At 40.4% G+C, this 144,179-nt stretch overlaps 1 long non-coding RNA gene across 4 annotated transcripts; it reads right to left on the minus strand.

Annotated features, from left to right (window-relative positions):
* Positions 1-11,163: 11,163 nt before the first annotated feature.
* LOC137205844 (uncharacterized) lies at positions 11,164-104,469 on the minus strand. 4 transcript variants are annotated; one of them, XR_010934323.1, is made up of 4 exons: positions 104,303-104,469; positions 27,827-28,841; positions 18,045-18,088; positions 11,164-12,550 (listed from the first exon to the last, which is right to left on the minus strand). It is a non-coding gene; the product is annotated as an uncharacterized lncRNA (long non-coding RNA). The 4 variants fall into 4 exon arrangements; XR_010934321.1 differs by having other exon boundaries at positions 11,164-17,301; XR_010934322.1 differs by lacking the exons at positions 11,164-12,550; positions 18,045-18,088 and adding exons at positions 20,853-22,508; positions 72,873-72,970 and having other exon boundaries at positions 25,358-28,841.
* Positions 104,470-144,179: the final 39,710 nt, after the last annotated feature.

Here is a 144,179-nt window from a genome sequence, read left to right on the forward strand (position 1 = left end):
GCAACAAGAGAAGCCACTGCAAAGAGAAGCCTGCGCACTGCAATGAAGAGCAGCCCCCACTCGCCGCAACTGGAAGAAAGCCCGTGTGCAGCAACGAAGACCCAATGCAGACAAAAATAAATAAATAAAATAAAATAAATAAAAATTAATTAAAAAATACATACACAAGACATAGAAAGTCAAAAAAAATTTAACCTCTTAATGAATTTATTTTTTTGCGGCACAGTTATTTTCTCAAATTGTTTTCCAGTTCATTAATTCTTTTGTCAGCTATGTCTAATGGGCTGTTTTACACATCCACTGCTTTTAAACATGTTGATGACTACAATTTTAGTTTCTAGAAGTTTAAAAGAGTTTGTTATTAAAAATGTCTGCTTTTTGTATCTCTTGTTCTTTTGTTATGATACATATATACACATATATATGTACTTTTAAAATTCTTTATTCATTTTCAATACCTATTTCCTAGTCTTTTTCTTATTGTTCAGTTATTGAGGTTGTAAATCTGCATCTATAATAACACTTTTTTTCTTATGTGCTTACGTGGAGTCTTTGTGTTTTATGGGTTTTTTTTTTTTTTTTTTTTTTTTGTAAGTAGGCAGGAGTCCACATGGCCCCTGGGTTGTGTAATTGTCCCTACAAAGCAGTTTTCCTGTTTTTCTTTTTCAGGCTTCTTGGGATTTTATATTACAGATGAAATTTTCTTGTTAGTTTTTCATTTTGGTGCTCCCACAGCGCAGGGATAATAATACAAATTTGGACCTCACATACACCCATGGCACAAGCCTGGGGGTTTTAATTTCTTGTAGGAGATCTTTTCTCTCCTATAGCTGAAGGCAGATGGAAAGTTGCATTTTTTCCCCCCAGGTTGGTAAATGGAGTTTTTAATTCTCCTTGTCATGGACTATGTAACTCTACAACTTTAGGCTTTAAAAAAATGACTTATTCCACCTCTTCACCTTCTGAATGTGAGAGGTTTCCTCACCTGTCCCAATGTGGGTGTTAAAGGACCAGTCCCAGACCCCGGGGTCTGTGTCAGGAATATACTCCAGTGAGCTGTAATGGTGTCTGTTCTAGCTTTGATACTCTCTCAGTTCCTCTTACTTGGAAAGTTCCTTTTGTCCTTTGAATTTGCCTATGCATTAGAACTTATTATATTCTTTTCAACATACTTATATGTTCCCATCAGGAGGGGACCTCTCCCCATCAGCTGGGTCTGCCAGGTTGCTGAAGTCTCACACAGATATTTAGAGAAATTAGAGCTGTTATGTGATGGTCATTAAAAAAATTTTTATGTTAAAAAATTAACAAAGTTTATTATGTTAATTTTTGTTATGTTATGTTAATTTTTGTACGTTAAGTTTATTACCATCTAAAAAGTGGAGAAGAATGGCTGCATCTGATGAGAAACTCTTATGTGATTTTAAGCAGGGGAGGGACCTAAGTGTTGCTTTTTATTAATGATTCAGCAGTTACGTGCTTGTCCACATTTGCTAAACATTTAAAGTGTTCCCGGCATTGTCCTAAGCACTTTGCTGAAATTTCTAATTTAATCCTCACCAAACCCTATCATGTGGATACTATCATTACCTCCATGTGGGTAAACCTAGGTTACCTAGGCCATGACAAGAAGAATTAAAAACTCCAACCTGGTTGGGGGAGAAAGTGTTTTGCTGATAAGGAAACCCAGTTAGAGGGTAGGCAACGTGATTGAGAAGTTTCCCAGTAGGATTTAAACCTAACCAGCCTGCCTGCAGAGTCCATGCTATGGTGCAGGCATGATGACTGTGATTAATAGTCATAGTAGTAATAATAATGACAAAATAGTAGGCTTTTATTAAATGCAACTATACTCTGGGAAATTGTTGGAAGCATTTTATGGATTAACTGATTCCCATCATCACAACAATCCTGTGAGCCAGCTATTTTTACCCACACTTTTACAGGTGAAAAGAGAAACTGAGACTAAAACTCATATAGCTCATAAATGGCAGATTTGGGTTTTTAACCAAGCAGTCAAATTCTAGAGCTCACCTTCATAACTCATCTTCAGTGTTGGGAGGGGTGAAAGACTAGTTAGCTGTGTGTTCTAGTGGTTCAGTGGGGAAATAACCAGGATTTGAGCAGAAGTAGTGGTAATCAGGATGGGGGAGGGGCAGTATGACCGCCACGAAGAGCTAAAATAACACCATTTGGCTTCATGTGGGTTGAAGAAAAGTCTATAGGTTGGAGAGGACCTGAGAATCATTTCCTGACTTCTGGCTTGTGTTGGATCAGACTGCCTTTCCCCAAAGTAAGAATAGTTTGGATGCAAACATAGGCTTTGCTCTATAAAAGAAACACAAAACTGAAAAGTTTTGTTCAATTCAACTATTGTTAAAATAACGTTTCATTGAAGATTTGCCAATTAAGTTAACTCCAGAACATTTGTGGTTGCTTTTAGTCAAATGAGTTTCCTGCAAACTGAATGCTTACCCTTCTCTATGTCAGTAAATACCCTCAGTTTTGTCTATTGTATTCTTATTCAAATAGTTGACTTACAATGTTGTGTTAGTTTCAGGTATATAGAAGAGTGACTCTCTGTAAAAGTTATATATTCTTTTTCAGATTCTTTTTCCTAATAGGTTATTACAAAATATTGAGTATAGTTCCCTGTGCTAAATAGTAGGTCCTTATTGATTATTTGTTTTAAATATAGTAGTGTGTATATGTTCATCCCAAACTCCGAATTTATCTCTCCCCCCTGCCACCCTTTCCCCTATGGTAACCAGAAATTTGTTTTCTATGTCTGTGGGTCTATTTTCATTTTGTGAATAAGTTCATTTGCATAATTTTTTTTTAGGTTCCACATCTCAGAGGTATCTATGACCCAAAGGCTATGATCTGAGGCCTTAAATCAGGAAAGAAATTAAAGGGGAAAAATGTTTTTACCATAAAACCTCTACTAGGTAAGAAGCCACTCGTCATATTATTATAAATAATGGATGGAAGAGAAGTTTGATGCCATAGGAAATATATAAGAGCATTTGATTGCCTCAGGTCGAAGGTGTAAAGTGCTGCAGAAACAACCACATTACCTGTAGAAGGTGTGAGCTATGCCCCTCTCACCAGCCAGTGGTGGGGAAATGTGATGAGATTTTGTACCTTGGCTCTGACACTCCAGAACTCCATATGAGAGTCACAAAGAGTCAGCAGCAACTGCTTGCAGACTGTGTTCTGGTTTATTGAGAGGTGTTGCTCATTTTAGCCAAAAAAGCCTACTTTGAAAGAAAGGAAAGGGGAAAGTTATCAGAGATGTCCTCTTTCCTCTGATACATATTCTGGAAGATTCCCAAAGGGATGGGAGAATTGGGATGTGTAAATAATCTGGCTAAGCTGGACAAAAATAAGAATAAAGAATGGAAATGAGAATAGCTCTACTTCTAGCAAGTTTGCCCCTGGAGGGTACGAGGCCCCTTGTATTATGATCTCACTTAATTCTGACAGCAGCCCTGGGAGAAAACCCTGTGTTATCATCATACTTCTACAAGTGACATCAAGAGGAGTTTAGGTCATGCAGTCAGAGGTCCTGGTGTCAGGACTTGAACCTACTCTGTCCTGCCCCATAGCCTGTGTTCTAAGCCAACGGTCAGCAAACTGTGGTCCCTGGGCCAATACCAACCTGCTCTCTGTTTTTGCAAATAAAGTTTTATTGGAACATGGCCCCTCTCAGGTGCTTATGTGTGGTCTATTGGTGTGTTTGCACCCCAGTGGCAGAGGTGAGAGATTGTGACAGAGGCTGTCTGACCCATGCAGGACCAAGGCCCAGAGCAAAATGAAAATTCAGGGCTTCATGTTCATACATTATTGAGAATTAAAAAATGGTGACAGGGGAGACCTTCAAGATGGCAGAGGAGTAAGACGTGGAGATCACCTTACTTCCCACAGATACATCAGAAATACATCTACATGTGGAACAACTCCTACAGAACACCTACTGAATGCTGGCAGAAGACCTCAGACTTCCCAAAAGATGTGTATATATTTTTTCCTTTATCTCTTTTTGTGAGTGTGTATGTGCATGCTTCTTTGGGTGATTTTGTCTGTATAGCTTTGCTTTTACCATTTGTCCTAGGGTTCTGTCTGTCAGTTTTTTTTTTTTTTTTTTTAGTATAGTTTTTAGCTCTTGGTATCATTGGTGGATTTGTTTTTTTGGTTTGGTTGCTCTCTTTCTTTCTTTCTTTTTCTTTCCTTTTTTATTACTTAAAATTTTCTTTTATTTTTAATAATTTAAATTTTTTTTATTTTAATAAATTTATTTTATTTATTCTTTCCTTCTTCTTTCTTTCTTTCCTTCTTTCTTTCTTTCTTTTGTTCTTTTTTTCTCCCTTTTCTTCTGAGCTGTGTGGCTGACAGGGTCTTCATGACCTGGCCAGGTGTCAGGCCTGAGCCTCTGAGGTAGGAGAGCCGAGTTCAGGACATTGGTCCACCAGAGACCTCCTGGCTCCACGTAACATCAAACAGTGCAAGCTCTCCCAGAGATCTCCATCTCAATGTTAAGACCCAGCTCCACTCAATGACCAGCAAGCTACAGTGCTGGACACCCTATGCCAAACAACTAGCAAGACAGGAACACAACCCCACCCCTTAGCAGAGAGGCTGCCTAAAATCAAAATAAGGTCACAGACGCCCCAAAACACACCACCAGATGCGGTTCTGTCCACCAGAAAGACAATATCCAGCCTCATCCACCAGAACACAGGCACAAGTCCACTGACCAGGAAGCCTACACAACCCACTGAACAAACCTAAACCACTGGGGGCAGACACCAAAAACAATGGGAAATACAAACCTGCAGCCTGTGAAAAGGAGATCCCAAATACAGTAAGTTAAGCAAAATGAGAAGACAGAGAAACACATCAGATGAAGGAGCAAGGTAAAAACCCACTAGACAAAACAAATGAAAAGGAAATAGGCAGACTACCTGAAAAAGAATTCAGAGTAATGATAGTAAAGATGATCCAAAATCTTGGAAATAGAATGGAGAAAATACAAGAAATGGTTAACAAGGGTCTAGAGAAACGAAAGAGCAAACAATGATGAACAACACAATAAATGAAATTAAAAATTCTGTAGAAGGAATCAATAGCACAATAACTGAGGCAGAAGAATGGATAAGTGATCTGGAAGATAAAATAGTGGAAATAACTACCACAGAGCAGAAAAAAGAATGAAAAGAATTGAGTACAGTGTCAGAGACCTCTGGAACAACATTAAATGCACAAACATTTGAATTATAGGGGTCCTAGAAGAAGAAGAGAAAACGAAAGGGACTGAGAAAATATTTGAAGAGATTATAATTGAAAACTTCCCTAATATGGGAAATGAAATAGTCAATCAAGTCCAGGAAGTGCAGAGGGTCCCATACAGGATAAATCCAAAGAGAAACATGCCAAGACACACATTAATCAAACTATCAAAAATTAAATACAAGGGCTTCCCTGGTGGCGCAGTGGTTGAGAGTCCGCCTGCCGATGCAGGGGACACGGGTTCGTGCCCCGGTCCGGGAGGATCCCACATGCCGCGGAGCGGCTGGGCCCGTGAGCCATGGCCACTGAGCCTGCGTGTCCGGAGCCTGTGCTCCGCGACGGGAGAGGCCACAACAGTGGGAGGCCCGCATATCGCAAAAAAAAAAAAAAAAAAAAAAAAAAAAAATTAAATACAAGAAAAAATATTAAAAGCAGCAAGGGAAAAACAACATATAACATACAAGGAAATCCCCACAAGGTCAAGAGCTGATCTTTCAGCAGAAATTCTGCAAGCCAAAAGGGAGTAGCAGGACATATTTAAAGTGATGAAAGGGAAAAATCTACAATTAAGATTACTCTACCCAGAAAGGATCTCGTTCAGATTTGATGGAGACAAGCCTTTACAGACAAGCCAAAGCTAAGAGAATTCAGCACCACCAAACCAGCTTTACAACAAATGCTGAAGGAACTTATCCAGGCAGGAAACACGAGAGAAGGAAATACCTACAACAACAAACCCAAAACAATTAAGAAAATGGTAATAGGAACATACATATCGATAAATACATTAAATGTAAATGGATTAAATGCTCCAACCAAAAGACACAGACTGGCTGAATGGATACAAAAACAAGACCCATACATATGTGGTCTACATGAGACACACTTCAGACCTAAGGACACATACAGACTGAAAGTGAGGGGATGAAAAAAGATATTCCATGCAAATGGAAATCAAAAGAAAGCTGGTGTAGCAATTCTCATATCAGACAAAATAGACTTTGAAACAAAGACTATTACAAGAGACAAAGAAGGACACTACATAATGATCAAGGGATCAATCCAAGAAGAAGATATAACAATTGTAAATATTTATGCACCCAATATAGGAGCACCTCAATACATAAGACAAATGCTAACAGCCATAAAAGGGGAAATCGACAGTAACACAATCATAGTAGGGAACTTTACCACCCCACTTTCACCAATGGATAGATCATCCAAAATGAAAATAAATAAGGAAACAAAATCTTTAAATGATACATTGAACAAGATAGACTTAATTGATATTTATAGGACATTCCATCCAAAATCAACAGAGTACACTTTCTTCTCAAGTGCTCATGGAACATTCTACAGGATAGATCATATCTTGGGTCACAAATCAAGCCTTGGTAAATTTAAGAAAATTAAAATCATATCAAGTATCTTTTCTGACCACAATGCTATGAGACTAGATATCAATTACAGGAAAAAATCTGTAAAAAATACAAACACATGGAGGCTAAACAATACACTACTAAATAACCAACAGATCACTGAAGAAATCAAAGAGGAAATCAAAAAATACCTAGAAACAAATGACAATGAAAACACAACAATCCAAAACCTATGGGATGCAGCAAAAGCAGTTCTGAGAGGGAAGTTCATAGCAATACAATCCTACCTTAAGAAACAACAAACATCTCAAATAAACAGCCTAATCTTACACCTAAAGCAATTAGAGAATGAAGAACAAAAAAACCCCAAAGTTAACAGAAGGAAAGAAATCATAAAGATCAGATCAGAAATAAATGAAAAGAAATGAAGGAGACAATAGCAAAGATCAATAAAACTAAAAGCTGGTTCTTTGAGAAGATAAATAAAATTGATAAACCATTAGCCAGACTCATCAAGAAAAAAATGGAGAAGACTCAAATCAATAGAATTAGAAATGAAAAAGGAGAAGTAACAGCTGACACTGCAGAAATACAAAGGATAATGAGAGATTACTACAAGCAATTAAATGCCAATGAAATTGACAACCTGGAAGAAATGGACAAATTCTTAGAAAAGTACAACCTTCCGAGACTGAACCAGGAACAAATAGAAAATATAAACAGACCAATCACAAGCACTGAAATTGAGACTGTGATTGAAAATCTTCCAACAAACAAAAGCCCAGGACCAGATGGCTTCACAGGTGAATTCTATACAAACTTAGAGAAGAGCTAACACCTATCCTTCTCAAACTCTTCCACAATATAGAATAGGGAGGAAAACTCACAAATTCATTCTACGAGGCAACCCTCACCCTGATACCAAAACCAGACAAAGATGTAACAAAGAAAGAAAACTACCAACCAATATCACTGATGAACATAGATGCAAAAATCCTCAACACAATACTAGCAAAGAGAATCCAAAAGCACATTAAAAGGATCATACACCATGATCAAGTGGTGTTTATCCCAGGAATGCAAGGATTCTTCAATATACACAAATCAATCAATGTGATAAACCATATTAACAAATTGAAGGAGAAAAACCATATGATCTTCTCAATAGATGCAGAAAAAGCTTTTGACAAAATTCAACACCCATTTATGATAAAAACCCTCCAGAAAGTAGGCATAGAGGGAACTTACCCCAACATAATAAAGGCCATATATGACAAACCCACAGCCAACATCGTTCTCAATCATGAAAAACTGAAACCATTTCCTCTAAGATCAGGAACAAGACAAGGTTGTCAACTCTCACCACTATTATTCAACATAGTTTTGGAAGTTTTAGCCACTGCAATCAGAGAAGAAAAAGAAATAAAAGGAATCCAAATCGAAAAAGAAGAAATAAAGCTGTCACTGTTTGCAGATGACATGATATTATACATAGAGAATCCTAAAGATGCTACCAGAAAACTACTAGAGCTAATCAATAAATTTAGTAAAGTAGCAGGATACAAAATTAATGCACAGAAATCTCTTGCATTCCTATACACCAATGTGAAAAATCTGAAAGAGAAATTAAGGAAACACTCTCATGTACCATTGCAACAAAAAGAATAAAATACCTAGGAATAAACTTACCTAAGGAGACAAAAGACCTGTATGCAGAAAATTATAAGACACTGATGAAAAAAATTAAAGATGATACAAACAGATGGAGACATATACCTTGATCTTGAATTGGAAGAGTCAACATTGTGAAAATGACTGTACTACCCAAAGCAATCTACAGATTCAATGCAATCCCTATCAAACTAGCAATGGCATTTTTCACAGAACTAGAACAAAAAATTTCACAATTTGTATGGAAACACAAAAGACCCCGAATAGCCAAAGCAATCTTGAGAAAGAAAAACGGAGCTGGAGGAATCAGGCTCCCTGACTTCAGACAATACTATAAAGCTACAGTAATCAAGACAGTATGGCACTGGTACAAAACCAGAAATATAGATCGATGGAACAGGATAGAAACCCCAGACATAAACCCACATACATACGGTCACCTTATTTTTGATTAAGGAGGCAAGAATATACAATGGAGGAAAGACAGCCTCTTCAATAAGTGGTGCTGGGAAAACTGGACAGCTCCATGTTAAAGAATGAAATTAGAACACTTCCTAACACCATACACCAAAATAAACTCAAAATGGATTAAAGACCTAAATATAAGGCCAGACACTATAAAACTCTTAGAGGAAAACATAGGCAGAACACTCTATGACATAAATCACAGCAAGATCCTTTTTGACCCACCTCCTAGAGAAATGGAAATAAAAACAAAAATAAACAAATGGGACCTAATGAAACTTAAAAGCTTTTGCACCGCAAAGGAAACCATAAACAAGACGAAAAGACAACCCTCAGAATGGGAGAAAATATTTGCAAATGAAGCAACTGACAAGAGATTAATCTCCAAAATTACAAGCAGCTCATGCAGCTCAATATTAAAAAAACAAACAACCCAATCTAAGATTGGGCAGAAGACCTAAATGGATATTTCTCCAAACAAGATATACAGATTGCCAACAAACACATGAAAGGAGGCTCAACATCACTAATCATTAGAGAAATGCAAATCAAAACTACGACGTGTCACTGCAAACCAGTCAGAATGGCCATCAGAATGGCCAAAAAATCTACAAACAATAAGTGCTGGAGAGGGTATGGAGGAAAGGGAACCTTCCTGCACTGTTGGTGGGAATGTAGATTGCTACAGCCACTGTGGAGAACAGTATGGAGGTTCCTTAAAAAATTAATAATAGAACTATCATACAACCCAGAAATCCCACTACTGTGCATATACCCAGAGAAAACCATAATTCAAAAAGAGTCATGTACCACAATGTTCACTGCAGCTCTATTTACAATAGCCAGGACATGGAAACAACCTAAGTGTCCATCGACAGATGAATGGATAAAGAAGATGTGGCACATATATGCAATGCAATATTACTCTGCCATAAAAAGAAACGAAGCTGAGTTATTTGTAGTGAGGTGGATGGACGTAGAGTCTGTCATACAGAGTGAAGTAAGTCAGAAAGAGAAAAACAAATACCATATGCTAACACATATATATGAAACCTAAAAAAAACAAACCTAGGGGCAGGACAGGAATAAAGACGCAGACGTAGAGAATGGACTTGAGGGCATGGGAAGGTGGAAGGGTAAGCTGGGATGAAGTGAGAGATTGGCATGGACATACATACACTACCAAATGTAAAATAGATAGCTAGTGGGAAGCAGCTGCACAGCACAGGGAGATCAGCTCTGTGCTTTGTGACCACCTAGAGGGGTGGGATAGGGAGGGTGGGCGAGAGATGCAAGAGGGAGGAGATATGGGGATATATGTATATGTATAGCTGATTCACTTTGTTAGAAAGCAGAAACTAACACACCATTGTAAAGCAATTACACTCCAATAAAGACGTTAAAAAAAAAATAAAAAGTTTGAATAGCCTAAGGAAAAAAATGGTGACAGCAGTGCCTTAAACCAAGCACAGGGACCTTCTAAGTGTGGGGCATTGTGCACCTGCCCATGAAGCCAGCTCTGGGCCCACAAAGTCTGCACTATTACTAGATGGCAGTAATGGAAAATCTGTGCTGCTCTCCAATGTTTTCATGTTTTCAGCCCATGATCAAGCTTCACCGGTCCACAAACAAGAGCAGTGGGTGAGGTTGCCCACAAATCTAAACCATTTAGACGGATTCAACATAAAAGCTCTCCTTTTGCTTGGGAGTCTATCCTTTAGAAGTTTGGTGTTAAAATCCTCTTTCTGATGAAATGTTAGGAAGGGTAAATGGTAGACATTTATTTGTCTTATGTCCTTGATTGGCAAAATAAAAGTTTATTACTTATGTCAAGAATCTGATTAAAAAAGAATTACTGGTATAGTGGTCATCAGAGGTATATGATGTTAAATGGGTAAGTTGAAGAAAACAGGGCGCTGAGTAAAACACAGAGCAAGATCTAAACCACACTATCTTACACACATAAATAAAAATACTGTTTCAAAGATTTATGTATAATAAAGATATATCTATATCTATACCTATCTATCTATAGATAGATATATATGTCAAATAAGGGGTTGGGGAGAGAGGACAGGATTGAAAATGAGGTTAAAGGGAAATCATAAAATAAGACAAGAGAAGGGCCTTTGTGACAAGTGATGTTCATAATATGCCTTAACCGAGAACCCAATTAACTGAACCTTCGTCACCTGAGGTATGCAAGACAAACCGTCCCCCTACTAATGCTTGAAATTCCGGTTGGAGAAGCACAGCAACCTGTGATGGACAGCACCCCTCCCACCCCCGCTGCCCCACCTCATATCACCACAAACCCACTATTCCAATCGCACTTTACAATTTGCAAAGCAATCTCTCATTTATTAGCTCTTTGGATCCTTCCAACACCCTAGTGTTGTTGAAATTATTATCCTCATTGACAGACAAGAAACTCAGAAAGATTAAAGTAATTAACCATTCAACAACAAAAACAAAAAAACATGGTAGAATCTAGACTCAGAGTCAGGTCCTCTGGCTTGTGTTATCATTCTTTTTTCAGTCAACCCCCAAAGGGGACACCTTCCCAATGGGATGAGGTTCATCACATGTTAGGGGTGACAACAAAATTAAGAAATGTTTGCTTTTCTAAAAAACAATTGCTGGCATCTTGGAATGCACTTACAAATGCAGAAGGTGTTCTTTCCTCTGGTCTCTACCTCTTCCTTATTGTTTCTCTTATCCTCATCACAGAATTATGGAGCCAAAAGTGACCCTCAGAGACAATTCTCATTTTGCTCCAGTGAAAGGACAAAAGTCAAATAATTATAGAGCGGAAATGATTCATGCTTTAAATGATCTAATTCTGCTTCTCTCAGAGTCCTTAGTGTACCCGTCACGTCTACAGCCTTGCAGACGGGCTGGCTTTGCTCACGGCTTCCTTGAATCTCTCCTGGTGCATTCTCATCCTCTTCCCGTCCACTGAAAAACAGCTGCTCCTCTCCCATTGCAGACTTGAAGACTGTCATTAATTTCTCTGTTAGCTGCCTTTCTTTAGGCTAATTAAACCGAGATCCTTTTGCATGTTTTTCACGAAGACTATCCTAAGACGTCATCATTTGGGGTTTTCATTCCTCTTGCACTTCACACTCTCCTGTTCCCCACTTAGATGTTGCATGGCATCTCTGGAGGCCAATGGTGAGAATTTAGATCAATGGTTTTCAGTGTCCTCTCTGGACGGGCAGCGTCAGCACCATCGGCACCACCAGGAATTTGTTAGAAAAGCACATCATTAGGCCCCATACCTACCAAATCAGAAATTCTGGCGCTGGGGCCTTACAATCAGGTTTAACAAATTCTCCAGGCAATTCTGATCCATGGTAAAGTTGGAGAGTTAGTTTTCAGCACTCTCTTTCCCCTCCCTTTGTCGGCAAAATGCTTTTTAGCCCCCTTCATGTTGGGCGTGGCAACGTGACTTGCACTGGCCAGTGGAATGTGAGTCAGTGTGAGACAAGCCTTAAATGTGCTGGCGGGACTTGGGTTGGCTCTTGCCTACCAGTGATTTGTCGTAAGACGAACGCACCCTGGGTCCAAGAGAGTGTGGAGTTACCTGGAACAGAACACTTCAGTTTGTTTCAAAGAGAAGTGGAAGCAGAGATAATTCTTTAGAAGTCTGTCTCCCTTACAGTCTAGACTCGGCCATGGACAGGATATGACACATTAGGAAGTACCGACGTGTCCAGTGAACCAACAGTCTATCGCACATGCTGCTAAAAGCAAACAAACAATAAATAAATGGAGAGAAATGATTAAATGAAGTACAGTATACATTTTAGGCCAACTTTTTTTAAACAATCTTTTGGATTCTTTAGGGGTAAAATAAAATCTCAATCACAGCAGATTAACTAAATACAGCAGATGAAGTAAATAATTTTTTCACCTTGTATGATGTCTGGAGAGAGATGGATGCTGTCATGGGTTCAGTGTGTGGATGATATCAGATCAGCTCGTGTGTGGAGAAGGGGCTGGCACTGAGTTTGTCCCTTTCTAGGTATTTCAAATAGAGGGTGTTTAATAAAGGAAATGACGATGTAAGGGTCAGAAGTGCAGAAAAGCAAATGGGGGGCATGACACGCTCCAGGTATTAGCAGCATCATGAAGGGCTAGAGAGATAAGAAGGGACAATTCTGAGGCGTATTCGGAGATCCCCAGCAGATCTGAGCTCAGACACCTCTGGCATTCTCCTGCTCACAAGTGCATCCTCTATTAACTTTTCTCACTTTCCCACAATCCTACCACTTCTTCGTAGATTACTACTAAGATAACCACTTGCGTCCACATCCTTATCTATAGGTGCTAAAGATCACCCATCATGGTTTCAGAGAACAGCTTTATTACACAAATGGGTTTTGCTTCCACAATGTGTGATTTTTAACAAAATGGTTTGAGGGGTCTTCGTGGGTCCTCCCAGAAGCAAAGCTGAGATAAAGATATGGCTTACAAAACTTGACCAGGAAAATGTAAAGTAATTAAACAATTAAAAAAAAAAGTTGTGTTAGATTACATACAACATAAAATTTTCTAACAACTATTTTGAAGTGTACAGTTCACAGTGTTAAGTACATTCACACTGTTGTGCAGACATCACCACCACCCATCTCCAGAACATTTCATCTTGCGAAACTGAAACTCTGTACCCATGAAATAATAACTCCCTATTTCCCACTATACTAGCCCCTGGCAACCACTAGTCTACTTTTGGTCTCTATGCGTTTGACTACTTTAGGAATTTCATGCATGTGGAATCATACACAGTTTGTCTTTTTGTGTCTGGCTTATTTCACTCAGCATAATGTCCTTAAGGTTCATCCATGTTGTGGCAGGTGCCAGAATTTCCTTCCTTTTTAAGGCTGCATAATATTCCATTGTGTGTACATACCACATTTAGTTTATTTATTCATCAATGGACACTTTCATTTTTTAGCTATTGGGAAGAATACTGTTATGAACAAGGTGTACAAGGAATTGAATGGTTCTTACAGCAGCCTTCTTTGAGAAGTGGGTAAATAAGATAAATTTATGTAGAAAATAGTTGAGTGCAGTCATGCTAAATTTGAATTGATTGTGTCTAGTTAGTTTATAGAGACATGAATAGAGACAACAAATTGAATGCCTTGAGAGAGGTTAAACATGAGAACAGAAATCTGAAAAGTATGAACAAAGAGGAAATTCATAAAATATTTAAGTGATTTTCATTAGGATGGGAGTGGGTTGGGATATAACTGCTGAGGTAAGGGGGGTGTATTGGATTTTCTAGACTCATCCCAAGACAAATAACAGAAGTTTAAGCTCAACAAAATCTTTCTGGTGGGTCACAATATAGAGAAGTCAGATGGAGAAAGCACACGGACTGAAGTAAAAATTGAGAACCAATGTTTCGGGAAGATAATCTATAAAAGAGCAGACTTGGTAGAAGACAGAGCACCATTCAGAAACAGGACAGAATGCAGTTGCTAGTGGAGATTTTGAAATATTGGAACAAAAACAGAGCTCTTTGAAAATTGAAGTTAGAGGAAATCTCTAGTAGGAGAGACAGAGAAATCATTCAGAAAATATTTGTTTACTTCTTTTACATTTATTTACTTCTTTTAGAAACAATGCTTGGACATTCCTTGTGGCAGATTCTACTTTCCAAAGATGGACACAGCATTACCTCTGGAAACCAATGCTCTTCTAGAACATTCCCAGTAGGGAGTAGAATCTAATTCTCTTCTCCTAGAATCTGGATAAACTCGGGACTCACTTGTAACTAAGAGAATTCAGTGGCAATGATGTTGTGTGACTCCCACTCCTGGGTCCAAAAAGTCTTCATAACGTCTGCCTTGCAGCAGGAATACTCGGTCTTGGAGCCCTTAGTTGTGACGAAAGTAGCCTTCTATCCTGAGACAGCCACGCTGTAAGGAAGCACAACTAACCAGATGGAGAGAGACCAAACTGAGAGGCTCTGAGCCTATGGAAGAGAAAAAGATGCTCAGAAAGTCCCCAGCTGCTATGTCTCCTGCAACTGCATGGGAGACCCTGAGGCAGAACCGTTGAGACTGTGGGTCAGGAACTAGCCCCTCCCTGGTTCCTGACCCACAGACCCCATGAGAGATAATGAGAATGGTTCTTGCTTTATGCAACTACATTTTGGAGTGGTTAGTTACACAGCCTTAGATGCCAGAGCACTACTTGTGGGCCAGGTGCCATTTTGTGTGCTGAGGGCCAGTGGTTTGAAAATAGAACTGCCCTTGGTTTCATGAGGTGTACACGCCAGGTAGAAACAGAGAAAATGAGGGTGATTAGACTCAACAGCCATCAAAGAGGTAGGATGGAATGACAAAGAAGAATGGCAGAGAAAAACACCAATGACCCCGGCTGGCTAGGACGTTTCTGGCATTGTGGGGTGAAGGAGATGAAAGTATCTTATATGCAAGAGAAGCGCTGTTCCTTCCCCACTTCCTTGCTGCTGGTAGGATGGGAAGTGAGGTGCAGAAAAACCAGGGGGGAGGAAGGAAGAGGGGAAGATAGAAACTTTAATGCCTCTCTGGGGCAAGTGTAACCTGAGCGATGCAAGGTGTGGTAAACCAGTTCCTAGAGATGAGCAAAATGCTGTTACAATAATCTCCCTTTTGGGGGCACTCAGGGGTCACGCTTCCTTAAAGGTACTCATTGTTAAGCCGTGGGCAGAACCATGCCTAGCTGTGGGTGCTTTGTGGCCGGAACAAAGGACAAAAAAGGTATACACTCCCCGCTACGCCCCACATATAATTTGTAGCATTTTAATCTTTCTACTTGTCTCCGCTTATGAATTTCTTATAGAATTATTTAATGATGTGAGTTCAATGGGCAATTTGAAAATCTACTTAATTTACCGTTTCTTTCCTCAGTGATGCAGTGAGGCACTGCACGCCATACTGCAGAGGCAGCAGGCTGAATGTGGCCGAGAGAAAAATCATCTGACGCGAGACAATTAATACTTAAGCAGCCTTGGATGCTCAATCCCGGGATCCCCATAACCATGACAGGATGGTGGGGAGCTTCGCAGATCAAAGAAAGAGTGGATCACGTTAAAGAAACAGCATCAAACACATCTCACGCCCAGTCTCGGAATGCCCCCCGTGTGTCTAGACGTCCTGTGATGTGAAGGGAATGAGTTTTACAGGGCAAATGCAATACCAGCAAAGGAGCAGAGGATGTAATCTTAAATTGAGTCAGTAATCTGGAAAAGGAGACATGGAGAATATGCCCAGTAGCAATGCGGGAACGTGTTCCTGTAATAAGCTCGGGAATCACCTGTACAGATCTCTGACATTAGTGAATATATATTAGTAATTTAGGATGACTAAGAATATTCACGATTCTTCCGAATGGACCAAGAACATTGACTGGAGGCAAAGGACAGAGTTTGGGGGGAGGAGAGGCTGCACAAACAGGTGTTAAGAGTCCTCATGTCGCAGATGTATCTGAACCACTCCCATTGGCTTGTCTCTCAAGACTTGTCCTCATCAAAGCTGATGGATACCAAGGTGGATCTCACCCACAGGTGAGGTATTCCACTCCCCCCCACGGGTCAAGTTAGAGCAGCTCATCACGTCTTAGGGCAAATCGATGTCAGAGCACTTGTTCTTTGCATGGGGCAAACGGGTAGGTCTCAGTTTCAAATCCAGGATGTAATGACTGAAGGGCATGACCTCGCCTGGGAGGGTCTTCGACGGCCTCTGCAGGTCACAGCTCAGTTCTTAACAGAGAAATGTCCACACAGCTCAGCTGATGGTACTGCTGACGGGAGATAAAGGTAGCCACCACCAGGCTCCCCTTCCCTACCTTGATGTACATGGAGACTGTGCGAACGTGTCTGGTCATATGGAGGGAAAGCTGCAGACATCAAAACCGTCAACGAGTGCTTTCACAAGCATCACATTCAAACTGGAGAGAGAGACTCAAATTAGTAAGCAAGGCTGCCTCTGTTTCCTAATGCTCATTCAGACAGAGGTTCAATGGCTGGAAATTATTGAAATGAGGCAGATGTCAAGGGGATCCTGCAAGTGCAGCTCCTTCCCGGCAGCAGTAATTGTGTGCCTACGGTTTCAGGATCTGTGTGAAATCTCCACACTGTGAAGAGTCCTAAAGTACCTGCTGCTGCCACTTTGCATTTTGTTGCCAAGTTGAATGAACACACAGACGGAGTTTAAAGCTCTGGGATGTGCTTGGAGCTGAATCCGAGCACCATGTTTCCAATCGTGAGATGGCGTAAAGCCCCCGTGCGCCATCTCCCATCCCGAACCCAAAACCGTGCACATCATTTCAGGCGACTTCCTCCCTCCTGTCACTGTTTTCCCTCCGTTCCTCCCACTGAGACTGGTCGGTCTGCATTTTCCTTGCTCGGGAAGAGACACAGTCTTGAAATATTAGGTTTCCTCTTGGTTTCTCGGCTGAGCACAGCCGGTCTCCGTTTTTCAAACCAACAGATGTAAAGCATCTAAGAGGTGAGAACATATTCACATTTACGGGGTGGGATGGGGGGAGTTTGCTGTTATGGTTGTTTCTGAAAAGGTGGCCCAAGCCCAGGAATTCCGGGTCTGAAGGAGACAGGAAGAGGGGAGGGGGCTTAAATACAGGTCTTTTTCGGAATCTGTGACCACGTGATGCCCGGCGACATCCCACTGTTGTGAGGACCGCAAAGATGCCAGGAAGGCGACTCAGCCATTCTCCCCGCTTCAGGAGGGGGCGGGGGCCCATCCAGGTGGCAAACCGAGCTGGACAATGAAACGAGGGTTTTCTTCCCGTGGAAACAGGTCTTTATATTTAGGCTGGATAGGTGAGCAGGTACAACTAAAAGTTGACAAGGAGCTCTTTGTGCTCGAAAATGCCCCGATGGAATCTGGACACTTAGCTGTCTCAGCGTGGCCCCCTGAGCAAGGGCTTGCATCGCAAACAGGAGGGGGACAGGTCCTACCCTGCACTCATCTGCTCCCACGACCCAGCGCCCCGAGAGCCGGCAGCTGGGTGGGGAGAATGCCAGCACCTTGCAAACTCCACCCACATGGTTTTTTTTTTGGGCGGGGCCAGTGTACATATTGCTTTATGTGAAATATTGAATCTAAGTTAAATATTAAAGCTATCTAAGAGAAAAAGCATTTGCCCAATTCAGCATCTGACCTCACCTCACTTTAGAGCAAGGTGGTAAAAGACAGCAGAATGGCTTTCTTAAAACTTACTTACATTGACCTTCATACCTTCATTCCACAGAGAATAGTATGCAGGATCTGTGGGGTGTTTTCCCGTTCTCATCAAACAACACCATCAAACAAACAAACAAAAAAAAAGGAAGAAAAATAAACTGTCATATGTTACCTTATATACACTACAAGACTTCAGGTATTTTTAAATGTAAAACTTTTAAGTGTAATATAAAAAAATAGTAGTTGAAAGACATAAATATGTTTTTGACTCCACAAAAGAAGCACCTCATAATTTTCACCATCCTTTCTTGAAGAAGAACTTCATCACTCATGAATGACTCGTTTCTCCCCACGGTTAAACATTCACTGTCTATCTGTCTGGTTCATATTTTTTCCACTGAGTTTCAGCACTCAGAAATAACGAACCTATTTGAAACTCAATGCACAAGGAATTTTGTTATAAATTGCAGTAAACTGGCAAAACTCAGAACATGTTAACTTCTGCAAACCAGTGTGGGAAGCTGGGTTGGTTAGTTCACGGAGATGACTGTGACTGCTTCATAGATAACCTACTAGAATCACGTCACTTTAAAAAATTATATCCATTTAACTTCAGTTAGAGAAATATACTTAGAACTTTTTAATCCTGTAATCTGTTAAGATTTAGGTATGTGAAGTTTTTTTTTAAAATCACTACTAAGCTAAAATATATGTTCAAAATTGTATTCAATTGCAAACAACCCCTAAACAATAGTTAGAAGGGCAATACACCATTTCTAGAAGCTTGCCTACACATGATCTAAGAGAGCCCAAATTGTGAACTTTGCCAATAACTTACACACCGTTTATCATGACTGCAAATTCATGAACTTCGTTAATTCTTCTTTAGTTTTTCTCTATACGTTTCACATACATAAAAACAAAAATAGGTATAAAGATACTCCAAAAAGCTTGGTCTGGGAACAGATTGGAATTTGGGTTTTAGTCACCAGAGATGTGATAAACAACACTGGGCCTTAATGTAGAAAACAGATTGAGTTTTTTTTAATGGGACATCAAACAAGACTTTATTAGCATCTATCAGGTTCAACCCAAAGCTCAAGAAATCGCATTAATGAGCATCATATATCAGCGTGTCTGTTATTAGATAACAGTATCCCTGAAAACTAGCAAGCCATAGAGTACTTTATACTTTTTTACCTTTATCTTCAGAATTAGCTGACATTCTATCCTCTTACACTGGCCTTACTATTAGTAATAGGGAACCAATTTATAAACCCATTAGTGACACTTTTTCCAGAAGATAAAAACAGTCAAAATTATCTGGCAGCAATTAATCTTAATGGCTGTATGCAGTAAACAGCAATGGGCTAATTCCAGCTCTGTCAGCCCCATCAAACAATCCCGCATTAGGCAGCCTTTCAGTGATCCATTAAGCATATTCAGAACAACAACAAATTCAATGCTGAAGGCATATGCACTAAACATTACAACAGTGATCTTCTGAAGCCATCATTATCTCTTAAATAGTACTTCCCCCATGTATTATCATTATGCTGTACATTAGAAATACTTTGATTAAACTCCCTTAATTCATAACAGACAGCTGCAGACCATTTATGCAGTTAATCTCAACACAACAGCTATTGAGGAAATATAACAAACGAAGGCTGTAAACTGGAAGTCATTACTATGAAAGATACTGGTTTCCTAGCCCTCTTAGAGCAGAGTGCATCATGAGTATAGGCTTTGGGTCTCCAAGGATGGGGGTGAAGCCATTAATGACCTTCCACTCTCCCTGGAACATCTGTCCTGAGGGTTGTTGTCTTGTAGTCTGGGCGTGTGACCAGTTTAGACAGGGCTGTTTCCTGGGCACTGACTACCCCAAGGGTTTGACCGAGGAGAACCAACGCTTTGGTATCAGCAAAGTCAAGGCTTGGGTTATGTGAATAATCTCATTGATTTCACTGAATTGTTACCGAAAAGCACTGGCAAACCGTTCTGCTTGTGTGGCATCCTTAGCAACAGCTTCCAATTTCCTTTCCAACACGCAGTGTCTGTTAAAGTTTAATTCATAGTACTTGAGTTCACATACTTTCAAAAAAGGAGCCCTACCCAATTTCCCCGGAAGCTTTCTTTCCCACGTGTGTGGTATCTTTATTGAACAATTTAGAAACACCTCCGTGCAAAAAATTCCCACCTCCAGCAATTTAAGTAGCCACACCGCAAGTTCATGTTCTGCTGAGTGAAATGTGCACTGGCTTAAGTTGATGTACAAGAAAGCTGTGTAAACTCCCCCTATAATACACTTTCACAAACTTTTTCCTTTTCGCAGGTAGAGAAACCATAAACATGCACATGAATGGGCTCTATGTGCCTGGCAATTTTTCCCCTCACATAGGGTTTATTTCAAAGTTCAAAACCACAGACATCGTGTCTACCTTTTGATGAAATGGCCAACTAATTAAAACATAAATTTCGCGTCCCCTTGCCAACTCTGACAGTACGTTCAGTTTTCAGGCTTAGCATCAATGAATTAAATATTGATTCCAAACGTAAAGCACCCTCATTGTGGAGCGATAAGGGTTTAGCTTCACAGGCAAAGACCAATCCCAGTGGCGGTTTACTCTGAATGTCTCAGGGGATTTCGACCTTGCGGTTAAGTTGGCCCATCCCCCCAAGACGTCCGTGAACTCAAGACTGTTCATGCTTGCTGCCCGTTTGCAGAGACTAGATAGGCTGGGTGGAGGTGACTCGACACTCTGGCCCCTCGGTGACCTCTGGTGCCGTAGAGACCCCTTCTTCCCCTCTCCCACGTTCCCACCCACCCCCTCCTAGAACACCATGCTTCTTAAAAAAGGGCAACCCTGGGCTTCCCTGGTGGCGCAGTGGTTGGGAGTCTGCTTTCTGATGCAAGGGACACGGGTTTGTGTCCCGGTCCGGGAGGATCCCATATGCCGCGGAGCGGCTGGGCCCGTGAGCCATAGCTGCTGAGCCTGCGTGTCCGGAGCCTGTGCTCCTCAATTGAAGAGGCCACAACAGTGAGAGGCCCGTGTACCGCAAAAAAAAAAAAAAAAAAAAAAAAAAAAAGGCAACTCTGCAGAACTTTCCTTATTTTTTTCTCCTTTCCCTTAAATTTGTTTGAAAGCAGTGAATATAGTGACTGCTTGCTCTATCCCTTATTTCTCAGACTTGCTTTTGTGACAAAGCTGTGATGAAGCAGCCCTGGGCACCTGGATATCCTGAGGTCAATTTCAGGCCTGAAGTGCAGTTTGGACCAGTCAGGACTTTCATCCATTTTGACAAGTCTTCCCATCCTGAGACCTCACTCCCTGCCACTTCAAGTTCCTGAGGCACAGATCAGTTTGAGAGAATAATGTCCCTCCTTAGAAATTCACAACACCTGTCAGCATAGGAAAGCCTCCAAGTTCTAGAAAAAAAGAAGCCTGGTTTGACTGTGATTAACTCAGCACGCCAATCCTACCCAACGGATTTCTCCTTCAACGGAATAACCGTTAACATCTCATAGGGCATCAATCTTTTATAGTCTATTTCGGGGACATGTTTTTCTAAATTCCTGCTTGTAATATTATTGCCTCAAGATTAATCTGTGATAGGGAAGAGCAAGGCTGTGATTTGATTAATTATGTTTTCTTCTGATTTTTGTTCGTAAGATTTGGTTTAACTTAAAGCTATTCCACCGTTGACAAGTACCAGCAGCGAATGAAAATGTGTTTGGAATTCACAAGTTTTTGGACTTCCATCGAGGTTGCTGTGCATTCCCGGAATCTAAAAGCATCAAACAGTGTTTACAGGGAATTTTTTGTTTTCTGATTGAGGGTAAGCTTTTCTTCAACTAATGAATAGATCTTCGCAACTGATGTTACACATATGGATAATTCACGAACGTGCTGATTTTCCCTGTGCTGTGGAACATTCTCTTAGCTACAACGCAATTATTTCATGCATCCAGAGTTCTATCTAGACATATTTGCATACATCAATATCTGCGTCTATTCAGGAAACTTCAGATTATGTGCAGGTAACTTCTACATTCCAATGTGAAGTGTGTTGCTTGGGAACTCAGTATACACTTTCCAAAAGAAATGTATTACACGTGGTGTTTATGTTCACGATCTAACCTATAAAAAAGTCTGTTTAATCCCCTGCACCTGCATGGCTGAGAGCTACATAACCGCAATGAGCCAAATATCAGGACGGTTGCTCTGCTGGTAAATTAAACCAAGTAGAAAAGTCATAAGGTGATGAAATTCACTAAGAAATCCTTTTAAAGGTTTGATCGAAAATGCTAAAGCTTGAGGAAATATCGGTTTAATTTTAAAAGATGAGGTTGTAGACGGAGATTTGTGTGCGTGTGTAGCTTCTGTTGCAAATTTCTAATTGCAACATTTCTACTTTTTCTTCTAAACATCCTCTCCTACTCCAGCCCTCTGTTATATAGACATCACAGTAAGTCTCTTTCGAGGAAAAAGGAGTAAGACCCCTGTAAGGAATATAAGTGAAACAAAGAGTTAGAACAGAAAAAAAAAAAAGTTTCCTATGAAATCTAGGTAAGAATTGGCAGTGATAAGGAAAGGAGAAAGTAGCTTTCACACACACACATGCGCACACACACACACACACGCACGCACACACACACGCACGCGCACACACACGCACACACACGCGCACACACACGCACACACGCGCGCACACACACGCACGCGCACACACACGCGCACACACACACGCACACACACACACACGCGCGCGCGCGCACACACACACAAGAAATCTTTGTTCCTTTGATGGATTTAGGTGAAAGATGAGGAGTGAAATACAGCACAAGTCAGGGAACAGCGTGTGTGCAGTGATTCTTCTGAAGGCGGCCGTTTGGAGCGGGGCTCAAGGAGGGAGAATAGTCTTGCACAGGCTCCCGGTGTCCAGTGTGTCTTGGATTTTGCCCCAAACACCTGTATAGCCACCAACCCCCAACTTTTGCAAAGATTCCTGCTGTAGAGTTTAGTTCCTGTGACTAAGGTCCAGCTCCCCTTCCTGGGTTTGCTGTCGGGTTCTCCACTGAGCTGGTGCCCAGGCACCTTAACCCTTATTAGTCCTTTTCCCCAGAAAGCTGGCCCCTGCCCACTGTACTCCACCCACCGCCTTGACCCCGATGTGGACCCTTCTCCAGTCCCCACCCCGTTGCCTCCTCCTTTCCCCCATGAGCCCAGCTGCTTCCTTCTGTTCCGGGTCCTTCAAGAGCTTCTCATCACCTGGGCTCAGGTCAGCCTTCCCTGCCGTCCACTGGTCTACTCTCCTGCCTCCACACTTTACACTGTTCTCGGAGTAGCCTTAATAAATGTCAGCTCTGGCTGAACCCTCCGACGAGCATCACCCAGCCTCTGCCTTATGTGTCCGCTCCTGGGCGCCAGCTCTGCTGACCTCCTGGCTGTTCCTCAAATGCACAATGTCTATTCTCAACTCCTGGCCCCCTCCCCCTCACTTCTGCCCTATTAACTGCCTCCTACTCATCAATACTGAGTTCATTTATCATGTGTTTGGAACGTCTCAGTCTCCGGCTAAGATGCACCTACTCACTGAATTATAATTCACGGAACTGTAATTACTTTCTTTTCTCACTTTGACCCACGTGAAAACAAGAACATTTCATTTTGCATCAGGAGCCTGGAGACTATTTCTTGGAACACAGTAGGCACTTAAAAAAATATTCGTCGGATGAAGGGACCAGAGAACATACAGAAATACCGAGTACAGCGATTACTCCTCTTTCGGGCTCACTGCAGAGCTGCAGAATTCTTAGATGGGTAACAGTGAGTTATTAGTAGATATGAACTACATTCTATAGAGAAAAAGGTATTCACAGTGTTCACATCAAAAGATTAACAAGTGCCGATCTGCCTGTGGTAGGATTACAAGTGGTTTCATTCAACTTTTACAGGCATGAGTGTCTCGCTTAAATTGTTTTTGAAAAGCATGGGCTATTTTCATTGTGAGAAAAACTGAGAGATAATGAAAAAAGTAAAGTGTCTCCTTAGCATGGTTCATGACTTTGCAAAGAGACAGGACACACAGGGCCCACTGCTGCCTCCTGTGTGGCCCCTGGGCCTCTGGTCTATTCGGCTCTTCTTGCCCCTCTGTTTCCCTCATTCTCTTGCTTTCCCCCGTGGCGTCTGTGATGGGCGATTTGGCCTTGACCTGGTGAGATTTGGCTCGTGTTGGAATGTGGGTGGGATGCTTCTAATATCAGTGTGATTGTCCAGGTTAGTCACCTCTACTGAGATGGACCACTGTGTATTGTTGACCAGCTGATCCCCGTGTTGACATGTCCCAAAGTTGCGATGGAAGGGGTGCTGAGCCTTGCTAGAGGACTCACTTCTCCCGGCATTCCTGGAGACGTGGGTTTGCTCGAAGGGAGAGTCGTGGACCGTCGTTTACTTGCCTCAAGACACGCGGAACCAATTTTTCATAAGGAGACAGAGTGGCTGGTTTACCAAACGAAAATAAAGGAACTCAGCCAAAGGGCCACCCAAGGTCCCGCCAGAAGCTGTGTGTGTCCCGGGCATCCCTCTGGACCATTAAGGCAGCACCTCTGCCCACGGCGGGGCTGAGTGCAGAGCCCACCCCATACGTGCTGTTCACGGGCTAGTCTTTCTGAGTTCCACTGAATGGGCCTTTCATTCCTATGAAAGTGGGTGAATTCTCTTAAATAGCAATGCAATATTTCATGTTTTTTCCTAATACCACATCTACACGCATATTGGGGAAAATTGGTGTGCTAGTCTAATAGTATTAAAGATGATCAAGAAAAAACATAATGATACTTGAAACAGGCCAACCTTCTCTATTCATGACAGCGTCAGGTGACTGGAGGCTTTGTTTAATGTCGAGGTGTGTTGGTATGCTAAATTAATTCAGTTCAACAAACATTTAGTGGGCGTCTCACCCATTCACGGCACCATGCTCCCATGGTAGGGGCTTTGGGGGGATAAACGATACAGGGATTTACAATATGGTGCCTGTAAAAGAACTGAGATATAAATTCTCTCCTCCTTGATCATAACTTGGTAGAATAAACATTTTTAGTTACATTTATTGGATGATTTTCTTTTAACTAAGACCTACTCTGAGACCTCCTTGAAAATGTCGGTAACTTACAAACTCCGTTATCCATAACTTTTCAGCATGATTCTATTTGCTCACTGATCCCTTCATTTACAACCTCTCAACAAATGTTTGTTTAATGCTCCTCTAGGCCAGGAACTGTTCTAGGAACTTAGAGATATAGCAGTGACCAAAACTTTACAGACACTAACACACACACACACTCCTTACCGAGAATGATTCCTGGCTGAAGAGAGACAGAGAGCATCTGGCAAGGGTGAGAAGCTCTTCTGAGATGGGGTGTCCGGAAGACTCCCTGAAAAACTGGCATTTGAATGGAGACTTAACAAGCCTGGGGGGTGAGCATACAGGACAGGTGTCCCCGCAAGTACAGAGGCCTGAAGCACAATGAGGTAAGAGTGTCTGCCCAACAGTGAAAAGGGCAAAGCAGCTGAGGAGAGCACGCTGGGTAGGAGGTGACGGCTGAACCGTGATCAGAACTGAGGGGCTTGTCAGCTGGGACGAGGCCGATGGGCCACATCCCAAGTGGAGGGCGTTGAGCTTAGAAGAGTCCTAATTTGACCTTCCCTAAAACTGTGATCACTCTACCGTACACCTGTAACTTGTATAATATTGTATATCGACTATAATTAAATAAAAGGAAGATCCCTCTGACTACTCCATGGAGAAGAGCTTGCAGAGTAAGTTAACGAAAACAAATAAATAGCTACGCCATTACTTTAGTCCTTGGTCCAAACGAATTTGCACGGACATACTACTCTTTCCTGCTTTCCACTACACTGCTAACAACGTGTCAACACCATTGGTATTATCCAAGAGCAATTTCTACCTAGAAGATTGGGCTCCATGTCTAGAACTTCCCAGCAATGAGGTCCTTGTCTGGAAAGGATCCAAATAGAAACTGGGTGACCTGCTGTCTGGAGCCTTGTAGGGGTGGTTCTTACCCTGAAAGGACACGAACCCGGGTGCCTCTAAGCTCCTGTCCTGCTCTGAGACTTGCTATTACTCAGGATTCATTTGCTCAGCACTTAGTAGTATCCACAGCACAGGAGTCTAGGTTTCAGAGAAGATGGGGAGGGGACAGTGGACGTCCGCAGTGCTTCCCACTCTTGCATTCCCGGAGTGGGTGCGGTGGGAGCAGACTGCTCTCATCTCTCAGCCTCTCCTGAACGCCTCCTCGACTTGAGAGAGCTCTTTGCACAAGGTCATGCTGGGTTACCCCGTGTCAGTGACCAGTCGATGTGGGGTTTTAAAGGCCTGACCCCTTTGCTCCATTCTGAAACAAATATGAAGGGCCATTCTAGCCCCGGAGTCCCCCGAGGTTGCTGGGACATTGTCGACACCGCAGCCTGGCATCTCCCTCTGTCCAGTTCCGCTCTATTCCCTTCCTTCCTCCCACGCTGGACATTGGTCCCTATACATGTCCCCACTAACCCTCTTGCAGCCTACGTTCCATCCCTGTGTCTGCTTCTTGGGAACCCAAATAGAGAACATCATCGTGTGAGAAAGCAAAGTGCCTCTGATGCAGCTCAGGGTTCCTGGGAGCCTTTTGAGGACGTGCATCTTCACGTAAGCCTCAGGGGGGCCTCGGAGCCAGCCAGGGTCTCTCAAGCTAGAAAGAACACAGGGGTCTCCACGCTCGCTCCAGGGATGGGCAGAGAGTGCAGTATTGGGTTCACAGGGCTGGCTCAGTTAGTTTGTATTAAAAGCCATAAGCACACATCACAAACCTTTACCCCAGTCACGTGTGAGCAAACACTGTGCTCCAGTTTGGAAGGTCCCGAGCATCGCCCTAAGGGCCAGTGTGCGCTGGAGCTGGAGACCTTCAGCTCCTGAAGGCAAAGGGGGCTTCTCCATAGTGCATCCATGAGATGGGCCAGGTGGGAAAGAGCTCAGGACTGTGGTTCCTCCTTGGTGGCGAAGGAGAAAGAAGGTTGTCACATGCTCTGCAAACTGCAGGGGACCCTGGGCCATCTCCCAACATTGAGTGAGATAACAGAGCAGCATTGTAAGAGAAATTCAGAAATCACCTAGACACGGAGAACTTTCCTTTCTCAAAGGTTTTCAGCCAGTACTATAGTTGATAGCTTCACCCTAAATAATTATATATCATCCGCTGACATTTTATTATTCCTTTTACGTCCCTTCCTGAAGTGCTTCAAGAATAAATTTTTTGGCAAGTATCTTTCATATGAATTGGCCCGTTGGCATCGAAAAGTTACACTATGAATTTAGCTACAATACAGAAACATTAAATATAATATATATAGGCATAGATGTCACTGGAACTAAGTCTGTATGTAACTGTATTTTGGTCTGAGGGTAGGAGGCAAATTTTGCGGACCTTAATTTGAATTCTTATATGCGCCATGAGAAAATGGAAGCATCCAAATACAAAGCATGTATTAAAAGGAATAACTAGCTGAGTCCATTCACAATAGGGTTTTAATCAACGTTTCTAACCTTCTTGCTGCCCATAGTCTGGGATGGGTCACTCTGACCAACCACCATTGCTTTTGCAGGATGGTCCAGAGCAGTTCAATGGTCCAAGCTCAGGAAGCCCATTCTGGGTTCAAATCCTGGCTCTACTCTCCAGCTGCATGGCATGGAGCAACTTACCTAGTCTTCATGGCTCAGTTTCCTCATCCATAAAATGGGGATAAAAACAACAATACCTACCTTATAGGGTTGTTTTGAGAAGTTGATATACATCAGATACTTGGAACAGTGCCTGACACCTAAAAGGCTCTAAATAATTGACTATTACTCAAGTGGAGTTCCCCTTTAAAAAAAAGTGTGCCCAAGGTATTTTGAGGCAGTTTGTGTGCTGTGTATCACACTTGACTTCTCCCACCTGAGAATGTTACAAAGTTAGGAAGCCTATTTTGGAATCAGATATGGTGACAAGGGAAGGCTGATACCCTCTACCACCACTGGAAGCGTCTCTGGCTTTTCTCCCATGTCCAGCTCTATAATTCATTCATCACAGCTTCGGAGAAATATTTTACTTTATGCATTTTATGTCTCTCATCTGTAAGATGGACACAAAATACTTAACTCTCTAGAGTTCAGGGCAAAATCCTTGCTGAATAATTAGACTCCTTAGAGTCCAGTAGGAGCTGCTCGTATAGCAAACCAAGCTCATACTTGGTTTTACAAGAATATCTGGGATGAGAGGTGGCTTCTGTTATCGTCCCTTGCATAGCTTCTTCTCCAGCGCCTGCTGCACGTGGCTGAGGCATCTGGATTTGAGCCTTGACTGTTCCCTCTCGTCCCTGGATCATCTCAGGCTGTAAACAAGTCTTGCTTTGGAGTCCATCAGACCGGGGTTCAATCCAGGCTCTGAGAAAGCAGAGAGTTAGGCAACCTCCTGGGGGATCTGATACCTATCTCATGGACAACTGTGAACAGGAAGGAAGCATCAAACAAGGCAGAGGACCCAGCAGTGATGTCTCTTCCTCTTCCTTCTTATGCTCAGGGATGGTGTTCTTATATCTGCAAAGCTCCATGATTGGCACATCACAGGTGCTTCATCCATGACGACAGAATTCGAATTTGTGGTACTTATTTCCAAAGTTCAGTCTAAGAACAATAACACAGTATGTTTCAACACGAGCTTGGATCATGGTTTCCCTGTGGCACACACGTCTCCGTATCAGTAATCTATACTTGTCCCTATGTCTTCATTCCTTGACTAAAACAAACAAACAGACAGAAAAGATAAGAGGTGAGAGATTTGCTCATTTCAATTTCCACCATATGTTTAACTTACAGTGAAGTTTCAGAGGAGTTTTTTGATTTTAGGTACCTTAGTTTTCCATTCTCTGAAATGGGTAACTTGCTAATCAAAGAGTTAGAACTTAGTGCCAAGTCTTTTCTCCGTATTTGAACTGTTGATTGCATTTTGTCCATTTCATTGGTATTAAATCTTTAAAAAACAAATGTATTAATTTTAACATTAGGAATTACATCATCATCTAAGGATTCAGCATGCATGTCTACACAGAGATACTATTAGGGGCTATAGTCATTATTATAGCATCTAAGACCAGTCAAGAAAATGTATAGCCATGCGCTAATTATCCTATTCATTTTTTTTTTCTCTCTCTCAAGTTTACATCACTGTGAAAATTCTTCTTTTAGGGTTAGGTAGCATCTCATGTGACTCCTAACTCAGATATTGGGTATGTTTATTATGGTATCTCTACACAAAGTGGAGTGGATACAGATGCTGAGAATACCATATATTCTAAAGGAATAAAATCTAATACGCTGTAATAGTATTTCCTGCTTTACAAGACAGATACCTAAACGCGAAACCACACTTGATTCAGTTTCTTTAAAACATCCCTCTTTAATAACGCATTTTTCCTCTGCATTCCCACCCCCCTCACACTTATCGGACCCATCATGCTGGTTTTCGTGTAAACAGGGCCTTTACACTCTACCAAGAAGGAAACCTCTAGAAGGTTGTGCTCTGAACTGTAGTCTTCTCTCTCAACTCAAACACATTTCTTTCTTCCTTTATTTCCCCAGCTACAAAGCTGCAACAGTGTTTATATTCATATGAAGTATTTCAGCAATTCATAGCCAATTTATCAATGACCACGCAGCTGCAGGCCCTGCAGTCTAAAAAAATATACCAGTTCACTCGGTGTTTACACAGGCCTTGAAAGCCCTGAGTTGAGGCAGGGGGATGGAAGGCATGGGAGTCGTTAGAAAGGTACAGTGGAGATCCTGCCAGTGATGGTGGAGGGATGTTTGCATTATAGCCCAACACATCATTAAGGACACAATTGTTATTTAATGTGGTACAATCATCTTTCTACTCTTTGTGAAACCCACTTAAGTAATTACCTTCTTAGCTCATTGGCTCCACAAGCCACCTGGTTAGAAAGCGTTATATCTAAGGAAATATTAAAAACGGGCTTATACAATTGCCCCCTTCAAGCTGACTTTTACTTATTAGCATATTCAAAACGAAGATCTTTTTTCTTACCCTGAGACTCTGGAAACTCCAAGATAAATAAATGCTCTGGGGCATTAGAAAGATATCAAGAGAATAAGAACACATTAGCCAAAGTGTATTCTACCGTCAGGCATCCTTAAAATACAGCTGATACCCACAGAATGCCTGACTTCTTTGTATTTTCACGTTGACATCTGTTTTAACCAATCAATTTTTCATTAAAGCCAAAATGCTGTCTTAAGATTTGCCTTGGCTTTCTCCTTTTAAGACAAGCACGAATGTATGAAGAAAATATTCCTTTACAAAACTCAATGCCAGCTTACCAAGCTGTGTGTATCTTAACAAGTGGCATCATTTTGAAGGCTCGCTTTGAATAGTCTAGATATTAAGACGGAAGATTTAAAGAGTCCACAGAACTTATTTTCAGAGCACATTTACATGTCTTTTAAACAGATTTCTTTTTTTATTATGACGTGTCCAAGATACTTAGCACCATTTAAGAGGAGCAGCGCTGAAGCACAGAACTGAAATTGCTTGATAACACACATCTGCATTTTAAACTTTAAGCTCTCTTTCAAAATACACTGTACCATCCATGTTTACTATAAATACAGCGAGGTGAGTCTGAAATACCTTTATCTTATTTGGTAGCTCTGTGTTGGATCCTCTTTGTTTGAACAGAAGTGTCAGCTGTATTTTACTTTATTATATAAAAAAGTTTCAGAATTTAATTAAGGGTCAAGTACCAGCAGTAGATAAATGCAACAGCTAAAGCATATTTCTGATCACTCTGAAGTCTGCAATCATGAAAATTATTATCATTGAGTAAAACTGGTCCCAACGATGGTGACTGGGAGATGGATTCTGTGTTACTCAGCTGCCATTTACATAATAATGGGTTCCCGTTTTTCATCAGCACCTTTTGTTTGTACAGTGCTTACTGCTACAGTAAATTGTCAAAATGTCATTCCTCTCCAATCAGCCAGAAAATATCAACAGTAAACAAGGCACAGGAAGAAATTCTCTGATTAGAAGTGTGGCCGAGGAAGAGTCGGGCTGAAGTCTCCGTGATCGCTGGAAACATGTTTTTCTGGTGTCCCCAAGAATACTGCCACACGGCTTAGGAAAATGACTTCTCTCTTCCGCCCCCTCCACCAGCCCTTTTAATGAAGAAATACCACTCTGCTATGGAGGTCACTCTGAAGCCTCAGGGCTATCACTGGGGATTAATAGATTTACATATGTATCTGTCCCTGTCACTCTGTCCCCTCTTCGTGGGAATCAGCCCCACCTTTCTCTGGCAGGGTATCTCCGATTAACCGGGGCTGGATTCTCCTGGTGTTCTCTCCCTGCTGATTCTCTGATTGTTGGCTAGCAGAGTTCCAGGGAATAAAGGGGTCTTGGACACACTGCCATCACATGGGGCTGCTACAGAGAGGCTCCCATCGGCCGACCAACGACGCTCTTCTGTTTCAGACTAAAGAGAGGCTGAGAGGCGGCTCCCCAAGGAGGTGCGTCGGGACTCAGGAGCTGGGGAAGCACCCCGAGTGGCGCCCCTCGACTTTCCACCCGTCCATCACTTGAACTTGGGGACCAGAGATGTGGAAGGTTAAGATGCCCGAGCCCAAAGCCAGTGTCAGCATTTAGGGCGCTGAGTCCCGAGGGCCCAGCTCCAAATTTTCTTTCTCCCTGGTCTGCATCCCACCCACTCTCCCACAGTATTTTAAAGTATGTAAGATACATGAAATAGATGCTTCTTTCTGTTCCTCAATGAAATCTGCCCAGGACCAGAAAAGGATGAGGATGAATTAATACAGTATATGCCTTATAACCATTATAGTTACAAAGTATATTAAAATTAAAGACTTCACATTGTGTTTGAAATAAAAATGAATATAGCAGCGTTCTGCCAAGAGTCCCAGAAACCACTCTTGTGTGGAATTGAAACATTTGGCTCATATAATACTTAATTTATTTTTATGAAATGACAAGTTATATAAATGTATGTTTAAAACAGAGGGGCACAACATTTTTTTTTTTTTTTGGTAAGTTTCTCTGTATTCTGGCTTATATAGCTACACATAGTTAGGACTTATATCTAAATAGAACAAAAAATAATAAACTTTCCCAAAGTGATTTTTTTTTAAGCTACGCGTTCTCCAAATATTTCAAAATGTGATCATGTAGTTAGGTTACCCAGGGAAAGGCTCAGAGTACCTTCTTTTGGAAAGGAATAGGAGGTTTTAAATCTATCGAAATGAAGTGTTGACATCAGGAAATATTTTGTAGAGCTTTTGGCTTTCTTCCCATGCACTTTATTTTGCTTGGCTACTTTTAATTCCCCCCACCCCACTTCTTCTGTTTGAAAATCTGACATTGTCCAAACCCTTTCGATTAAAAACCTCGGCTGAATGAAAGCACTGTGATGCTGTGCTGGTGCATCCGTAAACAGGGGGGCTCGTGACGCTGGGCAGCGTACGGAGAAATAGGGCTGATCTGCCGTAATTACCCTGACACCTCATGCAGTACAGGGAATTAACTCCTAGGACTTTGGGCCGAATGAAGAAGTTGATGTTTCATGTTGTGAATGCATCAGTGCCTGAACCCATTACCAGTTTTAACGGAGATGGGAATTTACTATACTTTTCTTTTTTGGCTGGGCATGTACAGCGATGTGCAGAAAATGAGCCAGGAATTCAGGAAGCTGAAGCAACAGCGGTTTGTATTTTTATTATGGCCTCTACCTTCTGATTCTGTTCCCTATCTATAAAACATAAATAAAAGACAAGACCCATGCGAACATTGTCTTGAAAAGAGGGAGCCTGCTGTCTTAGGGGAGAGGCTAGTGTGTCACCAAAGTGGGTGAAGGTATTCCAGGACAGACCTAGAGGGACGGAAGTGCTTGAAAACACAGAGCAGGAGGGGAAACACAGCTCAAAAGGCAACTAGTTAGCAGCTGGCACTCTGACCTTTAACTGCATCCATGGTAACTGGGCTAAAAGATGGAGTTCCATTTTATTATTCTCACACCCACAATGTTAGGCCTGTGAATCCCCATTGCAATTTAATGGCTGAAATCAGAAGGCAGATCTGTGTTCATTGGACCACTGCCGATACCCTCTTAGCTAATGAGCGCAATAAACATTTTCATGCCAGGAAGCCAGTGCAAGTGGAAATATTATGCCATACAGAAATATATACCCAAACACAAAGAAATGGTCAGGGAAGGCTGTCTTTTATGTGTGTTTGCATATTCTAACATTCAAAGCCAATCATCTTTTAAGGAAAGGATTAAAAAAAGCTGCTAGACTATTAAAAACTGTGGCATACCACAAAGCTTATTGTGAATGAGAAATCTCAAGTTATGAATTCTGGAGTTAATGAGTATTACTGCCTCTTCTATTATTTTCCTTAATGAATCTTATTATTTGTAAATGCATGCTTCCTTTTATGTGGCTCTAATACACTTGGTGCCTTTCCCCTGACTACACACTGTACCGCCAGCGGAGTGGAAAACAGTGCAAAAGCAACCCACACTTTTTCGGTACCAGTGAAGAGGTTTTTGTGATAACTCTGCCTTTGCAGCCGTTTAATCCAGAGTTCTTTAAGAATTAACAACAACCGTGTCATTCTGCTCTCGTGGACTCTGCAACCTACAAGGATACATAGATCACACTGGTTGGTTTTGAAAAACAGAAAAAAAAAAGAAGAAGCTGACCACCGGCCGTTGAGCTATTGCACAGGCACTGCCTTTCTGAACAAGTGCTGGTAACACTTTCGATGAAAAGACACAGATGTAGGTTCAGAAGGAGATGAAAACTGAATCTGAACTCCTCAATCCAAGAAACAGCCAGTTGCAGAGGTTCAAGTGTAGGCAACATATTATGTGAATTTCATGTAATTTTTCTGTTGCCATCCTCCCCAAGATTCTCTTTACAGGACTTACTTTTACCACATTAAAGTTTAGCAGTTTAAATGTGCCGCTGCTATCCAAAGGCTGCCGAGAATTATCCTGGAAATGTATCTCATTTGATTCCAGAGGCACAGTCCATGTCCTAAAACTCCGTGAGTACCTGCAGAAAATGTAAGCTATGGAATGTTTTCCCTTGTCTTCCTTCAAAATTTTTCCTCAGTAGTTCGTAAAATACTCTTCAATTTTATTTTGGCTGAATGGTCTTCTGAGAGAAGATGAGGGCTTCATCACTTTCCTTATCAGGAACAATAAATGTTTCTCTTGTGGCACGACGCCAGGGATCCTTCCTAAGTAAAAGCTTGAACTCTTTTGCTAACAGAAACTACTTGTTCTAGAAGCGACAAAGGTCAGGGAGAAAATAATTTTGGTGCTTCTTATGCTTTAAGACAATGTCACTTTTCTCATTATCAGAGAGTTTTAGGAGGGCTGGGGGGAAAAAAAAGCGAGACAAAGGATGTGAGAACTCAGAGCCCTGAATAATCACACCTGTTTACTTGACTTATGAAAGGGCAGGATGTGCCTCTATCCATTTAATAAAAGATGTTCTATCAATTTAGACAATTATACCAAAGATTAAGAATGTCATGAAGCCGATGAAATCTCCTAGGTAACATTAAAAAATAATATGCTTTTAGATCACATCATATATTAAATGACAACTGCCAATTCTTTTTAAAGGAGTCCTCAAAATTCTTTCCTGAATGACAATTTGAAGTTAAAATACTTTGTTCTTAACAGTTAACTTCATTGACATGACACTTCTACTTCTTGACTCAGGAGACTTGGCAAAGAAGAGCTTTTTGTTTATCCAAGTAAAAGCAGACTGCAAGATACAGTATTTTATGGCCTTTCTGCATCTTTGCTTAATTAAAGAACAACAAGAAATGTTTTGCTAGCATATTACTTGGTTAAAAATATCTAAAGCTGACTTACATTTAAATATTTACCATCCTCTTAACTTTATTTTTTTGGCTTCTGTACAACTGTTTTTCTTATCATTAGCTTAGTAAAATTAAAAATTCAAGCTTTCAGGAAAAGAATCACCATGGGAAAGTTAAGAAGATGAGCCCGCCATGACCTTGGTCAGCCCCAGCTCCGGGGAGGGCAGCTTGCAGGACCAGAGGCGAGTGGGTTAACGCACCTCCTCTGCTGCCTGTCTCCCGTTTGCTCTGGTACACAGATTCTATCGACTGGGAGGTCTGTTCTTGAGGACGGTTATACAGAGACCCGACAGCCATGAGCAACCTGGTAGACCCTCAACGTGGGAGCTACGGAAACACTTAGAATCGTTTAATCACCTTTAGTGTATGTATTTGTATAGTCTTAGAACCTGGGTGGAAGGCATCACCAGTCTCCTTGGCCTCTACCAGCTGAAGCCCCACCCTCAGTAAAGTTCCATCTCTCCACATTGGCCCAAATGGTGAAGGCGGAGGACCTGAGCCCCACCGACCACCAGGCAGACTCGAGGCCTGGAACTTGTGCATTGGTGACAAGCTCTAGGGGACCAGGTGGAGAGCAGAGCTATTATCTGCCAGCAAGGATGCCGTCCTTTTCAAGGAGCTCTGCTGCCGCCGCTAACTCCAGCTTGGAGGGTGCTTCCCTTGCCCAGATCTGCCCTCTACTCCTCCTCTACCTGCATCCTCACCTTCTGGCTTCCGGCCCAGTTTCACAATTTAACTCTCTGCCCGGCAAAGCGCCTAGTGCTTCTGGCTTGTTTGTGACAAGGTGTAAATAGCCTATTGTCACTCTGCACTTTTCAGCTTCTGGGCCCTGGTATGCAGATCCTTTTGTTTCCGTAGTAGATGTGAAACTACCATTGTTATTATCAGCAGCATCTGCAGGACCAATACTCACTTAGTAAGCTCTTACCCCGGGCGGGCGTGTCATAAGCACCATCTCATTTAATCCTTACAGCAATTCTATGGGGAAACCAATTTGGGGAGGTTAAGTATATTATCAGAAATTATAGAGATAGTAAGTCATTTAGACGAGCTGTAATTCTCAGAAATCCAACCTCTGATGACAGAAATCTAAGTTTTGGTTGTATTTTGTGGTGCAGATGCTGTGATCTAGGGATCCTTAACCAGTGCTTCTATCTGTGGAATTGGAGGATGAGGGATTTTTTTGTATCAGATTTTTTTATAAAGATCCTAGAATCCTCATCTACCTGATTGCTTAGAGAGAGCATGCACGTCATTGGACACTCACCAACCTAGATTGTCTGTGCCTCTTGGGTTTGTACTCTGAGCCTTTCACACTGACCGCAAAGCAGTGACAGTGGGGTTTCACTCCAGCGCCCTCCTTGGGCCATTCTCCAGTCCACGACATGCCCGTGAATGACTTCGTGCTGCAGTGTCCATGGGTCATTTTACCTCCATGGCCTGGCTTGTGGTTGGGATTCAAAAGTGTATCCATTAGATCACTTGACAAATTTTAGTGGCCTCTTTTAGCAAAAATCATCTTGCAAGATGACTTTAACAGAAAGGGAACGTGGAAGAGAAATGATCACAAAGTTATCAGTTGAGGTAGGATGTTATTTACATATAATATCACTGTTACTCTTTCCTCCAAGAGGAAAGTAAGAGACATGTAAGATAATCTATCAAAACATCGTTTGAGTTTTTAAGAAGAAAGACTTAAAAAGAAGGTTGTACTTGACATTGGGAAACATCCAACATGGTAATGCAGGGTCCTCACCAACATGGAATTTTGCATCCCACTTGCAGCTTCTGTCTGAGTGGGAGAGCAGGGGCCATGTGATGATCTGAACAAACTGGGCAGGGAACCAGGCTTTTCCCAGAGCGGGAAACTTCTCTAGAGAGCATCAGTGAGAGGAACAGCTCTGAATCCAGAAGTGTCTTCTCCAATTTCTCACTGTATTCTGACTACAAGGGAGAAAAAGTCACATCACAAAAGACTTGTGGAAAGAAGGCAGACAAGCAGTAGAAAGCAATTTTCTAACGATATCAGTTCTCAGATTGTGGATGATAACAGAAACGAAAGCAACATGGTTCAAATGTGGCCCCCTGACGATCTAACACCAGAGCAATGGAAGAGAAAACGACTGATGGAAAGAAACAAAGGAGAGTTGAAAGTCACAAAACTGGTTTATGGGAATAAGGCAAGTAATGTCAGGGGAATGGAGAAAACACACAAACTAGGGGCCCTGATCTTTGGGCAATAAATAAGGCAATTTGCATGGGTGGCTCAAAATGGAATTGTATGGGAAGAAAATCATGCAGTAATTCAAAATGAAAAATGATTCCATCCTCAAATAAAATCACAACTCTTCTTATCAAGCAGTAGAGCCAACCAATCAATGTAGAGAATCTAGTACCTCTGGTAGAGGGTTTAATTTAAGATTCAAAAGGAATTATACCGGAAGGGTAAAGACGACTTTTCCAAAGGCCAAGATCATGACTTCATATGTTGGTGCTATTAGTATTATCACTATTAGTTTCCTTAATGGAAAAATCAAAAGGGTAAGAGGTCAAAGAGAGAAGAGTATTCCTATGTTAGTTTTTAAAAATATAAATATCACATACTGCTGTTTAGAGTGGGTTAAACATAATGAAATTACAGATAAAGTCCTATCCTCCTAACGTATTTGGAACTTTTTAAATTATAAATCAGGGCTTCTCTAAACAGATGAATAATGCTAATCAGGCTTCTATTTATTTCTGCTATAGCCTGGCAGCAACGCACCATTCGGGTAACACTGATAATTCCAGTAGAGACCAAAATAGACATCCATAGAGGGGAGACTGTCAGGGTAAATGTACTATAAGACCAGAAGCACGGCAGACAATTTGTGTTGACACCTTAATCAGGACATGCTTCCCTTTGGTCAGTCTTTCTGGGTGGTAATTGTTTGGGCTCAGAGATCATCTGACAATCTCACTCTATGTTCCCGTGAATCCAAGAAGAGTCTAAAGCCTTAATTAGCAAGTAGGGTTTAAGAAGAAGGCAGTTTGGATTTTCTGGGTGACTGAAACATCGTCAATTAGGGCCAACAACTTTGGTTTCTTTCCATTTTTACTGATAATTTCCTCAAAAATGTTGTCATGGAGTTTCACATCTGCACACTTAACTTGCTGAAATTCAAGTTCATACATTTCGGAGAGGAAGTATCAGAGAAAGCATTGAAAAATGGCAAGAGCTCAGGCCGAGCTCCCCCCGCCCCCGCCTTGCTCTCCATGAGCATTGCTGTAGGGTTCGGGCAATGAGAGGCCTGGTGCTTCTGGTCTTTCAGTGACCACAGAGCTGTCTCACCTCCTCTCTGAGTGGGGTCCTGGGGGTATGGACACAGGAAGTGCTCTTCACACAGGGTGGCCTCCAAACACAAGACAACGGCACCATTCTTTGCTCAGCCTCAGAAACAATGATCTATTCCAGTTTGAGTGGAAAAATAGTCTATAGTGAATTTATGGAGCGTTCGTACCATGTTATTCTGTGGTGGATATAAAGGGTGTTTCTGATCATTTTTTTCACTTTAGCTGAAATCCTCCTAAGTAAGATGTGACTCACCTTACACACATATTTAAACATAATAAATCAAGTTCAGGGACTTCCCTGGCAGCGCAGTGAATAAGACTCTGAGCTCCCAATGCAGGGGACCCGGGGTTTGATCCCTGGTCAGGGAACTAGATCCCACATGCGTGCTGTGACTAAGAGTTCACATGCCGCAACTAATGAGCCTGCAAGCTGCAACTAAGGAGCCCGCAAGCTGCAACTAAGGAGCCCGCCTGTCGCAACTAAGACCCGGCACAACCAAATAAATAAATTAAAAATAACTAAATAAAGAAACCAAGTTTACTACTGGTGGGCTTTACCTTGACTTGGGGCCATACAGTATCATGTAATCTACATGATGAAATGTTTATTAGTAAATTTATTTTATAAATTTTTTGTCATTTACTTCCTGTTCCTAAAATTATAGTTTAGAGCAGTAGCTATATAATATTTGGGGGAAAATGGTATATTGATAAAAAGTTAAATATTATTTTATTTTTAATTTAATTTTTAGTTTATATTGGAGTATAGTTAATTTACAATGTTGTGTTAGTTTCAGGTGCACAGTAAAGTGAGTAGTTATACATATATATATGTCCTCTTTTTCAGATTCTTTTCCCATATAGGTCATTACAGAGTATTGGGAAGAGTTCTCTGTGCTATACAGTAGGTCCTTGTTGATTATCTATTTCACATATAATAGTGTGTGTATGTTAATCCCAAACTCCTAGTTTAACCCTCCCCCTACCTTTTACGTTATAAAGTGATGGAATTCTATATTTTTTTGATTTATTAAGCCACGTTAATCTCTATTACCACATCAGAAATGACTTCTACTTTCTGTTGATTTCAACCACTTGTTTGTTTCATTTGCATTGTATCTTTGCTGTTCAGTACAGTAGGCATTAGCTACATGTAGCTATTTAAATTTAAATTATTTAAAATTAAGTATAGTAAAAAAAAATCAGTTTCTTACTAGCATTGGCCACATTTCAAATGCTCAGTACCTATCTGTGGCTTGTGGCTTCCTATGCATTGTTTTATTCCTGCAACTATAGGCAACTATAGGCAAAAATAGGAAACAGCATTATTGATTTATGATGTGCTAACTCCTCTGGATTTTGTTTTTGCTTTTGCTTTTCTAAAAAATTTTTTGCTCATCTCAAGACTTACTGGTGTTTGAGATATTTAGACACGGTAGAATTTGAAATTGTAGATTCTTTGAATTACATAAACTATTTAAAATACATGGTGCAGTTTCCTGCTTTTTGGAACAGTGAATTAGTCTGGCAGAATGAACCCTCCAAGGGTAGGATAAAAATGTAAAATCAAAATAAAAAGTAAACTCCCAAAAACCCAAACAACTTGCAGTTACTTTTGAGAGACGAAGCAGACAGAAACTTAGAGGAGAGGGATCTGACTTTGGAAGATGGGTTACAACAGGTGAGATTTGGGAGTTTATGGCCTTTTACCCAAGGACACTCCCTAATCTGAACATGGTTTGGGTGGCAGAAAGCCATGGTTGGCTTGAGGTGTCAGGAGACTGTTTTAGAAGCTGGCTGAGCAGCCAGAGCTTAGGGAATAAAACCCAGAAGTGTGAGCATTGCAAAGCGGGGTGAACCCCCAATTTGTGTAAAATCTTTTCCCAGATCTTTAGATTTCTATCAAACAGTATATAAGGGAAGACCTTAGGGAACACAACAAAAAAGCAGCAGATGGAAGCTAAAATAATTGAACAGAGACGTTTGTTGCTACCAGCACTTGGGAGACAGTGTTTGCAGTTTGAATATAGACAAATACCCAACTATATATTGTCTACAAGAGACACACTTAACATGCAAAGTCACAAACAGGTATAAAGTTAAATGGATAGAAAAGATACGCTGTGCAAACACGAATCATAAGAAAGCTGATCTGTATTAAGACCAACGTAGACTTGAAGAAAAGGGGTATTACCAGAGATAAAGGGAAATTTCATCACAGTAAAAGGATCAATACATCTGGATGGCATAATTATATTAAGGACTTTATTATTAGGTACATGATGATTATTATGTACATACCTGGTTTTATAGCACTCACTTCACAGACATTGCACTTTTTACAAATTAAAGGTTTGTGGCAAACCTGAGTTGAGCAAGTCTGTCAGCTCCATTTTTCTAACAAACAGTATTTTCTCACTCAGTACCTCTGTGTCACATTTTGGTAATTCTTACAATATCTCAAAAGTTTTCATTATTATTGTATTTGTTATATTATCTTTTCATTATTATATTTATATTATGATATTATATTTTTATTATATTTCATTATTATATATATGGTGATCTGTGATCACTGATCTTTGATGTTACCTTTGCAAAAAGATTATGACTTGCTGAAGGTTGAGATGATAGCTAACATTTTTAGCAATCAAGCATTTTTTAATTAAGGTATGTACATTTTTTAAAAGACATAAGGCTATTGCATGCTTAATAGACTATAGGACAACATGAACATAACTTTTTTATGCAGTGGGAAACCAAAAATTTTATGTGACTAGGTTTACTGCGATATTTAGTAGGTTTAGCCACTCCGTTGTATTGCGGTGGTCTGGAACTGAACCTGTAAATCTTTGAGGTCTGCCTGTAATGTGTACATAATAATTATGATGTAACCTATAAGAGAGGTTCAAAACAAAAACTCTCAGAACTAAAAGAAGTGGATAATCACAATCACAATGGAAAATTTAATACTACTTTCTCAGTAAATGACAGAACAACTAGAAGAGTCGGTTGTTTCTAGAACTAAAGTCACTAAAGGCATAGAAGATGTGAATGACACCAGCAACTTGACCTAACTGACACTTACAGAACACAAGACCCAACAATTGCAGAATATACAGTCTTTTCAAATGCACACGAAATGCCTACCAAAGTTGGTCATATACTGGACTGCAAAACAAATCTCACATTTCAAAAGCATGATATATCACAGAATATGTTATCTGAAAAAAATAGAATTAAATTGAAATGCATAGTTCAACTTCTTTTGAAAATCAGATTTTACATTTTTACAGAGTGCAAATTATAGTATTCAGACAGAATTCACTAAAGCAGTTTTTATACTTCTACAAATAAAACTGATTTTTTGAAGCTGAGATTTCAAAATAAAAATCTCAGAAGTGGAGGATCACATAAGACTTAGTGCTGAAGCTGAAATGTAAGTCCTCAGTGGAACAAGGTAGCTCAACATACATTCACTGGACAGAAAACTGGGTTTGATATTGCCAGGAAAATTCTATAAGCACTAGTGCCAATAGAGCTGTCTACATTGAAAATATGTACAATACTCCTACATTTGGTTAGAAATCCAAAATGAAAACATTTTTGTAACATAATTTGTCAGTATGTTTCATAAGTCTTGGAATAGATGCTGTTATGGCACTTTTCAAAAGAATATTGTCTGTAATGTTCTGATTTGTAACATATCCAGTACAGTGTTATTGATAACCATGAATATGACTATTTTACTCTTATTGTAGAATCTTATTCACGTAAAAATAAGCTCATAATATGCTGCTAGGAAACAAATCAAATTATATGAAAAGTACCTAAAGAATGATACATTTTATAAAAATAATAAATGTATATGTACATTAGAAAATAATTTAAAAAACCCAGAAAATTAACAGTGTTTTCTCTAGTAATTGTCTTCTTTGGTGCTATCTTTAACACATTATTTGTTAAAAACCTGTAATGTTATACTCCCTCATCAAGACTATGGACTAATCTGTGATCTTTTTTTTTTTTTTGCGGTACGCGGGCCTCACTGTTGTGGCCTCTCCCGTTGCGGAGTGCAGGCTCCGGACGCGCAGGCTCAGCGGCCATGGCTCACGGGCCCAGCCACTCCGCAGCAGGTGGGATCTTCCCGGACCGGGGCATGAACCCGCGTCCCCTGCATCGGCAGGCCGACTCCCAACCACTGTGCCACCAGGGAAGCCCTAATCTGTGATCTTGATATCGCAGCTGGCATGATGTGACTGCTCACTGTGTTTCAGTGCTTCATGTGAAGCACTGAAACGCAGTGCCTTGAAGTAATAAGTATTTCCATTTTACAGATGAGGAAAGTGAGGCAGAGAGATTGCCCAAGTGCATGCAGGTGGCATGTGGCTGAGCTGAGATTTGATCCTCAGGAGAATGACTCCAGAGCTGCAACTCTTAACCCTTGTGCCACTGAAGCCATCCAGAAGGGAAAATACAAAAAGGGAAAATTGCTCAATAAGATCAGCCTCTCAGCAGACCAGCAAAGAGAGAAAAATGCACAGTGCTGAGGTCAATGGGGTACCTGCTGGGCTTCAGGTCTCGAACTATGTAAGAACAATAAATTTTCCTATTGTGGGTAACAGGGTCCAAAGATGCTTCAAATGGGATGGGGGCCAGAAGTTGGGGTTATTTCTTGAAAACAGGTCTGGAGTAGGGCTCCCAGGCTGGTGGGAGAAGACTGGAGACACCTGCCTGGTGCTGCTCTCGTGGGTGGTGGCCTCCGTGAACCTGTGTGCGCAGGACACAGGCACTGCTTCATCCTCAGGACAGAGGCAGACATCCCCTGAATATGTGCTCTCAGTGTCACTACAAGACAGGACACCGAGAACTTCTACGACCATGTAACACCTGCCTCTGGAGTCAGGTCCCCAGTGGGGTGAAGCAGGGTGCCAAAAAGGGTCCTACACAAGGGATGAGCCCAGAAAGAGATACACACACACAGTACGATGGAACGTTTCACAGACGAGCCTACCAACCAAAATTTCAAGGTGTATTGAAGAATTCTAGTGCTGAGAAATGGAACCTAAAAGTAAAAAATGCAAACATAAATACCCTCTAGACAGAAATCAAAACAACAGAATAATTCCTTTAAAATGCCTTTAAGTGTGCTTAGGAATCGTCAGTGAGACCAATGATGCAACAGGCCTGTAACAAGAATAATAAATCACAGAAGACAGGAGTTAAACAAAGAGTGATTCATGGAAAATAAGTTGAAAATCTTGGAAGTAAAAAAAAATTGTAATTCATATAAAATACAAAATTGATGAGGTGAATTCTAGACTGGACATATTATAACAGAATTAGAAAATTGAGAGATAGTACTGAAAATTTCACCCAGAATCTCTTTCTCACTCTCACTTTCCTTATCTATAAAATGGAAGTATTTATTGCTGCAAAGAATGAATGAGATGATACACACACACACACACACACACACACACACACACACACACACACACACACACACACATATATATATCAGAGGATGGTTAGCATTTTTAGCAATAAATTTTTTTAAATTAACGTCTGTACATTGTTTTTTTTGACATGATGCTATTGCACACTTAATAGACTACAGTATTGTGTAAACATACTTTTATATGCACTGGGAAACCAAAAGATTCATGTGTCTTGCTTTATCGTGATATTCATTCTATTGCAGTGTTCTGGAACCAAACTCACAATATTTTCGAGGTATCTGTGTGTATGAGAGAGAGAGAGTAGGGAGGAATACTCTTTCTATACATCTATTCTCAAAAGGTACAAACTTCCAGTTATAAGATAAATAAGTTCTAGGGGTATAATGTACAGCATGGTGACTATAGTTAAAAATACTCTCTATAAACTTTAAAATATATTTTAAAGCTGCTAACAGAGTAGATCTTAAAAGTTCTCATGACAAGAAAAAATGATTTGTAACTCTCTGTGATGATGGATGTTAACTAAATTATTGTGGTGATTGTTTCAATATATACATATATCAAATCATTATATTACGCACTTAAAACTAAAACAATGTTATAGATCAGTCATATCTCAAAATATAAAGAAATATATTGATATGTACAGTAAATAAACTATACTTTAATAAAACAATAAGTATATTTATGTAAATATAAACATAAACTTATGGAGGTCAGAAAGATCAAAACGCTCAGACATAGGTCAACTAAGACTTCAGGAGAAAGGAATAGAAGGAATGGTGGAGAAGTCATTAGATGAAAGGATGGCTGAAAATTTGCCAACATTGATTAAAAATATAAGTTCTTAGATTAAAAACGTCTTTCAAATAAGGAACCAAAAACAGAAAAAAAAAAAAGAAAAGAAATCCACTTTTATACATATCAATGTGTAACAGTATAATATAAAAGAGGCCACCAGAAAGGAAAGACGGTTTACAAGTAAGTCTGACAGAAGACTCCTCATTGTCAATAAGAGATGCCAGAAGACCACAGATAAATACCTTCAGTGCCATCAACCTTGAGTTCTACACCCAGCGAACTTATTATTCATTAAGGAGATTTTTAAAAAAATTCAGAAATACAGAGATAGAGTTTACTACTTGCAGAACTTATTGAAAAAATTCCTGATGATGTACTTCAGTAAGAAGAAAAATAAATGTGGAGAGGAGTGGGATAGAAAAATCATAGAAAAACTGATAGTGCAACTGATTGTAAAAAAGAAACAAAAACAACTTTTTTCTTTTGTTTTTAAAGATGGAACTTAAAAGTGTATTAAGCAACAATAGTAGGACAGAGGAGGTGGTGAGAGACACAGAGAGACAGAGACTGAGAGAGATGGTGGGAGGAGAAGAAGGGATGGGTCCTGTTCAGTACACAGTGTGGGCTAAGACCCTTGTCTTAAGGGGACCAGAGACACCAAATCACCGTAGATCTGGCTAGAAACATTTATGTTAATTTTCTGGGGTAAGTGAAGGAAAAGAATACTGAAAACTTTGTATCAAACACACAGGAATCACAGTTAGAAGTAAAGAAAAAATGGGCAATGAAAAAGAATTGCAGTAAAACAAGTTCCAAATGTATCAGTAGTTGCAATAATTGTTAATAGATTAAACACACATATTTCGAGACTGACACCAGCACAGTGGATTTTTAAAAAGAGTATACTATATCCTGTTCATATGAAACAAAAATCACAGAAATATTAAAAATAAAAGAACGGAAACAGATCTAATAACTTCCAAATGTTGGTGTAGCAACATTAATACCAGACAAAAAAGAGTTTATGGCAAAAGTCATCATTACGGTTAAAGAGGGAAATTGTCTGACTGAGGGGATTAGAGGCAAACTGTCCAGGTGAGCATGTTTCAGAATTTGGAATGACCTTGGCAACCAGAAGGTGCGGGAGTCTCCCCTCACCTGCTCCCCAGCACATGTCCCTGACACCAAGGCATTTTGTGAGAATAAATTCTTTTCCTTCTGAAATCCTGGCTATTTTGATGTTCAATCTCTATGAGTTGAAGGCAGAGGTAATTCTTTTTCCAATTCTGTTTTTTATTGTTATAGTTTAACTCTTCTCCCTTCATTGTAGGCACGCTAGAGAAATCAGGGAAAAACATGTACGTGAGACATGGAAAATGAACAAGATACATGAAAGGATTTCCTGAGGTGGAAGAGAGGAATATTCATGTAGGAAGATAAGGCAACTCACTGGACAGAGTGCATGGCCTGCAGAAGAGCGGGCCTCGTAGGTGTGAGGGGGCATCCTGGGCTTAGGGGAGGGGCATCCCCCGGACAGCTGTGGGGACCACATGAAGTGACAGCCGCCAGCCAGTCACCATCCTCCTTGCAAGACCCCTTAGACAGAGGAAAGATTCATTCCTTGTTAACATGCCAAAGATGGAAAAGGAAATCAAATATAGGGTTAAAAATGTGGAAGGTGGGTGGAGGAATCTTTCAAATGTTTCAGGAAAGATGTGAACTGAAGTCCTTCATGGAATTTCAGAGGATTCCAGGCTTCAAACAAAAGAGACATGGTTTGGCTGTAATATATATATATATATATATATATATATATATATATATATATATATATAAAATTTATTTATTTATTTTTGGCTGTGTTGGGTCTTCGTTGCTGCACGCAGGCTTTCTCTAGTTGCGGCGAGTGGGGGCTACTCTTCGTTGCTGTGCGCGGGCTTCTCGTTGTGATGGCTTCTCTTGTTTCGGAGCACGGGGTCTAAGCACGTGGGCTTCAGTAGTTGCAGCACGTGGGCATTAGAGCATATGGGCTTCAGTAGTTGCAGCACATGGTCTCAGTAGTTGTGGCTCGCGGGTTCTAGAGCACAGGCTCAGTAGTTGTGGCGCACAGGCTTAGCTGCTCCATGGCATGTGGGATCTTCCCGGACCAGGGCTCAAACCCATGTGCCCTACAGACGGATTCTTAACCACCGCGCCAAAAATATTAAACGTAAAGAAAAGATGTTTGGGTGTGTCTTTAACACAAACCTTCAAATTTAAGTAAGGGTCAAATTCAATCTGAAGCATCACATCAAATGTGCAGTAGACGGGGAATGAGTATTAATATTTTAAAGAGATACTTCCTTACAAGACAAGGTTGCCCACTCTCACCACTATTATTCAACATAGTTTTGGAAGCTTTAGCCACAGCAATTAGAGAAGAAAAAGAAATAAAAGGAATCCAAATCGGAAAAGAAGAAGTAAAGCTGTCACTGTTTGAAGATGACATGATACTATACATAGAGAATCCTAAAGATGCTACCAGAAAAATACTAGAGCTGATCAATGAATTTGGTAAAGTAGCAGGGTACAAAATTAATGCACAGAAATCTCTTGTATTCCTATACACCAATGATGAAAAATCTGAAAGAGAAATTAAGAAAACACTCCCATTTACCATTGCAACAAAAAGAATAAAATATCTAGGAATAAACCTACCTGAGGAGACAAAAGACGTATATGCAGAAAATTATAAGACACTGATGAAAGAAATTAAATACGATACAAACAGATGGAGAGATATACCATGTTCTTGGATTCAAAGAATCAACATTGTGAAAATGAATCTACTACCCAAAGCAATCTACAGATTCAATGCAATCCCTATCAAACTACCACTGGCATTTTTCACAGAACTAGAACAAAAAATTTCACAATTTGTATGGAAACACAAAAGACCTCGAATAGCCAAAGCAATCTTGAGAAAGACAAATGGAGCTGGAGGAATCAGGCTTCTAGACTTCAGACTATACTACAAAGCTACAGTAATCAAGACAGTATGGTACTGGCACAAAAACAGAAATATAGATCAATGGAACAGGATAGAAAGCCCAGAGATAAATCCACACACATATGGTCACCTTATCTTTGATAAAGGAGGCAAGAATATACAGTGGAGAAAAGACAGCCTCTTCAATAAGTGGTGCTGGGACAACTAGACAGCTACATGTAAAAGAATGAAGTTAGAACACTCCCAAACACCATACACAAAGATAAACTCAAAATGGATTAAAGACCTAAATATAAGGCCAGACACCATCAAACTCTTGGAGGAAAACATAGGCAGAACACTCTATAACATAAATCACAGCAAGGTCCTTTTTGACCCACCTCCTAGAGAAATGGAAATAAAAACCAAAGTAAACAAATGGGACCTTATGAAACTTAATAGCTTTTGCACAGCAAAGGAAACCATAAACAAGATGAAAAGACAACCCTCAGAATGGGAGAAAATATTTGCAAATGAATCAACTGACAAAGGATTAATCTCCAAAACATATAAGCAACTCATGCAGCTCAATATCAAGAAAACAAACAACCCAATCCAAAAATGGGCAGAAGACCTAAATAGACATTTCTCCAAAGAAGATATACAGATTGCCAACAAACACATGAAAGAATGCTCAACATCATTAATCATTAGAGAAATGCAAATCAAAACTACAATGAGATATCATCTCACACTGGTCAGAATGGCCATCATCAAAAAGTCTAGAAACAATAAATGCTGGAGAGGGTGTGGAGAAAAGGGAACCCTCTTGCACTGTTGGTGGGAATGTAAATTGATACAGCCATTATGGACAACAGTATGGAGGTTCCTTAAAAACTACAAATAGAACTCCCATACGACCCAGCAATCCCAGTACTGTGCATATACCCTGAGAAAAACATAATTCAAAAAGAGTCATGTACCACAATGTTCATTGCAGCTCTATTTACAATAGCCAGGACATGGAAGCAACCTAAGTGTCCATCAACAGATGAATGGATAAAGAAGATGTGGCACATATATACAATGGAATATCATTCAGCCATAAAAAGGAACGAAACTGAGTTATTTGTGGTGAGGTGGAAGGACCTAGAGACTGTCATACAGAGTGAAGTAAGTCAGAAAGAGGAAAACAAATACCATGTGCTAACACATACATGGAATCTTAAAAAAAAAAAAGAAATGGTCAGAAGAACCTAGGGGCAAGATGGGAATAAAGAAGCAGACCTACTAGAGAATGGACTTGAGGATACGGGGAGGGGGAAGGGTAAGCTGGGACGAAGTGAGAGAGTGGCATGGACATATATACACTACCAAATGTAAAATAGATAGCTAGTGGGAAGCAGCCGCATAGCAGAGGGAGATCAGCTCGGTGTTTTCTGACCACCTAGAGGGGTGGGACAGGGAGGGTGGGAGGGAGGGAGATGCAAGAGGGAAGAGATATGGGGACATATGTATATGTATAACTGATTCACTTTGTTATAAAGCAGAAACTAACACACCATTGTAAAGCAATTATACTCCAATAAAGATGCTAAAGAAAAATTAAGAGATACTTCTTTGCAAAAGCTAAAAACCTAGAATACAGTTCTGCTTTGGCTGCAGGGAGCGTGTGGTTTTTGGTAAAGTGGAGGAAGATGGTTAGTGGTTCTCTGTATTCTCTCTCTCCCATTCCCACTTTGTAAAGTCTTTGGAATTTACAAAGACTCACTGCTTTGGATTGGAGTTTCCCAAGTTCTCATTTGAATCTTGCTTAAATAAGATAAACAATGACTGCGAGAAAGTCCTAAAAGGACCTTGAATTCTCACACTGTTTTACGTTTTAAATATTAAGTATTCTAAATATTCTGATGTGGATTAATGTTCAGTTCTGTTTTATGTTTCCTCCTTTTTCCTCAAGTTTCTCTCTACCTCTTTCTAGAAGAATCACAGCCATCGTTGGTGGGGGTGGGCTGTGTGGAGTTTGTCCCCTGGAGGTAAAGGAGGCGCCATGACCAGCCTGTGAAAACTATTCCTGTAACTGCAGGTACCCCGGGGACCACTGGCCGGACCCCCACTTCCCAAAGCCCAGGTGAATATGTTCCCTTTACCTCCACAGCCCTAGAGAGGGAGGAGAAAACCCAACACAACTTGTTTTTCGCACACCATTTTATTTCACATTGTCAATTTTGTATTACTGCTAAGCCATGAAAGTGTCTTTGATCACGTGCTTTTTAAAAAGCCTTGCTACATCTGCAAAATATTTTTTCATACAACGATAATGACCTATTTGGTTAACAGCAATTAGATATAGTTTAATGGAGCTTCTCTGTTGTGTGATAATTATACATAGATTTTTAAAAGCATCTGTTCTTTTGGAGGAATAGGAAGAAATTTACTCTTGCCTTGAACAAAATGGGCAGTGCAAATATTTGTTGTGAAATAAGTAAATGTGATTCAAGTGACTTGAGTTTTGGGATTACTGAGAATTTCATATTTTTAAAATAAATCTTGAACTTCATAAAGGCCCGTGTGGGATATTTTAGGTGGTAAATATATATTTGTATTTTGACCTTGTGATCAATTCCCAAACTATTTTAGTATTTTATTTTTCCCGAGGCAGCCACCTGGGAGTAACCCTTTTTATATCTTTCAGACACTGCGGCGTCTATAAATAGCTTTGTAGCGTTACATTAGGTAAGAGACAGTCCAATATTCCATTGCATGAGCAATGTGGAATTTTGGATTTTGAATTAAAAGTAGTTTAAATGGCATTTTGGTTTCAGTAGTGAAATTAAAAACAAGAAACAAATCATGGATGAGGGACAAACAGATGTTTCTCTGATAGTTGGATTCCTTAGAAAATTGACTATAAATTCAGGAAGGTAATTATTAACACTGGATTATATAATCAGGATGATTTAGCTGGTTGTCTACAAAGTCATTAAAATGTGTCAGAAGAATCAAATGTATGTTGTCTACGAAGCAGGACCTGCGGCTGGTCTTCGCTGAGATCTCTTCTGCATTTCTTTTTGTGTAACTTAATTAGCAAAGTTAAAATGAGATTCCAGTGTGTTTAGATGAAACAATTTCTATGAGAGGACCCTTCATTAAGGCATTTAATAATGCATTAAACTCTTGGTTATCAAAGGAATCTCTTAAAACTATTTTTTTCCAATGAATATAATTATTCAACCTAAAATATTTGTGCTGTTCAAGAAAATTCCAAATACTGCTCCTGCCATGGGCACGTAAGCTGAGCACTTGTTAGATGCTCTGATTACAATCACTGCTTTCCCGTCTTCCAGTTTATAGCAATACTGTAACTAGAGTGTATCCAACATTGGTTATTGAATGTCTAGTATATACATGACAATATTCTAGGTTCTATGGGAATAGCAGTGAATGGGACAAAGTACCTACTCCCACTAAGCTCACATTCTGAGGAAGACAGGCAATAAACATAGAACCTAATGAGTAACATAGATATTTAGATATTCACAGAGTTGTGCAACCATCATTAAAATCGATTTTGGAAATTCTCACCACCCTCAAAAGAAACTCTATACCCTTTAGCTGTCAGCCCCAATTCTCCTAATCCCCTCAGTCCTTGGCAACCACTAATTTACCATCTGTCTTTATAGATTTCCCTATCCTGGACCATTCCATAAAAATGGAATTATACAATATGGGGTCTTTTGTGATTGGCTTTTTTCACTTAGCATGATGTTTTCAAGGTTTATCCGTGTTGTACCATGTATTGCTACTTCTTTTGGTTGTTGAATAATATTCCATTAAGTGGTTTTTATTTATCCACACATCAGCTGATGGACATTGGTGTTGTCTTCACTATTTTGCAGTTATGAATAATGCTGCTATGAATATTCAAGCACAAGTTTTTATGTGGACATAGATTTTCTTTCTTTTTTGGGGGGCGTACATGCTTTGGAGTGGAGTGGGAAGGTTATATGGTAACTCTTTGTTTAATGTTTTCAGGAACTGCCAGACTGTTTTCCAAAGTTGCTGCTTCATTTTACATTTTCACCAGCAGTATACGAATGTTTCAATTTTTACACATCCTCCTCAACACTTGCTATTATCTGTTTTTTTTTCATTTTAGCCATGCTAGTGGGTGTGAAAATGCATCTCACTGTGGTTTTTATTTGCATTTTCCTAAGGAATAATGATGTTGAGCATCTTTCCATGTACTTTTTGTTCACTTACATAAATTCTCTTTGAAGAAAGGTCTATTGAGATCCTTTGCCTATTTTAAAATAGGATTATTTACCTTTGTTATTGAGTTGTAAGAATTCTTTATTTTATACATATTCTAGATAGAAGTCTCTTATAAGATATCTAATTTGCAAATATTTTCTCCCATTCAGTATGTTGTCTTTTTACTATTTTTATGGTATCTTTTGACACACAACTAAAAATATTTTTCATGAAGTTTGACTTACCTATTTTTTCTTTGGTTGCTTGGGCTTTTGGTGTCATGTATTAGAAACCATTGCCAAATCTCAGGTCACAGAGAATTTACCCCTATGTTTTCTTCTAAGAGTTTTATAGTTTTAGTTCTTCCATTTAGATCTTTGATCCATTTTGACTAAATTTATATATATGGTGTGAGATAGGAATAACGTCCTATTTTTGACAGTGCATTATCCCCTAGTAAGGAACAAGTTTTTAAAAATAAAAGTAGTGTCAGAAAAATAGTGTTAATTTATTAAAAACTGTTTATGCTTATGCCTGCACTTTGCTGTGAATAAAACAGAAAAATCTCTAGCTTTCAAGGTTACATTGTACACTGACAGATGTAAACAAATAAATACATACAACAAAATTAAGTGGTGTAAGAAGTACAAAAACTACAGAAAGATAAAAGGAGATGGAGACTGCTGAAGGGGCTATTTTCATATCATGTTACCAGAGAGGACTTTTCAGGTAAGGTGATATTTGGGCAGAGACTTGAAGAAAATGAGGGAATAAACCCCTGAAGACATCTGGCAGGAAAGCATTCCAGGCAGAGGGAAGAACATGCATAAAATCCCTGGGGTGGGAGTGTGTCAGGCGTGTCTGAGGAATAGCAGGAGGACAGTGTAACAGAGCAGAAGAGTGTAGCCGTGGAGAACGGGGAAGTACTCAGGAGCTGGAAGACTTGGGGCCCCATGTATCATGGGAGAATCTTTGGATGTAACGCTGACGAGTCTAGAAGACACTGGCGGCGGGGGAGGTTTGGGCAGAGGGATCAAGTGATCTGATTTACGTTTACGAAGGGTCACCTTGCTTGCTACAGATTAGAGAATAATCTGAAACTGATTAGAAAGCAATCATTCAGGCTAGAGAAGATGGAGGATGGAGTGTTGGAGGTCAGAGGTTAGGTATATTTGGAAGATACTAACGAGACACATGAGGTGTGATGGAAAGAGAGAAGGTCAGGATCATTCAGGGTTTGTGGCTGGGCAACTGGAAGCATGAGGTGCCCTTAACTAAGATGGGGGGAGATTACAGGTGTGCTTATCTTAGGGAAAAGATAGAAGTTCAACTTGGGGCATATTAGGATTGAGGTGACTATTGAAACCCAAGTGAAAGTAAGAGGGTAGTTTGATACAATTGTGGCTTTGAGGGGAAAGGTCTGAGCTGGAGGTATATATTTGATGGTTTGTAGCACGGAGCTGGTGTTCTCAGCTTTGGGACTGGATGAGGTCACTTAAGAGTGAGGAGGACAAGAGAGGGAGGAGGTATAAGCAATGATTCCTGTGGTCCCTTTCTAAGTGGAGAGAGGATAAAGAATTGGCAAAGGAGTCCAGGGAGATGTGACCGGTAAGTGAGGTTACTCCAGAGAGGGTGGTGGAGTGGCCTCGGGAGAAAATTGGAGGAAAAAAGGGTAGAGACAGTGAGTAAGATTACAGTAAGTTATTTAGGCTCGAAAAGTGTTTACTGAGCACTTCCTGTGTGCCAGCAGTTGTTTCAGAGATAAATTGGTGAAGAAAAGAGACCCAAATCTAGCCTTTGTGAGGATGGCATTCTAACAGGGGCAGACAGACAATAAATGATGCGTATGCAAATTACACAATACTAGAAGATGATTCCTGCATTGAAAAATAGAGTAAGCAAAGAGAGAGAGGAATCCGAGTAGGGTGCACATTTTTGACCTGAAAAACTACGAGGATTGGGTCTCCACCTAAGATGGGGAGAACATGAAACAGATGCGGGGGGGCGGTTACTTAATAATTTTGTTTGCTCAGTCACTATTTATAAAATACTAAAGTAGTAAGTTTTCAGGGAATCACCATTTAGTCAAATATATTTAGCAATAATAGTCTACTAAACTTAACCTCGTTTTAATGTTTAAGGTCTTTCAAAATTTCCTGATTTTTAATGTTAATGTGGTATTGTCCTGATCCTATGACACACCATGAGGATTATAATTTTAATAATAAATCTTTGGCTTTAGCTAGTAAGAGTTTTGCATTAAAGAAATTATTGTAGAATATGTTTTTAATGACTCTTTTTTGAGCTCCTCAATTTGGATTCTGAATAAACAGGCATCTGTTATGTATCAGTGACCCATGTTTGTGAATGATTAATGCTCTTAAAAAGTAAACATCTTTGGTTTGGGAAAGTTAAATAAGCCTTTTAAATACTCAGGCTATATAGTTCTCTAGGAAATATAAAATTTAGATAACAGAGGAGGTCTTGTCTGTGACATTTTTCACCTATAACTTACGGCTCTGTAGTGTGTTAATAATATATATCATTATTAACCTCGGTTGTATATCCACGTGTTTACCAGCTGAAATAAAACCAATTTCCAATACCCTTCTTCTTTTCAACCAAAGTGATTCTCTGGATGAGAAACCTCCAGCTTGAATATCACACCCCATGAGATTCCTCAGGGCACTGGTGGCTCATTGAGGGGCTCTGTCATAGCGGTTGGTTTATATCTCAATTATAAGCATCATCACATTGTATTTAATTATGTGCTCGCACGTCTGTCCCCTTGGTGCTATCAGGTGCTCCTGACAGCAGAAGGTCATGATCTGTCCATTTCGTAGCCCTCAGAGTCTACCTGGTTCCTGGAGTATGAAAGATGTCCAGTAGATGTTGAATGAATGAAGACATCCATGAATGAGTAAATGCTTCCATACACTGTAACATACAAAAAGGTTGTATTTGAACTCTCCCCTCGAGAAGTTAAAACAATGACAAGCCAAAGGCAGCTTCTCCCCTGTTCTTCACTGAAGCAGAATCACAGACTTGGGGGGTCACCTTCGGTATTCCCCCACGGCTTGCTAAGGAGCCCGAGAAACTCAAGAGGGAACAAGGCAAAGCCACCAGAGCCCAAGAGCAAAAATGAGCAAACCTCGTGGTCCCTTCTCAGAATCCCTTTGGCTACAGGAGTCAAAGTTTCCTTGCTTAGCTTCTAGATGTGCTAATTCTATGACATAACATGCTTAATTTTTCAGAGACTAGATCCAAACTAGTACACACACAAATGGGTTATATCCCTTTCTGGGTAACAGACTAAGGCTATAATACCACTGCTCCCTGATGCCATAAAAGACAGCCAGTAGTGGGACAAGTAGGTCTTTCTAGACAGCATCTTGTCTTCATAGCCACACCGCCCACTTTGATGTCACTCACATCCTCAGTGTTTGGAAGAGTGCCTATTTAGGGCAAGAGAAAATGCAGCGACCTAAGTATTTGCACGGGGCATAGGACTAGTAAAAAAATCCCACTGGTCTAGGATTTCTCCATTGCTTTGAGGGAACCGGGGGATTCTCTAGCAGCCATAGTTAAGGGTCACTTTAGCAATTGGAAACAATGATCAAGCAGCAAATTGTTGGCAGGGGAAATCCAGACAGAAGGTAGCTTAAATTGATGGCTTCTGTGGAAGCCAAGGGAATTTGAAACAGAATTTGCCTGGGATTTTGTTTGCCCAAATCACCTTTATGAAAGAACTGTGATGCCCAAACAATGCCCAGACCCCAGATCAGATTCCCAAGCTGGAATCAAGGGTTTCTAAATAAATAAGAGTTATTCTAGAGGGACAAAATGACCATCTCCCCAAAAAAGGTTTCTCAGTTTATTGCCCCAATTTGCTCTAAATGCATCATTATTCTCCACCTATCCAGGGGCTTCAGTACTTGGTGTTATCAGGCGCCAATCAACTTCAAAGAATCTTTTATAAGATTTCCGTGAATTTAGGCTCTATTTAACTATAGTTGTTTGTGACCTCTTTCGCTGATACTCATTTGACATGGACAGCAACTTAACTCAGATTAAAGATGGATGAGTCCAGCTGGATATACATCTCTGTCCTGAAAAGACTCAGATGACAGTGGAGACAACTGTCACCATCCTCTCTCACCATCTCTGTCAACCACAGACCCTACTTGTTCTCTCTTCCTCTAGCTTTTTCAAGTCAAAACCACAGCAGCCTGCATATGTGTACCCACTGCAATGGTTCCCCACTGCCTGAGGGCTAAAACCAAAGACGCTTGGCAAGCTATGCACGTAGGATTGGACTCATGCTCCCCTCTCCAGCCTCACTTTTTGCTGCTGCCCCGCTATTGGCTCTACTGATCTCTCCGGGTCTCCATGAGGCTCAGGGCTCTCTTGTTCTCCACGTGCTCCCTCTGTTTAGCCACTTCTGTTCCAGTGCCAGCCCTCAACTTCCCAGACCCCGCCTCTTGGCTGAATCCTGCTCACTCTTCTACCAGCTAGGATGCCTTTGCTGAACTCCAGGAGCCCTCACAATACCCACACCTCTCTGCAGGTGCTTCTCTGTGCCATGCAAAGTCCTCACCCCTTCGCAGTACTCACTGTGCTTTGCTGTGTGGTAATTGTCAGGGACATCGCTTGTTCTCCAAGCTATTCCCAGGACCTAGTTTATTGTAAAGGCACGGTGCACATTTAATAACTAAATGAGACCACCAAAACAGCTCTCCCCCAAAAACCAAAAAAGTCTGAGGATTTTTGCCTTTGAAAGAAGGCAGTCTTGGTGTAAAAGAAAAACTAAAACCTGATTTTGTTCACAAAGACATGAGCTTCAACCAGCTCTGCTATCACTATGCTTGCATCCTCAGGAAATCACTTCCGTTCTAGAAGATCCAGTTTGTGTATCTGTAGAATAAGGGTAATGATGCTTTTCTTATAAGGCATCTGTGATAACCAAAGGTTTACTACTGTATGACAGAATGAGTACAGTATTTAAAACATTGCTGGTGACAGTAAAATCATTCATCGTGTCCAGGGATATACTGGATGAATGTTCATGGGCAGTGCAGCTGGGCAAAGCCTGTGCCTCTCTCTCCTCACGACCTCATCATGGCTTTGCTGAGTCGTCACAGCTGAGCTCCAGACTTCCTTGGCAATCATCCCCGGAACCGCCCTACAGGCACACACCAGTGTCACTGCAGAGGAAGCAGCATGAATATCTCATATCCAAACCCACCAAATGAAAACTTCCAGTACACTAGCCAGAGGGGATTCTTTGTGGCCTGTTTATAGGCGATGTTAAGTTACTAAATGTAACAAAAGTGGTATGTGGTTATGGTCCAAGAAAACAATAGATCAAGGAGGAGAGGACTAGGGTAGAAGATGTAGGTTTCAGCACCAAGTCAGCATGTGGTGCCTGTGTGCATGGTTCTTCCTTGACATCATTTTTTCTTTAACAGGTCTTGTTAAAGGAACATTAGCCATGTCTCATAAATTTTGCATCATTTTCAAAGGGTCAAGTGCATTATTTTATTTTATTTGGAAAAGGATACTTTGGGATATGAACTTTTATGGGTGACAATAGTTATAACAACAATAAAAGTAACACCAATTGAGCTCTTACTGTGTGGCAGACACTGTAATAAGAATGGTCCATGTGAAGTGAGTTTGAGATTTGATTCCCCAGTGATATTTGAGAAGGTTTCAGATGTTAAAGGGAAACTATCCAATCCTACTGTTTCCATAGAGAGAAGGAAATTTTTGTTTCACTTTCCAGGAAAGACAAATAAAGGTGGAAATGTCCCACCTTATCTCTGCCCCATCTTCCCTCCTTCCTGATGGGTAGGAGGGACTTTATGTGAACAGTGAGTTTGGAAGATGAGCTCAGCACGGTGGGTTCCTTACATCCTGCTTTGCTTGGATGCACCTGTCCACTAGCAAGTACATTTTGGCCTGTCCTTGGCTTCAGTAAGCTCGCAGGAGCAGGCTTTGCCCATGTGGGACCCTGAGCAAATGGTAAACTTACCAAGTTGGAGGAGGTGCAAATCTAAAACATATTCTTAAATCAGCTTTAGTAGGGATAAAGCTGATATTTTCATTTCTGTCTCCTGTGTCTTAATTCTTAACGGATTCCAAACCAGGAGGGAAGGTAGAATTTTTATTTGCCACTTCAAATTCCCAAACCAAAATGTTAACTGGAAAACCAAACACTGATGGAGTAACCAGCTTTGCATTACCAACCGATTCCATAAGTCTGTGAGGGGGGCACACAGCACTTGTTTGAGAACGAGACGCCTAATTCAGAGCAGCCTCAAGGAAATGGGATTTGTGAAGATCTGATCCCCAGAATATATATCCTTCTTTTGAAGAGAGAGAAGGGATTGATTTGAGTCATATGGGCGTTGCCAAAGCTTTGCCTAGGAATTTAAATGCACTTTGAGTACACACACACACACACACACACACACACACACAAATCATTACTTCTAAAACAAACATCCTTTGGGACTTCCCTGGTGGTCCAGTGGTTAGGACTTTGCCTTCCAGTGCAGGGGGTGCAGGTTTGATCCCGGGTCAGAGAGCTAGGATCCCACATGCCTCCCAGCCAAGAGGCCAAAACATAAAACAGAAGCAATATTGTAACAAATTCAATAAAGACTTGGAAAAAAACGGTCCACATTAAAAAAAAATCTTAAAAAAAAAATCCTTCTTGTTGGGGAGCAAAATGTGAGTTTTTTAAACAGAATCCTACCATTCACCTTCTCACCTGAATGTCACTTCCATTTATCCTATCGTCACTTCCATCTCCTTCTGCATAACAATAACTTTTCTTACAATTTTAAAATTCAATTTTGAAGTATTAGTAAAATAAAAATATTCAGGTTGTCCACATATCTCAACGAAGTGGAGGAAGACAAATCCTGTAAGAATGTTTTTTATTATACCTATTGTTAATCTTACCTGTGTCCTTTGGATACAAATGTTTGCTCTGTGCGAATGACACATGGAAACCCGCCCCCCCCCTTGTGCATTTGGGAAGGTAAGCATGAATTAAATCGAATCCTACCCAATTAATTACTTAATTATTAAGATTAATTTTAATAATTCTAATAAAGAGAGACATGGTTTAATTTGTACAAACAAGTGTTTTTTTTAGAACCCATGCATGCAAGACTATTTTACAGGTTATTTTCGCATCTACTCCTAGGAGGCAGTGGTGCAGTGCCGTTGCTAAATCTGGGTGCTCCAGGGCTTTTATATTCCCCTGAGTTATAAAATGAGTTTTTCTGGGATAAGATCACAAGCGCTCAAGGTAGACTGAGTCAACTAGAGCCATGCTTCCCGACAATAAAACACCGTACAGAATTTTCCTTTTTTCTCTGACGCTATAAAAGGAAGGTTAGATTAGGTCTGAGATCACAAGGAAAATTCCTTGGGAAGTAAACTTTTCTATATGGTAGTGAAAAGTACCACTCATAGGAGTCAAAGAGATAGCCCTCTCACCTCAAAGTCAATAGGAAATTCAAGTCCATTGACATTGTGATTGGCAAAGGGAGTTTTTGGGTGATTGACATAAATTGCTATCTTGGAAGACTGTAAAGAAATGTCATTTCCAAAGTTAAATAGCTCGAAGCTCCGTGATCAGGGCCTGGGTGGCAGGTGGATCCCCACCACACAGCAGGGAGTTCACCTGGCATTTAGCTCAGTTACACTGATGCACTGAACAGGAACATCTGAAAAGGGAAAAAAGACAAGGAAAGGGGCAGAGGGACTCCACTGCTTAGAAAACCAAAGCCTCACTACACTCAAACCAAGCAGAGAGACGGACAGGTCCCTTTCATACCTTGCCTTGCTTTGTATCATATTTTCGTCTTTAAAGAAAGGAAAGAAAAGAGGAAATTTTCTGATGAATCATCTGATGTGACAAGAGAGTGAAACAGGAGCCTTCTCTCGGAATCTCTGCTGAGGAGTGGAGATTACCTGTGTTTGCAGCTCTCTCTAGGAAGGAAGGAGGAGGGAACTCAGAAAGGTAACTGATGAATAACACCTCAGCATACAAGTTGCCAACTTTCATCCCGTCATACAAGATAGCAGGAAGAAACACAGTACAGGCCGCTTTCCGAGGAGGAAGCTGGTGGCTGCAGAATCAGTGTTGTTCTACTTACACGTGAATCTAGTGCTTTGTTCGCTTGCTAATTGCATTGTGTCAACAGAAGTGATTTCTGCTAGAAAAAACCGAAACGGTGATTTATCGATGATAGTCTGAATCGACGTGTCTTTGAAGAGTGAGAAATGCTATAACGAATTGCTAACATTTAAACTCATGGAAGGGCGCCCCTTTAGAAAAATGAGATGTGTACTTAAATCATCTTGAAGTGTCGATTGTTGAAAGGAACAAATAATGCCATGAGAAGGAAGAATTTGGTGTCCTGCAATTTGTTTGGGGTTTTGCTTTCATTTCAGATCTTTGGAGGAGATTGGCAGATATTCCGGAGAGTCAAATAACCATCCACTTAGATCGGTGTCGTCCTGCCCTTTTGGTTAGTACTGTGTTGCTGGAGAATGCTGTCCCCGCTAGCCAGCACTTTCAAAATCCTGATTTCGACATCCTATCATCTTCCCTAGATTGACGCCCTTCAAAACTGTTAGGTGAATTTTCCAGTTATCTATGGCTCTATAGCAAATGATTCCCAAACCCAGTCCTTAAAAATAACCATTTTATGATGCTCAGAGTTTCTGGGGGTCAGAAATTCAGAATGGATACAAGGTGGCGGGGTAGGGCTTGCCTTGCCTTCATTTGTCTGGGCCTCAGCTGGGAGGTTTTAAACTTGTTTTTTTTTTTTGGTTGTAATTCCCTGTAGTTTTTAAGGATATTTCACATTTTATTTTATGGAAAAGAGAGTAAGATGTATTCTGGCTCTTTTGTTTTAAAGTTTAAAAATGCAACCATTGAACAATGGTAAAATTGAAAGATTATAAAATGTTAAGGGTGATGGTGGAAGATTTGCCATTTTTGTCCGAGACTTTAGAAGGGAATTTTTAAAACATTAAATACATGGGCATTACATTGGGAATACACACTGGCATTACATGTGAAGAGCCTGAGGCAGGGCTCCCGCCTAGAAACGTGGATCTGGAACCATCGGCGGTAGGATCTGGGAAGACACCTGCAGTTTTCTGTATTTAAGCCTATTTCCCATTGCCCTAGCTGTTGACAATACTATTGAGAGCATTTGTTTTTGAGACTCAAAAAGAATCATCTGAAAAGGTTACATATCATATGATCCCAACTGTATGACATTCTGGAAAAGATAAGACTCATTTTAGATCAGTGGTTGCCAGGAAGTAGAGTAGAGAGAGGGATAAACAGGCAGAACACAGAGGATTTTTAGGACAGTGAAACTATTCTGTATGATGTTATAATGGTTACACGTCATTATACGTCTGTCAAAACCCACAGAATGTACACCAAAAGTGAAGCCTAATCTAAATGATGGACTTGGGGTGATAATAATGTATCACTGTAGGTCCAGTGATTATAACAATGTCCCAGTCTGGGGGGGCGGTGCTGTTTGTGGAGACAGAGGTAAATGGGAACTCTCTGCACTTTGCGTTCAATTTTGCTGTGAACCTAAAACCACTCGGAAAAATAAAGTTTATTTTTTTTAAAAGGTACATCAGGTGAATTTGCTTTCATATAATTTGGAAAAATTAGGTGTTTGGGACTAACATAGACACACTACTATATATAAAACAGATAATCAACAAGGACCTACTACTGTACAGCACAGGGGGGCTCTGCTCAATATTCTGTAATAACCTGTATGGGAAAAGAATCTGAAAAGAATGGATACATGTATCTGTATAATGGAATCACTTTGCTGTACACCTGAAACCAACACAACACTGTAAATCAAGTATAATCTAATATAAAATACAAATTAAGTTAAAAAAATAAAAAGGCCCATCAGGTGAATTTGCTTTCATATAATTTGGAAAACAAAAGTTTGGTACTCAGCACAAAAACTTTATGTGAAGAAACAGGCTAGCAAAATAAGGGTCCAGTGAGTGACAAGATTCCAACAAGTACATCCTTATTTCGAAGACTGAAGATTCATCAGAGAAAAGGCAACCAATCCCCCTCTCCAGGTGAACTGTTTGGAGAACTTCATAAAGAGCCAGCAGATATGACCGTCTGCCAAGGAATGTCGGACGGTGGCGGTTTACGTGAAGAGGTGCTCACATGCAAAGCAAGCTGGCAATTATTCCTTTGACTTGAGCAGGATGGGCTCCATTTGGAGCCTGGGTTTGGGGCATCCCGCCTTTCACAGACAGAACAAATTAGAGGGAGTTCTGAAGGGAGCATCTGAAATGATAAAAGATTTAGAAAATGTGACCCAGGAGACAAGGTTAAGAGAACTGGACACATTCAATCTACAGAAAAGAAGACCTGAGGGAGACATAATAACTATTTTACTCCTACATAAAAGGATATTATAAAGAAGATGGGGCCAATTATTCTCATTAGTCAAGGGGACAAAATAAGAAATAATAAGCTTACACTGCAGCAGGGCAGACCGAGGTGAAAAATCAGGACGAGTTTTAACGTTATCAGAAGTTAGGGAAGATGAAGGAGGGTTTGTGTAGGCTTGTCTTTCTTCGAGAAGGCTGGGGTTGAATTTAAAGTGTGATTAACTGGGATGGGTTTGAATTTTTTTAAAATCAAGTTCTCTCTGATAGATGTAGCTTGGTGTGTCACCTCTCCCTCCATTTAAACAATAGATTTTGGTATCGATGTGAATAGGGATGGATATATATGTCTAAGGGTTTCCCATCCTACATCTTTACATTATAGTGTCAAGAGAGGGAATGCTATTCTTAAATGAGCGTCAAAATACATTTATTACATCTGTTATTAGAGAGTGCACAGTGTACTATTTTCTAATTCGGGAAATGTACAACTTCCATCAACCTTTGAAATGTTTTACAGAAACATAACACTCAATAATGTCTAAACAAGTGTGTGACAAGAACATTGAGACATGCTTTTTCTATAAGGAATAAAATCGTATTACCGGTAGCTTCTCTCTCTCTCTACCCCTCTCAGTCATTACCTGGTTTCAATCAGGCTTTAGAAAACCCTTGGCACCTGAACCAAGGAACGTAGGGCTCCAAACACTCACCCCCTACTGTGGCTTATTGGAATTTTATCTGCCTAAAGATTGGGCAAGTTTACCTCATTATTTCTCCACTCTCTTATTGGTCACAAAGTTTGTAGCCCTTGATACATCTTTTCATGGAGCCATTAAGTGAAACAGCCAGTAATGAGTGTCTCCATAATGACTCATTTAGTTCCTTCCACTGGAAGTGATGCATATTACTTCTGCAACAGCTCACCTATTCCATTCAAGAAACCAGCAGCCTTGGTTAGTTGCCATTACAAACTTAACTTCTCTTGAAATCATTAGGGCTACAAAATGTTCCTTTAACTTCCCATCCTCTTGATTTTTAAAACATATCTCATTTATTGTGAGAGCGGTGAAACAATTTTAGACATTCCCATGGTTTTCATATATTTATATATGTCCCAAACTCTTTCAGCTGCCAATTGTTCATTAAAATCAAGTAAACTGGAGTCATTTATAAGAAAACAAAGTAGTTTAATACTATACTATGTCGACCTTCCCAGGATATCTTTGTGAAAATAGCATACTTCAAAATACTTCTGAATTTCTAAATGGATTGTTTAGAGACAAGCTTTCATTCATTCATAGCTATTGATACTACAGATGCCATGCCTACATTTCCTGGTAAATAGAGCCTAAATTAACACCCAGGCCCTGAAGATGGCCAAGATCATCTCACCAACACTGAGCACCAGTTTATCATGTAAAGAACTGTACCCAGGAGACACACTTGAAACAATTCAATGCTGTATTTCTTGGCTTTGAATATGTTTTCAATATACATTAATGAATAATGGGCTTTGTATTCTTAAAGGAAATAAGTCCTTAAGAAAAATTGGAATCAGATTTTGCTAGATAATACTTACTCCACACTAAAATGTAATAATTCAACATCCTAACTGTATTTGAAATTCTGAGACCAAAATCAGCAGATATTTGAATTTGAAAAAAATTTTTAGGCAGTCTTACGGAAGTTACATTGGGCATTAAAACATAAATAAAACGTGTCTAAATTTCTGATTCATAAAATTAGCCAATTCCAAGTCCTTTATACCTTCTTGGAATTGTAACCACCGCCGACCTCTTGTTCTCAATGATGCCAGGTTCACCTTCTAAATTGCAAACTGACCATCCAAGGTCTCTGTTTAAAAACTCTTATTGCAAACTATTACATTTAGAATGGATCATGAACAAGGTCCTACTGTAGAGCATAGGGAACTGTATCCAGTCTCCCAGGATAAACCATAATGGAAAAGAATATTAAAAAAAGAATGTATATATGTGTAAAACTGAGTCACTCTGCTGTACAGCAGAGATTGGCACAAAACTGTAAATCAACTGTACTTCGATAAACAACAGACAGACGCCTTATTGACTCCGAATTGCCTACAGAGAAAAGCCCAGAGTGTGCAGGATCTCTTGCTCTTGTCAACATTTCTTTGATTTTTTTGAGCATTAACTCTTTTTGCTTTTGATTATACAAGCAATAAAAGCTTACCATATCCTCTTTGGAAAATATGAAAAGCTTAGAGATTAAAATAAAAACCAACCATCACCTCACACTTAAGCAACTTGAAATCCACTGGGTGAGTCTGAAAACCACCAAATGAGTCTGAAATCCACCAAATGAGTGAGTCTGAAATCCCACCAAATGAGTCTAAAATCCCCCAAATGAGTCTGCCTCCATGCTTTACCTGTAATGATTTCTGCCGGATCGCCTTCCTCCTACTCAGCCATCTTCAGACTGACTTTTTAACCTGAAGATTCAGGTAACATCTTGGTAATGCTCTCTATGGCCCCTGACCCCAGGAGGTCAGATTTCTTCATGCTGTGGTCATTTGGTTTAAACACTCGTTACTCTTCTCCATCGGATGGTGAGCTGCTTCAAGGCCGGGGCTGTATTATGCATTTTTATATTTTTAGCCCTTAGCAACCCGCCTGCATCAAGTGTGTTCAGTACATTTTCCATAAGTGAATAAATGAATCATTGCCTTTCAGTCACTGCAGTGTCACCTCACTGCCATCCGTGCCCTGCCCACCCTCATGGGGAACAGGAAAACCATCCAATACGTAGGTCTGGGTAGAAAACCTACATGATGGAGCCAATTCTCCTCAAACTGGTTCATCTCTTGATCTTGCTATTTAAGTCAGCCTTCTCCGACAAAGTTTGAGCCTATAGTACTCATCTAGTTACTGCGTTATTCGTTTCAAAGAAAATCATTTCTATTGGTGAACACTCTTTCTGCCACTGATGTGGATTAAAAATAGCTGTATTTAATGAAACCATCCTGCCTGCCTTAAAATTTTACTAGGCACTGATTCTAGTTTTCACTAAGTTTATGAGCTTATCTGTTGTAAACTCCAGAAGGAATGCTGTTGTATTCAGTCCCTACAGTGCAAGGCATGGCCAGCACCCACTTATTTGCCAGAAATAAATCCTCACACTGAAAAGTTTGAAGCTGGCATTTCTCATTTGTGATGCTACACTTGTGTTCCACGACAAGACTGATTCCCTGAATTCAAAGGATTCTAGCAAATGAATGATTAGAAATACATAATTTTAGGTGACAACCGTAGGTCTGCAGGAGAATGCTTTGATATTTGAAGAGAACACTTATCCTGAGAAATATCATTGTGATATGATTTGAACCACAGTAGGTTCAAAAAGAAAGGAAGGGGGGGTATCCTTTGGGAATCTTGAAAAACCACTTTTTTGCAGTAGATTGGTTGCTTTAACTCTGTCTTGAAATATTACTATGGGTGAAGCTTAGAATGAAAAGAAGTTTTAGGTAATGTGTCGTCATTTATGTGTCTTTCCATTGTAGGTAGTCAAGTTAACATACAGTTTAATTGATGAGGTCTCTTTTCGGGACCTCACCTTTCTATTTCTGGAAAGGCCTTGTGCATACACGTGTGGTGGAGTGGTGCACAGAGAACGCAGTGCTGTGGGTCAGGAGACCCGGGCCCTGGCACTGTCTCTGGGCCATGACCTACACAATTTTTTTTTTTTTTTTTTTGCGGTACGCGGGCCTCTCACTGCTGTGGCCTCTCCCGTTGCAGAGCACAGGCTCCGGACGCGCAGGCTCAGCGGCCATGGCTCACGGGCCCAGCCGCTCCGCGGCATGTGGGATCTTCCCAGACCGGGGCATGAACCCGTGTCTCCTGCATCGGCAGGCGGACTCTCAACCACTGCGCCACCAGGGAAGCCCTCTACACGATTTTGTACAAATGACTCAGCCGCTCTGGGCTTCCCAGTCCCTATTTATTGTCCCTGAGGTCTCTTCCATCTTTACAATTGCATGAGTCTATTTCCCATATGGTTTTTATGGTCCTCCCCCTAGGGATGGTTATTGTTCTTAAGATAATTTCCCATCTTTCTATGCATTGGGTTCCTGTTCTGAGCGTTTGAAGAGGGTCATCCTCACGGATACCTACAACTGTGATGGAAGCGTTTGGACCACCTTGGAGCTTGTTGAGCCATTAGGGTCCAGCGAACCTGTTCGCTGAAATGCGTGATATGCCTCCAGAGAGGCCTGAGAGTACACGTTTGTGGACTCAACAGGGGATGTTCATTCTCAAGGCCCTTGATGCCGAGGTCTCGTGTGCTCTGCGTTCCCCTCACCCCCCGGGGGCCCAGCACGGAGCTTTCTGTGGCCCCCGTCTGCTGATTGCGGGGCACCCGGGGAGTGCGGAGGAAACACAGGGAATGTGGGTTAGAGCTTTAGGTGCAGAAGCCAGGGTACCTTCAATCCAGATGTGCAGAGGCCTTGTGTTATCCAGCCTTTGAAAGAGACAAAGGCTATTGTGTGCTTATGGCTTATTTTCCTCTAAGAGAAAAACTTAGTAAGCGTTTTTGACACATGGACTCAGTATGTCTGCGTAGCAGCTGGAATGATACAATGGACCCTAATAGCTGTTTCAGGTTTTTTCATACTAGTGCACACTCAATCCCTTCTCTTCCCTCAGAATATCTGCTTACAAACCACTTTACCCTGGGCAGTGTTCAGATTTAGATGTTTATTACGTGAAATGCAAGAGCCAAGCAGCTCCGAAGACCCACCCCTCGAAGGAGGCACGGTGCTCCTCACACACGTTTATTCCTTGGCAAGTCCGAACGCTGCCTACGCGTGAGATTATTTTCCATTTTGGATGGTGACACGGCTCACGGTGCAAAGATATCAGGTCTCTGAAGTCCGTTTTTGTCCCCCCAGTTCTGTTCACTGCCAGGTGTGTATCCCTAAGAGGCTGTAAACGTGCGGTTTTGGTAGCAAGAGCGGCTGCATGGCTGTGATTACGTCTGAATTAACACAGCGATGTTATGAAGCTCAGAGAAAAACACATTTCTCAGACGTGTATTTGTGGCTTGTAAGTTTTGTAAATGGAACAGATGAAACAATGACACACTCTGTCCCTTGTTTCTCCTTGCATATTTGTTGGTTCGTTTGCAGTGTTTTGGATACAGGAAAATGAAAGACAGGTAGGGATGTGTGTATAGATGTTTATCGTTTACAAATAGAGTGTAAATTGAGCACGCCGCCTCTCCATCAGCTGTGATATCAATGCTTGATGTTAGAATGCATTTCTCCACAAGTGATTGTCTCTGTGGCTTTGTTTATACCATCTTTTTGCTTCCAGTTCTGGTAAGAGGAGTGTGTGTGTGGGGGTGAATGTGAGATGAGAGAGCCACAGCTTTCTGATGGCCACTTTCTTTTCCAGCAAATTCTTGTCACAAGCCACAGGCACATGACTTTAAATAGATCCATGAGAAAGAGTTAAAAAAGCATTAGGTCTTTTTGTTCTTCTGTGGGCAAAATAACAACTTCCGCTTGTATTTCAAGATGCATATTTGCTGTGTTGGTCCTAAGGACTTAAAAGTGAAGTTGAAATCAATCTCAGATGGATTATCTGTGTGATATAAACATGTGGGCATGAAATGTATGGAGTGTACATATGGCAGCCCCATCTGATATAAACAAGTGGGGCTGAGGAACATACATACATGCCTTGATTGATTTGTTAACTGTGCCTGTAAATGGAGCTGAAAGCCCATTTTCAAGCATGACCTGCGATAAGCAAACGCATATAAACACACAATAAACCAAGATAACACAAGAATAACATCAATTAAAACAATTATGACAACTTCCAGTCATCACGAGGCATTGTTTCAGCTCCATCTTAAAACAGGAAAAGCTTCCAATTGTTCTTAAATCGACTGGTAACTGATTCCACATTTGTGGAGCCTTGACACAAAAGGGTCTTTGTCCTGCGTTTGTATTCACCGAGGACATGTGAGTTCCAGAGCCTCAGAAGGGAAGTTCTGTGTGGCTCTCTGTTTGCCAGGTTAAAGAGATGCCTACCAGGAAGACGCTCCCTTTATTTCATTGTTGGAAATATGCATTTTCTCTTTTCCTACCAAGCTGAAAGGATGTGAGTCTGAGCATTCACATGTTTAATGGTTTCCTTAGAGTCTACAGGCTAACGAATCTAAAACTCACAATTTATACTTTGGTAAATCAATTTGCCTTATTTGGTGATGTAATCAAATTGAATAGTGTGCACAGCAACATACCTAAATTCGTAAGGCAGAGAGTTACGAGGGATCCGTGCTCCCACGACACGAAATTATTTTGTTCATGTGCACGGGTGCACGTCTAGCGTCAAGAAGCAAGTTTTACAAAATATTACAATATTTTGTAATAACCTATAAAGGAAAAAAATGTGAAAAAGAAAAAAATATATATAACTGAACCCCTGTGCTGTATACCTGAAACTAACATGACATTGTAAATCGGTTATACTTCAACTACAAAAGAAAAAAGAAGCAAGTTGTATTGTCACACAGCCAGGGTACCAGCACTGGCTGTTTTATGTATTTGCATCTGGGTCTTGGTGTGGACTTTGCTTCTGAATCAGCTTTTTCTCCACAGTTGCTGAAGAGGTGGTTAAAACACCTGCTCTCTGAAGCCCGGCTGATTCCCCAGGCAGAGGGTCTGCTTCTTCTCACAGCTTCTCCCCTCTTCTCCTCTGCAGCAGAGTCCCCTGCCCTGACCCTCACCGCTTGCCCCTGTGGATCCCAGTTGCACAGGGTTGTTCATGGACCTGTTTCCCTGCGAGGCTGCTGTCTTGGGCGGAGAAAAACATCTCATGTGTCTTACTGTCCACTCTGTCTCAGCATCAAGGTGGTGTCCACCTAGAAGATTCTCAGCAAGTGGATGCTGAATGGCTTACACCATTCTAGGATCTACAAATCTTTGCCTAGACTCAGAATTTCAGATATTTCCTAGATATCCACAGATTATCATCATAGGAAAATCAGTAGTATCTCCACCCGGCATCTACAACTATATTTTATGAGAGACCGGGGCCAAATAACCCTGATTTAGAATCTGCATATCATCTCTGCCTTGGCCTCTCCAGTGACATCTTGAACCCCCATGAGGAAGGTCTGATCATACTGACCCAGCAATTCCTTTCTCCTCGGAGCCCTCCCAGCTCTGAGGCTCCACTGGTCACCTCCCACTCAACCAGTACATTCTAGGGTCGCTATTTGCAGTTGGCTGTCATCTTTCCCCAGGAGAAAATATATTTATGGATTTTTAGCTCCACTTCTGAGCCTTCAATTCTCTATTTAATTTCTTTGGGAAGTACTCATTGAATTACAAAGCCATCTTGGGCGTAAATTCTGTTATTCATAGTTTGAATAAAATTTGTGAAATCAGGAGAATTGGTATTTAATTTGAGCTTCTATATGAGATGTGATTCAGTAATTTCTTTTGAAACTCATAGGCACACAGCACAGCCATGCAGGGAGACATTCTGTCTTCTGACTCAGAATCAGACCAATTAGCCCTTTGACACAGATGTACTGATCCCCTGGTGTAGACTGACCACCAGGGTGATTTGCAGAAAAGCTACGGAAGTCTCTTCTCCACTGTGTAGGCTTCTTTTCTCAGTGTCTCAATACGACGTGTTATAATAAGATGAAAGTGGCTGTTGCCGGGGCCGAGGGAGGGGGTCTTTTCACTTCTCTGAGTCTGTTTCGTCCTCCACAGAGCCAGGGGCTGGACCAGGTGATGATTGTGTAAGTTCCTTTCTGACAATAGCAGTGCGTCTCTACAGCCATGAAGGTTACCAACACACACAGCTTTTAATTGTGAATGTAATTCTCCTGTTGGGGTGACACATGTCCTCCGTAGAAGGTCACCTGAAGTCACCGGTCAAAGATGCTTATTTTAAAAGGCAACATCCACCCAGGTTTTCTCAATTGTGACCAAACAGACTGACCAATTTTAAATGACGCTTAGCTACGCGGCTATGTCAAGTGGGAGGATTCCTGCCTCAATTCTGTCAGGAGGGGAGATGTATTTCCTGTGGAATTCGGGGAAAGGACTCAGTTAACCTCTGTGATGATAGCTGTGGCTCAGCTCACCTGGAAGTGAGCCACGTTGAGCTGGAAGTGTGCTGGAAGTGTGCCACGTTGAGCTGGAGGAGTGATGGGCAGATTGACCACAAGGCAGAGGGTGTAGGAGATGAGGGTGGACACACAGGGACAGGGCTAAAGGGAGCATAACTCACTGAGTTAAGGACACATGCTCTTCCCCTAGAGGTGAGGGGCTGTTGAAGCCTGGTGAGCAGGGAGGGCTGTGGTCAGCTTCCTCAGCCCGTGACAATCCGTGGGATGGACAGAGGTAGACACACACTGCCGGGTGCCTGGTCACCAGTCTGGGCTTCAGAAAAACCTACACTAGGAAGGGCTTTGCCCACTGGGCAGGGCCAGCCTGAGCAAAACGTGAAAGAGGGATGCCTACTGGTTTTACAGATCTCCAGTGGATCTGGACAGAACTTTCATTTGTGCTGAGAATCACTATGGAAAATCAAAGGACTGAATGTTTTAGTGAGAAAGCTGTAAAGGGAAAATACGTCATCATTTCTGTGGAAACTTTTGCCCGAACAAGGCCCCTTGTCTGGAGCTCTGAGAAGAGTATCAGTTCCTCACAAACCATCCCTTTATGATACAAAAGCTTCTCTGATAGTCAAGAGAAGAGCGAGATGCACAGCTTAAGACAAAGTTAAGTTGGGATTTGGTTGTGATGCTCCTGCCAGAGTCCACATCTGCAGATCTTCTGGGATAAAATGAAGAGCGTCTTCGGGCGGGGTCTCCAGAAGCAGGTGGGAGGCGAGGAGTGGTTTGCAAAGGATGTACAAGGTAGGGATCCCAGGAGGAAGCCAGCCAGGGAGTCTTCTTAGGCAGTGGTAGCCCCAGTCTGAGCCCCAGGGGAAGCTCTGGGGTATGAATTAAACCTGAGAGCCATCCTGATGGAGGTAAGGGAGTTGTGGGTGCTACACTCCTGCCCTTGTTAGGCTTAGGCCAGGGGAGGCCAGGAGCCCAGGGGCAGTCCTCTGCAGAGACGGCCCCATGCAGGCGTGAGGAGCAATAACACAGAGGAAGGGGTGGGGACCAAACCAACAGCCCCATAAAGGGAAGCAAGGGAGTCTTCCCAGAGCAGGAAAAGTATCCCCACAAACCTTTTACCAGCCGAGGTTTGCATAGAGCCTAGTGGGTACCACTTGGAGTCAGATGTGTGTTCTTTTTCTTGCATGTCTAAGTTTCATACTGGATGTAGAAACTTGAGCAAGGTCCTTAGATTTTTTTCACACATAAGAGCTCAGTTTTTACTTTTCAAAACAGGAATAATGTTATTGCTTCCCTTATGGGATGGTTGTGACACAGAATACATGTAATGCTCTGCTCTGAGTCTGACCCCAACATAATAAATGGTTAATAGATGGGGAATACCACGAGAATTGAATGTCTTATGCTTAAATAATCATCACTGGCTAAATGTTTAATCAGAAAACACACACATAGTGTGGATAAGGGAAACTACAAATAAAATTTGTCCTGATACTTGAGGGCAAACGTATCATCTGGCTTTTGAATTCAGATACCTCAGCTTCTTTTGATCTGAATTATTCGGGGAACAAATTCAACTTTCTGCCTTAGTCCTGTTTTGCTTGGAAAACACAAATGCTACTGACATTATGACTCTTTCATTACACAAATCATAGAACTTCTCTGGGCCAAACTTTCCCCTCTATAAATAAGATAGTTTGACAAATGATCTCTAAGTTTCTTTCCAAAGTTTACTATGATTCTATTATTTTGTGCATGCCATTTTAGAGTGAATTAATCATAGGAAAATAAACTTTTCAATTGTACTGAAGGTTTCAAACAAACTCCTAACCTTTACAATTCAAGAACATTATACGAACACTGTAAATAAGACTTCAATTAGAGGGATGAAGATGGGAACATAAACTGTTTTGTTCTGGTGCTGTTTTGATGTTTTGTTATTTTGGATTTGAAAACAGTGCAAGGTAAGAGAAGAGGTGAGGGTTGACTTAAAAAAAGCTCCCACAACTTTAATTATTTCTGCAGAAAATTTGCAGACCAGAGAAAAAGTCGTATGCTGCATTTTGACCTACATGAAAGAAACTGTCAGAATGATAAAGCTCTTTATGACAGAGCTATTATGTTGAAGGCGTTTACTCTAGCAGTGTTTTTTGGAGGTACAAAACACATGGCCTTCGTAAAATACACAGATTCTAAGTTAGGAGAGTTCTCAGTCTAAGATATGCTTATCCTCTTTAAAAGAAACCTAAAAGCAATTAACAAACAGGGTAATGAGATTTGATCATTTAAATTATTCTAGAGAAACTCAAGAGAATATGGAAAGTTACATATATTAAATTATAATTGTGATGATTTAAGAATATGATTCTCGATCCTACTATGAAGCAATATTTTTATGGTAGTTTATTTTACCTTTGAAAGATCCTCCCATGGAGACTACCCCGGTGGTCCAGTTGTTGAGACTTGCGCTTCCACTGCAGGGGGCGTTGGTTCCATCGCTGGTTGGGGAACTAAAATCCCACATGCCGTGTGTTGAGGTCAAAAAACAAACAAAAACAAAAAATCCTCCCGTGGAGGGATATGAAGTAAATAAGAATTTCTTCATGGATTTAAATATTAGTCTCGGAGACGTGAAGATTAAACAATGCTATCTACATTTGGGATACTACATTTATATTCTTAGGTTGTCCTTATATTAATTATATATGTGGAGATACGTTTTATTTTTTTATTTAATTTAAAAAATGTTATTGGAGTATAGTTGATTTACAATGTTGAGTTAGTTTCTGCTGTACAGCAAAGTGAGTCAGTTATACATATACATATCCACTTTTTTTTAGATTCTGTTCCCATATAGGTCGTTACAGAGTATTGACTAGAGTTCCCTGTGCTATTCAATAGGTTCTTATTAATTATTTATTTTATATATAGTAGTGGGTATACGTCAATCCCAATCTCCCAGTTTATCCCTTCCCCTTCTGCTTTCCCCCCTGGTAAGCACAAGTTTGTTTTCTACATCTGTGACTCAACTTCTGTTTTATAAATAGGTTCATTTGTACCATTTCTTTAAATTCCACATATCGGCGATATCATATATTTGTCTTTCTCTGAGTTACTTCACTCAGTATAAGGAGTTTCAGAATATGAGAAATTAAAATTTTTTGAAAGCTCAAAATGGGATAGTTTGCCTTCTTCCACAATATATCCTGCAGCAGCCACAAGCATCAGTCTTAGCTAAGAAAGGAGCCCCCTTAGCACAAACATGAACCTTCCCTCTGCAGATTCCAATTAAGATGAGCAAAGGAATATAAAAACAGGAGGTGCGGTGGGGAGGAAATCAGTGCTGAAAATTAAGGTGATGTTACAAAAATATTTAGAAATTCAAGTCAGATATTATGCAGCCGGACTAGATTTAACAAAGACACCAAGAGAAAACTCTTGCTTTTCCTTCCTAGAAAGAAGTGTGCTTCAACAAGATATAAACAGAGATTCTGTGAGAAACCCAATTGCACCAGTTTGGAGGGGCAAGAGCAGGTCACAAACAAGAAGGAGAGTAGCACTCAGAATCTGTTTTTCTAGCTTCTAATGACAGCATCAAAAATGGAGATCAGGCATGGCTACACCAAGCAGCAGAGCATGGTTTGATGGGCATTCCCTGATGCTCGATGCAGCCGAAAGAGGACTTTAAGGCTTGCGTTTTAAAGGCATCAGGTAGTAAAATTAAAATAGGGTATATAACTTCATAATTACTAGAGAAACTTGATCAAATAGACCATAGTTCACACTGCCAAAAAGAGAAAAAGAAAATAAAATAGAAGAAAGAAGTAAAAAGAAAAAAATCATAATGACAAAAAGGGACTAAACATATCACTTAATGACAATAAATGAAAATGAGATAATGTTCCCTATTAATATCTGGCAAAGCATATTTGAAGGCAAATAAAAGCATATGACAAGACCAAGAGGGACACTTTCTTTCTTTTAAAAATTAAGAATATAATCACCAAAGAAGATAATGCTCATGAAAGTTTATGTACAGAATTACCTAGTAGCAAACTATATAAATAAATGTGGTTGAAAACACAAAAGGCGATTGACAGAAAATCAATAGAAGTGAGAGATTTTGATGTATTTTTATGAATGCTTACCAGATAATAGGCAAAAAATTAATGGATATTTAAGATCTAAGTCACGAAGCCAATTTGATGTGATGAAATAAATATGTAGTTATGCTATACATTTCAAATGTCCATGACTAACTTAAATACGATTATATTGTTTACAAAGCCAACCTCAATACAGTCCACAAAATAGAAATTCTCTCACACAATGTCTGACATCAGTGCAAAAAACTAGAAGTTAATATCAAAAAATATAAAAGATACTCATAAAATCATCTCTTTTTAACAAATAAAAAAAACATAAATAATGCTTAACAAAGGAACAGGAGAAATGGTGGTTATGGAATATTTAATAGACAAAATAAAAACTCACATATATAAAAATTTATGGGATGCTGTCACAGTTCTAATTAGACATAAATTTACAGTATAAAATACTTTTGATATTAAACAAGAAAGAGTAGAATGACGCAAGTTAATTATTCATATTAAGGTTAGAAAAATAAGGGTGAAACAAAAACAAACCAGGAGTAAAAGAGAAAGGATCTATTACTATAAAAGCAGATTACATAAATAAATCTGAGGCTTTCTTTTTAAGAAAATGTTATTTTCAACCCCTAGCTAGTCTTTTTAAGAAAAAAGATCAGAAAACTCATATATTCCTAGATTCAAAGGAAATTAAATTTATGAAAATTACAATGCACTATTTTATACTGTTTTGAAAAAACACTAATTAAATGGTCAGTTCTCCCCTGTTTTAAAATACAACTTTTGTGATATACCAAATACTTATATGTTTTATGTTTTATTTCTGGAGTTTTATCCCATACCTTTAATCTGCCTGGCTATTCTAGGAATAACATCACACTGTTTTAATTATTGCAAGTCTTTTAAGACACTTAAATGGTAGGTAGGTCAAGCCTTTCATTATTTTGTTGTTTCTAAATTTTCTTCGCTATTCTTATTCATTTTTTACTCTAGAATAATTTTGTCTGGTTACAAATTTCATTGAAATTACAGAAAGTATGTTATTTGATTTTGGAAGTATTAAGTTATTTGCGAATATTTAGTTTTTTAACCAAAATCATAGTATGTCCTGCCGCTCTTTTGGATTTTATTTTAGGTCATTAGAGTTCTGAGGATTTAAAAAGATAAACATATTTATAAGTCAATTCTTAGTATTTTTTTTCTATTGTGAATTTTATATTTTCTACTCAATTTTTCACTGTAGAAATCTGTTTACTTCCATATATTTATTTTATAGCTAGTCACATAATTGAAATATCTTACCAATACACAAATTTGAATTTCTTTCCTTGGTTTTCTAGGAAGTCAATCAGAATATAAGAAGAAAAAGATAAATCTGACTCTTCTATTCCAGGTATGACCTCTCTTGTTTATTTTCTTATCTTATTGCACTAGGTAGAAGTTTCATAAAAAGTTCATTATTAATGATAAAAACATACATTTTTGTTTAAGAGGACACTTTGTGTTTTGCTCTGATGTCTGATTTTTAATTATTTTAAGATATTTTTATTATGTTAGGAGAGTAATCTTTCAATTTTACTTTACTGTGACATTTTTAAAAATTCAACTTTAATAGAATAACCACTAAGAAAGCTATACAAAAGGATATACTCAAAAACACTATAAATAAATCAAGATGGAATCCTGAAAAGATGTACAAGTATCCCACAAGAAGTCAAGAAAAGAGAAACCGAGGAATAAAAAACTGAGAAAACAAACAGTACAACTTCAGACTTATGGCCTGTCATATCAATAATTACCTTAAAAGTGAATGATCTAAGTACATCAACTAAAAGATAGAAATTTGTAAAATGGATTTAAAAAAGAAAGATCCAACTATATGCTCTCTATAAGAAACTCAATTCAAATACAACCTATGTGGGTGGAAAGTAAAAGAATGGAAACAGACATGCCACACAAACATTATTTTTTAAAAAAAGGATGACCTCATTACTATAATAAAGTAGACATCAGAACAAAGATAATTACCAGAGACAAGGAGGGGCATTACATAATCATAAAAGGATCAACACACAAAGAAGATGTAATGATCCTAAAAATAGGTATGTACCAATTGTGTGAAGCCTCAGTGTACATGAAGCAAAACTGATAGAGCTGAAAGGGGAAATAGAGAAATCAACAACTACAGTTACAGACTTCAACACCCTACTCTCAGTAATTTATCAAACTACTAGGCAGAAAGCCAACAAGGATATAGAAAAACTGAACAACAAAATCAACCAAAAGAAAAATATATCAAAAACCCATAAAATATTCAACAAAGTAGACCACATCTTGGGCCATAAAACAACCTTAGCAAATTTGTTTTAATAAAATCATGAAGAGTTTGTTTTCTGACCGTTATGTACTCAAACCAAGAAGGACAACAGGAAAATCTCCAAACATTTGGTAATTAAACAATATACTTCTAAATAAACAATTGGGTAAAAGAGAAAGTGTGATAGGAAATTTAAAAATATACATAATTCAATGAAATGAAAATACAACATATCAAGATATGTGGGAAACAACTAAAGCAGCCCTGAGAGAAAAATGTATTGCACTAAAATCCTTACATTCAAAAAGAGGAAATTTCTCAAATTAATAATGCAAGTTCCTATATCAAGAAATGAGAAAATGAAGAGCAAAATGAACACAAAACAAGCAGAAAGAAGGACATAATAAAGGTAAGGGCAAAATCAATGAAATTATCACAAAAATAGCAGATATAAACAATGAAACAAAAGTGGGTTCTTTAACAAATAATAAAATTATAAAAGTCCAGCAAGACTTACAAAGATAAAACGACAGAATACAAACATCACCAATATCAGGAATGAAACAAGATATTACTACAGAATCTTCAGCCGTTAAAAGGAAAATAACAGAATACCACATAGTACTTTATGCTCATGATTTAAACAACTTAGAAGATTGAACTAATTCCTCAAAACCACAAACTACCAAAACTCACCAAGTTGAAATAGACAATTTGAATAGGCATAAACCATTAAAGAAATTGAATCCATTGATTAAAATGGATTCCCTGGTGGTGCAGTGGTTGAGAGTCCGCCTGCCGATGCAGGGGATATGGGTTTGTGCCCCAGTCCGGGAAGATTCCCACATGCCGTGGAGTGGCTGGGCCCGTGAGCCATGGCCGCTGAGCCTGCGCGTCCGGAGCCTGTGCTCCGCAACGGGAGAGGCCACAACAGTGAGAGGCCCACATACCGCAAAAAAAAAAAAAAAAATTCCCCCCCAAAAAATCTCAGGCCCAGATGGTTTCACAGGAGAATTCTGAGCATTTAAAGAGGAAGTAACACCACTTCTACACAATCTGTTCAGCAACAGAAGAGGAAGGAACGTTCACAACTCATCGTATGAAACTACTATCAACACTAGGTAAAAAGAGGACAAAAAAAGAAAAATACAGACCCATATTTCTCATGAACTTAGTCAAAAAACTCCACAACAATATATTAACAAATTGAACCCAAAAATGTATAGACATAATTATACACCATGTACAACTGAAATTTCTTCCAGAAGTGCAAGGCTGGTTCAACACTTGAAAATCAATGTAATCCACCATTTCAAGCTAAAACGAAAAATGATATGATTATATCAATTTATGCAGAGAAATCACTTGAAAATTCCAATACTCATTCATAATGAGAACTCAGAAAAATAGGAACAGAGGGAAATTAATTTGATGAAGAGCATCTACAAATGATGTATATCTATCATAATATTTAATGCTGAAAGCATGAATTCTTCTCCCTAAGATCAGAAACAAGAAAGAATGTCTGCCTTCATCACTCTCATTCAACATAGTGCTGGAAGTTTTACTGAGCAATAAGAAATAAAGAGCATGCATGCTTAAAAGGAAAGCTATTTGTAGTTCACCTTATCACTTTATTGTCTACATGGAAAACCCCAAGACATCACAAAACTATCTCCTAGAACTGATAAATGATTTCAGTAAAGTTTCAAGGTACAAGATCAACACAGAAAAATCAACTGTATTTCTATGAACTAGCAACAGACCAGTAGAAACCAAAACTAAAACCAAAATATAATCTATAATTATGCCAAAGCAAATGCAGTAGTTATAAATCTAATGTTTTTTATATATATGTTATATATATAATATTATAGATGTATAATCTCTATGCTGGAAATTACACACTGCTAATGAACGAAATCAAAGCAGATCTAACTAAATGAAGAGACATACCTCCTTCATGGACTGGAAGACTCAACATAGTAAAGATATCAATTCTCCCCAAATTGATCTATGGGTTTAATGCAATTACTATCAAATTCCCAGCAACATTTTTTGTAGACTTAGACAAGTTAAATTTATAGGGAAGAGCACAGGCTTTAAAATAGCTAAAAACGAATTTGAAGAAGAATAAAGTGAAAGGTCTCACTCTACAATAAAAAGGCCACTACATAGTAATTCAAGACAGTGTGATATGGGTGGAGGGACAGACACATAAGGGTGAGAACCCCAAAATAGTCCTACACAGATATGCCCAATTTATTTTTGACAAAGGTATAAAAATAATTTGATAGAGGAAGGATAGCTTTTTCAATAAATGGTGCTGGAGAAATTGGGCATCAATATGAGAAAAAGACAAACCTTTACCTAAGTCTCCTACATTACACAAAAATTAACTTAATGGATCACAAATTTAAATATACTAAAAGTGTAAAACTTTAAGAAAAAATACTTTAGGAGAAAACCTTCAGGATCTAGGGCTTGCCCAGGAGTTCCTGGACATGACACCAAAAGCACAAGTCGTAAAAGGACAAATAAAAGGATAAATTGGACTTCATCAAAAATACAACTTTTGCTCTGCCCAAACTCCGTTAAGAAAATGAGAAGACAGGCTACAGACTGGTAGAAAATATTTGCAAACAAACAAACCAATTAGAAAATGGGCAAAAGACAAGAATAGACATGTTACTGAAGTAGATACGCGGATGGCAAATAAGCACATGAAAAGATGTGCAATATCATTAGCCATTAGGGAAATGCAAATTAAAGCCACAAGGAGATATTACTACACACCTAGAAGAACGGCTAAAATAAAAAATAATGATATAACCTAATGCCAGCGAGGATTCAGAGAAACTGGAAAACTCATATATTGCTAGTGGGAATGTAAAATGGAAATGAGTATGGCAGTTACAAAACTAAACAGATGCATACCATATGACCCAGCAACTGCACTTAAAAAAAAATTGAAGATGAATTTATTTATTTATTCACGAGAAACAAAAACTGATGCTCACAGAAAAACCTGCACATAAATTTTCATAGGAGCTTTATACATAATAACCAAACTACACTAAACAACTCGTAAGTCCTTCAATGGGTGAATGGTTAAACAAACAAACAAACAAACAACTGTGGTACATCCATACCATGAAATAAAGCTCAGCAATGAATGGAATAAACTATTGATACATGCAACAACTTGGATGAATCCCTACGGCATTATGCTGAGTGAAGAAAATCAGAAAGGTTACGTGATTATATTGATACATATATAACATTAATGATTCATGTATGCAACATTCTTGAAAATAAAATGACAAATCGTAGAAATAGTGAACAGATCAGTGTTCAACATGGGAAGTGTCTGTGGCTATGAAAGTCAGCATAAGGGGTCCTTAGGATGGAAGTGCTCTGCATCTCGACTGTGGTGGTGGTCACACTGGTGACAAAATTGCATAGAACTAAACACATGTAAATGAGTGCACGTAAAACTGGCGGAATTCGAATAAGGTTGATAGATTTCATCAGTACAAATTTCTCAGTTGTGATATTGTACTATAGCTATGCAAGATGTTACACTGGGGAAACTGGGTATATTATTCCCATGTTATTATTCTACATCATTTTTACAACTGTGTGTGAACGTACAATTTGCTCAAAATGAAAAATGTTTAAAAAATAGATCTTTGGTAATGTTTTATGGTAATCATATAGTTTCTCTATTGATTTAATACTAATAGGTTTCCCATAATGAACCATTCATGAAAGCCCAGATTAAAGCCCAACTGGGTATGGCATGTTAAGATTAAAGCCCAACTGGGTGTGGCATGTTAATTTTTCTCTCTATATCTAGATTTGATTGATTTGGTCTTCTAATATGGTTTAGGTATTTTAACATCCATGTGCACAATTGAGATTAGACTGCAGTTTTGTTTTTCAGTGCTGTGCAACCTTTGCAAACGTAACCAGGAAACTTTCCATCTTTTTGTATGCTCTGATTCAGTTTATATAGCATGGAACTTCTTTGAATTTTTTGAAAGAATTCACCCACAGCACTATTTGGATCTACATTTCATGGAGACAATTCTTTGAAGACAATTCCAGTTTCTTCCAGTGTTTATTGTTATATTAAGTTTGTTAACTTTTCCAGCCAATGTTGTCATTTTATATTTTCTTAGATTCTTTAATGTTTCCAAATCTATTAGTACTGAGTATATATTTGATATTATATTACAATTTTAACATCTTGTTTATGTAGTAATAGCTAATATTTCAGTTCCAACTCACCCTAACCAAAATTTATGTGTTCTTGTTCTTTCAGTTTTAGTTTTTCCATGCAACCTTTAAAACCAGTGGGAACCATTTTGGTGTAAGGAATCTTATAGGGTTCTAATTAATTAAATAATTTATATTTATATAAAAGTCCCTGGGGAAAATAGAATTTATTTGGTCTCCGGTTGGAGAAGCCTTTTCTAGGCGTAAAAGCAAAAGGGAAACATAAAAAGATTGATATGTTTAACTAAACCAAAAAGTTACGAGAAAAACTGTATATATCAAAACATTGTAGATATTTCAACACATGGTGCAAGAACAATTAGGTATCTATAACCAACAAATGAAGCTTAACCCATATAATCTCATCATATGAAAAAATTAACTTAAAATGTATCATCGACCTAAATGTGAAACCTAAAACTGTATAACTTCTAGAAGAAAACACAAGAGAAAAATCTGTGACTTTGCCAGCGTACAGATTTCTTAGCTACAACAGCAAAATCACTATCCATAGAAGAAAAAAAAAGTGATAAATTTAAATTGGACTTCATCAAAATTGAAAATTTCCTCTCTCCAAAAGACACTATTAATAAGAAGCAAAGCCAAGCCACACACTGAAGAAAATATTTTCAAAGCAAACATTTGAAAAAAGACTTCTTTCTGGAAAGTAAAGAACTCTCAAAATTCAATAATAAGAAAAGAAAAAAAACAATTATAAAAGGGTAAAATATTTGAGTAGACACTTCACCACAGAAGATACACAGATGACAAATAAGCACATGAAAAGATGCTCAACAACATTAATGATCAGGGAATGCAAATTAGAATCACAATGAGATACTACTGCATACATATTAGAAAGGCAAATGGCTAGAATTAAAAACACTAGTCCTCACATATGCTGATGAGGATGTGGATGAATTAGAGCACTGACACCCTCCTGACAGAAATGTAAAATGGTGCCACTCTTTGAAAAATTGTTTAATTGTTATATTTCTTAAAATAGTAGATAAACTCCTGCCATATGATCCAGCCATCTCACTGCTATGTATTTATGAAATACAATGACAATGGAAATATAAGTCCATACAAAAACATGTACAAAAATGTTCATCTAGATTTGTTGATAATATTCAAAAACTGAAAATAACCCAAATATCCATGAAGTGTTGCATGGATAAACAAAATGTAATATATTCATAGAGTGAACTAGTGTTCAGCAATAAAAAAATTATAAACTCTTGATATATGCCACAATATGGATGGTTCTCAAATAATGTGTATTGCTATTGTATGTGTAATATTTAAATCATTCCATAGTTGTTATGCTGATGATACATCTCAGTTTCAAATTCCAAAGTGAATCAAATCAGAATTCCTAAGTAGGAATCTGTTTTGTGATCCTCTACAGTTTGGAAATGCTGTGCTTCTTAACCAAGCTCTTTTTCTCTGATACTGATCCTTCTCTCTGAACTAGACTCTCCTTTCTGCTGCAGGTCACTCCCCAAATGTATTTCTCTGTCCATGGGCATTTCTACATTTTCTTTCTTTACAAAACAAGTATCTTAGTTTCAATATCTTTTCCCCCCAAAATATATGTTTAAACTCAAGCAGTTAAAGTTTCCCCACCTGAAGTAACATTTTCAATATAATTATAAGTGCAGTGCTTTTAAAATCTTGCTTGATTTGTGTTGGTTTCTCTCTGTTGTTTCTACCTGCCTTTCTATATTATTCCTTTATTCAGCAGGCATTCAAAATATCCTTCTTAAAAACGGTACAGATGAACCAGTTTGCAAGGCAGAAATAGAGACACAGATGTAGGGAACAAACGTATGGACACCAAGGGAGGAAAGGGGCGGGTGTGATGAATTGGGAGATTGGGATTGACATATATTCACCAATATGTATAAAATAGATAACTAATGAGAACGTGCTGCATAGCACAGGGAACTCCACTTCGCTGTATAGTCGAAACTATCACATTGTAAAACAACTATACCCCAATTAAAAAAAAAATTCTTCTTATATGCCAGTCATTATTCTGGGTTGTAGAGATACAAAGTGGGGTAAAACATGATCCTATTTCTGAAGATAAAATGGTCTGCTTGGAACAAGAGACAAGAAACAAGGATAACACCAATGCCCAGAGAGCTACAAAGAGGATGTGCACAGAGAGTCCAGGGCAGGGGTGGTGGGGTTCTTGTCCTGAAGTGTTCTACTTTCTAAACTTCGAATTTTGTGGACAGTCAACAAATGCCATTGACCAAATATTCAGATATTGTTTCATAAGTGGAATATAATCCACATGGAAATAAAAACACACATCTGAAATGTATCATTGAATATAGAAATGTGATTGAAAGATAGGATTAAGAAGACTACTTTAGTCTTTGAAAACCTCACTATTGTTTTCATTGTGCACCCTTGCGAGAGGGCACCTGGCTAAGATCTGATAAGGGGATTCTAAGGTTTCTGGCTCTAGTAGTACGGTAGATTAGATACCATGAATGTCCTCTGGGTACAAACACCAAAAAGGCAAGATATAATTTAATGAAGATTCTTTTAATGTTCTAAAGTGGAAACTCCTCAGGTGGCAGAATAAAGAGTGGTATCCATTTTTGTGCCAGTACCATACTGTCTTGATTACTGTAGCTTTGTAGTACAGTCAAGGGAACCCTCTTGCACTGTTGGTGGGAATGTAAATTGATACAGCCACTATGGAGAACAGTATGGAGGTTCCTTATAAAACTAAAAATAGGGCTTCCCTGGTGGCGCAGTGGTAGAGAGTCCGCCTGCCGATGCAGGGGACGTGGGTTTGTGCCCCGGTCCGGGAAGATCCCACATGCCGCGGAGTGGCTGGGCCCATGAGCCATGGCTGCTGAGCCTGCGTGTCCGGAGCCTGTGCTCCACAACAGGAGAGGCCACAACAGTGAGCGGCCCGTGTACCGCAAAAAAAAAAACCAAAAAACTAAGAATAGAACTACCATACGACCCAGCAATCCCACTACTGGGCATATACCCTGAGAAAAACATAATTCAAAAAGAGACATGTACCACAATATTCATTGCAGCAGTATTTATAATAACCAGGACATGGAAGCAACCTAAGTGTCCATCGACAGATGAATGGATAAAGAAGATGTGGTGCATATATACAATGGAATATTTTTCAGCCATAAAAAGAAACAAAATTGAGTTATTTGTAGTGAGGTTGATGGACCTAGAGTCTGTCATACAGAGTGAAGTATGTCAGAAAGAGAAAAACAAATACCATATGCTAACATATATATATGGAATCTCAAAAAAAAGGTCCTCATGAACCTAGAGGCAGGACAGGAATAAAGACGCAGATGTAGAGAATGGACTTGAGGACATGGGGAGGGGGAAGGGTAAGCTGGAACAAAGTGAGAGGGTAGCATTGACACATATACACTACCAAATGTAAAATAGACAGCTAGTGGGAAGCAGCTGCATAGCACAGGGAGATCAGCTCGGTGCTTTGTGACCACTTAGAGGGGTGGGATAGGGAGGGTGGGAGGGAGATGCAAGAGGGAAGAGATATGGGGGTATATGTATATGTATAGCTGATTCATTTTGTTATACAGCAGAAACTAACACAACATTGTAAAGCAATTATACTTCAATAAAGATGTTAAAAAAAAAAAGAGTGGTATTTGAAGTGGACTGGAAGAACATAACCAAACTGTCAGCATAGACTGCAGAATACAGATAAATAACCATTTGAGACTAGAGTTGAAATTCAAACATTTTCAGACAGAGATTCAGAGTCTACCGTTCACAGGCATTATTGAAAAAGGCTACTTCAGGAATTAAAAATTTATACAATGGAATATTACTCAGACATGGAAAAGAATGAAATAATGCCATTTGCAGCAACATGGATGGACCTAGAGATTATCACACTAAGTGAAGTAAGCCAGACAAAGAGAGACAACTATCATGATATCATTTATATGTGGAATCTAATAAAATGATACAACGAACTTATATACAAAACAGAAATAGACCCACAGACATAGAAAGCAAACTTATGGTTACCAAAAGGGAAGTGGGGGGAGGGATAAATTCGAAGTTTGGGATTAATATATATACACTACTATATATAAAATAGATAAACAACAAGGATCTACTTTATAGCACAGAGAAATGTACTCAGTATTTTGTAATTACCTATAAGGGAAAGGAATCTGAAAAAAATTAGATATATATGTATGTATAACTGAATCACTTTGCTGTACACCTGAAACTAACACAACATTGTATACCAACTATATTTCAATTAAAAAAAAGAGTAATGACAATGGCTACTTCTTTTGGAATATATACTCTGGGTTTTGCTAACAAAAAATGAATCTCTAATGATAAAATAAATATTTTAAATAATTAAAAACATGAACCCTAAAGTCAGCAGAAAAGTGAAAGAGGAAATTAAAAATCATGTAGACAAAAGAAATACATTCATAAAAGAATATTAATGGAAAGGAGGAAGACAGGTACTAAGGTTTATTATAAAGCCATAGTGACTAAATCATTGCGTTGCTTGTGGAAGGGTAAACAAATTGACCACTAGAAGAGAATCGGGAGATTGGGAACAGACATCTACACACGTGTGTGTGAGTGTACACACAGGAGCTCAGCATGGTGCCCCTATATTGTGCCGGGATGACAAATAAGGAGAGACATTATGGGCTTGTCAATAAGTGGTGCAGAAAAAAACTGGAAGGAGAAGAAATTGAAAAGATAAAATTAGATTGAAAAGATAAAATCAGATAAAGATAATATTGAGTATAGTTCCCTGTGCTATACTACCTCACACTCTTTTCATGAAAACTATATTCCAGATGGACAAGTGCTTTGAATATGAAAAATAAAACTAAAAATTTTAGAAGGAAATATAAGAGAATGTACTTTTGATACAGAGTTTAAGTATTTCTTAAATGACAACCAGAAAGAACACACTACAAGATTTATTTGCATAGCATAAAGATGCCATAAAATAGAAGTTCAAAATACAAATTTAAACAACTAGCTATATAATCATTAAAGAATTAGCATCCATAATATATAAAGAATAAGTTCAAGTAAGAAAATATAAGCCTTAAAATAAGTAGGTATAGAAAGAAAATTTATTGACAAGAGTAAATTAGGAAAAGATGGTGATGTACTTTAGTGGGTTTTAGGGTCAGGCTGACTTGCAATTCAATGCCATATTAACTGTGTCACCTCACTGGGATAGAATAAGCTTGAATTATGATAGTGGTGTCCAGAGGAGAATTATCATCATAATGATATTTTATTCATTCAACAAACAGTTCCATAGGGCTTACCATGTAACAGGGACAGAGGTACTGTTACTTCTCTCTACCTGGAACATGAAGAAATGCAGGCACAAGGAGCATAAGAAACTAGGACTCAAACCCAGACTGTCCTTGGGGTTCAGAGCTTGTACTCCTTACATACCCTCTCTCAATTCAAAGGATGTATATGTGTATGTATATGTGTATTTGTATGTATATTGTGTATATGTACGTGCATATATGGGTCTGTGTATGTGTATGCACATATATGTGTGCACGTATATGTGTATGTATGCATGTACATGTTTAAGTGTGTGTACATTACATATGTATGTGTATGCATGTGTGTATGTATATTGTATATATGTATATGTGCACGTATACTGTATATATGTGTGTATGTGTGTGTATCTGTATATGTGCATGTGTTTTGTGTATGTATGTGTGTATGTATATTGTATATATGTATACGTGTATGTATATTATATGTATCTGTGTATATGTGTATGTATATGTGTCTGTGTCTGTCTGTATGTGTGTGTAACATATACCATCAAATATATACTAGCAAGATTAGTACAAATTTATAGAATAATGAGGATTTTTTAAGTTGGGAGATTTTGGATATTTACACTCTGAAAAGGCTACGAATTTTTAATTTGGAGGATGACTCAGGGTAATTCTGGGGTTTTGCTCTAGCGGTCTAAAATGATTCTATCAAGAAATATATAGAAAATCTCTCAAAAATAGTGTGATCTAATGGGAATCAATGAGAGTTCAGTCCTTAAAAGAAGACTTTTGTTACTGAAGAAAAAGAATTTGGCAATTTACTTCAGTAATTAAGTCGGAAGAAACCCTCTTGCTTCAGTAACAAGCAGAGAGCATACTTCTGAGGTTTTTCCTTTTCATCTTTCTAAATGAACTAGTGTAGACAAAAACGCTCGTGTACACTGAATAGTACGCGTAAAAGCCAATTTCGCATTGGGCAGGGCTGATTTCCCAGCTCTGCCCTCCTCCCACCCAAGGGCAGCTCCATCTCTCTGGCTTTCCCCTCTGGATCACAAATGTCTTAGTGACACCTGAGTGCCACTCCACCTTCTTACACCTGGGAAATAATTTTGGGTCTTCCTTTATACTTTAAATACAACAGGTACATCAATTGTCAGAGCTCACAGATATTTGAATCTTTATGGCAGTAACTCTGATTTTTAGGATGAATGTCTTTTTCTTCCCCCATCAAAGAAAGATAGGCAATTTTGATCTGATGGAGCCTAAATCCGGGGCCTACTCCTAACTCTGAATCTATATGTAGACATGGTTTGTGCAAGGTGTGTGCGTGGAGGTAGGTGAGAATTGTGTCCTTGGAAAATGGAGTAAATGTCTGGACCAGCCCCTCCCACCGAGGTAAGCACAGTCTCTCTTCTTTGTGTCCAAGATGCCCGGATGCCAGGGATTTTGTGCACGTGTCTCCAAGATCATGTGTCTCCTGCATTTCTCCATCCCCTCAGCTTCAAGATGGGTCTCTGGGTTCAGGCAGATTTGGGAAAGGGCCGTGGTGACTGGAACCACTTCCTTCTAGGTGCTCAAGGCAGGAGCTCAGGGAAACTGCTGACACTGAGGCTGGCTGGAGATGCTGGGAGATTCCAAGTGAGGAGACAAACCAAACCTCCATTTATAGCTCTTTCTATGAACAGCTTTCCTTCTTCCTAATTACCCTGCAGCACCATCATGGGTATCTGTACCGTGCCCTCCAATGTGTCAGCTTAACAGTTTGGGGGCTTCTGTTTGTCTACACCGGCAAGCAGTACGTGGGCAGTCATTGTATGGCATGTCCCACCCTCCCCTCTCCCGTGTGAGCAAGCAGAGGTAAAACTGTGATGCAGCACAAGTTGTCAAGAATATGTGTTCTGAGTCAGAGAGGCCTGGGTTTGCTTATGGTTCCAGCTCTTACTCTTTCCCGTTGGAAATTTATTTCAGCTAGCCCTCACTTTCTCATCTGTGAAATAAGGATAATAGTAGCTACTTCAAAGTGTTTCTGGGAGAATTAATTGGGACAATACATGCTAAGTGCCTGGTACATAGTAAGTACACAATAATAATAGATGCTATCATAGCATAATCATAAGACCTCTCTTTCATGATAACATAAGGCACTCAAAAAAAAACCCCATTCCTTTCTTGAATTATATATTCTGAGGTCTTAGAATGTTATTAAACTATGAACTCATTTAAGGCATCATGTTATTGAATTGGTCAGAATTGGGGGATCAAAAATTGGTTAAAAATATTGAATTTGTAAAATTTAAATTCTGTTAAATCGCTAGAGAATACTGAAGAACAGCTAGTAATAGAGGACAGGATAAGTTTAGATAGCAAAGACAATCTAATTCTTAATTTGATTTGTAACAATGTATGCTTCTTGAGCAACTATCTATGGTACCTCCTGCCTTTTTTTGTCTCACCCCATAAAAGGTGAAATTTACAAATGAAGAAATGTTCATTGGGGAGGGAACAACAGAGAAAACCAAGGGTCTGAATAAATCTCCAATTGGATAAACCAGTTACATTCACAGATACGGTGCCCCGTGGTTAGAGAGAATCCATTATTCATGGGTTGTTTATTGGAACAAAGTTTTGGCCGCACAAGTTTCCCTCATAACTGCCCAAATGAACTATTGTGCATTTTTTTCCTCCCTAAATATCACAATGCAAAAGGAAAGCATAGACAGGACAGGTAAAGGTGAAGTCGGTGTTCAACTAACATTTTTGTTTTAAAAGTAAAAAGAGCAGAGATTTCTGTAGCTTGTTTGAAAAGCCCAACAACCACAGCTGAAACTGACAAGGTCTGACATCTCCCCCTGCTTTTCCTGCTCCCATTTTCTATGAAAATACTGTAGACACTGGATCAGGAAAGACAGCGGAGCCTTAAAATAATCACTCTTTCAATTTGCCCCGTGTTAGTTTCCATAAGAGACAAAAGTGGGAACTGTAGCCGGCAGCGAGCAACTGTCTTGTTAGAACCTCCCTTGTCGATTCAGCTGTTGGCTGAAATCTGAAAGTGGCATTTTTCAAAAGGCCCTTTGGCTTCTGAGTCGATGGAGTTTTCACTTTGGAAAGCAATAAAAACGAATGGAAAAAAAGTGAAAATTACTTCCAAGTTTTCTTATACCTTAGGATACTATTTCTTATGCAAAGAACTTTTTATTTCTCTGCCTGGTAGTTTATGTATGAGAACCCGAAACCCACTTTATAAAAGCGAAAAGATACATCAAAAAATGAAACTGTGCATCTTTGGAAGGTTAAATCCTAGATCTTGGATGTGGGCTACCTTAACTGTAAACCTTATAGTGTGAAATTGCTTACATAAACATTCCATTTCGGGAGGTAGCTGAGTTTCCATCGAATACCATTCTTTGTTCCTTCATATTTTACCAACAAGTTGTAAAGTTACAAAAGCTGGACAGACTTCCACAGAAGAAAGGTAGAGAGGATTTATAGAAAACACAGCCAGCCATGGAATTTAAATTGTTTTAAAAATATATTCACTTGGGAAAGAATATTATTCAAAACGTTACCATTGAACAGAGTTTCAAGCACTAATTCTTATAAAACTTTAAAATACAGAAGCCTCAAATAATCCTCAATACATGATTTTATTGGAGGGGGGGAAGCACTTTACAAACGTTCACTGCTATGAATGTACAATACAGTGTAGTAGTAATTCTTAGATAAAAGTTTTATCAAAAATCTGTGAGGTTTGAAAAATATCCCACAAAAGTAACTCTAAATGATGTGTTCTGGCTTCTCTGCTGCAGTCATCAAATCTCTAATATGTTTCTTTAAGTTGGGGAAAACCCCACTCTATTGTGAGAGAGAAAAGAATGAAAACAATATAAAGAGGAAACATTTATTATACATATTTACACAATTTAAGTGGAAAGTAATCTGTCAGATACACACTTATACCAGAGAGTAATCCATCCAATACATTAAAATACGTGATCTAAATCACGTGAAACCTAAATCTGTGAAACCTTCCACACTTTCACTTTCTCTTTGATTTTTACCTGCAACACCACAAACGACAAGGACCACAAGGAAAGGATGCTGGCTCTGACTTTTTTTTTTAAGTTTAACAGAAAAGCACATTGCAATTTTCACTTTTGACCTTTTTTTTTTAACATTCGAATATTTATATCTAAAAAAATCATGTTCTTCAACTTATTTCTCATTTCCCACTCCCATCACCTGGGGGCATTAGTGTTCACATATCTTGCTTTTTTTTTTTTTTAAAAAAATCAAAGAAGACGCCAGGTTTGTAGATACATTTATATATTTCTCCATTAGATTTAAGTTTTTCACAAAATTTTTTTTTTTGATATTCGAGGCTCGATGTTGGAGCAAAGCTAAGTATTAGGATTGGGGTGTGAGAAAGATGCTGCAGACTGGAAGTTACAGATTTAAAAAGAACAGATAATTCTGGAGGAAAATTGCTCTGCTTAAATACATCAGGGGTCTGGTGTGCCCTTCGAGTGGTTACTAAACAATTTGTGTGTAAGTAGGATCTCAGTAATGGAAACACTGTTCAGCTTGCCTACTCTTCCTTCATCACTCATTAATGCCTTTGCCATGGGTTCTTTATGGGGCATCCATTAGGAGTGTACGCTAATAACAGTTTAATCCCACTACACCCAATTATATATCCCCCTTAACCAGTGTCTGCTTTCCTTTGCCCCTCTCCCTCGGAATTATGTCTAATAAAATAGAATACGCTAACAGAGAGTACTGAAGAGACAACAAACCTCTCCCTTCCCAACATTAAGAATTACAAATAGTAACTGTAACGCAACAGAAATAGCCAGAGAGTGGGCTGAAGTGCATAATGATGTACAGATGGCCTCTCACCCCATCTTCTATCATTAATAACACCACACCTGACAAAAGACACTGCCCGCTAGAACCAAACTCCATAAACACCCAAGATTTTATTAAACAACCCATTTTAGAACTTAAATCATTAAACCACATCTCCACGGGCTCTTCAGAAGGGCTGTCTGAGAAAAATAATGGATTGTCTGAAAACTTTTATCTTAGCTATTGCCTCTAGAGTTGTGCTGTTTAATTATTAAAATGTGGTATTAATGAAACATGCAATCCTGGAAAGGAAACTACTTTTATCATGGCACATGAAAGGCAAAAGTTTAATATACTGCATATACTGTATACACATTACAAATGTATTTGCATCCACCTTCTAAAGAGCCAGCATCCCCAACTCCCCCCTCCTCTCCTTTACAGCTGCTCAATCTGCAAGAATGTGCAGAAGTAATTTATCTGAAATGGCCACTATTGTTCTTGATTCTGATTTGATTCCAAAAAAGCCAAATAATAGAAACCATTTTGAACATCTATTTTGTGCACCTGTTGTGCTGCATTATGATACTCTGCGATTTCCATTTACGTCACATCTCTTGACGTGCCTTTGATACACCATGCTGCTTTGCTCAACAAAAATCCAGGATGCTAGAAACCAATGCCATACTTATGTGATTAACAAAATGGCAATGGCAAACGCTCCTGAATGGGAGCTCTGGAAGGAAACAGGAACAAGTCCATCTGACTACCAGCCAGACTACATCGAACCAACGTTAAGTAGACTTAAAGTAGTTGAACAGCCTGGAGGGACTGAATAAAAATATAAGATAAATAAAAATATAAGATATTAATATCATTAATGATTCTGTTACTCAGGTAAAACAATAAGACCTTGGTAGTTCCCTTTTTTTCCCCTTGTTGTTTTGGTCCTTGAATGTAATGGAGCTGGGAATCTGAACAGTTTTTCTGCTGGACTCTCTGTGTGGGCTGGTTTCTTGGTTGATCAACTCAGGGAGGCATGGGATTCCGCATTTGCTGCTTTTTAACTTGGCAGCATCATCTTAATTTGCATTTCAGTATTATGGCTTCTTCGACATTTCAAATACTTCCTTAGTAGCTTCTCACCTTAGCTTCTCCGTATAATGACACCACAATTATATGAAGATTTACAGTGACCAGAAAGAGTTGGTTGTGATAGCTGTGGGTGAAAGGACCATCAGATTTGCGTAGCACTGGTGGACACATGGATTTTGAAGTCTTGAAATACCCAAGCTGCCTTGGCTGTCTTTCATGTTTGTTAACAAGACTCTTCCATGCTGAGTGGAGTCATGTAAATGCTCATGGAACCCAGATATCTTTGGCTACCTTTACTTATGTCAAATGATCATAATGCCAAGATTTTATGGCATGGAGATTATCCCTTAACAGTGAAAGCGTCAAGAACTTTGGTGTGCCTCCTAGATGGTATTAATGAATCATATGAAATGGTTCCTTTCAAAAATTTGAAGAAGATGAAAATTGTCAGGCTCGTAGCATGAAATGGGACATCTAAAGTCAAGTCTGGCTCTGTCCTAATGTAGGAATCAATCTCTCCTTCAACACCTTTGACAGATGGTCTTCCAGGTTCTGTTTGAACTTTCCACTGAAGGGCAAAAAGCCTGTTTAACAATTCATGTGCTCTATTTGTAAACAGCCTAATTGTTAGATAGTTTCCCTTCACACTGAGCTGAAATCTGGGCTTTTTGAAGCAGAATCAGATTACACGCAGAAATTCAGTGCCCACCAAGGCCCCCTTCACGGGTCCGTGGGACCTGTGCCTTCACACCTGCCTGGTTTAAGCCTCTGTGGTCATCCTCTTCAAATTCTTAACCATTGTTAACAAGGGCTCCCACAGGTTCATATTTACGTGACCCCACAAATGACCAGTTGATACTGATGCCAATTGTGATTTAAGATGAGAGACCTATAAGATCTCTTACACAACGTGCCCTGTTTCGGGGCTTCTGGTATTATATATGGCAAAATAAAATAAGATCTATATATGTATCTTATCAGTGGAATTACATAATATTTTTTGGACTTATTTGCAAACCAGTTTTTTTTTTTTTTTTTTTTTGCGGTACGCAGGCCTCTCACTGTTGTGGTCTCTCCCGTTGCGGAGCACAGGCTCCGGATGCCCAGGCTCAGCGGCCATGGCTCACGGCCCCAGCCGGTCCACGGCATGTGGGATCTTCCCGGACCGGGGCACGAACCCGTGTCCCCTGCATCGGCAGGCGGACTCTCAACCACTGCGCCACCAGGGAAGCCCTGCAAACCAGTTTTAATTCACAGATCTTTCCCATTGCCATGTGCTCCCTCCCTCACACCTGCCCTCATGCCTCTTAATTTAGTGGGGTGCCAGGATGGGGTCGGAATATAAAGTTGACGAAGTCACAGTCTCTGAGCTTCAGTATGATTAAACTGCTCTCTCCTTTGCTTTTGAAGTATTAACTCAAACCCTCCCTGTCAGTCAAAGTAGGAGTACATGTTTTGGCTAAGTTAAGCAGGGTCTAAGCTGAGGAACAGCATGAAGTCGGAACACGTGGTTTGAATGCTGATTCGTGCTTGACCTTGGAAGTGACCCTCAACCCGGACGCGTTCCCTTCCTCATCCGGTCTGCCTCTACGTCCCACGGCTGCAGCCAAGCTTGACTCAGAGTGCTGGAATGTTGACTAACCCCAGGGCTTTGCCGAACTGGACACAGGGTTTCACAGGCCCCAGCATCGAGCTCTATCCTTCCCACCCCACCCAGATTCAGAGCCCACAGAGAAATGTCTTAGAACCCCCCGCCAGACAGACCTGTGCACAGTGAACTCAGACCTTGTGTTTTTTCTCTTGGTTTTGCCTGATGCTCTTCAGGGATCGTGTGTTATCTCACAGTTGTGGAAGGAATTCTGCAAAATGTTTTCAAGGAAGAGCAAAGCTACTGGAACCTTCTTAGATCGTGGGCCTTGAGCATGAATGCATGAGGGAGTCGTTTAAAGCACTAGCTGTTAAAGTTTGGGAAATGATCTCATCGAGAGGGAGAGAGATAAAGCACAAACCCAGTCCTGCTTCAGCCAGGACTGTCTGACTAGTGTGAAAGTGGGGCTCCCAGATGAATAACTAGAAGCCAGGACTCCAAGAGATTGACTGCAACAGAAATTATCGCCTGAAAAAACCAGAATCTCAACACTCTGCTGATAAACAAAGCAAAGAGTACTACTGGGATATCTCTAATTTCTATTCCCAATAAAAAAAAAATCATCCTTTCTTTCTTTTTTTTTTTTTTTGTGGTACACGGGCCTCTCACTTCTGTGGCCTCTCCCGTTGCAGAGCACAGGCTCCGGACGCGCAGGCTCAGCGGCCATGGCTCACGGGGCCAGCCGCTCCACGGATGTGGGATCTTCCCGGACCGGGGCACGAACCCGTGTCCCCTGCATCGGCAGGCGGACTCTCAACCACTGCGCCATCAGGGAAGCCCATAATGGAACATTTCTTAAAAGATAAAATGAAACAATGTGCATGAAAGTGTTTTGAAATTATATTTACATATAAAGTATTATTATCTTAAAAGTAAATTGCAATGTTTGGGTCTAGGAAAAAAAAAAAAGCATCCTGTAATTGAACCTAAAAAGTGAGCGTGTGGATATTTGAATACGATACACGCTCAGTTTTCAAGGTAGATGTGAGTGACTTTGAACATTTCTCAGAAGTAGTTTTCTGTTGTGAAAACATTTTGGTATTTATTTCAGATGAATAACATCGCTCAGGTTCCATATTTTGACTTTAAGATACCCTAACTGGCAATTTGGTGATTTATCAGGACACATGCACACGCGTTCCTTACCAGGCTAGACTCTTGACCGGAAACAATCACTTTCATGAAATCACATCACTTATTTCCTTAACTAGAAAGTTTAGCTTTTCATCTATCAACCTCTCTTGTCAGCTTGGCCAAAAGAGAGAAAAGAAAATGGACATGGTGTTTTTGTACCTCCCCTCTAAGTTGGTATCACCTTTCTTTGGCTGGTGAGATAAAAATTGTGCTGCCAGCATCGGCTCTCCAGAGGGGACCACAGTCAGCGGCCCCGCTCTCTGGGCCACGGCTGTAGCCCAGGGCTCAGGACACATCTGCCAATTGCCCAGACTCTTGAGGATCCAGGTTCTCTCCAAAAAGCATTGTTGTTAAATAAGCAGCACATGGATCTATTTCAAGCAACAAGTCACAGCAATGGATTGCCTGGAAGTGTCTGAATTTGGAAGCATATATTTCCTCCTGTACAGTCACGAGTTTCTGAAGAAGTTTTCCCCACCGGAGGAAAAATGTCATAATCATTTTTTTTTTTCTGGGAAATGTTCATTTCATGTGTGAAACCAGTTGGTAGGAGTGAGATATTTCTATTGACTGACTTCGACTATAGTGATTTTGTAATCAAGTAAAACATTTAACTCATAAACACGGAAGGAATTTACCATGAGGAAGGGATGGGAAACTAGGACAGGGCACGTAATGTGGAAGGTACCCTTTTGATCTTTTTCTCTGAACTCTCTCACTTCTTGCAGGCATCATTTTTGGAAGAGAAATTGAAACCCTCATTATATTTATCTTCCCTCGCCCCAAATTCTCTTTGCTGAAGACCAAGGATAACTTTTTAACTGTTAGTCACTAGAAAGTTAAAGAGTGAAGATGAAGGAAGAGTGGGGTGTGTTGACCTTCTACTCTGTTGGAGAGACTGCCTGTTTTTTAAAAATTTATTTATTTATTTATTTATTTATTTTTGGCCGTGTTGGGTCTTCGTTTCTGTGTGAGGGCTTTTTCTAGTTGCGGCAAGCAGGGGACACTCTTCATCACGGTGCGCGGGCCTCTCACTGTCGCGGCATCTCTTGTTGCAGAGCACAGGCTCTAGGCGTGTGGGCTCAGTAGTTGTGGCATGCAGGCTTCAGTAGTTGTGGCTCGTGGGCTCTAGAGCACAGGCTCAGTAGTTGTGTCACATGGGCTTAGTTGCTCTGCGGCATGTGGGATCTTCCCAGACCAGGGCTTGAACCTGTGTCCCCTGCATTGGCAGGCAGATTCTCAACCACTGAGCCACCAGGGAAACCCAGACTGCCTGGTTTTGCCCAATACGGACTTTCAGGGCAAAAGCTCTCTCTGCTCTCACCTTCCCATGACAGTTAGCCTCCTGTGTTCCACCTCCAGCACTGAGGGATATTAGGCTTTGGATGTCTGATTTTCATCGTTCTGATGGAACACTCTTAACTCCCGCTGTCCACTCGGTTCAGCAGCTTATAGAGAGATGCTTATTATCTTGTGCCTCTCTTCTTTCTGGCATTTGTGAGGCTGGGCATGTTCTTTTTAAGCCAGAATAGAAAGAGATTCTGAGGAGACTAATCCCATGTGGATATAGTCTTCTTTCTTATTTTATTATGATTGACAGAATGCCTATCAAAGAGTATGAAGTACTATTTCATTAAAATTGGAAGCTATAACTGTATCTTCTCTAACACATTAATTTCCAGAAATGACTCTTTTTCTGAAATGGACTTCCAGGTACCATGATGGGTTCCCAGGGAACAGAAGGCAATAACCATTATTTTCGTGTAATCGTTGCTATCGACTTTCATAGGACCGTGGAACACAGTGCAATGCTCATCAATTGCTGTCCTCTCTCAGTCTCTAGCTCCCTTTCTCATTCCCTCCATCTCTTTGTCTTTCAAGAATGAGGGAACATATACACCCACCAATGTCGTGATAGCCATATTATTAAAGTATTATTTGCCTGGTTGCTCCAAGTTTTACTTTACTGAAAAGTGGAGCACCACATGACACAAGATACTGGCTTTTCTGAGTCTCAGAAAGAAGTCAGCTTCCTACATGGAAAACACATCTTGGGAATGTTTTTGTTGCCAAAAGAGCTGTTTCTATCGAAGTGTCAGGAAGACTGTTGTAGATGAAAAGCAGAAGAAATATTTAAAAATTGTTTCCCCAGTCACTTGGGCATGGTAGATCTGTGTGGGACAGGCTGGGGCTGTTTTTCTTCCCTTCTCTCCCCAGGTCATGTGGAAGCTTGAGCCTATAGAGGCAACCAAGGTGAACTGGCTCATTCCACACAATGGGGTGGATCATTCACCACGGGGTGTCCTTGATGGTGTGCTGTCCACTCTAATTTTAAACTTCTAAGCAACGGGAGTCCCACCACTTCCCTTGGAAGATTACCCTACAGTCTAATAGACCTCAACATTAAGAAGATTTTCAATTGGTAATTGGTAATCAACCTAAATTTCCCTTTTCTTAATTTCATCCCATTACTCCAAACCCTATCCCCTTGTTCCATGGAGCACTTCGCCCTCATTAATGTTTACGCTCTCCAAATACTAATAGACTGCTGGAAAATAAAAACAAAAACAAAAGCACAAACCAAAACCAAAACCCTCTCAGTTACCATTTAGCTAGACCACAGATAGTCACTTCTTCTTTGAAAAATGTGTCAGTTTCCATATACACCGTTCTCCTTAAAAGCATTCTTTAATGGTAAAAGATTTAAGTATTTTTTTAATAAGCAAAAAAAAAAGTCTATAAGTGAAAAACACAGCAGTCTGTAATAGACTAAAGGGGAATACATGCATTCTTAAGGTGGGTGGGTAGTAATGGTATAGCTAACTTCACCTTCTTTTGCCCTTTACACAGACACAGAACAAACCATTAAGACAATTGGATGAAGACTTTTCCCCCCAAAGTTATCTACTTCTATTCTAGTTCTTTTGTAATAGTATCCTTGCATGTTATGAACTAACAGAGTGTTTTCCTGTTTGACAAAAACACTGATTGATAATGTATTGTCTATCAATAATCATTAATTTAATAAAACCATCAATATTAGTGCGAATAATTTGGGTTACTGCATGGTTATATAAAATATTACAGCAGAGTAATTCTGCACGTGAAAACTAAGCCTTAATTTATGTCTCATTCATACCACTCACTGTTCTTTTCTATATCTAGACCACTTCACCAACTTGATTTACTGGTAAAGTCAAAGACCGTAGAAAACCTTCAAAATAATATATGTTTTAAAAAATTGAGATTTCCATTTATTTTCCTCCAGTGTTTGAAAACTCCAGCCCCCTGGTCTCTGTTTAGAGAAATAATTAGATCCCTACTGTATCTAGATCCCTGTAGTAGCAACTTGGTTCTGACTCTATCCTTGAATGCTGTGATACTTCTTGATTCTTTTGGCTTTTATCTTGAATTTTAAGCTAGTTTTCTGCTTACATTTGTGGTCCCTGTTACATGTTTTACCTGAATATACAAGTCAACGGAGCAGAAGGAATATTGCATAACTTTTGGAAAGTTATTCTATACCTTGTACCCTGAAACACTTAATCCTCTAAGATGGCATCCTCGTAATGTAAACTATTGCCATTCCCGAAGATATTTATGTGCCTTTCTAGAAAACTTCTGGTTGACATCATGAACATTTGTAACATTTGTAACTGTTACCAGATTCAACAACATTTCAGTTTCACTACATGGATACAAGTCCAAGACTGAGTGTTCTTCGTTATACTTCTTCCCTTAGGCCACATGGTTGAACGTCTAGGACGTTGCATTGATTTCTAAGAATTTCCTGTTCACATATTTGCTAGCAGCACATAAGATCTCTTTAAGTTGGAAACGAGAAATAAACGCTAGAAAACGTAAGCAGAAGAGGGGGATTGGCTAAGATAACACTGTGGCATTTCAAGGCATCAAACGTGAGGAGTTGATGAATCTTGTCTGCAGAAGGAGCACAAAGGTGGCTGAATCTAGGTCTTCTGGAAAGATGCATAAAATTCATCTGTCTTCTGCTGTGTCGGTATTGATGTCACCGAGTTCCAACAGTTCTCAGCAAGTGGGCATTTCTTTTTCCAACGTTAAATTCCTGGGAGAGAGAACCCAGCTCTATGTGAGCTCCTGTGGAGACTGGCCCATGAACTAAGTCAGGGATTTGGACTCAGGAAATTTGCAGGGCACCTGGGACCCCACCCTTCTGCATCAGGGATTCTTCCCAGAGATGGAGAAATCTCTCTGAGAAATCCATGCATAAGAGAGGTCTAACCCTCTGGAGTTGAAGCTATATTGCGTGGCAGGTCCGGAAGAAAATTAATTTGACATATTGCAGCCAAAACTTCTTCAATGTTACTTCCCCCCTTTTTCTGAGATTGGCATATCGAATTTGTAACATTTCCTTGGGTCATTGAGGGTAGATCTTTATGTGAAAATCTAGGATCTTTCGAGTGTAGGTGGTTGCAAAATTTCAGTGAGAATGCAACTTGTATATGAAGTGAAAATATAATTTATTTTCTTTATTTTGGTTGCAGCTCATCTCGGCTTCTTCCTGAGGCCTCAGTTGGTAGTGAGCGAGGGTATGGGAGAGAAATTAATCAAATGTCCAATCAGGTTTGGAGCTGTCAGTCCTGATAATTTAAGCCATCTTTCTCAGTTGGTGTTCATTCTTCCATTTGGATAGAAAGACCAATCTCAGGTATTTACCCCTTCCCTGCTTCTTCTCCTAAGATGACATCCTAGTGATGGGAAAGGTGGGTGCAATTTATGCATCCTGCTGGCCTTGGGGATAAAGTAAGAATTGTATCATATTCTGGTCCTCTCCTGGCTGAGTCCACTCTCTCTCTGGTCTCTAGATGTCTGCTTGCATTCCTGGAAGGATCCAGAGCTGGTGAACTCATGATTCTTCATTTTGTCTTGGGCAGAATGATAGGGGAGGTCACAGGACTCCTCTTGTGGATATGACCTCAGTTTACCTCTCCATCTGGAGAACCCCATGTCCCTGCCCTGAGATCAATCCAGTTCAGTGACCAGTGGTTTGTCCCCAGTCTTCGCCGTGTGGCTGTCTTGCCCTGTGACAGCAGCACCCACCCATTAAATAACCAGGAGCAGCTAGGGAAGCTCAACCACAGGGCTTCCCTCTGCCTAATCACTTGACAAGGCAATGGCCACTGTGATGTGAGATTTGTAAGAAACATTATATCAATTCTTCAGTTGTTTTCAGGACGAGCTTTGTATGGAGAATATCTATTGCTCTACCTTTAACACTCAGGTCCTTTATTCTGGTCGTTAAAATTTGCCGGACATTTTCGTGAGATAAAAATATTGAAGTCTAAGATTATTTCCATGTGCATGAAATCACAGTTTACAGAGCTTCTCTGACCATACAACTTTTGATTTCATAAGACAAGTTGAAGTCTTCTTCCAACAGTAGATTTAGATGTCAAATTGTCCAAGGACTAACCTTGCTTGAATCTCTTCCCCAATCTGTTGTACTGTGGGGATTTTCCAAGGTTACCTAAGTCTTCACAGAAAATCTAAATGTTCACAGCTCTTCATGTAGTTTCTGGATTAGGGATGTCCTTTATTATTATCACATACATTGAAATAGCAGAGAATTTTTTCCATATTAAGATTGATACAGTAAATGGCCTTTCTGTTAAATATAATTAGTTTTATTAAAACAACATAAGTGGTTTTATTCCAGGTCTGGAGTGATTCTTTGAAAAATAAGTCCAAAGGTGTTATTTTCAGTGGTACCTCACCAGAGCCCAGTGTCTGGATTCTGACTTGCATTCTCTTTATTGTTTTGGTTTTCCATCCCCAAGCCTACAGAAATGTAAAATGAACTTTCCACATAGCTGTTTTTTTTTTAAAATTACTGCTCTTTTTTAGTCTCTGTATGTTGTATGCTTTCTTTGTAACCAGGGAGTAGTTACGGAGTGTAAATAAATTGAACTTCTTTTCTTATTTTCATACTGACCTTTTCAGAGAATGTTATGATTTTCCCTCTCCTGCCACTTGTGACTGTTCTCTGGCTATATCTTCTTACACTCTTAGATCCTTAACATTTGGGGGTTCTATTTAGACCTGTGTGAGCATGTCATGTAATTTATTTTTTTTGGAAAAATGTATTTTCAGTGGATTTGCATGCCTAGGAAGCCCATGGGCCCCAGGTGGAGAATAGGTGGCTTTCAAATCTCCTCCCTCCATGTGTGATGACCTCTAGGTAGTACGGAGATGGGCTCCAAGGAGTGAAAAAGCTCTCCTGTTTCTCTCCTCCTGTGCTCAACCTGGGTCATCCATTCGCTCATTTATCCTCTCAGGAAAGATTTCTAGGGTACCCACTGTTTCCCAAGAGTTAGGAGGGGTCAGCAGAAAACAGAAAACTCTGTCTTTGGCCACAATTTACATTTAACTCCAGTCGGTATTCTATCTTTCTCTTACCTGTAGAGGGATCCAGAGAGTGAACTAAAGGAAGGTCAGATTATGGCTATCACAAATATTACCAAATAAAATACCTATCAACTAAACGCACATGCCAAGAACCACCATTTCGGTCATTATCTCCAATATTTCTACCAATTATAGTCAGGGCTTGCAGACATGTTGAGTTATCATGTTTATGGAAAACATGAGCTGAAACATGAAGACCAACAGGCATGGCAGTCACCAGAAGACTGGGATGAAGAGACTGATGCTGAGGCAGCATCCATTCTCCATTGAGGTCATCTCCCCAAGCCACCTGAGAGGTTAAATCTTACTATAATAATGTGCCTTCCGCAGACAGAGGTCAAGATGAAGACATGAACAAATAAAAACATCCTATGTCTTAACGCTAACCTTTGGTGATTATTACATGTATATGATAAGTCAAACCATAGTGTAGAATTTTGTCTGCTAGATATATTTATTGTTTTTATCCTCAAGATAAGCTTTGTGACTCTCTTTAATAGCATAATTGGTTCAATCTCCCTCTCTCTCTCATCCTCTGCATATATATATATTTTTATATATGCAAATGCATAGTATAAACATATATTCCCATATGATAGAAACATTTATTTTTATGGAGAAATAAAACCTCCATGAGTAACTTGTTATTCAAAACTAGTGTTCACATTATAGTTTTTTGTTTTGTTTTGTTTCTTTTTTTAAATTTTTACTGGAGTACAGTTGCTTTACAATATTGTGTTAGTTTCTACTGTACAGCAAAGTGAATCAGCTGTATGTATACCTATATCCCCTCTTTTCTGGACGCATGATAGTTTCTTTAAAAGTATTTTATCCTTGCTAAATAACTATTTTTTAAAAAGCTGACGAGGCAACATAGTGGATTTTACTTATTAAAGCGTTCACTTAGTTATCAGAAAAGTCCCTATAACGTCAATAAGTGGCCCTGTGAAAACATTTACAAATTAGACAAAAAGCAAATTTGGGCTTTTTAATCTCATCAACTAATAGCTCTAAAATAACCAAGCGACTCTGATAGTGAGGCTAGAGCAAAAAGACAAGCTCTCCGGTGATACTAGAAATTATACCCCTGTCTAACCAAACACTGCCCATCCCACTGGACACCGCCATCTTCCTTTTTCTAAGGAGGATGGTGCCATCTTTACCAGACAACACTTTGTGCTGAGTTCAGGCTACTGTTTCTTCAATGTCTTCTTTAACTTTTACTTTGTTCTTCAACCTGTTGTACATGACAAGAGGGGGCTCTCAACAACTTATGAAAGCTTTTGATGAATCTCCTTTCCCAAGGCTCTTGGCCAACAGGTGCAAAATAGTGAACTTAGAGATAGAGATGTAGTGATAAAAGGACAACTTATTGTAATGGCAAAGACCTCACCCATTGAATTTCAGAAATGGCATCAAGAATGACTCTTAGAGGACACAGCACACTGGGGTGGCTGCAACAGGATGGGGCTAAAAAGTTAATTTCTGACCCTCTACAAAGTTACTGACGTTTTGTTTCTACTTCTGGGGGAGTGGGTGGATGAGACCCCTAAGAAGCGAATTAGCATGTGTTTCTACTTCTCTCTCCTCTGTGGAATTACTCATGCTGAACCCAGAGTCAGAGAGCAGTCCCTCCCTGCTCTCCTCTTAAGCAATTTATTTTTTTCATTTATTTTATACCCATCTTTACCAACTTGCTATAATTTAGTTTATATTACTACTATGCCAATACATGAACCAGGGAAGATCTTCTTTCGCTCATGGTACCGTATGAATTGGTCAAGGGCAACGACAATTCCAAGGAGAAATTTGGGCTTGAAAACTGAGTTCCTCCCACCGGCAGCCTCCCTGGCACATCGCCATTTGTATCTAAAGCTTCTTCTGAGGAAATCACAGCAGGCTGTTCCCTGATTGCCAATACATTCTCCAAAAGGGGGGATGAGAGGCTCTGACAAACTCCAGCCTCTCGTGAGATGACTCCACATGAAGGTCATCTCTAAAATAGAGTCATATTTTGCAGCTCTTCAGGCAGACACCACAACGCATTTTACAGAAACATACCAAGATGGCAAAACAGTTCAGTCCTGTTGGAAGAGTCTTTATTTTCTATTTTCCCCTTTCCCTAAAATGGGCGATCGCTTTTCTGCCAAGGAGGCTCAAAAGGGCCATGAAAACTAAAGTCTTTCAAAGCTGTTCAACGCAGCTTCCAATTTACAATAAAATTCAGCATGATAAAATCTTCCAGGAAAATCTCTGGAGCATCCTAGCCACATTACACAATTTTCCTTTACGTTCAGATTTTGGCATTCAACACCTTGAGACACAGGGAGAACAAATGTGTGCAGGGAAAGCAAAACAAAACAAAAACCAAAATAGAAAAAAAAAAACCCAACAACAAAGACAGTGAGAAAAACGCAAACAACCACGCGAGCTATTCAGCATATGTCAGAGTAAACCATCGGTGTGGGTTTGCCACGACTCTGCCCTGCAGGTAGAGGCAGGCAGCACGGGAGCCATGGAAGGGGAAAGAGAAAGACAGCAGAGTCTAGGAGCTGGGAGCCCGCCCGAGCAGGATGCAGGATGCAGGACGGCCTGCCCGGGAGCCGCAAGACACACCGTCAGCCATGCAAAACAGGACATACCTTTCTGGCTCGCTCGTTCTGTCGGCTGAGACAAAGCAGTCCCATTCGCAGCGGGAGGCCAAATCAAAATGAAATTTTATTTAGTCTGCACTGTCCCCAGATTGGGTTTCAGAATGACTGCTTTAGGAGATAGCACGGATGGGGCTCGGCATGCTTTGCATATGAAACTGCGGTAGGAAAAGAAATCTACATAATCAAAAAAATCTGTGCTCTGCCTGTGTGACAAAAAACCCGGACTCCAGTGATTTTACTGCAGTGTATGTTTTCAGGCAGGCCCTTCTGGGGTGAAATACGGTTTTTTTTTTAAATGTCTTATACAATATTATCCACAAATAGTAGTAAATCTGAAATAATCTGGTTTATGAAAATATACAGGTGCCTCATTACAACTCTGCCACGTTGAAAAATGGTGATTTTTCTGTATATTTTTGAATGCATCAAAAATTTGTGTGAGAAAACAAATGGAATTTTAAAACACGTGCAGATTATTTCTGGGGGGGTTGTTCTGACAATGACTCTACCTCTGAACCTCGAAAAAATAAATGAAAAGCTTAAGCCTGATGCAAGATGGAAATAAAGACCCTTTGACTTTTCTCTGGGAAGATACTTAACTCATTCATATTTAGAAGCTATTTTTAAAAATGGGGGGAGAGCCTCACAAAATGCTCTTTAGATGTTGGAAATATTTTTAAAATCAAGAAAAGGGACTGGAAAATAGATCTAGAATGTGCATCAGGGAATCTTTGAAAAAAATATATGTATACATACAGACACAGTGACTATGTTCTTAATACAGGGTTATCACTGGCCTGACCAGGGAGGGAAGACGTGTGCCAGGTATAGGGAAACAAGGGGGCAGAATAGAGCCTGTTGGTAAATATATATTATTTCTCAAAGAAATACTTATCCCAGCTTGATTTTGATAGATCAGTTCCTTGAAGTTGAGTGCTGCCAATCATTTTCTTTAAAGAGGAAAAAAAAAAAAAAAGGAAAAGAAAAAAGAAATCGAAAGCAAGAAAACCTACCTGTGTAAAATGATAGCAAAAAGGCCAGGCAGGCTCTCCCCCCAACCCCGCACAGGGCTCTGAAAAACATGGAGAGTCCTGATTCTGTTTTGCGAAGTATTCCTAAGGACGGCAGGAATATGAAATCTGCCCATTGAAGCTCCGAAGAAGGAGTCTCCAAGCCACAGCCCAGAGCACCAGAAGACTTCTCCCAATAATGAGATACAAACAATGTGCTTCCACACAGCCCCAGCAGAAATCACCAAGGATGGAACCCATGGCCCTCAAAGAGATAGGCAAGACTAATTCTGTGATTCGGGTTTGGACATCATTTTCTTAGCAAAGCTCTCCCCTGCTCCAGCTTGGATTGGCGACCAGTCAATAACAATATTTACAAATGTAAAGGTCTCCTTCAATTGATAATTTTGCATTCGGGATGATGGCATCGTGTTCCGCTGTGCACGCCACCAGCATAATTAAGGCCCCCATTCCAAACAGAGCAAAGCATTCGCTTCATCTTATGCTCTGGGACCACCGCATCCGGGTCTCCCCGCAATGAGGGCAGCCCGGTGGGTTCTCTGCTGCTTTCAGGGAAGGCCCTCCTTTGCCTTGGCTTTCTATTCTAGTGTAATTATTCAGAGTTATTAAGCAGGAGTTTTGCCTGCATCTTATTTTTAGTGACAAAACACCCCTTTTCTAAGGAGCGGAAAGATGTTAATTCTTAACAAATCCTATATCCTCCAAATTCAGTGCACCTGGCATTCACCGTCTACCTAATAAGCATCTGTGGATATGCAAATGTTCAGTGTCTCGGTAACCTCATTAATTTACCCCTCAGGCAATCAGAGAAGGTGAACCAGTCCTGGGCCACTAGTGCTGGAAATGGTGCCGATCAGGCCACAAGGACGAGAGGAAAGCTCAGGCTGCTGTAGAAATACTGTTTCGTCTTCCTGCCGTCCTTTGGCACTCAGATTCAAACAAAGACTCTTCCTGTACTTGGCTGACAGCAGAAAGCAAAAGTAATAAAAAGAAAAAAAAATTGCCGAGGCGTAATAACCAAGATCTCCCCTTTGCCACCCAAGACAAACCAGGGTCGATTCACGGTTTGAACAAAATCTCCACAACAAGACTGTTTCCCAACTGCCCAAGTTGTCTGACGTTGTGATTTATTGGGGGCTGGGTGGAGGGTGGGCAGAGGGCAACCTGCTTTCCATACTGCAATGCAATCGAATCGTCTTTCTCTTTGCCCACATTAAAAGCCCTGAATAATGTTTATGAAATGTTAGGGAATCCCGGTAGGTTTCCTCTTTAACAAGCCATGTATGACAAATCACAGTGTAATGTACTGCGTTCTTAATCTTTAATTAGAATGTGAATATCTGCTAGAGAACGCAGTTAACTTTGACACGTTAAATCTTCTGGTTAAAGTGCCTTACAGGAAGAGCAAAGATGAAACACTGGCACAGTTTCCTGCTTCTCTCCATTCACCCAGACAGTTGGGGAAGGATGATAACATCTTGTAATACCTGCTCTGTAGTAATTAATCGCTGTGGTATTTAGGACCATTCAAGTAGACAAATATGACAGAGACAGGGACAATTAGGAACCTTGTTCAAGCTACATTAACTTTTCCAGCTATTACAGCACAGCAGCTCAAGTTTGCTTGTAAAAGCTGCAGAGGGATTGCTATGCATTAGCCGTGCGATTATTAATGAAAGAAAAGGAGAATTGTGTTTATTGTAGTTTGAAAATTGCAAATAAATTTCAATTATCTGCTATGTCATTTTGTTAAACATGCATTCTGGAAATGCCTTTGTACTCTAAATCATGAGCTACTTATAGCAAACTAATACCAGAAACCCTCGGGGAGATAGGAAGTCAATATTTTTGTGAAACTGCCTTTTTTTTTTTTTTTTTTTTTGGTAAGTGAAACCGGAGATGGGCAAAACCACCTGAATGGGTTTCAGGTAGCAAGCTCCCTGGCACCCTGGCATTCATCGGGGCCTGCCATTTATAACAGACCCTGAGCAGGTGTCCCAGGCAGACATCAGGGCAATCAGAACCACACTGTTAAAAGAAACCAGAGAAGCTCTCCTTCCTTTGGGAACAGCCTCAAAATAATTATAAGAAATCAGTTATTACACCTAAATAATGTCTGCCGTCTTGCCATCTAGGCTCCTTCCGATAACGCCCTCAAGTTTTGGGGGGAGAAAACCTCAGAGGGGTTCTCTCAGCTGTAGAGGTGATGGAAAGTCAACATTTCTGGAGGATGACTCAGGCCTACTCTCCTTCACCAGGATAACAGCCAATCACTTTGAAAGGCAACCTTGATCTTGAAAAAAAAAACAACCACCACAACAACGGACCGCACTTGGGAAACAGGAATAAACACCCCCGTGTCTCTGCTGCCTTTTGTGAAACTGTACGTACAGACATCTTTACCCAGCACCAAACCTCCACTCCGTGTTTCCAACCCAAACCAGTGCCATTGGCCCACTTTCAAGGAGCTGATGAGAGGTGTGTCCCGTGGCCCAGAAAACGTCCCAAGTCCAAACTTCTGTGCACCCTGCTCTCTTCCTTCTCATGACCAGCCCGTGGCACACGGCCACCCAGTTTATTATCCGATTTTACTAGCCATCAGGACCTGCAGATGAAAAAATAATTCTGGTGTGTCCCGGAGCTGGGAACCTGATCCAATTGTCTTCTGTAAATCAAAGAAAGACCAGCTTAGCATGGTACAAATCTGCATCCCCACCCCAGAATCTGTTGTCACGCTCACAAAAACAAGCCGTTCAGAGCTCGGGCACAATCTCGCCTCTCCGCCGCGCGGCGATGATGTCAGCCTTCTGATTACAAACTGCTTATTTATGCTTCGACAGCTGCCAAGAGCAGCAAATAAGTGGCTAAAAGAGTGTCTAGACCAGGCTTTCAGGCCTCTATTGTCTGGGGGTTGTTACCTGGTTGACAGCGATGGGTCCAGCTGCCTGGTGTGAAAGGGAGCAGAGCTGGGGAGGAGATGATTGACAGCAGGGCCCTCGGGTCAGCCCGGACGGCCCCATGTCTTTATATTCCCGGCTCCGAGGGGAAAGCCAGGGCCCTGCCTTGAGGTTGGAGGGTAATGAAAAAAATCTTTTGGCCAAATTTGCCATCATGGACACTTCCCCGGGGGAATCGAAGCCAGTCCAAGTGGCCACAGAGAGTGGTAGCCGGAAGTGGGTTCCCGGAGCCAAGAGAGCAGGCGTTTCTGAGGAACGTCAGAGGCCCCTGCAGTCTTACAGGCATCCACTTTCTTCCCTTTTCTTTTCTTTTCTCATTTTGTCCTCCGGTATGGGCTAGTTCATCTCAAGCAAATGCATTTGTGGCCACCTTTTAAATTCAGCATCCTGATGGTTCCAGAAGCCTTCCCTGTTAAGACTTTTCAATTGAAGACTGACAGAACCCGAAACACGCCAACATTTGGGCAAACAAGGAGCTTTGCAAGCTGATGTAAATGTCTAATTAGAATTTTCCACCATCACTTGCAACCTTAGAATCTTCCTTCCCGTTTGTTTCCAGCCACGCTCTCCATTTGAACACTTCTCAGGGGAGATTTTCACAATTCACTGCTGTGATTGGCACCGAACATTTGTGGCTTTATTTCTGCTCCCCCTGTCACCCCCATTTTAGAGTTTGGGGTTCTTGCGGAGAAAAGAACGCTGCTAAATATGGATCACTGAGAAGCACTCATTTGAATATAGTAATAGTAATACAATAACTTCCTCCACATTGCCCACCCCCTAGTTATTGCTACTCAACTACTCTGTGCCTTCTCGGGAACTGTAGCGTTATTATTTAGACACCCTTGTTCCTGCAGGGACAATTAAGAAGTACAGCTCCCAGGGAGCAGCAACTAAGGCTGATCCTTTCACATTTTTCTTCTGATTTATTTTTTCCCAAGCATTAAAAAAAATATATTTTTTCCAACATTTGGCCATGATCAGTGATGCAAATTGTACAAACCTGATAGTTCTGTAGCCTTAAAAATTGTTGCATTACAAAAAGAAGAAAATGAAGAGGAAGCTTTTTTCCACTCTGTGAAAAACAACATCCATTTAAAACCATGGGAATCCCCAGAAGCTTCCAGATTTGAATGAAATGCAAGGGGGCACCTGAGGAGTCAGAGCTTAATTTGTGTATACAGTTGGCTTTCTCCATAATATCTGATTCAGACTCTGTAACGAAAATGAAATCATGTTAAATTAACTGCAAAAAATAAGTTGATTTAATTAAGCACAGAAAGACTTAATAGATATAATAAAATGTTAAAAAGTCAAATGATGTGCAGTTACATTTCAGTTAACACTGCTCAACAAATGTACTAAATTTATTCCTTTCAATAATGATGTGTTTTGAACATTTAATTAGATAAATAATGTCTAATCACTTCAGCAAATCTGAACTGGAAGAATCCTTGTCATCAGAGGTGACTCAAGCTCATTACATCTACCTTTGAAGGGAAGGTAAAGCGGGCAAACCAGCTCTTTTCAAGGAGATGAGCAGAAACTACGGTAAAGTCTGCCTTTGGAGCCTCATTAAAATTCAGGGTTTGCTAAACAAACTAGTATTTACAGTAAGATGAGTGTTCTTCGGAATAGACTTCTGCTTGTTTGTCTTTTTTTTTTTTTTTAAGCATCAGAAACTATAAGCAGCTGATAAGAAAAGGTATTCAGTGTTAGATGTCCTATAATTCATCATAATACTGTTTCCTTTAATAACTACTTTGCTCAAGTGATTGGCATGATTACAAGAAAATTACTTCAAATTATTCATCTCTTATCTTTCCTCAAAGATGTCCTAAGTTGGATGATAGTTAGCATAATGGGGCCCTATTAATTACTAATGTGGAAAGTCCTTCACAATTTGGATAGAGTTTGTAGCCCAAATAAAGAAAATAGTGCCAAGTGCAACCTTACATCATCGTCTCCTCAAGATGGTGCCACCCACTGTCTATTAAATGGAATGTCAAGGACATTTATTTCTTCATTTGGAATTTGCTACGATGAACCCAGCCTGCATACAAAAAGCAGACTCACCATTAACATCTAGAGATGCAGACACACACCTATGCCTGTGCACACATACACACACACACATGCACACACTAGAGCACACTAGTGCATTGCACAGAAGTATCCATGCACTCTGAAACACAGAAGATGATTAACATAAAATTACCATTTCAAGCTTATGGTGTTGATTCATCCACATCTTTCTGGGGAAAAAAAATTCTTGGTACAGAATCTTTCCATTTATGATATTGCCTCAAATGATTTGTTTTGGGAAATTTACCTATACATCTATTTAGTTCATTCCAAGCCATAACATAGTACGAAATTCTGTTAAACCCTGAGACTATTTTGAATATATATATAGAGATCATTGTTAAAAATATCTTCCATTTCTTCCCTTACTTTGAGAGTGGCTGCATAAATAGAACCCAAGCTAAACATACAAACTCAGAATTTTCATTCATATTCTAAATAGTCAACCTGTTTTAAGTTACATTTCTATCTACATGATGCTTTGTGGAATATTTCTCTTTTAGCATTGCTTATTTTCTATTTTCAAAATCTTTTTTTTTTTCTCTCCGATTATATGAGTTTTGTAAACCAAGGCTGAGAATGCAGGCTCATGTAAGGTCAAGCCTAGCAAAGTCAGCAATGGAAATTCAAAGGTTATTTTTGTACTTAAATAACAACACTGGCTATTTGGGACTAATTTTATCTGCCTTAAAGTTTTCACCTTTTTACCGTGTACTTAAACATTTAAAGTTGCATTTGTTTTATATATATATATATATACACACACATATATATACATATATATATACACACACACATACACATGCAAGCATAGTTCAACATAAAAATCAAGAAATCATGATCAATATCCATGGAAAACTAGAAAGAAAAATTAATATCACTGGTCCTATTTACTGGATGTAAATGTTTTACTAAAAACCTCACTTCTCTGGGTTTGGTTTCACCTGCAGCTGTAGTTAGATGTCTGTCCATCTTCAAGCCCTGTGCACAGCTAGGGGGCCAGGACATTCCACTGCGATCCCTGACCCTTCCCTACTAGGGAACAGAGGAGGAGACCACAGGGGGATAGCATTTGGCCTAAGGTCAGACTTGTTTTGTGTCAAAGGCAGTCCTCTTTCATCCTGTGTTCCTCGTCACTGAGCTTGTGGCTTTATAGAGACTTTTATTTCTGAGCACAACTTCTTGCTTTTTGCCTGCATTGGCTTTGTAACCATCACTGGGGTTTTAACCCTGGGGGCTACTTCTTGGGGTCTCCTCTAGGAGTCTTGTCTTGCAGCAGGGTTGACCATAGTTTGGCCTGGACGTGGAAAATTGTGGAATGGAAAATGTACTCCAGGGTATACATCATGATCAAACATACCGTACAGCAAAACGTTTGGAAAGCTAACGTGAGATGCAAACGTAACCTTAACCTCCTGTTATGATGGTTTGTTCAGAAATATGCTTAGGTAACATATTTCTAAGAGTCAAGGGTGAGCCCCCTCAGAATCTTAAGTTCTTAATTGAATGTGAAACACATAAAAGGGAAATATTCATACTTTATTATTTCTTGATTGTGTTGGTGATGAAGACCACAAAACCATACAAGTAAAAATATTTTATCTCCCAACAAGCGAAATGCATCCTACAATATAATTTTAATATTGTAAAGAAGGTGTTTTTTTCATTCTACTCATCATTTTCCTGCGTATTTGTCCAGCTGTGTGCTTATACTATAGGATTTGCACAGTAAAACTTGGAATTTTATGCTTACTTGCAAGCAATTTGAGACTTCTATTTAAAATTCAGGAAAGTAGTCTTGTTTGGGTTGCCTTTTCATGTGTAAGTTGCATAGTCTGGAACTTGGCCCTTCTCTGGAATAAATTAAGTTTCCAAAGTCCACGGGAGCCTGGGCTTAGTCATGAGTGGCCCCGTGTAAATGGCCTCATCACTCCCTACCTCCATCTCTCCATTTACAAATGGTTGTCTCTGACCCATCTTTCTTAGCAAAACTGTTTTTAAAAACTCACACTTATGAAAGAGGAATGTGTCTTGGAAAAAAGACAGTATGTATTGCTAAAGCTTGCTATTTTAGAACATAAGAATCTGGAAAAAATATAGAAGGCAAGAAGGAACTGGATTTTATCTATTCTTTGAATGGGCTGATTTAAACTTCTTAGAGCTTCTGACATGCCCTCCGTGAATTGAAAGAAAGAAGGAAAGAAAGAGAGAGAGAGAGGAAGGGAGGGAGGAAGGGAGGGGAAGAAAGAAAACAAATAGAGTTTGAATTGGACATGATATGGACATGATATGATTTATAGGAGCAGAATACTGGGCTGACAGTCAGAAGCCCAAACCTTCTGCTCTGATACCACACAGTTGGCGCTGCCCGTGGAAAGTCACTGCCCTTCAGGGAAGCCGAATTCCTCCACCTCTACACTCTGCTCCAAGAAGGATATTCATGGTGTCTAAGCTTGAATGAGAAGCAAAACCTAAGGTAACAAAGAGGCATGAATGATGGACTTTTTTTTTTCCAAAATTCAATTGTTTAAAATATTATTCTTATTGCACAAGCTTTCCCAAGCAAGACCACGGTAGGAATATTTTTGCTGCCCAAATCAAGAATATGGAATGTTGAATAAACACAGAATAGCTATGATTCTTACAGACTCTACCAAGAGTACTTTGAAATATCCACTTCAAGTTTGTGGCACGAAGAGGACAATGCTAAGAAAGGCAGAATTTCTCCTCAGAACCTCTTTCAGCCACCTCACCTGGAAAACTTCAGACCATGGCTACAACCTAAAGCCATGATTCTACCAGTATCTATCTAGGTATCCAGGGAGACACTGAACTTCCGCAAAACAAGAATTCAGGGCACATTCCTCCTGGTGGGGATCCCACAGTAAGACTGTCACCTGTCAATGGCACCACTAGTGTGGTAACAGGGATGCATAAAAGACATGGAAACATTTTCAATTATTAAGCCCAAAGGGGTTATAAATTGGTGAAAAATTTTATCTCAATGTTCTTTCTTCAACTGTGAAAACAAGTTTCCTCAAGTCCTCCCTAGGAAATTAATAGCACCCTCAAGCTTTAGAAGGAGTCCATTAGTTTCATTTCCAAGAATTAAAAAAAAAACTTATGGAGATCAAATATTATACTGATATAAAAATTTAATGGGGGGGAGGGAAGCTGGGACAAAGTGAGAGTAGCATGGACATATATACACAACCAAATGTAAAATAGATAGATAATGGGAAGCAGCAGCATAGCACAGGGAGATCAGCTCGGTGCTTTGTGACCACCTAGAGGGGTGGGATAGGGAGGGTGGGAGGGAGGGGGACGCAAGAGGGAGGGGATATGGGAATATATGTATATGTATAGCTGATTCACTTCATTATACAGCAGAAACTAACACACCATTGTAAAGCAATTATACTCCAAAAAAGATGTAAACAAAATTTAAATCTGTGCATTTTACTATCAAACTTATGTCTTCCATTAATTTATTAATTAACTCATTTGGAGACCCATCTTTTTTAAGATTGATGTATAGTTGATTTACAATATTGTGTTAGTTTCAGGTGTACAGAAAAGTGATTCAGTTATACATATATATTTATATATATATTTATATATATAAATTTATATTTATAAATATATTTTAAATATTTATATGTATATATATTTATATATTCTTTTCCCTTATAGGTTATTATAAAATATTGAGTATAGTTCCCTGTGCTATACGGTAAGACCTTGTTGTTTATCTATTTTATATATAGTAGTGTGTATATGTTAATCCCAAACTCCTAATTTATCCCTTCTCCCCTGCCCTTTCCCCTTTGGCAACCATAAGTTTTTTTTTCTATGTCTGTGGGTCTATTTTTGTTTTGTAAATAAGTTCATTTGTATAATTTTTTATATTCTACATATACACAATATCTGGATTACCATCTTATAAGTGGTAAATAAGTAATAGGATTTCCACATATTCAAAATGCACATGATGACTAGTGTTCCACCTAACATTGGTAGTAAGCTGATGTTATAGAATTTATATCTGCAACACACTCATGTGTCTGATTTAAACAGTATTATCTAAAATCAGCCAAAATGATAGATCCAGTTTAAACAAATTTTTATCTGTGTGTTTGGCCAATTAAATAAAGAGATATGAAAATTTTAGGGGAGCTGGTTACATAAGGTCCATAAATCAAGCAGGCTCATTTTCATTTATTCACTCAACAAACATATACTGAACATCTATAATTAATAGCCTCTTGTATATTTTTGAGACTAGAAGTGGCACTTTTGAATTTTCCTATTTTCCTGTTGCTCATGGCTTGTGAGATGGACTTTAACAAGTCTTTACAATATAATGCAATAAGAGTCAAAATAGAGGTATATTTCTGTTGCTATGAGAACAGAGAGAAGGGTTCTGAGCTTTGAGGTCAGAAAAGACAGTCTCCTGGTAGGCAAGGAGAAAAGGGCATTTAGGGCTGAAGTCAAGTACAGAGAGGCTGGCCATCAAAGGGAGAAACAGCTGGGGGTATCTTAGACCTAGGAAAGCCACCCCAGAGTCCAGGATGTCTGTAAATCATGATCCAGGTTAGGAAACTGGCATCCAAAAGCCTGGGCCCGGTGAAAGATCTGGCTTCAAAGAATTAACTCAGGAAGGTCCAGGCAAGAAGGAGATAAAATCTGGGTAATAAAACAGGACTGTGGCTGCCGAGGCACTAACAGGGAGCATGCAGCTTGATAATAACGTACTGGAGAACTTCCTGGGCTGTTCCATCCTCTCAGAAGCTTTCCTCCTGGAAGCCCTGCCTGAACATGTTTGATGGAGATTGTCTACCTAGGGAACCCCCTCTTCTAGAGCAGTGGCAGGAACCTAGCCCAGAGCAATGCTGCTGCTGAAGTGGGTCTTACTTCAACACAAATGTAACCCCAGGAACTGAGTGCTTGCTGGTCTCTCCTTCCCAACCCCACTGCAAGTGGCATTATTGCCCAGAGACAACCCCTCACAGTCAGACCAAAGTTCTTGAAGCCTCCCTGATATTAAAATTTGGTTACTCACCCATCCACATTGCTAAGGATGATCTACATCCTTTGGGGGCCCATCAAATCTGCTTCTTGTCCTCTCCCTAAAAGTTCATAGAGGAAACAAGGAAGGAAGATTCCCTGAAGATCAAGAGACTTGGGGATTATGTAAGAAGCATACAGGCAAATGGGGGAAGCAGGTGCAGAAGACTGGGATGGAGAAAGATGACAGTGATTGTTACTTCCAGACAGTGATGATTGTGGGAAAAACTCTGGCCCCTAAGATGCTATTCTGGGTAAAAATCTGAAAAAATCAGGCAAACATCTGATAAGGCCAAGTAGAGCACACTGCTCTGTGTTGAACTTGGCTAAGGTCCTTTATGACCCAATTTAGCAAGCGCTGCTGGCAGGCTTTGTCTGCGTAAGGGTGATACTTCCTTTCTTCCTACACCACCTACTGTCTTAAGAGTGTCAAAAGATTGGGAATAGGACGGAAAAGACATTTTTGACAGCATAATGATTTTAAGGTAATAATACAGCACAAAAGAGAACAGGGAAGGCAGATAATAAGGTGGATTTTCCAAGGAGCTATGCTTTCATTTCCTTTAGGTAATTTGGTGGCATCAAAGCTATGGTTTTTCCCATACAAGTCACAGAGGTAGGTGCCAACCCCATGTCCCTGCATATCCAATGCAGAGTAAGTCTCTTGTGCTATTGATAATTATCTTCAGCTGGTGATGGAACCAAGTCACGTCATCAGAAAGGCATGCTACATGTGAAGACTATAAAAAATGAGTTCAGTTATCCTGCCAATTCCTTGAAATTGTAAGACATTTCCAAATATTCACCATTTTTAAAGAACAATACTTGAGTATTGTTCTTTAAAACAATTAAATGGCTGAGTATAGAAATACCTGAGTTTTAAAAGCAGCTATTAATTAAAACGTACAAGGTCAAAAGGAAGAAACTTCCGGTTATATAATAAATAAGTTCTAAGGGGGTTGATGTCCAGCATGCAGACTGTTTTAACAATACTGTTTCGTATATTTGAAAGTTGCTAAGAGAATAGCAGTAAAATTCTCATCACAAAGGAAAAAAAAATGTAACTGTGTGTGGAGAAGGACATTCACTACACTTATTGTGGTGATCATTTCATGATATATTCACATATCAAATCATTATGGGGTGTACCTTAAACTTATACAATGTTATGTCAATTGCATCTCAATAGAACTGGAAAAAATTAGCTATTAAAAAAAAACAAGTGGAGAAAAAGGACTAATGAATTACTGTAGTACATTATGGACTTACAAAATGTTTTGGAATAAAATATTTTTCTTCCTGTTCAAATTCAACGCTTTACTATAAAAATGGTCACCTCTGTGGAGGGTGTGTGTGTGTGTGTGTGTGTGTGTGTGTGTGTGTATGTTTGTATGTTAGGGAGGAAGAGATAGTAGGAAAATACTTGATTCTTTTTATTTTGCTCTATCTGCCCGTGTTACATTAATGAAAACAATTTAGTGTGTATGTTACCTAGCAGAGGTCAAGGTCATAGCGAATATTGGGTTAAATAGAAAACGTGCACCTAAAAAGACACAGATTCTGAATGTTGAAAGGACCCGCTTGGTTTTCAGTTATCTTTCTTTGTTTCTGTGTCTTGGTCATTCCAAATGGTTAACTTTGGTATGAACTTGAAGAAGAATAAACTTAATTTTAATCTTGTTAGTCTAGTAGAGTCTGGTATCTTTCCAGGCCCATAATAGGATAGATTGAGCAATGAATTTCCTAGTCAGAAGAACTTCGGGGGAGCTCGGAAATGCTCTGATGTCACCTTTTGCCTATCACACCTGTCCAATGACAGGAATGAGGGCAACGGACTTGGAGGCCCCTAGGAGGAGAAACGTCTGGAGACCTTCTCCCAACTTCCATACCTGCAATTTATTATGGAGGTGCATGTTTGCGGGTGGATCAAGATGGTTTTAAGAATTTGCAGCGGAGTCAGAAATAACAAAGTTCCTCAAGACATCATCCTAAATTCGAAGAACTACATAATGGACACAAAGGCAAGTGTTTGATAAATCTTACTCCACTGTTCTCTTCCTTGCTTCCCATTTAGTTTCTCACAATGCCTTAGAATTAGCAAAAAGCATGTCCATCTGTGTCGCCTCTCCTTTCTAGACCACCCTTGCATTGCGGGCTGCATCTGACCGGCCATAGGTATGCCACACTGTTCGTGTTACCCCCAACTCGATTTCAGGGTCTTGCATAATGCTTTTTCATACTTTGTTCAATTACCTTTCCCTAACCCCAATACCGACCAAGTTTCAGTGCAGGGCTGTATGTGCAGAGCTCACAACCGAGGCTTGCAGCTGGGAGGCAGGTAGGGCTTGCAATTCAGCCCTACTCCGCTCTCCAGGCTGTAGGCTCTGGTTCTGGAGGAAGGGCTGCCTCTTACTGATTCACATGAAGGGTCCATATAGGCCTATGGTGGCTCCAACTTAAATTAACATGGTGCTCTGCAGCCATACTTTTCAAAGTCCAGCCGAGGACCATTTTGAGGTATGAAAACTTTCTATCTATGGAATAGAAAGTATCAGACTGCTTCCACATAGTAAAACTGTATTGTTTGGGGGAAACATTTGTATCAGCTATGATTACACAGCTGTAATTCTGATTTACTAGATACAATGTATTTCTGTCTTGAGGTCATGGTCCAAAACATTTGAAAGCCATGGTGTATATCATCACAGTAATTGATAGATTAATAAAAATGAATGATGATGCTAATATATCAACATAGTACGTTCCAGGATATTTAAAATTATGCACACGTTATTGTACTTGACTCTCGGGATCTTGAGAATTTGGTTGGGATTATCGCCCCTTCTCAATAGGCAGTTGAGGAAACAGAGTTTCAGATGAGAACAAGGGTTTGCTGCTAAGTTGTTTTACCAGATAGGTCTAGGACCCAGATAGATAAGAAAGGCAGGTGGAATTGTACCTTGTAAAATTCAGTGGTTCATATGTGAGTAGCCATGGATTATTTTGAAAGTTTTACTGAACGTCAAGTTAATTGTCCTCAGATATACAGATCAGATGGTTTTCTAAGAGGAGGTGAGGCTGCATGGCAGTAGGATGCTGCAGGTGACACTATTCAGAGATATATTCAGGGCCAGTGAAGGTGGTTAGATCCACCTGCTTAGACCCCTGAAATAGGAGCCTGGTGGTACCCAGAAGCCAAGGGGTTAGGAATGGGCCAGGAGATGATTTGGAGAGGAAAGGTCTACCTAGAAGGAAAGGGATTAGGCCAGAGAGGAAAAAATTAAATTAAAAATCAAATAAATAATATAATAAAATAAAATACAACAGAACTTCTTTCCTTACATTGTTCTTGTCTTATCCTAGCATCAAAGATGCAGTTTCAGAAAATATAGCGATGGCTGCTACACGCAGTTCTTTCCCAGTTTTCTGTGGATTATAAATCAAAACCTTGAGTTTCTGGATTTTCTGCGTCAACACACTACCTTGTGCTGTGTTCTGAGGCTGTTTCCTAAATGGTGCAGTCATGACCTCAAGAGTGAAGACAGACCCCAGATCATGCCTGAGCTCTGTACCTAACCTTGAACAGCAAGAAGAGAAGTTTTAGGTTAGGCTAGTCCTTGCCTATGTTTAATGGAATCACAGCTAGATCATGGAACACTAGAAAGGACCTTAAGGGTAACACAGCACACTCTCCTTGTTTTACAGAGGAGGAAGCTGAGGGCAAGTCAGGGTGCCTCCTTGGCCTGGCTTTCTCTCTAACACCTTCCTGGAATCCTGAATAAAAGATAAAAATCTACAGCCTCTCTCAGAGCTGAGCACCTCTGAAAGGTAGCCTGTGGAACACTCAGTGATGTTTCAAAGTAAGTCAGAATGTGGCTCCAGAGCTGACTTGCCCTCAGCAAGCCCATGAAGGTCAAGCATCGCACACCTGCCACCTCTGGAGCGCTCGTCGCCAAGGTCAGAGACGGGAGGAGGTGCCATGAAGGGGAATGTGCCCCTGCGGACACACCAGCCACAGCCCAAACCCAGGAGCTGAAGGATGCCAGGGAAGCCATAGTTGTGCCCCTGCGGACGCACCAGCCACAGCCCAAACCCAGGAACTGAAGGATGCCAGGGAAGCCATAGTTGTGCCCCTGCGGACGCACCAGCCACAGCCCAAACCCAGGAACTGAAGGATGCCAGGGAAGCCATAGTTGTGCCCCTGCGGACGCACCAGCCACAGCCCAAACCCAGGAACTGAAGGATGCCAGGGAAGCCATAGTTGTGCCCCTGCAGATGCACCAGCCACAGCCCAAACCCAGGAACTGAAGGATGCCAGGGAAGCCATAGTTGTGCCCCTGCGGACGCACCAGCCACAGCCCAAACCCAGGAACTGAAGGATGCCAGGGAAGCCATAGTTGTGTCCCTGCGGACGCACCAACCACAGCCCAAACCCAGGAACTGAAGGATGCCAGGGAAGCCATAGTTGTGCCCCTGCGGACGCACCAGCCACAGCCCAAACCCAGGAACTGAAGGATGCCAGGGAAGCCATAGTTGTGCCCCTGCGGACACACCAGCCACAGCCCAAACCCAGGAACTGAAGGATGCCAGGGAAGCCATAGTTTATATTTTTGAAAGTTACAACGTAAAATAGAAGATTAAAAAAAAACCCCACGATTCTGAGACAGAATTCTATTTCAACTCAGCTAAAGATCACTTTGTCAACTTTTTAAAAAGGGTTCCAGATTATTACCTACTATATCTTCATTGTTATTTCCCAGCAATATGTTACAAATAGGTTACAAGTTTTTTTTTTTTTAATGATTTGACCATAGTTGTCTATTATGTTATCATAGGATTAATTTCTTTTTCAGATTAGGGAAAATTTCAGTGACTTCATTAAAATATTGATTTTTGCTGTTGAAAATATGTATTTTTCTCTCTTCTCCACGTTCTTTAAGAACAATGAATTTAAGAATAATTAAGAGAAGAAGAAATAATTAAGTGAAAAAATTACAAGGCAAACACTGGCCATCAAATGCCCATCTTACAAAGCACTGAAGCTTCCTCCTGCCGGTATTTTGGTGAGAACTGAGGACGCCTGTGTCCCGGCTCTGTTAGCTCTTGAACACTGATGAGCGTACTTTCTGATATTGCCTTACTCAAATTAAGGTCACTTTTTATTTAACATTCCAGCATCAAATGCATCCTGGCCTCGAGAGACCCAAAACTCATTTTTAAAAATTAATAAACCATCAGTGAAACAGATACTGCTTTTATTTTAAAAAATATAAGTTTTCTATTATGTCTCCTCTAATGATACCTCGGTCCCCCCGACCCGCTCCCCCTTGTTGGAAATAAAAGCCCGGGGCCCACCCGTCATGGCGCTGAGCAGGCTGGGGGATGCGGGACGCAGCCTGGAGCCTTCACCAAGGATGATAAGCCTGCATGAATTTTACGAGTCTCAGTATCAAGGTTGCCCTCGCCCAGGGGATTTAAGAATAAGGGGGGGAGAAAAGAGAAGGCAGATGTATGAATAACTGGCATTGTAAATCTTCACCGTGGCAACCCACTGCTAGAAAAAGTCTGTGATGGGTTCATGACTTGGGAAGAAAGCGACGCAGCAGAATGTGAATGGATTTTCTTCAGCTACTTAATACACTGCTTAGAGCAGCTTAAGGGGATGCCTGTGAGGGTGTGTGCATGTGTGTGCGTGCGTGTGTCTGTGTGTGAAGGAGAGAGGAAGCGTGTGTAAGAGGAGGCGCTCTCTGGAAATTCGTTAGAAGGAATTACTAGTGTCATACAGCTCGCCAGCTTTGGGGGCAAAAAGAGGACCGTTGAGCCTCGGAATATAAATGACTGGATTTGGCTTGGGGGAGGGGGAAAAAAAGGCCATGGGGGAGGGGCGCGGGACGATGACGCGAGTCACAGTGATCACATTTGACCCTCTGCAACCCAGCGCAAGGTCACGGAGAAAGTCGCGGTGTTGCTGGCGAGGGTGGTTGATAGGAGAAAACGGCTCATGATAAATCGCTGCCCATCTTGCAAAACCTGGCAGTTAATGAGAATAAGATGCATTTGTGTGGTCTCTGTGAACACCTGATCTTTTCCCTCTCTCTGCCTCCCTGCACACACACACACACACACACACGAGCACACACGCACGCACATGCAGGGCCTGCTGATGTATGAAAGCAGAGCCCTGGCTCTAATTGTGCAATTATAAAACGGAAATGATGCAGGTTTGGCAACACAGGGAAAGAAGGCAGCTCCATAACGTTGTTTAATAACAAGCAAATGAAGCTCAGAGGGGAAAGAGGTGACTATTTCTGCTTTAGACTCATTAAGGAGCCTGAAACATATTGTAAAAGAGTGATATTTAATTATGGGCCGGACTGATAACAGAGAGCAGGGCCTCACTGGGAGAAAGAGACCCTGTGCTCCTAGGAGCTCAGAGCTCCAAACATCAATTACCATGATTATCTACCCGGTGCTTACAAACTGCACCCGCTCCATGTTCCATCAGCGACCCGTAAACAGGCATTGCGTAGGCAAATTTATGGGCACAAGCAGCCAGGGCCAGGTGGGAAAGCCAGCCTCCCATTGGTGGTTTCCCAGCAAAGGAGGAAAGAGGCAGAGGAAAGAAAAATCTGTCTTTCTGCTGAAAGAACAATTCATTACAGAGCGTTTGCAGAAGACAGCATTTGTTGCCCTGCTGCTTGCTTTTTTTTTTTTTTCTTTTTCCTCTGTTGCCTGTCTGAATGAGAAATGGATGAATATTCACCAAGTCCTGGTGACAGGGGACCCCGTGTGGCATGGTCCCATCAAACTTTTTGGTACTATAGAGACCATGGGTCCAGACCACCAGAAATTAGGAGTGAAAGGCTGGTCTCTCCCTTTACCCTCAGCTTAGGGGTGTGGGGAGGATGACGTTGCTCGCTTGACGTTAGCATTTGCTAGAATTACAAGTGCGCCGAGGCGGCGAGTGTCTTACTTTGTATACCTTGGGAAGCGTCTTTCCGTTGTGTTGTGCTCAAGCTCCTTTGTAACCACTTTGAATAAGATCGTCCTTGAACAATGTACGCTGAACAGTAGACACTGGCTGATTGGACAGAGGGATGGTGACTTTAAGTGGTGAGTAGGGCAAGTCCTGCCTGGTGGTGCTCTACCCACCATCTGCCTCTGGAGCCGGAATTTCTTGTGCCTTGCAAATTGGTAAGGACTGGGGAGCACGACCAACTGTGAATGTTCTTGTCAGCCCCATCCTGAAGAACAAAGGAAATTTGGGCTACTTTTTAATTCTGCCCTATCAGCTCATCAACACTTGGTTTGCATTAAAATGTAAGAACATTACACTCTACACTCTGCTAATAATCAGAAAGTACTGCTTTGAAGTTTCCCTATTTCTCAGCTACTACCCATGACAGATGTTTGCCAGAGAAAAACTCGGGGGGCATTTTCTTGCAAGCATTTTGGCTGCGAACGGTAACTGTTGTGCCACTTAATATTTCAGCCATCTCTGGAGTAAGCAGGACATAGCAGGGACTTATTTATCTCACGTCTTGCTCCTTGCTAGCCGCGCCCCCCCTCCCCACCCCCCGTCACCCCTCACTATGGGCATGACCTCCGAAGACACACATTAATTTCACTTCCGTATTTCCATAGCATCAATTAATAAAAACTGACTACGTTTCCAACAAACGCACATGTCCTGATAAATGAGGGTCCTGACTTAATCGCTCTGTAAATTAAGAGCTCACAATAGATAGTGTAGGTGGTGACAATAGGGAAGAGTTTTAATATTTAAAAACTCATTAAATTGGTGTACTTTGTGAATAATTAAAGTCACAAGACCACTTTAAGCAGCTAATTTCAGTTTCACTCTTCAATGTTATATCACCGGTGAGGACAATTCACATGCTCCAAAAAAGTCAGGCAATTTTTGGAATTACTAAATTGGGTTACTTTTTGTCCAAATTGGTAATGGACTCTGGTTTATTCCTATCCTCCTCCCCCTCTCCCCTCCCCCCCTCCCCTCCCCCTCTCCCCTCCCCCTCTCCCTCCCCCTCTCCCCTCCCCCTCTCCCTCCCCCTCTCCCCTCCCCTCCCCCTCTCCCCTCTCCCCTCCCCCTCTCCCCTCCCAGTCCCCCTCCCCCTGTCCCGTCCCCCTGTCCCCTCCCCCTCCCCCCTCTCCCCTCCTCCTCCTCTTCTTCTTCTAATTCCAGTGACAATGACTGCATTAAAACACTGTGGACTGAGGATTTTAAGGTCAAGTTATCTGTTTACCCACAGAGACAGGTCGAAATGCAAAAATCACGTAGTTGGTTTTACCTTTTCACTTTTACCTGGACTGAACCTTTTTGTTTCCATTCGATTACTTTCATTTGACGTATGTTCAAATTTTTAGGCCCAAATATTTTTCAGGGACAAAGTCCTGTTGTTTTTGTTTATGAATTACAGCTGGGGAAAGATCTCAACGCTTAAGTATGGGTCATGATGACAAGTCTTGGAGGAGCCTGGGCAGACCACAAATCCTAATGATTATGGAAGGGAAACCCTAGAAAGAGCTCACATCTAAACTCTTGAATCACCACTAAATACACAGAGTGGAGATTTTTTCCCCTTTAAATCAGAAGTTTGACTTTTAAAGTGATGATTTGCCCTAAGAATGATATATGATTCCCCAGCCTGGTGTTAACAGTTGGAAAGCAGTCTAATGCTACATCGGCTGGGGCTCTGTGTCACCCTCACACCTTTCCCGTTTCTTACTTTTCTGGTGCACGTGTCAACGTTAGTATTGTCATCGATATTTAGTCAATGATTCAGCTGACCCTCATGTTCTGCTCGATTTTCCGAGTTCCCTGAACATTTGTAAGCGTGAACTCTCTGGAGGAGGCAAACATGAGGAACCCTGTCTGGCATTTGTTCGGGGAGGGGCAGGCATTTTCATCTTGAAATGAGTGCTCTTCCGGTCATTGTCTCTGAAAACAAAGAGATGAACGTGGTAGCAATACAAAGTCTGTGTGTCTGTGCTCTTCTAAGAGAAGCAACTGTAAACCTGCAGTGACTATAGGCAAGGAGAGCGCGCACAGGATCCAAAAGGTACACGATAAACCATTTCTTATGCCGTAGATTCCTTAACTCAACCCTGCTTGCTGTCCCTCTGTCTTAGACGAGGGGCTATCATCCTAGAGTTCCCGACTCTAAGAAGATCATTATATTAAAATGCTCTCATTGTGAATCCCGCGGGATTGGGAAAAGCTAGGCTGCCAATGGGACTTTTCACTGTGTGAATTGCCTGTCCCCAGAGATGGAGAAATCCTGTGGCACAGGTTCGACAGGATGTGACTTGTGACAGGGAATGTCACCCCTAAAGATTATTTTTACCTTTGGTAAGAATTTTATAAGATTTCAGAACACAGAACACTCAAAAATACTTCTCTAAGGGCGACAAAAATGGAAATGAAATCCCTCTGGGTGCCATACTATCGTGCATTTATCAATTTGTTCTAATATCGTTTTTATTTTATTTGGCCTGGAAAATACACAAAGACTTTCAATTGCTAGTCCTTCAAAGTCATTCATCTGCTACAAGCAATAGTGTAGCCAATGCTATCCTGGCCATCGGAGAGGAAAAGATCAGAAAAAGGAGTAAAATCGTAAAGGATGGATGCCAGAAAAAAATGCAGGGAAGGGAAGAATGGGAGATCAAAGTATCCTTTCTCTTTTTAGCGTCCGTTTTGGATATGAGTGGATGAGAAGGGAAAAGAAACTAATAGGGAGGGAGAAACACATGGTGGAGAAGGCCCCAAGACCACGGTGCACACAGCCACATCCCCCCCCCCAACATAAATGTCTCTTCACATATTAAAGGACAGAGAAACCACAGAACTGCCCATATTAAATGGTTACTTTGTTACAAAGCATTCACTAAAAAGAAAATTGGTTAAATCTGACCACATCATAGTTTGCCTTTTTCAGAAACCTACTTTCAGAAATTCATTGATGTCCCCGTTTTACAACTAATATAATGGGCATGTAGAAATGCGTCTCCATCCACCAGGGGGCAGAAAGGAACCCTTTGATTGGCCAGAGGTCTTTGGACTTCACTTTGATTTTTGAATAGTTGTAATTTGCATAGCTTTTTCACTGTCAGATATCACTCACTAGGGACGGATCCACAGAGACATCGCTAAGAAACGCCATACTTCAGTGTTAAGCTCTGAACTTCACTCTGTGTATAAACTTTCTTCCTTTACACTAAAGAGATTGATGAAGGTGCTGGATGCTGCATTGGGTGGTCCTCATCTTTCTGTGGATTCGTCTTTTGAGGCACAAGATATATTTCCTCTCTGTGTCTTTTTCAAGAATGCAGAAACATTAATAATTTTAATGCCTACCACTTTATACAGCATTTTTCACTGAAGCTGTTCTCTAAAAATGTCAAATTCTTTGTCCTTCTGTCCTCTTCAGAGGGTTTTGCTCTATTCGTTGGTGATGGATCCTTTCTTGTAGTTTTGGTTGGGATAGAAACAGCTTCTCGGAAAGAAGGGACATACCCCATGTACTGGCGGGCTGTCAGGTCATCTTGTTCTGGTCTCACTCTGTCCAGTATGAGTTGCTGGTCATGGCTTATTTCAATGGCAGAATCAAAGAAAGAGTAGCCATTTCAGGAGAAAGGCTAAATGTTGGAAATAATTAAAATAACTACAACTGATATACACTCCGGGGAGCCATACAATGTAGTTTTCTCTGCTGGTGCCAAATGTGTATCTGAACTGAAATATAATCCTTCAGCCTCTGAACAAGGAAAAGAAAAAAAAAAATCCGACTCAGGAATGGTCATTGCAGTTGCTTGTTCACCACATTTGTGAACAGTGTACATCTGTTGACCAGCCCTAAATTCTACTTAACATATGAAATCTGATGAGAGATCACAGTCTGAATTAATAGATGTGAAATGGTTTGAGTTTAATTAGCACATCTTTATGATTCCATGTTGAGGATTTGGCATTTAAAGAGAACTAGAGCAACATTCAGTAGCACAAACACTATAGTACATAGAGATTTAAAAATAAATCATAATAAAAAACACAAAGCCTATTGAATGTCACTAGAAGCCAAACCACGTGGAGGTAGCCAGTCAAAAAATACAGCCCTTGGAATTTACCGCCATGTCTGCCAATACCGCCATGTCTCTACTGCCAAATCACATATGACATCACTGTGATCTTTGCAGAAGAAATAAAATAATAAAGCAAATCCAGGTGATTTCAGAACCATCCTTATTTCCTTCAAAAACAAGCTTTAAAACATATTCTTTAGAATGCTGGTGATATTTTCTGGCAGGGATGAGTTTCTCTGGCCCCAAACTTTAACGCTCTGGAAACGGACCCCATGTGCTTGCACTCAGATTCCCTTTGTGATCCACTGTCTGTCCCTTGGAGGCTCCAGTGACAAGGCTATTCCTTAATGACTCTCTGGGATATGCATGGCATCGATTAGAGACACACTATATGCCTTTAACATGGTGTTCAAGTGGTAAAATCCATAATAAATAAATCCTCCAATAACATATCCATAAGTAAGATGGCCAATAGCTCAATCTTTCCTAAAATTATGTACTCACATACTCAATAAAAGTTTACTTCATTCAGGGCTTTTTCTATCTATCATCATTAATCTCACCTCTATTTTTTCAATATTCTATAATAACTTCGTGAATGTATTTCTATGCTGTTATATCTCTTAAAGTTATCCAGCTTTAAGATATTGTTATGAGTAATTGTGTGTGTGTGTGTGTGTGTGTGTGTGTGTGTGTTTCCAAATAACAAAGAGGAGTTTCCAAGAGCTCCTGTTTTGTAGATGGAAAGATGTTACCAATTGGACATCAGTAGTCCATTTGCTTTGAGTTGTTTTTCCAGATGGATTTATACTGATTGGTTCATTTGTCTCTTACCTGGTCCTACCTCTCTTCCCCTCTACTATTTTTTCCCAACAATAATAAATATGTATTGCGTTGTCATTAGGCTTTGGAAAAGTCTGAAACTTACAGGCCTCGTTTGATAAAAGGCCTCATGTCTTGGGCCTCCACTGCCCAGTTCTCTATTCAAGGATCAAGCCAACCACAGGCGCCAAATGTGTCTGGTACTCTCCAAAAGTCTTTTAATTTCATTTGGGTCCCTATTAGATACTGCAGAATTATAAAACTTCATATTTTTAAAAGTTATCTATGTGGTCAAAAACCTATCCGTGGAATTTTTAAAGGTAGTTTCTCGGTCTGGAGGAACAGAACAGGCATGTCAAACCAATTATATGTACAGCTGTCTAATTGCTTGCACATTTTAGCCCACTAGGAACTGTCACTGAAAGAGACAGAAGTAAACCTGGCCTTCGGTGTTCTGTGACTACCATGAACTCATAGCTGATGAGGACAGACCTCTTCAGTCTTACAGTTCCAGAGACATTTGTATCTACTTTAGGGGTAATGCTGGATTCTTGGTGTTGAAATTTAAGTAGCTGAATATTACCAGAATGAAACAAGATTGAAAAACCTCAAAAAAGGAAATTTTTCTTTTATCTAAATACAAATCCTGCTTGAGCTCCAGGAATGTAGATCAAGTCCATTATAATGTAACCAAAAGTGATGTCCTGATGAAAGTCAGAAATTTACAAATCCTATTCAGAGATGGATTTTTACAATGCATCTGGAATCCTTGACATGAAGGAAAGTCCAGGCACCATTTTAAGCTCCGGATAAGTGATAAATAATGCAAAATTCCATTTTAAGGAGGAAGTCTGATCAGCACAAGCTCCCAGTATATGAATGACTTAACTATCTATAATTCAGATAGTAGCAAATGTAATGCTATAGAAGAAACTAGGTGTCGTTATGATAAGTTCTTTGCAAATGTTCAGCAGCCTAGGGTATTTTTCTAAATCTAGAATTCAGATTACAGTGGAATCTAGGAACTCTTTTTCAGAATATCACCCATGACCACATTTTGCTTTTTCTGAAATTATGGTGTGTCCAGTGGCCTTACTCAGCTATCCTTCTCCACTGATCACATACCCTTAACCAAAGGACCACACTTGAAATAACGATTAACAGATTCAGGGCTTATTAAGCTCCTAGACTATCCATCATTTATCTTTTGTGTCTTCACTATTCATCTTTTGGGTCTACCATATCTTCCTTTGACAGAAATTTCTGAAGGAAACAGTTTGCAGATTATCATCTGTAATTAACTTAAACTCAAGGATTTGAGTATTCTCCTTTAATTTCTTTTGGGGGTATGATCAGGGAATTCATTAGTAATCAATATATTTAATAAGTGTGTGGTGTGCGTATTTGCTATCACACACAGCATTCTAAACAACATATCATGTAACTCCTGTAGAGTTTCCAAATCTTGATTATTTAAACAAAAGCAGATTTACCTTGCAAATCTTTACAAAGATTTCCAACAACCAAAAGAGAGAAAAAAAAAAGGTTATTTGGTTTCAATCTAACATGTGCATCTATCTGGCCTTAATAATTTCCCTCTGTTTAGTTTCCATTAAAAAGGAGGTGGTTATACAATCCAAAGTGAATATTTATAAAAACTCAGAACTTTGTTTGATAGAGTACATGTTAGTTCATACTGTCTTCAAACTATTCAGATCTGAGGGTTTTCTTATTACACAAACTGTCGTGGAACTTAGTGTAATTCTGAAGCTGGGGGTGTGAAACCCACATCTGTTTCAAAGGGTCTCCTTTCCATCAGGAAATTCCTCTTTTTAAAGATGCACAGATAGAATGTTGATTGCTTAGAAAACCAAGTTGCAATGTTCATCACTTTGCAAGCACCATGACAAATTACAGAGCATTGTTGTTTAAATTAAACGTTAAAGTAGGTTAGTCAAGACATTTATAATGGTGCATGTAATTAGTCCAAACACCGATGAAATATCAACAAATTAACTGTTTTTGAAGAATAAAAAAAGTAATATTCGAAATACTCCAGTATGAGTGCTGGGACCTTTAAACAAATGATGTCACCCAGTCTGGGAGGCTTTGTCATGTTCAGTAAATTAGCACGGCCTAACCACAGCAGAAAATTTCCTTGAGCTGCAATAAAGACTAAATGCTTTCAGACTCCCATGATCCTTTGTAGTCATCATTTTAAAGCACTGCCTTGGTGAGCTAAACCTGTAAAGTTTTCTTTGGAGCGGCTGTGAGTTGATTAGATCTATTTCAGCCTAGTAGTGGTAATAGGCTCCTCTCTGCGAAACAGCTTACCCTCTGCTCCCCCGGCAGCTGGAGAGACTGGAATTAATCAGGTCTGCTGGGGACTTCCGCCGCGTTTCCGCAGGCCAGCGACTCTGGAATCATTTACCACAGACTCTGACTGTCAACTCTTTGTCATTTAGGCTTTTGATTATGCCTTCTTTCTTTCTCTCGTTTTCTTTCTTTCTTTTTTTTTTTTTCCTCAGGAAAGAAAATGGAAACGGATGCCAGATTACCCTAATGCAGAATTTTACATGTGACCTATACAGGTATCCGCAATCACCCTTGATCCATCCTTTAAAAAAATAGAGGCGTGTGATAAGGTAGTGAGGATCTGCTATTAAAATTAACTTTTTTTCTTTTTCCCTATTAAGATGTACCTCCAGCCGTAAGAAGGCAGACACTCGTAGGTACGTTGTCTTTTGAAGGACGGTGTATTTGGAGATCTCGTGTCTGAAGGACCTTTATGATTTCCTTCAGCAGCTTTCCCACAAAATGCCTGGTCTGTGTCTCTAGCTCAGATTTGTCTGTTTCAACGTGTGCAGAATCACTACCTACAACACACAGCATATTAACATTCATGGCAAAACACTGCCAAGTACCCAGTGAAATGACAAAGAGACAGATTCAAGTCCACGTAAAAATCTATGAGTCTAATCTCAGTACTTGATTTTCTCAGATGCAAATATCTTGATAATTGAGTTGTACGATTTTATGCTTAAAATTCAAAAAAAAAAAAATCCCATAATGTCATAACACAAATAAACCACCCAAATCAGAGAACAATTTTACATTAAGAATTTTTATCTTGGGGCAACTTTTTCTCCAATTAAGCAACCAAGAATATTTTCTCTTATTTCAGCGTTCTAATTGTTTGACAGGGTACTCCTTCCGAGGGAAACATATACCCAACAGATAGGGTAAAGACATTTAAATATCTTCTCTAGGGAATAACCATAATAATTATATGTAAATGCTGAGACTTAATGTTTCTAAAATTGTGATACATAATATTCTAGGATAAATGTAATCCCCCCTAAAAGCATTTTCACAAACAATATTTTCTTTCACCTAATTGTATGAAGGCTGTAATGAGTCAAACAGAGAAATACTGTATGTTGTACATGCCAAGATGTAATGAATACATCAGGATCACGTAGCCCAGACCAACAAAAGTGTTACAGAAACAGACAACAGACTAAATGTGTTTACCTTACGACATGAATGTCCTGCTTTCTGTACGAGTTTTCAGAGCAGGGAATAAGGAATTGTGGATTACATAGGGCTTGTGGACCCTACCTAGGACGTAGTCTTCTCATTTGTCCTTCTGACACTGTTTAGGTCTGGTTGAGCCACAAACAGACATAAATAAAGCATCAATTTGAGGGCTTATTTTCTGTGTGTGTTTGGTAGATGGAGAGTGTGTACCTAAACCATCCCTTCCAAGAAGAGGAAATAAGATCTCAGTGGTTCAGCCCTGGAAGGAACGACGGGAAAGGCACACAGCTGATGTACACGGTGCCGACATTGTGGGCTTATGCTGTATTTTTGAGAATTGTATTTTTTTAAGGGATTCAGGCTTCCTTCAGATCGTTCAGATCTAAATAACTCGGCAAAGCTCCTGCTTTCTGGCCCGCATTCCTTTCCCCCGGCTCCTCTCCTCCGCCCCCCTCTCTCTGGTCTCCGGCTGTGGCTGCCACCTCACTCTTTCTTCTGTTGGGGTGGGTAGGGTGCCCAGGTGCCTCCCAAGGGCCTTCACCTACATTGCTCATTAGCCACCCTTCAGAAGGAGAAAACATCCTGCCACGATGCTCTCTGCTGCCTCGTGGTCCCCACAGGCCTGGAAGATGGTGACTTCTCCGCTACTCTCAGGGGTCCCAGGCATCGGGGCTACAAAAGGGTGTTGCTGGGCCTATCTGGCACGGCGCCTTGCAGTAATGCAGCATGCACTTGGCCAAATTCAATGCGAGAGAGGGAGAGAGATTGGGGGAGGGAGAGAAGGAAAGAGGAAAAGAGAGAGAGAGAGGGAGGGAGAACCCTGCTCACTAATTGAGCTATTTAACAGACTGCAGAGCTATCTGGAGAGCAGCCAATCATTACTCAGTGTCTTAATAGTACAGAGACTCTAGCATCATTCCAAGTAAGTTTCACATATTTGTTTGTTTGTTTTATTTATGCTTGTCTTGGGGGGTATGTGTGGGAAGAGGAAAGGGTGGGAATCAGAGCAGAGATGGGAGAAGGTGTAAAAGGAGGACCACAGTGCCTTGTGTGTCAATCCAAACACTGAAGGAGGAAAAGCCATTGTGGTTCTCAGACTGGCAAGAAGATTCACAGTGGCAAAAAAAAAAAAAAAAAAAAAAAAGGTTAAGATTTTTTACAGCACTTTGTCTTTATAAAGTTTCTTTCTTGCTTCCCCTTAAATAGGTCACCATCTCCCTTCCTGCAACACTTCTTTGGTCCTTTGTCATTGGCCCTTTTCTGAGTGGCACTGACCTGTCAGGCTGTCTTTACCGCCCGGATTGGGGCTGGAGCTATGCTCACAGGCTCTGATGATTTTCTTTGGGAACCGCCCTTGGACGCAGCGGGTTTGTTGATTGGCAAGATGGCTGGAGAGGAAAGACTCTGCTAACCCAGACCCCTCTTTTCTTTCTAGACTTGGCCCCAAAGCTCCCTTTTCCTGGAAGCTCCTGGGATGACTCCCTCTCCATTTCTCCATTCAATCCTTTGTATGCACATTTGACATCAGTGTGTTCGCATGGCACCCACGCCTTGATTTCTTTCTGAGTCCTTGGTGTCTGCTTCATCTTCTTGATCAGAACGTAAGCCTGCTCAGTGTGGGAACCATATCTTGCAATTCTTTTATTTTTTTTCTACAATACTTTCTCTCATACTCTGTGTGCTGAAAGCATTTATTAAGGTTTATTTACTGAACTACTGGGGGGAAAAGTAGCTGTTAGATGAAGCTGCCATTTCCTGAAAATCTTGGCCAAGTCGTGAAAATTCTCTGTGCCTCATTTTATCAATATTAAGAACACCCACAATGATGCATTTTCAAATGTTCTATGAAAATTAATGGATAATTAATGGCGACAGTGCAAGATAGTGATTAAGAGGGCTGGCTCTGGAGCCAGGATGCCTGGTTTGAATCCTGGATCTGTGCAGACTAACAGTTCAATAATTGTAACACTCTAAATTTACCATTCAGTTTTAGGCCTAACAGTTATTGAATGTTTACTTTGTGCCAGCCATGGTGACAAGCACTTCATCAGCATCACCACCACGGCACCCGCAGGAAACAGATACAGTTATTATTCCCATTTTACACATGAGTAAGGTCAAGGGGTTAACATCGTGCTTGATATATAGTAGGTACTCAATAATGGTAACGCTGAAGCCGTCTGATGAATTTGAAGTTCGCTGAGAGCTGAAATTAAAGGAGTGACCAGCTCACATCTCTTCTCTCCCATCTTCCTCAGCTGGTCCCCGGGGCTGTGCTCTAGGATGCAATGCAAGCCTGGGACAATGTATATTCAGCCTTGAGCACAGTTTACAGTGACGGCAGAAATAAACAGAGTGAAGCCTGCTCGTGTTCTCGCCAAGCCTGCTCTCCCACACGGCACATTCCTATCTGAATGTCCCAGCCAAGGGCCCATAAAAGGGTTTTACCACTGAGATTGGCTTCTCCTCAAACTGTCAGCGCTATTGCCAAGTGTTGCTGTCAAACAGTGGCACATCTTTTCCTTTTCAAATTCTGAGATTCTCTACGGCTTAAAAAAAAAAAAGTGCATTTGTCTATGTATGTGTTGTTTGTGTTTCTTTGTGTGTGTGTTCTCAGACACCAGGGGTGACTTATGTTTTGGTCTAATTTATAAATGATTATATCAGTAACTGAACTTGTCTGAACACTGAACACACACTATAGATGTGTCTAGAATTTAGTGAGCAGTTGGTGTGTTTCATAAATGCTAAAAAACGTATTTGCCATCGTTTAGTATTTTCATTGTGTGATCCTCTTTCAAAGATTGCAACGATTTTTTGTTTTAAACTTCGGTAATATACTTTTATTTTTATTATTAAAAATAGACATCGTGCCATCTTTATTTCTAATTCACTTGATTCAGTTTTCTAAAAATTTTAAGTTATCCATTATAGGACCTTTTAAGATCTAAACTCATTTTTTAAAGTGTTCCCAGTTTTATGAATTAAAAAAAAGTAACCAACATTCAAAGACAATTAGGATGGTCTCACAATAATTCAATCTGGCATTATTGATTATTTTTGATACTTTTAAACAAGAACACTTTCTGAAATAATTATATTCTCCACTTGCTAAGCACTTATTTCATTACATCCTAATAAAAGCCGGAGGGAGAGATGTCATCCCCATTCCACAGATGAGGACAGTGAGGCTGAGAGAAACAATTCCATTTTCCAGGCCATGTAACAGGGAAATGTCAGAGCTTACTTCAAGCTGGAGTCCATGACACCAGTCTGAGCCCTTTAACTGCTGTGCTGTCTCACATCCAAAGTTTCACAATGAAAGCATCAGGAACTCCTTTTGTGTACAGACTAGCATGGGAGCCGGATTACAGAGTCCAGATAATATGCAGACTCCAGGTGAATCTGAATTTCAGATAAACAACTCTTAATATTTTTAGTAGTATGTTGCATGGAACATACTTAACACTAAAACCAAAATTCATTGTTTACCTGAAATTCAGATTTAACTGGGTGTCCTGTATTTTTATTTGCTGAACCTGGCCACCCTAGTCCGCATGCCCTCAGAAAGAGCTTGGAAAAGTAGATTATCTCTGGCTCCTCCTCTGGAAAATTCCCTCTTGTCGTCACGGAGGTCTGAGGGTCGTTGCTTTCTTCCCCACTTACCCTTCAGAGCCTGGCCCTTTCTTCCATTCCTGCTGTCACTTGCCGTGATGAAGCCTCTGGAAGCTCCAGATGTCAAATGGAGCATGTCCACAGCGGGGAGCCCCTGAGGGCCTGGCCCTGCTCTGCTGCTCTGCCCTCCGGGCTGCCTGCTTTGGTGGGTACAGTGCCTGGGCTGGGCCTGCGAATGGGTCTCCTGCCAAAGCTGCTGACGGTCAGTGACCTTGGAGACTTAGTGATGCTGAGCTTTTAGGTTCAGGCTCTGCAGCCCTGTACCCTGGGTCTGGGTCAGGAGTACTGAGCACCCTGCTCTGCTCAGATGACTGTCTTGCTTCCCCATCCCAGAGGACATTCCCTACTAGCTTCTCCAGCTCTGTGTCCATAGGTCGCAGCTCCCAACCCCACAGACGTGTGGGTATATCCGCACTCCACGGTTTGTGCTTCTTCTAGGCAGCCCTCAACTCATTGTCGGGTGCTGTTCTCTATGTCATTGAGCAAAGAGATGCCTGGCTGTGCGGCCCACTTATGCTTCATCGGGATTATTTTTCTCCAGGTGAAAATTAGCGAGCATGAGATCCAGTTCCCCGAGGTGCAGATCAGAGTGGACATTTATAGGAGGTTGCCCGATGTAGTGCAAAAGTAGACAGGCCTGGCTGTCCATCCAGCTCTTCCAGTTATCATCTGGTTGACATCAGACAAGTTAAATCACTGCATGTTCCACGTGTCCCCCAAGGGGTCAGGATCTACAGCGACTGCTGAGAGTTTGGGAAAAACGGCATTCTTGACTTGATCCAACCTTTCAGCAATTCCAACAGAGATGGTTCAAGTCCTGATAGAGGCCATAACATCACTTATTCTGCAACCATTATGAGAAATCCCAGGGTACCTGCGACACAAAGCCGAGCCCAGGCTTACTGGAAACCCTCACAGTGTATCCAAGCACCTGGCCGCCCAGCCTAGCCACCTCCTGGTCATGTCCTGGACCACATCGTGGGATGGGCACCAGTGTGGGGTGTTGGGGCCAGATCTGTGTTCAGTTCCCTTGCACGAGTTCTGAACCTCAGTTTTCTTAGTCTATAAACTACAGATAATAGTTACCTGATAAACAGTGTCGTGACAAACTGTCCCAGAGCTTCAGTCATAGCAGAGATTAGCTAGAGGTGCTCCAATACTATCCTTATTAGAGTCAGCATGGTTAGCACTGGCATTACACCAATGTGGGTGTGCAAGCTGCCTATGGACACATGATCAGATTCTTAGAATAGTTTCTTATACTCTTTTTTTTTTTTTTTTTTTTTTGCAGTACGTGGGCCTCCCACTGCTGTGGCCTCTCCCGTTGCGGAGCATAGGCTCCGGACGCGCAGGCTCAGTGGCCATGGCTCACGGGCCCAGCCGCTCCGCGGCATGCGGGAGCTTCCCGGACCGGGGCACGAACCCGCGTCCCCTGCATCGGCAGGCGGACTCCCAACCACTGCGCCACCAGGGAAGCCCTCTTATACTCTTTAAAGCTGTGCTGGCTGCAGGTAGCCAGTAACCTCGTGTGGCCACTGAGCACTTTACTTTTATTTATTTTATTTTTCTTCTTGGCCGTGCCACGTGGCTTGCGGGATCTTAATTCCCCGACGAGGGATCAAACCCATGCCCCCTGCGCTGGGAGTGCGGAGTCTTAACCACTGGACCGCCAGGGAAGTCCCTCATTGAGCACTTGAAATGTGACGTGCTGTATATGGCAAATACACACGAGATTTTGAAGACTTAGTATGAAAATGAGAATTTAGAGCACCCCATGAATAAATGTTTGTATCATTACATGTTAAAATGATAATAACTTGAAAATATTGACTTAAAATATATTATTAAGGTTATTTTCACCTGTGTCTTTTTACTTATCTTGGATGTGGCTGCCAGAAAATTGAAAATTATAGATGTGGTTCACGTCTGTGCTGGTATTATATTTCTATTGGACAGAGCTGCTCTAGGGAATCCAAGTTATAAGCCTAAAAGGAAATGCAACTCAGCTGAACCCTTTCGTTTTTGTTCCATTTCTCCCTCTTTATCTCTGTGTTATAGGGAGACTTTGTCCTGAACAATATATTTAAAATATGCATATATGTTTTTAAAAGTAGATATATGTTTTGCCCTACTAAAGGGAAGAAAGGAGAGCGAGCAAGGCTGAAATGTGTAAGACACACCAAAGCAAATGTTGAGAACAGAATTTGATCCGTCAAGAGAAGATGACTGTTACTTTGAAACATCTTTAAAGCCTGTAACAAGGTTAAATATTTACATCTGGACTTATTTTTGCTTCTGACACAGCAAGAAAGCTTCAACGTAAAAGACAAATTGCCAAGTGTACCAAGTAGGATGACACCACCTGGACATTTGCTGGAATATTTGCAGCGTTTTAGTATTGGTTCAGCTACTGAAAATTCATGGAGAAATAATTGAATATAACATATGTATGATTGTGTGATTCTTAATTAAAAAATTCAAGGTCTGTATTTGTGAGCCAGGATCCTGTACTTTTCCCAAGTTTTATAGAAAAGTGGAGAAAACCTGGAAATATCTGCTACATATTATACAGCGTAAATAAATGCTAACATTTCCCTTTATTTACTAGGAATGTGAAATTCTGGTGAAGCTTTTTTTTTTTGATAAACAGAAATACTACAATTACTTTTCTGCTTCACCTCTTTGCTCCGTGCAACACTGTTGAACTTGCCCTTTTAAAGATTAATCAAACTCTGCATTTACAATCAGTTGAAGGCTGTCACTATAATTTTGAGCTCACGTAATGTGATAGGAGTTAATTTGATTAAAACAAAATTAAAACATGCGTAGTCCACAATAGCAGAACACATTTGCAGGCTTCTTAGTGCCATGGCTGGTGTTGAAAGACTTGCCAAGGGAACGGTTTTGAACTAGGAGGACCTTGTCTCTTAGTAGATGTGAAAGGTAAGTGGATGTGACTGGGTATTTTACTGTAACATTTGATACTCCCATAAGGATCACGTTTTATTAAGAATTGTGAAAAAAGGACAGGGGTAAAACACTTTGGAGAAACCCTCTGCTTTTTCACTCCCCAGCACTGCAACGCTTGGAGGGGGTGCTGATCTGCCTTACTTCTCCCCCTCCCTCACTTCTCTGGGTTGGCTCGGCTGTGTAAGTTTGGGATTGAGTCGGGGAATGAGAGTGACACACGTGGTGTCCTTTGGGGCTGAGGAGGTGGTCCCATTTTCTCTCACTTGGTCTTAGTTCATCCGATGGTGTGGATTTTCTTCCCCTGTGGTGTCCCCTGTGTAGGTGGTGTGGGAGTTTCTATATGGTGGCACTCAGATGAGGACTCTTCCAAAGACAGGCAGTCCCTTGGGTCCTTCCAGTGGTCCATGGCCCCAATTCCCTCTCTGGGAAGGGAGTTCCCTCTTTTTATCTCTGAGCTCCTTCCATGGAGCCGTGACCTCTTTTCCTGCCTCTGGGGGCCCGGGGAACTAGGGAAGGATTTACATCAGGTTTACTCTGCTGCTACCCCAGTAGTCCTTTCCCTGCCACCCTTTTCCACCCCGAAATTACCAGACCAGTTGTATGCACCAGTCCTGCCATTCTCTATGCTGATTACAGCCAGGTTATACGTGTCAAGCTTCTCCGAGGATGCCCTCCTGTTCTCCTTCTAGTGGTGGCCCCTATATGGGCTGACATCTTCAATAACTCAGCAAGCTTCCAGCTGAGAAGTGAAGCCCTGGTGACCCCTCCTTGCAGGCACTCCTATCTCAACCTCTGATTCTCTGAGACACTCACTTATCTGGCTTTGGAGAGGGGAGGGACAAACTTCTTTATTTCTAACCCCTTGTGCCTGGAAGGCCACCCACTCCATTGGTCTGCCCACTCTTCTCTCCTTTGCATCCTTCTTATATAGTTGGAAAGGAAGGGATGCCATTGGAGTGGTAGCAGGATGAGTTCTTCCATCTCTTAATAGACAAAAGATGGTGTCCGGCCATAGAGATTGTATGATTTGTCACTCACTTGTCAGTTGGGGATCTTAGAGCACCTTCCAACTCAAAATGAAAAGTCCACCCATCATCCTATTGGTATACTTTTGAAAATCCTTCCATCAGATATTTCTAGTTCTCTTTTCAGGCACTTGATTAACTGCATTTCCCTACTTCATTAATTTATGTGTTACACAGGGTCCTCCAGAGAAACAGAACCAATAGGATGAATACACACACACACACACACACACACACACACAGACATTTCTGTAGATTTATTGTAAGGAATTGGCTCACACAATTATGGAGGCTAACAAGGTCCATAGTGTGAGTCCCTCAGGTCTGGACCCAGGAGAGCAGTGGTGCAGTTCCCGTCCTAAGGCCAACAGCCTTGGCCTTCAGGCCTAGGAAAAGTTGATGTTTCCCTTTGCCTCTGAAGGTGGGAGAAACCATATGTCCCATTTCAGAGGCAGTCAGGCAGGAGAGTTCTCTCTGACTTAGGAGAAGTTCAGAGCCTCAGCAGATCAGATGAGGCCCACCCACCTGAGTGGAGGGGAGAAGGGGAGTCTGCTTCACTCAGTCTCCCGATTCCAATGTTAATCTCATCCCAAGCACCCTCACAGACACTCCCAGAATAATGTTTGACCAAACATCTGCATACCCTGTCACGTTGACACAGAATTAACCATCACAGGTGTGGCCATGCTTTAGCCTAGAATTATCTCGCTTTGGAAGGGAAGTTTATAGAGCTGGCATGTCACTTATTACCATCCCATTTTCACGTCCAGGTGATGGTGGAGGAACATATCTGCATGGAGCCTCCATCAGCCTGGGCCCTCAACTGTCTATGATAAGCCAAGCTTCCCTGCTGTCTTTACATTAAATACGTAATGTGTGTAAGAAATATATATATATATTTTTAGTATTAAGACACAGAGATTGTGCAGCTATTTGTCACTGCAGCAAAATATAGCTTATCCAGACTAATAAAATGTTGTATTAAACACAAGAAGCTGAATCAGAACTAGAAGATTCAGATCTTCTCCATGTGAGATGCTAAGAGATGCCTGAACATAGCATTATTCTGGGAAGAGATATAACATTGTGCAAAGGAAAGAGGAGGCAGCTCCCGAGTCAAGTCCTACATGAGGTCAGTTGTCGTCTTTGTAAGTCACCTGCTTTGACTCCACGTGTCCTGCCTCACATTTCCTGCCCTTGTCACATTTTCTTTCATTCAAAGTTATTTCTACCATGAATATCAACTTACAAAATCAAATTGTTAGCTACTAACCATTGGTAACTTTTGTTTTCAGTTGATCTTTGTTGCCTTTAAAGAGCTGCAGTCATGATTACGGTTTCTTCACGGAGTTCTGATAGCAAGTAATAAACGGGTCCAGGTGCCTGGACAGAGCCTGTGGATTCTGATAGGATGAATGTGCTGTGATTCGACAGGCCTGAAAGGCAGTGGGAGACACCTCTTGGCAGAAGCATGTGCAAGTGAGGGTGCCTGCCGTAGGATGAGAACTCATAATGTCTTTTGCACAGCACCAAAGTGAATGCCCTGTACTCAGTACATCTCTGATTGATTACGTGTGGAGTTGCCTTGAGTCACAATCTCCTTCCTTTAAAAACCGATGAAAACAATTGCATGGATATATTTCTTAAAGCCCACTGGAGAGAAGGAAGTCGGACTCTGCTCATGTGTGTTCTACATTTTCACGTGGGGTACTTGAGGTCCGCTGTGCCCCAGGTCAGGGGCTTCCATACCCAAGGCCTGAGATCATCGCTTAATTTACCTGTTTGTTGAGGCAAATTTAAACAGGTTGGGACCTGGGAACTGGGAAGCTTTGCTGCAGTGCTTGCACGTGGACAAACATCTCCTCCAGCAACGAAATACAAAGAAACTATAAGGGACTAAAAATAAAGGTGTGCATGCACAGTTGGGGCAACTTACAAACTATAAGAAGACCGAAAAATCCCAACTGCCGCTTCTGAAGAGCTGGAAGCAAAACCAGGGTACTGCACGTGCCCTTGGGGTGGGCAGACCACCTAAGCCGTCCGTCATGCCCGACCTCTGGACCTACCCCTACCCTCACCCTGTATAAGGCACCAGCTCGCCCTTCCTTGGGGAGGAAGCAAGCAAGTGAACCTGTTACTTGTTTTCGCTCCCCCTCCTGCTGCAGCAGGGATCCTAGTAAAGCCTGGCCTGAATTTCTCGCCTGGCCTCTTATCGATTTCTTTTGATCAAGGAAGGCCAAGAACCCTGGTCGGTAATAGACTGTCTGGTAGAAGTCATTCAATTTTTCACTTTGCCAGGCTCCTGAGGGGAAACGTGTAGTAAAGCATTCTAGATTTTTTGGTATGGGTGTTACTCTCTAACTATAAAATCATGAACCACATGCTTATGAAGTATTCTGAATGCTGGCAGTTTAAACGGAAGGTTGCTTTGAGTAAAAACTACCTACCACACAACAATTAGGGTCCAACGAGCACTGGCCATGTAGAACTAAATCTGGGAGAATCTCAGGTCTCAAACTGCTACTTAAGTGCCTACAGGCTAAAAGTTGCAAAACGGAATGGGCAAGTAAGTATGGTCATTAAAATTTAAGTAGATGAAAATTGGATAATTGCACACTGCTTTTTATCCTGACACACATTGTATTAAAAGTTACTGTGTAGAACCATCTTCTTGAGAAATAAACAGATGAGATGATTAAACAAGTGACTATTTCTAAATCATATCAGGGAGCGGGGAGCATTTGAGCCACAGTCTTACAGCTCATTCAATAGCTAACTCAGGGTTCCATATGTAACCGGCACTCAATAAATATTTGTGCAGTCTGTTAATGTACGAATGTAACAAAAAAATCTTATCTTTCCATTAAAATGGAAGTGAGCACAAAGGAGGAAGTTATTTAAAAATGTAGTCCAGAATCGAACATAAATCATGTCAATTTAGCTCTTAATTAGCACGAAGAGTACGTTGTTGGTATTAGTTTTCAAAATTTGTTTAGTGATCATGAGATAGTTAGGAGTCTTTGTGGTATGTTCTGTAGGTTGAGTTAATGGGACAAAAATATTCTTCTCCACTGCATTCTTGTACTTGGCATCCTTTCTCTGAAGTGCTTGAAATACCATTTTGGGGTGTGTTTTAGAGATGCTAAGGAAAATGTCTGGACTATGAAATCCAAATTAGGATTTCCTTTTCAGCTTCAAGTTGCAGAGAATAACTCCACATTGAATACACATGCCTCTCAAATCTTCCAGGGCCTGGGTGTGTCAGAGGTTGTTTATGTCATGTATATAGTTTTATGGTCAATCAATGCTTTCTGACCAACAGATTGATGAGGGAAATGGTACAAGGTGGTGTGTCTATTCATCTAATTGTCTAGATGACCCACAGGAGTAAGAAAACAATAAACCTCCCATTGCTGATTGGGGGAGAAGCTGGGTAATCACAGCTTTCAAATTATGAATTTCCAATTTTAAAAAACTTTTAATTTAATTTCCAATTAAAAAAAATTCCTCAGGGAGAAAAGACGACTAGCCAAGGGCATTTTTCAAAGGAGAACCTCTAGGGTGATCAAGGAATTGAGGCAAAAACCCGAAGAAGACCTAGTGTTCACGTACTGTGATTCTTGCTTTTCCTGAAGCAATTTTTTTCCGTATACCTATCATCTTTATTGAGATGTAATTCACGTAACATACGATTCATCCATTTAAAGGTCAGAAGTTCATCAGTTCAAAGTTTTCAGTGTATTCCCTGCTATTTGAAAAGGATAAATATTTAAAAAGGATTCCCCGCTATTTAAAATATTCCCTGTATTTAAAAAGGGTAACCAACAAGGACCTACTGTATACCACAGGGAACTCTGCTCAATGTTATATGGCAGCCTGGACGGGAGGGGAGTCTGGGGGGAGAATGGATACATGTATATGGATGGCTGGGTTTCTTTGCTGTGCACCTGAAACTATCACAACATTGTTCATCGTTAATCGGATATACTCCAATATAAAATAAAAAGTTAAAAACAAACAAAGTCTTCAGTGCATTCACAAAGCTGTGTAATCCTCACCACAATCTGTGGAACAACTTTGCTTTTCCTTGCCCCAACAGAGGTCAAAGCAACCAATCACTCTGGCTAGGCTTCAATTTTGCTTTCCTGATGTGTAACCAGGGGTCCTCCTTTCCCCTAAACTGGTTCCTCTTAGCCCTCCAGGATTCGTCCTCTCTGGGAGACCTGACATTTTCCCCGGGAATAAAGTTCGGTCCCGGAGTGAATCTCATGCCTTTCTACTCTTCTCCGTGTGTCCCATCAAGAAGCTTGTCCTCACCTCGTCCTAATGACACGAAGTGGAGCTAAAGACAAGTTGTCTGATACGTTCAAAGTCATAGGCACCCTCCTGGTGGTGGGATTAGAAACTGGCGCTCAGGCTTCCTGATTCCCCATTCAGCTTCTTGCCAGGGCCAGCGGGCTAGGTGGGGATCTGCTTGCTCATCTCCCTCTGCTGGTGCCATGTCCACCACCCCCCTGATTTCAGGCCTGGCACAAAGGAAGCACCGACAGATGCTGGTCCTCCTTATTATAAATGACGTCATATGCCAGAGAGATTTTTCTTCCTTTCTCCCCAAATACTAAAGCTATCTACATGATGGGCCCTTCTGCTCTCGGTTTAGAAAATAGCACGTTTAACATATTTTGCAGCATGTACTTCGTGGCATCCTTGTTACCCACAGCACTTCACGAAGGCAGCTTTCCTCCATCCAAATGGAGCTTTGGATCTCAGCCATCACCCAAGATCATGGCTGGGTATTCACAATGACCCTGCAACTTCAGAGAGCTTAGGGTCACCAGGGAAATCCTGATACATGCTTCAAAATATATTAAAAGAGCTATTCCCTAAGCTGACAGCAGAAGGACATCATGAATCCAATTCATGATTTCATGCCCACCACTTACTCCTATATGTGAGCCCCTGAAGCTAATGTTCACAATTTTTCAGATGACATCAGACCCCACCTTGGGGAGGTGGGACAGCCAGGACTGGGTCCCGGGTGGCAGGTGGCTTCAGCATAGCTACTCTGACCCATAGCTAAGCTTATATGTGGTTTTTTCCTTCATTCTTCTTTTCCCCTAGAATTTTGATTTTAAATGTAAGGTAAAAGGACCTTTCTTTTGTCTTCCTCTGTAAAATGACATGATAAGTTTTGAATGCCATTCTTAGATTTGGTGATTATTCCATTGTTTTTAGACACCTACTCCAAAACATTCAGCCTCTCCCACTCTGTCACTGGATTGCTCCTTGCGAGCAGTTGTCCGAGCTGCGAGTCCTGAAGCCTGGGTCCCGCCCAGGGCGTCCCTCGCTGGACCACTCCGACCTGCCCTTCGTGTCTCAGCTGGTGTCTCCTCCGTCCTGAGACCTTCCCTAAACCCAAACTAGGACCCCTTGTGACCCCTCTCAAAGTGCCCTTTACTTTCCTTTACAGTGTGGATTGGGGCTTAGACACTGTGCTGCGTCCAAAATCCACTGAAGATGTAGCCGTGCAGGGGCTGCGGTCACTCTGTTCCCCGCTGCATCCCAGCGCCTGGCACCGCGCTGGTGTGGA

Source organism: Pseudorca crassidens, chromosome 14, assembly GCF_039906515.1.
Source record: "Pseudorca crassidens isolate mPseCra1 chromosome 14, mPseCra1.hap1, whole genome shotgun sequence".
Taxonomy (NCBI): domain Eukaryota; kingdom Metazoa; phylum Chordata; class Mammalia; order Artiodactyla; family Delphinidae; genus Pseudorca; species Pseudorca crassidens.